Genomic DNA, 144,179 nt, shown 5'->3' with positions numbered 1-144,179 from the left:
TCCACGATAGTCTAATGATGATATTTATGGTTGGGAGGAACCGTGCACTTAGTTTATTATGTTTGATCTTTTATGATGGATGTCTATATCTTATATGATGATGTATCATGTATGATTTGTGATTACCTTTACTTTGTTGCATCGTGAATGTATATTCTTTTAAGCCTTTCATACCCTGTGACATGTACAATGGATGATTGAGCATTTTAAAAATGTAATGTATAAAAATTGGACTTATCATTATTATTTCACGTGGTTGTTGTATTAGATGGATTCAATAATGTTAGTTGATTTAGATGTAATTCAATGTTAAGGGATCCTTAAAGAATATAACTTGTTATGTTTACTTTTAATGGACATTGCTATTGCTTCCGTTACTATGTATAAGTTGTAAATGGATTTACTTTCATGTAAAAAAAAAATTTAAAAATGTTATCAAACTTAGTGAAATTTTAGGTTAATTCTTTGGATCCCTTGGCAGGGCGTTACAATTGGCTTTTATGTAACTTCTCAATAAGTTTTCTCCTTATGGAAATTGATTTCCTGATATTTTCTTGTAGCTCATTGATCATCTTATTTTCATTTTTGTGTTGCTTCTTGTACCTATAATTCTCCATGAATGTGGGTTTTTTCCTCGATTTGTTAGAATTATTACCAAGAGGACCAGAGCTCTAATACCAAATTTTATAATTCTTAGGTACTGAGAGGGGGGTGAATCTATACAAATAGGTAATGTAAAATTTAACTACCAATTTGTACAACTACAATATCAACTTCTAAGCCACAAAGAATGTAACTTATATAAGTAAATAAAAGAGAGCAATATCAAGCATTCAAAAATCCATCACACATGGAACATTTTTTTCAAGGTGAACCTTGGTTATAGGGTGAAAACCATGGTGGGGATGACATCCACAAGCTCACTACTATGTTAATTGAGTGTGCCTTGTTAGAAGCTACAATAACCCTTTCCAAGGGCTCACCCTACTAAGAGTAATTTATAACTTGTTTGAAGTGTTGATCTCATTTTGGTTTTGACAAGGCAATGAAAAAACACTTAATCATCATCTAGAAGAATTGCAGTGCAATCCAACTGCATAGAGTATGCTGAGCATAAGCCTCCAGACAATACATGCTAAGTAATATGATAGTTAGTGTTGAGCACTAGTAGGTGTCATGTAGTTAGTGTGTGTCGAGTCATTCAGGTGTTGATCCAACATCAGGAGTTGAGTAAATGGCATGTGCCAAGTGATTCAAGTGCCAAGAAAAAAGTGAGTCTCGAGCTATTTAGGATCCAAGTAATAAACATTAAGAGCATAATGAAGGATGAGCATCAAAGCCTATTGATGTCAAGTAACCAATCAAAGACATAGTTGTTTGTAATGGAACAAATTACTATGTAAACCATTTTTGGCCGACATAAACATGATTTTTTGATTATAGAAGATAATGATTGAGTCATATTATGAATCCCTATGAAATGCATATAACCAATTAGAAAAGCGAGTAAATTAGGCGGCAATAAGGATCAAACATGGCCATTGATCATGACCTATCCCATATATAATAATGCTTATTTAAGGAGGTAAAACCCTAAATATTTTTTAGGATTATGGATAATGAGTGATGATATACATGTGCAAGGAGATGAATGCTAAGAGTAGAGATGGCATTCATGGTGTCATAGATGGCTATGAAAAAGTTATATATTTCAAAATCAGTTTAAGTATAATAGAGTGAAGTAGTGAAAGGTTAGAGAAGAAATATTTGATTAGGGACATCAAGGTTCTAAAAGTAAAGAGAAGATTGTACATTAAGCAGCAAGGTGCTAACTGAAGGATCAAGTGTTGAATCATTTTAACAGGTGATACATAGTAAATCTCTTAACTAATTATTCCTAACAAGATGATGTAAATAGCTTAACCAAGTGCTTAATTAATTGTGAGTTTAAAATCATTTAAGCAAGGTGAGACCTAACAATCTTGTAAGCCTTTAATAGGGTAGACCTCTCATACGATAGACCATAGCTTATGATCAAAACTTTGTAGCCATAATTGGCCACACCTTACAATTGCAATAGTGAAGATTTGTGGGTGTCATCCCCACCCCAGTTTTACCTTCTCCTTTGAGGGTTTCTGGGTAACCAAATTATTTTTGTTATGTGTTGAATTTTGTTTATTCTATGGATGTGATGTACAATTACTTATTTTAGTTTACTTGCTAAGTAATGAGATGGATGTTAGGTGAATTATTTTAAGGTTAAAGTTTTAAGTATCTTGAAGATGGAAGTCTACAAACTAGAATATTCAGAATCAAAAGATTGAAATACAAATTGTCTTGCATCAGTTGAATGAAGCAAGAAATATACTATAGTAGTCATTGAAGAGAAAGAAAGAAATAGCTTTGCAAAAAAATGACTCTCAATATGAAGAGATAAACACTACTGGATTATTTGTAGGAGGAAACTTAGAAGAGTATGATGCAACAATTACAAATTTGATGGAAAAGAATGGTGCCCTAAATGGAGAAGTCAGGAATCTCAAAAGGAAACATAAAGTACAATAATTATTTCTATGTGAAATTACTAAAAATAAAAATAAATTTGGGAAAGACAAAGTCATGATTGAAGAAGACAAAAGACTACTAACTAGAAAACTTGAAGAGAAGACATCAGATGTAAAAAAGCTTAGAAAAATGTAATTGGATAAAATGAATCAGTTGATGCTTGCAAATCATGAATTGAATGGAAAATAAATTGAGATAACAACCCTACAGTCATAGAAATATCTACTACAAAATGAATTAAGGATAGAAAAATAAAAACTTAACAAACTAAGTGAAGCCATAAAGTACTTTGAGAAATTGATAGAATCACTAAGACCTAATGATACTATTGGATTGGGATATACTACTACTATGGAAGGAGAGTAATCTAGAAGTGGTGAACAAAGGAATAACAAAGGTAAGAACAACAAACCCACTCGTCATAATTGTGGAAAGCTAGGTCATACAACAATTTTTTGCAGGAGAAAAATTGTCAACCAAAACCCCAAGCAAGGACATTAGGTAGATGAATGCAGGACCAAAACCATGAGAACTAAGAAATTTGAAGGATATTGTTACAATTGTCATAAATATGGACACAAAGCATATGAATGAAGATCCAAGCCCGAGTGGACATCAAACAAGCAAACTAAGGTCTCCAAATTTTAGTTGTCTTTTCTTCATATATATATATATGCTTCACATTGCAATTTAAATTAGACTTATGATTTACATTCTAGTTTTTTTATGTCAAATTTTATGTTTCCCATACTATATGTCCTCTCCTAATACTGGTATCTTCTACCATTTTTTTATGAACAACTTCACTACATTGATCTCTATCTAATGCCATAAAAAACTTCATTACATTGGTTTCTACACAATTAGAAATAGAGTGAGCCAATAGGGGCTCTTAGAGTGATATTAGAGTGGTTTCCTACTAGCCTATAGGGAATTGGGTTCATTATGGCACAATAGTTTATACGTAGCATTGATTATACTTGTAAGGGAAGGACTCCATGACTAGGCTAAGGAGAACATGAGATACAATTTGGCACCATAGGTGATAGGGGTGGTGGTGGTTCTGGTGGTACTAATGTTCTGCAGTATTTTTCTAAGACCTTGCAACCCATTTCTCTCACTAAAGGGAAATAGAGATAGAGGTACTAGGAGCATTTTAGTTAGCTCTCACAGTTAACATCATGAAAACTCTTACAATTGGGATTACAATACAAGGTATAGTTGTCACTATTGTCAATGATATGGACATGTTCCTAAAAACTACATAAGAACACACTTCAGAGGTAATTACAATAGATGGTTGAGTGAGATTACATGCTTTAGTTGTCTCAAGATTGGTCATGTCAGCAAAAATTGTCTGACTCAGTCACCAGTATCGAGCAATGAATTAAACAAAGGAAAAGAGAAGGTTGATGTTGAAAAGGTGAAGATATAGATGAATAATACATGTAAGTAGAAGAAATATTGTAGCACATCAAGTATAGATGAGATCACTTCATCCAATGGATCAAGTGATCACATTACCCCCAACTAGGCAATCAAAGGTATGTGTAGAAATGATATTTGAAATGTAACATTATCCATCAATTACAAATATGAGGAAGAGAAAGGATGAGGAAGAGAAAGGAGAGAAAGGAAAAGAGAATCCAATTAAGGAAGGTACTATGGAGGGTACTGAAGAAATAGTAAAGGAAGAACAACGACATGTATAGGATGTTGAAGTGCTGAGTGCCAGTCCCCCACATAGAGAGAAAGAAAGTCAACAAGACTCAATGAGCATCGAGGATGTTCCTGATAAAATGTCACAAAATGTAAATCATTTAACTAGGTATGATTTGAAGAAGATTCAACAAGACTCTACCAATACATCTATACCATGCATAAATCTAATATTGGTGAGAGAAGATGAAATTAAAAAGGAATAACTTGCATCTACAGGGAAGAAGCAATCATATACATCAAATGTGCCCCCATTAAATAAAGAGGTAAAAGAGAAAGAATCATAGGATCTACAAAAGTATCAAAGTGTAAACATTGAACAAAAAGATGTCACTACAAAGACACCATCTACAATGTCAACAATCTCTATTCAAATGAAAGAAGCAAAAGCATAACAAATAGGTATATCAGTGCCAAGCTTAAACACTTCAAGTTTACTAGCTCTAGTGATCATTGATAATGATGGAACTAAAGTGAATAAGGGTAAGGAAGCAAGTCTTGTACCTATTCCACCATCATAGGCTGAAGTCCAGAAAGAGGGAGAAAAGATTGAAGAGCCCAAGTTGACTACTGCACTTAAGGAGCAAATTGCCATATAGACACTATTTACATTGATAGTTTCTACATCTCTCAGTAGTCAAACTCTTCATAGGCTGAGTACACAAGCTACACCATTACAAATATCAAGGCCAAGTCCTAGCACACCAAAGAGTGTTGATGCTACATCATTTGAGGATGTTATCTTAAATGAGGTGATTATACTACCAAAGTTTGATTTGAACACAATCATAATTGAAGAAATGAGCATTCTTAAAGATGCTCTACGAAGGAAGAAAAGGCAAGGAATCTTAAGGAGGGAGCATAAGCAAAAGGAATTCTTGAATAAAATCAAATATATATTCATTGATGCTTTCAATCTCCCAGCTACAAATGAAGATAAGCCTATTATAGAGCAACTTGTCAATATAGTGGACAAGATAAAGGATGAAGACCTAGACTCTAATGTCAAACTGTTAAAATGGTATGAATGAAAGTTTCACACAAAAGTTGTGGAAAAGATATCTAGTGTCACTGCGCTAAGATAGGTTAATCTAGCAACAAGATGGAAAATGTAAAGAAGGTGTTAGTGTATATTTTCACTCTATATAGTACGCTATGTAGTGTTGATAATTTCACCTAGGAAACTCAATGGGCTATTAACCAACTACAAGAAGATTTGAAATTCATAGGTACCACATTGAAACAATCTCCTGGTAATAATAATTTACATTTTTAGAGGTTACTAACAACTCAGAGTAGGCTTGTTGAGTTTCAAGCAACAAATGTATATATTAGATCTACTCTTATTAGTATACAATCCATGTTGACACCTCACATGGACTAGCCTATGCAAAGACATTGATGAAGAAAGATTCTCATCTTTCTACTCATGAAGGCTTAGTTAACCTAGCTACTAATCTAGAGATACAAATTCATTCATTAGAAACATCATGTGATAATTAGGGTGCATCATTAAAGATTATATTAAAGCTACAGAAGCCATTTTTGGATAAACACACTATTAGTGTACAACCCAATTGACCTAAGTTTCAAAAAAGGGGGATTATGAATTTTTGTGAAATTTTGGAGAAAGAATGTCAAGAAAGATATCTAATCAGTAGGATTAATGAAAGAAAAAGTAGAAACAAGAATGAAGTATAAACTCAAGGGGAGTAATAAGGTACAAAAAATAGATAACAATTTTGAATTTTGAGATTTTAAAATTTTCTATAGAAGCCAAGTAGCAAACATACATTGTTTGAGTTATGCATAGAATAAGGATGTATATGCCATGACAAGATTTTTTTTCCACTCATGTCAAAGGGGGAGATTGTTGATCTCATTTTTGTTTTGACAAGCCAGTGAAAAAACACTTAGTCATTATCTAGTAGAATTATAGTGCCAGCCTTCTGCATAGAGTATGCTGAGTATAAGCCTCTTGAAAATACATGTCAAGTAATATGACAATTGGTGGCAAGCACTAGTAGGAGTTGAGCAGTCAATGCGTGTTGAGTCATTCAAGTTCCAAGCCAAGAGAAGGACTAATTTAGGTGCTAAGGAAATAGTAAGTGCCGAGCTATTCAGGAGACAAGTAACAGTGTTAAAAGCATAGTGAAGCCCGAGCATCAGAGTCTATTGATGTTGAGTAACCAGTCAAATGAAAAATTATTTTTAATGGCATAAATACTATGTAAACCATTTTTTAGAGACATAACATGATTTTTCGATTATAGATGATAAGGATAGAGTCATATTGGGAACCCCTATGCAATGCATGAAACCAATCAAAAAGGGAATGAGTTGGGCGACAATAAGGATCAACCATAGCCATTGAACATGACCTATCCCATCTATACTAATGCCTATTTAGGGAGGTAAAACCCTAAAGAGTTTATGAGAATTATGGATTATAAGTGATGATGTACATACACAAGGAGACAAATTTTAAGAGTAGAGATGACATTCATGGTGGCATAGATGGCTATGAAAAAGTTATTTATTACATAATCAGTTTAAGTAGAACAGAGTAAAGTAGTGAAAGGTTAGAGAAGACGTATTTGATCAGGATGTAATAGTAAAGAGAAGATCTAACATTAAGCAACAAGGTGCTAACTGAAGGATTAGGTGTCAAATCATTTTAACAGGTGATACAGAGTAAATATCTTAACATAGTAGTCCTAATAGGCTGATATAAATCTCTTAACTAAGTGCTTACTTAATTGTGAGATTGAAATCCTGTAAGCAAGGTGAGACCTAACAATCTTGTAAGCCTTTAACAGGGCAGACCTCTCATAGGGTCGATCATAGCTTATGATCAAAACATTGTAGCTATAATTGGCCACACTTTACAATTGTAGTAGTGAAGATTTTTAGGTGTCCCCTCCCTAGTTTTACCTTCTCCTTGGAGGGTTTCTAGGTAACCAAGTTATTTGTTTAATATGTTCAATTTTCTTTATGCTATGGATTAATTCTAACAAAAAGTATGATGAAATCTACTAAGATCTACCTCGCAAGAGGATTTCAAAACTTTCTATGAGTTCACTCAGTTGAGGGATTTACAAATAAGAACATTTTAAAATTCACTTGAATAAGGGACTTTCTTGTTGTAACTGCTAGAAAACAATGAGATAAATAATCTAAATGTGGCACTGACTGCTTCTCAGATCCAATATGTTCTTTGTACTCTATAATCATGTTTTGCTTCTTTTTTTCAAATACATCAATTGCAAACATAGAAATTTAAATTCTTTTATTTCACATAATGTTACTTCTTAAGAATAATTGAATGATTTATGTCACTTAAACCTTTCCATTCATTCCAATTTTGATCTTGTCACATAAATACCATAAGTAATTCACATTTCTTAATGTTAGAATCCATTTAAATATGATCATGTCAGCTTACATAATATCTATATGTTATATTTATAAGATGTCAAATATGTTTTGAGTCCTTTAATGCACCAGTTCAAATATGTCTTATAGTTTAGAATTTAGGAAAGGATACTTGATTATAATTCTAATGAAGACACTAATCCAATAAGTAATAGAGACAATGTCGAGTAGGAATTATTTAATGAGATTGAAAGTGACTTGCACAATGAAATTCAGAGAGAAGAACCTAAATATGAACCTAGAGTAGAAGTCAGAGTTAAAGAAGTAACACTTAATAGAAATTTGATAAAGAATCACCTTGGTAAATAGATCATTGGAAGAAAGGATAGAGGATTTATGATAAGAATTAAGGTACAAGAAGAACTATATTTAATTTCTCAATTTGAACCTACGGATGCTAATGAAGCTTGTAAAGATGATTATTGGATAAAAGCTATGAAAGAATAAATAGAGCGCATTGAAAAGAATAAAACATGGGAATTATTTCCTAGACCTAAGGATAAGAATGTTATTGGAACTAAATGGTTATTTCAAAATAAGACGAATAAACAAGGTGAAGTTGTAAGAAACAAAGCAAGATTCGTATGCAAAGGATATTCACAACAAAAAGGAATTGAATTTGAAGAAATATTTGCACCTGTTGCTAGATTAGAAGCAACAAGAGTATTTTTGGCATATGCTACTAACAATAATTTCACAATTCATCAAATGGATGTCAAATCAACTTTCCTAAATGGTGAACTAGAAGAACAGGTATGCATTGAGCATCCCGATGATTTTCATTTGATAGACAAAGAGGATATGGTTTCTAGATTAAATAAGGAATTGTATGGACTAAAACAAGCATCTAGAGCCTAGTATGTAAGATTGGATAACTATTTGACAAGTTTGGGAATTGTTAAAGGTAATGTTAATAGTAATTTGTATTTGAGAAAGAATGATAGTGTTTTATTGATTGTTAAAGTATTTTTGGATGACATTATTTTTGGAGGAAATGATGAAGAAAGTAAGTTATTTTCAAAATAAATGGAGTTTGAGATGAGTATAATTGGCGAGATGAAATATTTCTTGAAATTGCAGATTGTGCAGAATAAAGATAGCATTTTCATATCACAAGCTAAGTGTAATGAAATAACTTGCACAATAGAAGAAATAATATGAAATATTATATAAATACTTGATAATAACTGAGAGTAATAGGCCACTTTGAAGGGGAAACCTCCAAATATCTCCAATTAGAACACACTTCACAATATCATGATGAAATAAGACTCACAACCTCCTATATATACCTAATTATGCTTAGGTTGAATAGACACAACCCTACATAACACCTAGGCCAGCCTACCTACCTAAATAATTATATAATAATGATAGCATGACTTAATTAAGGATTAAGATAGCCACAAGTTGACTATTCATAACCTTATATACACCAATATTAAGGGACTAGCATGGTCCCTCACTTGAAAGAAGCAATGCTAACCAAGTGTGGAGTCTTTTGAATGAACTCCTCATCCTCCCATGTGGCCTCTTCAACTAGTGAAATCTTCCATTTGATAAGATATTGAGTCAAGGCTTTGTTCCTTAGCTTCTTTGTGTGCATTTGAAGAATGCACTCTGGTTCCAAAATTGTTCTTCCTTATTCATCAAGTTCTGGCAATACTATTAGAGTAGGAATATTTTGTCCAATTAACTTCTTCAAACAAGAAACATGAAAAATTGGATGTATCTTTGTTTTTGGTGGCAACTCAAGCTTGTAGGCAACACTATCAATATTTGGTCCATAATATCTTGGAGACAACTTATTATTCTTTTTTTGTTGCTTCATTAAGATTTCTTTATAAGGCTGCAATCTCAAGAAAACCCAGTCCCTAACTTCAAAATTTATTTCACTATGATGTTGGTCTACTTGTTGTTTTGTTCGATTTGTGCCATAGCTAAATTCTCCTTGAGTCTTGAAAGTACCTGTTGTTAATGAAGAAAGTGATCCTCTATTGCTTGAACTCTTGGTGACACCTAATGATGATGTGATGGAAGGCGGATGATATCCATAAAGTACAAAAAATGGAGACATTTTTTATGAGTTATGAAAAGAAGTATTGTACCACCGTTCTACAAGAGGTAGCCAATCTACCCATTGAGATTATTTTTCTAAATTGAAATAAAGTAGATAGCCTTCCAAACATTTATTAATCACCTCAATTTGCCCATCTGATTGAGGATGGTATAAAGAACTATGAGCCAATTGAGTACCCAAACATGAGAATAAATATTTCCAAAAGTAACTAGTAAAGATAGGATTACATTCACCAACAATAACCTTAAGTGTACCATGTAGCTTTTGGATATTCTCCAAGAAAACTTTTTCCACTATACTTGTTGTAAAATGATGTGATAATGCAATGAAATGTGCATATTCAGTGAGGTGTCAACTACTACCATGATCACATTATGACATTTAGATTTGGGAAGCCCTATGATGAAGTCCATGGATACCTCTTCCCAACATTGGCTAGGAATAGATAAAGGTTGCAAGAGACCTGGTGTCTTTATTGTTTACCCATTATTTCTTTGACAAACCAAACATTCATCCACAAATTTTTTATCATCACCTTTTAAACCTGTCCAAAAAAAATCTTTCTTGACTTGATGATATGTCTTCAAAAATCTTGAATGACCACCAATTGGGGACTCATGTAGTTCTTTGAGAATCTTGTCTTTAAGAGTGGAATTCTTGCAGAGATACAAGTGCTCTTTATACCAAAGAGTATCCCCCTGTAAACAAAATTTATTTGAACTGCTAGGCTCACTTTTTCTTTGTTGGATGAGATTACTTGTTCCAACATCATTTTTCCACTCTTCTTTGGCTTCTACCACCCAATTTTCTTGTAATATTGAAAGGGTACACAATAAAGCTTCATCATTTTCATCCTTCCTAGAAAATGCATTGGCCACAATATTTTCCTTCCCTTTCTTGTATACAATTTCAAATTCATATCCCATCATCTTAGTGACCCATTTTTATTGCTCTTCTAATGATAGTATTTGTTCCAAAAAAATATTTTAGGCTATCATGATCTTTTAATTGATGATTATCAAAAGAAATTGGTAGACTTTTTTACATGAGAACTGTGCTTATTACATTTTTAGAAGCATCACATTCCATAATAAATTCCTTGGTGAAGTCTAGAGTGGTAAGCATTGGAGTTGTACACATAGCCTTCTTCAATTGCTCAAATGATACATTAGCGGATTCGTAATTGAAAAGAATCCTTCTTCAATAGAGTTGTAAGAGGTGCTGCTATATGACCATAATTCTTCACAAATCTTCTATGGTATCTTATCAATCCTAAGAAACCCCTCAACTTCTTAATAGTTTTTGGAATAGGTCATTCCATGATAACCTTAATTTTGTTAGGGTCCACCTTTACTCCTTCATGTGAAACTATGTGTCCCAAATACTCCACCTCCTTAAGACCAAAAGCACACTTGGATGGCTTAGCATAGAGTTGATGATCTTTGAGTAATTGTAATGCTTCATCTACATGTTTAAAATGTTCTTCCCAAGTCTTGCTATAAATTAATATATCATCAAAAAACACTAACACAAACTTTCTCAAGAACTTCTTAAAAATGGAATTCATCAAACTTTGGAATGTAGATGGTGCATTGGTAAGACCAAATGACATCACCAAAAATTCATAATGACCCTCATGAGTTTAAAATATTGTCTTACCAGTATCTTCCTCCTTAATCTAAATTTGGTGATAACCCGATCTAAGATCTAACTTGGTAAAATACATAGCTCCATTTAATTCATCTAGAAGATCATTGATGACTAGAATAAGAAACTTATCTTTAATGGTGTACTTTTTGAGCACTCTATAATCTAGACACATGTACCAAGTTTCATCCTTCTTACACACCAGCACAATAGGTGAGGAGTAAGCACTTTGGCTACACTTGATAATTCTTTCCTCTAGCATTTCCTCAACAATTTTTTCTATCTCACTTTTTTGTATGTGTGGGTACCTAAAAGGCCTAATGCTTGGTGGCTGGCTCCCTAGAACTATTTGCATAGCATGGTCATGATCCCTCTTAGGAGGAAGTCCTATAGGCATCCAAGAATCACTTTGTGATGATCAATTATTGCTTGTAAATCTTGCTGAGTAAGAGCATTAGATTGAGAGACTTCTAATGAACATAGTTGGGCCACAAATCCATCCACACCTTTCTTAAGAAAATTTTTCATTTTATTAGAGCTTACCATCTATGGATATTTTTCCTACAATCCCCTTAGCTCCACTACCTTTCCTTTTAATTAAAATTGCATGAATAGTTCTTGGAAGTTCATCTAAATTGCTCCCAATGTAGTAAGCTATTGTACTCCCAAAACAATATCCACTACACCCATGGATATCACATACATGAGGGTATCAAGTTGATAATCTCCCATAGATAATTTGATGCTATGACATGTCGTTGAACAACAAACTGTGCCCCCATCTACAATAGAAATCTAAAACTGTATGGCTAGATATATAAAAAAAAAATAGAAGAGTTGCCAACTTTTTGCTAATGAAAGTATGAATCCTCCCTAAGTTGATAAACATTGTTACTTCCTACTTCTTTAAGAAACCCACTACCTTGAGAGTTTTGGGTGCACTAAAATCTAAAAGTGCATGACAAGAAATGATCGGTTGAGAATTATGTAATTCCTCACCTGACTCCCTATCCTCCTTTAATATGGGTTCATCCTCTTCTTCCTCACTTGGACCTTCAATATAAAACAATTTCTTTTCACTACATTTATGTCCTTGATTATATTGGCTATCACAATTGAAAAACAAAATTTTTGCTCTTTTCTCCTAATTTGATGTGGAGGCAACCTAGTAGGTTGAGGAAGAGAAGGTATTGAATATCCTTTTTCTCTTGTCACATTAGCCCCTTGTTTTCTAGGAATCAAGAACTTCTCCTCTACCTTGCGTGCCAATATAAATGACTCATTTACTGAGCTGAGACAAAAACATGCATACCTCATGTTGCATGTGATCCTTGAGACCACCCACGAATAAATCATTCAAGTTCTCCTCTGTAATTGTATCTTCTCTTAAGGATAGATTTTGGAATTTTTGAATATAATCCTTAATTGATATTATTTGTTAAATCTTAGCAAGTTGGCTAAGAAATTTTTTGTCACACTATTGCTATATTATGCTTGGAGTTCTTCTATAAAAATTGACCATGATACAGTGAGACCCTTTTTCCTCCTATGAGTACAAAGCCAACGATACCAAATGAATTGATCTAGTTCTAGGTATAAGGAAGTTGTTGTAACCTTTTGTCCATATGGGATTTGATCTTCTTAAAAAAAATATCCATTTGATTTATCCATGTTAGAGGATCCTTGCCATCAAATTTGTGCATATCCACCTTTGGAAAAAAAATCCTTGATCCCATAGGATTAATAAAATTTGTGTCATTATTAGTCGACTTGAAGGTTTCACCTTGATTGCTTGACAACTCTTTTCTTGTTTCATTCATATAGGTGCTTAACACGTTTCATATATCTGATATATCTCCTTGTAGGTCACACATGTCTCTCTTAACCTCTTCCTTGAACTTACTAAGTTCCTCATTGGGATTACTATCCTTTGTTTCTTCCCAATCTTGATCAAAGGATTTTTCTGGTGTGGTAGCATTATTTTTTCTTGTTGTTAAAAGCCCCATCATGATGGAAACCAATGTTTTTGATGAACAATTCAATGTTCATTTCAGGATGGTTTTGCATGTAAGGACTATGTTGGAGTGTGGTTGATTAACAGGTTATAATTAATGCATACATTTTTGACACCCACTGTGGGGTTGGGAAATCAAGTTTTTGGCCTCAATTATTCTATTTTTCTGCATTTCAATTATTCTATCACTGCCATCCGTACAGATTTCTAGATTCTCACATAATAAATCTCATTTTCGTGCAAAGAAACTAAGATTTTGCCCGTTTTATTGCACTTCCTTTTGCGAAAAAGTGTATAATTGCATGGTTTCTCTCATGGTACACATCATTTTCTTGTGTGAGCTTGTGTAGGATTTTGTGCGGGCCTGTGCAGGATTTCATGCAAAATTTTACATCAACACATGCAAACGCTATTTTTAGAGCTCAATTTTATCATCATGTTTTGACTAACAAGTTATTTCTAAAGCACTTTGGTTTCTAATTTCTAATTTTCTACAACCTAACAGTAGTTTGCAAAACATTTGTCAAAGACACCTTTATCAAAACACATGAGAACTGTATTGAGCATCTGATTGTAAGACATTTGTTGAAGATACACATGTCAAAGAAATCTTTTCAAACCCACTTAAATGTCATGTTTTCTTTTATTTCTTTCCACATATTGTATAAATAGGGCTTGTGAACTTCATAAGGTGCAAGATAGGGAAATAGGGTAGGATGCTCTTTACTACTTGGAAGTGATGCCCAAGAGTAAATCTAAAACATAGAAGCCTCTAAAAGATGGTACCCAAGGGAGGTAAGAAAGTTAGTGGTTCTCCTACATGAGTCATTTCTATGAAGGGATGATGATTTCCTTTTAGGAGGTAAAAATCTCGAGAAAGGACAAGTTAGGATTGATTAAGCTAACTCGGTGATGAATATGTCTTATGTTTTTGGGCAAGGTGATGAGGTAGAGGAGTATGCTCTTTCCTCTTGAGGTAAATAAAAAACCTAGACCCTTAGATCTAAACCACTAGTCCAAGTCAACCCTTAGAGGGCCTACAAGAGTGATCCAACCTCTGAGAATGACCCAAGTGAGCACAATCATTTCACTAAAGATTCCAAATCATTTTAAAAAGAAGATTTGTTGAGCAAAACACTCCAAAGCCATATTAATTTCCTCTTCTTCATTCTGATATCGTATGTCAAGGAGAGGCTCTGTAAACTGCACTAGCTAGTGTTGACCCTAATCTTGCTAGTCAAGTGTGTGCACTTATAGATGGTGTGGGCTGCTAGCCTCAAATTTTCTTGCAAATCCGAGAGTAAATATGAACAGAAGCCAAGTAAAAGCCTCTTAGTTAGTTGCTACCCAATTCACCTCTAAAAGGGGGCATAATCTTTGTGCAAGGAGGGGGAAGAATATGTCCTATAGATACTCACCATAGACATGTACCTGGGCATTGGAAGGTGGTATATGCACTTGACCCTTACCACAAGGGTGTTCATTCAGTGTATATGTTATTAAGCCCTTGGAATACACCAAAAATGTAGGTGCCCTCTAGTGGGGTGACATGGCTATGTGAGGTGAACGCATGTACATAAGTTGTGGGACAAAGGTTTTTTCTTCTCTACCATTTTGGGTTTTAGGGATAGAGCGTGTCTTTTTTTTTAGTCTTAAACTTGTCCAAACCTATCAAACAAACTGAAAGTCAAGACTCCCCCATCCCTCCAAGTTCTTTTTTCCTTGGTTGGATTTTTTATGACTACTGCTTGCTTTTCGTGTTTATTTGAAAACAATTGTCTTTTTGAAAACCACATTGTTGTCCAAAACTTGAAAACTATCTTGCTATTTTTCTGAAATCTATAAACACAACCAACTTTATATCTAGAACTATCTCAAAGTTGTGCAATCTCTTCAAATACAGTCAAAGTTGTCAATCTATCTAAATTCTTGCACCCAATTCTATAAAATTTTACACTAGAAAATAACTTGTCAGTACTTCCTCGCACTGCTCTATCCAAGTCCTCATGCAACCCTTTGCGAATCTCCACATGATATTTTGCAAAATACTATTTTTATGCCAAAGTTTGGTCCTTTTTTAATCTGTCAACTCCTCACACGACTTTGTGCAAGTCCTTGTACAAGAAGACTATCCAAAATTTGTTGCTCTAAATCTTTGCGTAATCCTTTGTTCTTTCTCATGCAGTTCCCTAGGAATATTTGCATAGAATCTTGTCCTCAAAACTATAGCACTGTGTGTTAGAGCTATCTGTGCTCTAAGTCTAATCTGTATTTGCAACATTTTACCAATTCTCTATCTACAAATAGTGTCAAATAGTGACTTCTTTCTTAGCTGACAACTTGTGATCTACATGTAAACTAGTCTTATCACTTGTTTATCTTGTCCATTTCCTTGTCCTTTCATGTTTTTCATACTTGGTGTCATGATAGTCATAATATTTGATTTTTCTAGCCATTACTCAAATGACTCATACATAAGTATACAACACTTTATCTCTCTTTTTGAGACTACGTTCTAGTGTGGTCCTTGTCTAAGTTTTTTTATTTTTGTCCTTTTCTATGACTGTGGCAACAAGAAGTGGAAACATGTTTTATCCCCTCATACTTATATTAGGTAGAGCTAGGGGTCATAATCATGGTAAAGGTCACTTCTCAATTTATATAGAGTCTATCTCTAGTTCATCTAGTGAGGAGTCTTCATGATCTCCTTCACCTGCCAATTCACCTTGTGTTTAGAGAATGTTTTCCACAAACTTACAACAAACTAGGAACCCCTTGTATCAAGCGGATCCAAAAACTAGCAAAGGTCATACATGCCCAAACAACATAGCTAAATTCTTATTCAGGGGACCTTTCCAACCAACAACCAACATACACTAAAACTTATCACATTCCTAAAATGATTGATCAAGAACTAGAACATGGAGAACATAGTGGAGATGAAAATCAACATAGGAATGAAAGATATAAGGAACCTTTTACTAATGAGAATGAAGAAGAGGTAGAAATACTTCCTGAACATATCAAAAATTGTTGTAAGGATAAAAACTTCCAAAAAGTCATAGAAATCTTGCTTAATGAAGAGAAAGAGAAATACTTTCTCAAACTTGCTCAAGAGGGAGCCAAGCTACCTCATCACTTTAATGTTGAAACTATCATCACACATAAAGAGGAAATTGAAACATCTAAATTGCAAAAACAACTTAAGATCATGCAAGAGAAATTAGCCCAAATGATGAATGATAAGGACAAACCTATAAAAACATACAACTTAGACACTCTTTGTCCATTTCCTTTTGATAAGAGTATAGACATGCCTACTTTTCCAAGAGGAGTTGAGTTACCCAAGTACAATAAATACATTCAAACTTCCAATCCCCAAGATCAGTTGTAGGAATTTTGGGCCTTGTGTATGGAATTTATGCATAATTAGACATATCTCATGTGTCTATTCCAAAGAAGTCTAGTTGGTCAAGCTATGGAATGGTTTTCACATTTTCCTACTTGTATCAAAATGTTTGATGAGATTGCTAACCTATTTGTCCAACAATATTCCCACACATACAACACCCTGTTAACATATGAGACTTGTGTAACCTTAAACAAAAATTTGGGGAACCTTTCCTCACATTCCTGTAGAGATGGAGACAACTCTACACCAAATATTCACGGAAGATTCCTAAAATAGAAAAACTTGATATTTTTACAGATAATCTCCTAGCTGATTTTGGGTATAGAGTTCAACTTCAAGGTCCATGCACCTTTGAAGACATGGTCATGCAAGCAATCAGAATTGAGGAATTCATGGTCAAAAAGGGGGAGCTCACCCTTTAGAAGGAAACTAAAAAAGGGTCAACCTCCAATAAGGACAAATATAAGTATGTGAACAAAAAACTGAGAGGTTGTGCATGATGGATTGTTGACAAGATTACTCCTAAACGTACTAAGGAATCTTTCAATCTTATAGACAATCTCAAAGCATCCAAGAATGTTGAGAAACCTCCTTCTGACAATAAGATATTTGGAAACAAACTAAAAAACTCATCTTTGGTCACATGCCCAAATGAGAATATACTATAGGATACAACTGATTAATTATGTGTTGTCTTTGATGTTACACATGTTTTATCAGTTGGCAATCAATGCATGCCAAGCTTACTTGGTTAGTGAAGATAGTTTTCCTAGTCTATCGAGCATTCCTAAGTTTTCTTTATGTGGAAAGCAATTTCTATCGAGCTCACTTAGGCGTTCAAGGAAGTTAAGCAGAAAAGAGTGTTAACCGAGCTCACTCGATTAACAAAGGGAAAGTTGAATAGAGTTAGTATTAACTGAGTTCACTCGGTTACCAGAGGAATTTTGGTAAGTTTGTAGTGTTAACCAAGCTTCTGTTGGTTAACACGGTAAATCACTTCAGAATCAGTTTCCATCAAGCATCGTTGGCTACCAAAGGATTTTCTTATTTTGGCATGTAAAGCTTAATTATTTTACCTATTGATTCTAGCTGACTGAGATGATGAATATTGGCTATTCTAATTTATATTTGAGTTGACTTGATAATCTGAAAGGTGTAAGTAAAAGGTCAAGCAATGATTTCAAAATGTGTGAGATGCAAGTTGACTAAGTTGATTAAAAGAGATAAAAGGAGAGGAAGCAAACTTGAAGGATAAAGCATATATCCTTGTGGAGTAGAAAAGTATTATTTAATCAAGGAAGGATCAGGTATGAACTAGAGTAGAGATCCATAATTAGCAATTTAATTGCATGACAAATCAGGTCATTTCATTATTACTCTCAAACCATTGTAGCAGTGAACTAAAATCTCTTAATAGAGTTGGTTTAATAGCCATTTGTAAATACTCTAAGAAGGTAGAAATTCCATTGAATTGTTTCAAGACCTTTTGCAAGGCCACTCCTGATAGGGTGATTAAATCCTTTAACAAGGTCACACCTAACAGTGTGGTTTGTAACCTTTAACAGGGTTGGCTCCTAATAGGGCTCACTTCAAAAGAGTGAAAAATAGTAACTAGTTGCATTGGTGGTTTTTCCCAAATTGGGTTTCTATGTTAAATATTGGTGTCTTACATGTTCATATTATTTCTTTCATGCTTGAAAGTAATTATTGATAACATCTTAATATTTACTAAAGTAATTCACACTGTGCATTTATCGAGTTACATCAATTTCTGTGTGTTTACTGAGTTTTAGTAGTGATCAGTTTTATCTATCTAAATTTTATAGTTGACATCTAAGGGAGTTGGGATTTATTTTAGTGGTAACTGATTCACACCCCCCCCCCCTCTTAGTTACTCTTTTATTTCCAACAATTGGTATCATATCTTTTGGTGCTTGCGGAGAAGGTTTCAAGAACCTAAGCTAAAGATCAAGATGTCTCACAAGAGAGATATTCCAAAGCTGAACAGAGACAACTTTGCAACATGGCAAGGACTTATGAGGCTTCATCTGGCTACCATCAATGATTCAAGATGCAAATATCTTGATGAAGAATATAAAACTCCCACTAGAACATTATCAGTTGATGATGTTGCTAAAAAGAAGAACCATAACATCATGATGATTGACATTACATCTTTTCTCAGTTATGTTGAATTTGATGAGGTCAAAGATTGTAAAACTACTTTTGATATGTGGAACAAACTGAAAGAAATCTATGGAGAAGATGACAATGTAAGAAGAGGCAAAGCAGAAAGTCTTAGAGGACAATTTGATCAAATGAGGATGAGAGAAGATGAAAATATTGCAAAATATGTGGAAAGAATTAAGGCCAGTGTTAGTGAAATCAGAGCATCTAGAGGAGAAATTAAAGAAGAAACTATTGTAAGTAAAGTTCTCAAAACTTTTCTTCCTATCTATGCAATTAGAGTATCTATGATTCAAGAAAAGAGATGTGATCCAAATAGAAAACTAAGTTTGGATGCCCTAGTAGGAAGATTGACAACTTTTGAACTAGACAACTTTGACAACTATGTTCCTACTTCCAATAATATTGAGTTTTTATTTGAAGCTAAGCTCTCACTCAAAGAAAAAGGCAAGAAAATAAAAGATAATCAATTAGAAAGTGAGGAAGAAACTAAAGAAAGTTCCAATAGTGATCTTGAAATTGTTAAAGCTCTACTTGCAAAAAAATATTCCAGGAGTAGAGAAAAGTACAAAGGTAAGGTCCCTCTAAAATGTTTTTCTTATGAGGAAATTGGTCATATTGTCGCTAGGTGTCCAAAAAAAAAAAAAAAGGATGAAAAGAAAAGCCAAAAGTAAAAAGGAAAGAAAGAATTCAAAGGTCACAAATCCTACAAAGACAAAGGTAAGAAAACTTGTTTTATGGCTAAAGATTCTAATAACAATGAAGATGAAATAGTATATATTGTTGTAAAAGATGAATCTAATAATGAAGGAGATAAGATGGAACTTATCTCTCATGTTATAAAGAATGACACATGGATCATAGACAGTGGATGTTCTCACTATAGGAGACAAAACTAAGTTTGAACATTTTGAGCACAGTGATAGAGGTAGTGTAAGGTTTGGGAATAATGAACCTTGTTGCATAAAAGGAAAATGTTGAATCTCATTAACCAATGAACTTGTATGTGACAATGCCTATTGGGTTCAAGGACTAAAAAACAACTTGTTGAGTGTGGCACAGTTGAACAATGGATTCAAGTAGAATTCATGAATGGCATGGTGAGATTACTGGATAACCAAGGAAATTTGATTAGATCAGGCAGGCAAACAAAAGGTAACCTATTTTATCTTAATCTTGGTGATTTTTCATGTTTCATTGCTCAAGTAGAAGAAAGCTAGCTATGGCACAAAAGACTATGTCATCTAAACTTTGATAATATGGTCAAGATCAAAAAACTCAAAAGGGTAAGAGGTCTTCCTAGTTTGAAGAAACCTAATGTTGGATTGTGCAAGAATTGCCAAATTGGTAAAATGGGAAAGACTAGTTTTAAAAGAAAAAACTATCAGTCAGAAGATGTCTTGGAAATTGTGCATACTGATTTGTGTGGACCCATTGGAATAGAAACCTATAGTGGAGAAAATTTTTTCATTCTTTTTGTTGATGATTATTCTAGAATGATGACTGTTATGTATCTCAAAGAAAAATAAGAAGTTTTTGAGAAATTTAAATGGTATCTGGCTAGAGTAGAAAAAGAAACTGAAAAAAGATTGAAATGCTTAAGATCAGATAGAGGTGGTGAATTCATCTCAAATGAATTCAACAATTTCTACATTGAAAGAGGAATAAAAAGACAAGTATTATCCCTTGGTACTCTTGAGAAAAATGGAATAGTTGAAAGAAGAAACATATCCATCATAGATTGTGTAAGGACACTCATGATTGAAAAGAATGTTGCTATCAAATACTAGAAGGAAGCTATCAGCATTGCAGTTCATACTTTAAATCGATTTCAGTTGAAGAAGGACTCAAACAAAACTCCCTATGAGCTATGGTATGGCTACAAACACAATGTAAGTTACTTGAAAGTATTTGGCAGCAAATGTTATATCTTGAAAGAATCTAGATAAGAAAAATTTGATGTAAAAGGTGATGAAGGTATATTTCAAGATATTCTTGCAGAAGTAAAGTATACAAATGTCTGAATTTATCCACTCATGAAATCATTGAAAGTGCACATGTGAGAATTGATGAGTTTGCAAAAAAGACTGAAGAAGAAAGCAAAAAGGAGTGAGAAGACTACAAAAGATCTGTCTACTATGAACCTGATACATTAACAAACACATTTGACAAAAAAGCAATTTCATCTCCCGAGCTCTCCAAATCTCCATTAGCTACTAAGTTACAGGAAGTGCAAATTGATTCACAGGGACCCAAGTCACATTCAGAGGCTACTGAGTTAGTGCATACCAATTTTGAAGAACTTGAGCCATAGATAGAAGGACTCAAGCCAGAAGTTGAAATTCAAAATGAAGATAGTGCAACTCATTCAAAAGTCAAAGAACTTGTATTGGCTAAATACGTAAGAAGGCATCATGCATTTGATCAGATTATTGGAGACAAATTTGATGGAACAATGACAAAAAGAAAACTAAAAGGTACATGTTTAGTTGTTGAATTTGAACCTAGAATTGTTAAAGATGCACTAGAAAATGAAAGTTGGATTGAGACTATGAATGAAGAAATAGAACAGATAGAAAAGAATAAAAATTGGACTCTTGTACCTAAGCCCAAACATAAAAATGTGATTGGTAGTAAATGGGTATTCAGAAATAAGTTGAATGAAGATGAAAAAGTGTCAAGAAACAAAGTAATGTTGGTATGTAAAGGTTATTCTCAAGAAGGTATTAATTATGGTGAAATTTTTTCCCTTGTTGCAAGATTAGAAGGTGTTAGAACTTTATTGGTTTAAGTAGCTCACAAAGGATTCAAAGTATATCAGATGGATGTTAAATCTGCATTTTTTAATGGAATACTTGATGAGGAAGTCTACATTAAGCAACCAAAAGGTTTTGTTGATCCAAATGAAAGGGACATGGTCTCCAAATTACACAAATCCCTATATGGTCTAAAATAAGCTCCTAGAGCTTGGTATGAAAGACTGCATAACTATTTGATACAGATTGGTTTTCAAAGAACAAATGATAATAGCATCCTATACATCAAGGAAGGACCAGATAAGAAGATTGTGTTGGCAAAAATATTTGTGGGTGATACTCTATTCACAAGAAATGATGATTTATGCAAGTCATTTTTAGAACAAATGAATAAAGAATTTGAAATGTCCATGTTTGGTGAAATAAAAGTCTTTGTTGGATTGCAAATACAATAGAACAAAAATGCTATCTATATCACTCAATCTAAGTACATCAAAGAGATACTCGAGAAATTTGGAATGGAAGATTCAAAATCATTTGGAACCCCCATGTGTACTAGACTTAAGTTCACAAAAGATGATGACTCCAAAGAATTAGATCAAACCCTATACAAATCAATGATTGGGAAACTATAGTACATGGTACATACAAGGCTAGATATTGCCTTAGCAGTTGGGATAGTGGAAATATTTTTAGCTAAACCTAGAGATAACCACATGATGGAAATAAAAAGAATCTTGAGATATTCGAAAGGTACTGAAGACTGTGGCTTATGGTACAAACTTGGAGGCAACCTTGACCTAAAAGTATTTATTGATGTTGATTGGGTAGGAAATCTTGATGACAAAAAGAGAACTATTGGTGGAGCATTCTTTCTTGGTAAAAGGCTAGTATCTTGGACAAGCAAGAACCAAAACTGCACATCTCAATCCACAGCAGAAGCAGAATATGTAGCAATAGTAGTGAATTATTCTAACATTGTTTAGTTCAAATAGTTGTTGGAAGGAATGAAGAATGAAATTAAAGAGCCAATAGTGATGTATTGTGATCACACAAGTGCAATAAACATATCAAATAATCCAATGATGCATTCCAAAACAAAGTATCAAATATCACTTTGTAAGAGAATTAGTATAGGACAAAGAAATTAAATTGAAATATGTGCATACAAAATAAAAAATTGCATATATATTCACAAAGTCATAACCTAAGGATGCATTTTTGTATCTAAGAGGTAAGCTAGGGGTCATTCCCAAATCTAAAGCTCACTAAATAAATTTTAGTGATGCATCAACAGGAACCAAGTTGAAGATCAATCAGTTGATATAGTATTGACAAAGAAATATTGTAGATGAATCTGTACTCAAGGTACATTTACACTAATCAGAGTTGTCTTTGGCATGTGTTGCTAAGGAGGGAGAAGTTTACTATCATATCTTTCTAAAATTTTGTACAGGGAGAAGTTAAGCAGTTCCTTCGTAGAGGGAGAATACTAAAATCAAAGAGGGAGAAACTTTCTGACAGAGGAAATCTTGTTCTCAAAATTTCATTGTGCTATGACATGTTGTGTTTCCATCAATGCCAAAGAGGGAGATTGTTGGATACAATTGATTAATTGTGTGTTGTCCTTGATGGTACAAAAATGTCATATCAGTTGACAGTTAGTGCATGTTGAGCTTACTTGGTTAGTGAAGATAGTTTTCCTAGTCTACCGAGCATTCCTGATTTTACTCTATGCAGAAAGCAGTTTCTACCCAGCTCATTGGGGCATCGAAGGAAGTTAAGTAGAAAAGAGTGTTAACCAAGCTCACTTGGTTAACAAAGGGAAAGTTGAATAGAGTCAGTATTAACTGAGTTCACTCAGTTACCAAAGGAATTTTGGTAAGTTTGCAGTGTTAACCGAGCTTCTATTGGTGAACACAAGAAATCTCTTCAGAATCAATTTCTATAAAGTAGGGTTGGCTACCAAAGGATTTTCTTATTTTAGCATGTAAAGCTTAATTATTTTACCTATTGATTATAGCTGACTGAGATGATGAATATTGGCTATTCTGATTTGTATTTGAGCTGACTTGATAATTTGAAAGGTATAAGTAAAAGGTCAAGCTATGATTTAAAAATGTGTATGAGATGCAAGTTGAATAAGTTGATTGAAAGAGATAAAAGGAGAGGAAGTTAACTTGAAGGATAAAGCAGATATCCTTGTGGAGCAGAAAACTATTATTCAATCAAGGAAGGATAAAGTATGAACCAAAGCAGAGATCTATAATTAGCAATTTAGTTGCATCACAAATCAGGTCATTTCATTGTTAGTCTCTAACCATTGTCGTAGTGAACTAAAATCTCTTAACAAAGTTTGTTTAACAACCATTTGTAAATCCTCTAACAAGGTAGAAATTCCATTGAATTGTTTCAAAACCTTTTGCAAGGCCACTCCTAACAGGGTGATTAAATCCTTTAATAGGATCACACCTAACAGTGTGTTTTGTTACCTTTAACAGAGTTAGCTTCTAACATGGCTCACTTTAGAAGAGTGAAAAATAGTAACCAGTTACATTGGTGGTGTTTCCCAAATTGGGTTTCCATGTTAAATCCTAGTATCTTATGTGTTCATGTTATTTCTTTCATGCTTGCAAGTAATTACTGATAACATCTTAAGATTTACTAAAGTAATTCACACTATGCATTTATCGAGTTAGAACAATTTTTGTGTGTTTACTAAGTTTTAGCAGTGATAAGTTTTATCAGTCAAAATTTCATGGTTGACATCTAAGGGATCTAGGATTTATTTTAGTGGTAACTGATTCATTCCCCCCCCCCCCCCCCCCCCAGTTACTCCTCTTATATTTCCAACATATGTGCCTATGGGTGAACCTTTGGATGTGGTCTTCAAGACCTTCCTACAAAAAAAGCTCATTTCTCCATTGGATAAATCTCATTCTTATGATCCACAACAAATACCACCATGGTGGAACAAAACTAAATTTTTTGAATATCACTAGAACAAAGGTCACAAAATAAGAAATTGCATCAACTTGCATCACAAATTCCAAGACCTAATCAATGATGGTGACATTGTTGTGGATGGACATAACAAGAACATAGATCACAAGGCTTTCAAGGAGTCATTCCCATCTTATGAAAAAGGAGAAAACTCAAAACAAAAATCTAATAAAAAGATCAACTATACATACTCTAATGATGATGATGAGATATTCCACATGGTTGAACTAGTGGATGTTGAGTATTGTGAAGTTATGACCATCAAGGGAAAACAAGAAAAAACTAAACTTAAGACACCATTCATCTTAAGGGGCCCTACTTCTAATACATCTAACAATGAACCATCACAATCTTGTGCCAATGATGTTATGCATTCCCATGCCAAGTTATTACTCAAAGGCCTTGTGCTTTCTACTTCTAACCGAGAACAACACAAAGACAAACCTCTTGTTGATCCATTTGGCAAAGGAACAAAACTTGCAACAACTTCTGCGACTACTAGCTACAGTATCCTCAATCAGTTATAACAAACATCTGCTGAAATCATGATTTTTGAACTACTCAAAATCTCACCTACTCATAGGCAGATTCTCAACAAAGCCCTCACTAAGGCAAACATACCTCAAGATCTTGATCCTGAGAGGTTTCAATCTATGGTAGGTCATCTAACCTCACTTACTATATGTCCTCTGAGGAGGACGATGAAATGTCCCTTTCTCTAATTTTATATGATATTTCAAGCCTCTAATCAAATTTTAAAATAGAAAAACCAATATTTCAAAGATCCACCAATTTCTCAATAAACCCCAAATCGGGTATGCCCGAAATAGTGCAAAAAACTTCACAGCTTCACATATTATTAATAAATCTAAAAGTGGACATTTTTATAGAAATTTAATCAGCATAGAAGCCTACAAAATAAAATTTCTAGATCTATATAACACTTACACAACAGCTCCCAAACGGAGGACAAAAACAATGCTCATCGGGCTCCCAAAAATAACACAAAATAGTCGAAAAACACCACAAAACAGTAATAATCTATCACAGAAGTTTAACCACAAACCAAAAAATATATTCAACTCTATTTTAACTTCTAAATTTCTAAAATATATCAAAAACCCAAACTGATATGAAATACTCAATCGAAAACACCAAACTCTTACAAAAAACACACCTGAAAACTCACAAATTTACATTGTTTAGCACAAGGGAAAACTCTGTATGAGATTGCACATGGAATGGCTTTAAATTCCCATCCTTATCCTTCTTGGAAACCTACAAACTCTCATCCTTGGGTCTCCTTCTCCACAGGTTTGGCAGCCTCTGAAGAACAATAAAGCAATGAGCAAAAATCAAGTTCAGGAATGAGCCCAAAATGCCTCCAAATCCCTTAAAAGAGGGCATAACCCTAACTCACATCGAAGAGGGGTTAATAAAAAATATTTTAATAATAATTTTTCATTTATTAGTCCATTGGTTTCCAAATATTAGCCCCTTTTTTTGAAACTTTACCTTTTTGGGCCTGCCTGCCTTAGCAAAGATTATTATTTTAATTATTTGAAAAGGGGACATGACAAGTCCTCCCCTCCCAACTATTGCTTTTCCTCAAGAAATGAAGGTTGGAATGCTCAAGAATATATGATCCTTCCCAAGTTGCATGCTCCAGTGGTAATCCTTTCCATTTGACCAAATGCTCTATGATGCTCCTATTTCTCAATATTTTCTCTCTTGTATCCAAAATCTCTTCTGGTATCAAAACTAATTTTCCTTCATCATCAAGCGGTGGTAATTCTATAGATACTATGCTTTTTTGGCCGAGAACTTTCTTCAAGCAAGATACATGGAAAACATTATGTATTTTGCTGTTTGGTGGGAGCTCCAATTCATAAGCTACCTCTCCTACCCTCTTGGTGATCTTATAAGGCCCATAGAACCTTGGCTTGAGTTTCTCTGACCCACTCTTCTTCAAGGTTCTTTGCTTATATGGCTACAACCTGAAAAATACCAAATCTACCACCTTAAGAGATCTTTCGGTCCTTTTCCTATCAGCATACAACTTATGTTGGTTCTGTGCATGTTGTAGATTATCCTTGAGGAACCTTATTATGTCTTGGCTTTGCTTGACGAAATCACTTGCTACCGATACTCTACTATCTGAAAGTACTAGATCAACAAAGGAAAGGGCATCATAACCATAAAGAGCATGAAAAGGAGGCATACCAATAGACATGTGATGAGATGTATTGTAACAATACTCCCCTAGGTGCAACCATTTCCCCCAAGCATGTTGTTGATTTGAAACATAGTTCCTCAAATATCCCTCTCCTTCTATTAACTATCTCTGTTTGTCCATTTGTTTGAGGGTGATAACTAGTACTAGGAGTGAGTTCAATTCCTACCAAATGAAAGAGATCCTTCCAAAAAGAGCTGAGGAATCTACTGTCTCGGTCATTGATAATGTTTTTAGGAAAGCCATGTAATCTAAAAATTTCCTTGAAGAACAATTTGGCCACTTGTGATGCCTTGAAATCAGATGTGATAGGAAATAAATGTGCATACTTACTTATTCTATCTACCACCACATATATGCAATCCTTACCTTGAACCTTGAGCAACCCAGTGATGAAGTCCATGGAAATAATTTCTCATTTTTTTCAGGAATAGGAAGTGGCTGCAACAACCCTGCAGGAAAATTTTGCTCACTCTTGCTTTGTTGGCATACCATACATTCCTTAATGTGTTTAAGGAAATCCTCCTTCATACCCTTCCATGAAAATTTCTCTCAAATTTTCCTGTATGTTTTGAAGTATCCCTGATCACTAGCCAAAGGTGTGTCATGAAAGGCTCTAAATATCCTCTCCTTAGTTTTTGATCCTGGCACTAAGAAGATCCTATTCTTGTAATAAATCAATTCATCAAAAACCTTGTACTTGTTATCATCCACTAACTTATCCAAAATCTTGTTGGCAAAGGAATCTTTAGCATACTCTAAAATTATGAAGACTTTCCAATCAGTAGAGATAGATGTTAAGGAACATAGAGTGGGCTTTCTTGAGAGAGCATCAGCAACCACATTATTCTTTCCTTTCAAGTATTCAATATCAAAATCATAAGCTTGCAATTTTCTTACCCATTTTTGTTGATGATCATTCAAATCCCTTTGGTTCAAGAAGAACCTAAGGCTATTATGGTCTGTCTTTACAATAAATCTCCCACATACCAAATATTGTCTAAACCTATGAAGTGCATGCATGATTGCCAACATTTCCTTATCATAGATGGAGTAACCTTTCTCTGATTGATTTAGTTTTCTACTCTCAAATGCTATTGGATGTCCCCTTTGAGTTAGGACAACCCCTATACCTTCTCTATAAGCATCACATTCAACAACAAGAAGTAAAGAGAAATCTGAAATTGCAAGCATAGGGCATGAACTCATTACCTCCTTAAGCTTATCAAATATTTTTTGTGCCTCTTCTGTCCAAACAAAAGCTTCTTTATTTTTCAAATAATTCAAGGGGGCAGCAAGCTAAGAAAATCCCTTGGCAAATCTCCTATAGTAGCTACACAACTCAAAGAAACCTCTCAACTATGTAAGATTAGTGGGTGGAGCCCAATCCAAAATTGCCTGAATTTTTTGTTGATCAACCTATACTCTTTTAGAACTTATAATATGTTCCAAATATAAGATCTCTATCAAATCAAACTCACATATAGATAGCTTAGCATAGAAGGATTGCTTCTCCAAGATTCCCAAAATAGTGTCTATGTGCTTAAGATGCTCTTCCCATGTTTTACTGTAAATCAAGATATCATCAAAAAATACCAAAACAAATTTTTGAAGATGCTGGCTGAATACCTTATTCAAAGAAGATTGGAATGTTGCAGGTGCATTAGTGATGCCAAATGACATAACAAGAAATTCAAAGTGCCCATAGTGACATCTAAAAGTAGTTTTTTTTAACATCTTCACTCCTCATTCAAATTTGGTGGTACCCTAATCTTAAGTCAATTTTTAAGAAGTATATAGCACCATATGACTCATCAATGAGTTCATCTATGCGTGGTATGGGATACCTATTCTTTATGGTCTTCTTGTTTAGAACCCTGAAGTCTATACACATTCTCATTGGACCATCCTTTTTCTTGACAAGTACCACAGATGATGCAAATGGACTAGAGCTAGGCCTTATGAATCCCATGTCTAGGAGTTCCTTAATAGTTTTTTCAATTTCTTCCTTATAACCTCTTGGATGGCAGTATGGGGTTGTTATAACTGGTTTGGCACCCTATTCTAACTCTATAACATGCTCAAAACCTCTATCTGGTGGTAATCCTGGAGGCAAGTCATTGAAAACTATACTATGCTTAATAAGAATATTTTGAATTTCAAAATGGAAATTACCTTGATTCTTTGGAGAGCTTGTTGGATGGATTATGACTCCTGCTGCCCATGCTACTTGTTCGCTTTGAAAAGTCTTCTCCATCCTCTTTGCAGAGACCGCCTTAAGTGCTCTATTCAATAAACCTCTCAATAAGACTTCTTTCCCATTGGAATGAAATTTAAACTCCATAGTTTGATGGTTCATGTAATAGCCTCCAATAGAGTGCAACCATTGAACACCCAATACAAGATCTGTCTCCCCAATGCCAACAACATAGAAGTCATCACATAACTCATAATCTCCTAAGGTCATCTTGAGTTGTTTCACCACCCGTGTCCAAGGTATAGTGAATCCATCAGCTACAGTAACATTGAATCCCTCAAAATCTTCTGCTTTAAGCCCTCTTTTCATGACAAATCCCTCATCAATAAAATTGTGAGTGTCCCCAGTATCAAGAAGAACTGTCAACCTTTGCCCTACTAGTACCCCTTGAATTTGAAAGGGATAGTATCTTGAGACTCCTGATAATGCTACTAAAGTGCCATCCTTGCTGATTTCTTTTTCTTTCTCTTCTTCTTCCTCCTCCTTAGAGTCATGAAATTCTTCATGCTCATCTGAATTAGATTCTGAAGCAACTTCAATATAGTGCACTTGACCTTTCCCCAAACATCTGTGTCCTAGAACCCATGGTTCTCTAAAGGTGAAACAAAGATTTTTCCTTTGTAATTCACTCCTAGTCTCTTCATCTACCTTCTTTTTTGCCACATTTATCACATCTTTTGGTGGTAGTGTTGGAAATGTCTTTTTCTGAAAATTCCCCTTATGTTGTCAAAGATTTGGGGGTTTTTGATTAGTGACTGGTCTCATGGGCATGCAAGTTTCAAGTTGCAAGTTTCTTTTGATAGCTTCCTATAAGGTTGAGGGTGAGAAAGCCTTAACCAAACCCTTAACAGAATCTTCCAAACCATCAAGAAAAAGATAAACAATCCTCTTTTCACTCATATCAGGTACCATAATAGCCACTTTTTGAAACTCTTCTATATACTCATTAATTGATTTGGTTTGCTTCAACTTTGACAATTCTTTAAAATACTCTTCATCATCCTCGAGGTCAAATCTATCTATCACTCTTTGACTAAAATCATCAAATGTAGTTACCTGATCATGACCTTGAGTAGTCATTCCATAATACCACCAATCATAGGCTGCATCTTTCAAGTGTAGACTTGCAATTTGAATAGCATCACTCTCCTTCATGGGGTTAAGTGTGAAGAAGGTCTATAATTTTTGTAGCCATGCTCTAGCTAAAATTTTATTTGTTCCATCAAAAGTAGGTGTTGTAAACTTTCTTATTTTAATTTTGAGTTCTCTTCCACTTATGTTATGCTCCCTCCTATACTCTTTCTTGGGCATCAAAGTGTTCATCATATCCACATATTCTCTAAAAGGAACCGAACTATGAAAGTCATCATCTAAGCCATTGTAAGTAGCTTTTAATACAATCAAGTTACCTATAACCTCTTCCATAGGATTAAGGGCTAGATTTGGCACTGGTGGCTCATATGCAGGCAGGAAAGTAGTTTTTGTTAATTTAGAGGGTGTGGGTTTCAGATTTCTTGGCTCCTCTGAAGTTCTCTTTTTCTCATTAATAGATGCAACTCCTTGCATTTTTTCTGTCAATATTCGCAAAGCATCTCTAGTTTTTGCCAAACTATCCACTGTTTGCTTCTGAGTATTTTGGATGTCTTGGAAGAATTTCTTTGCCATCTCATCTAGATCAGTCTTTCCTTCCTTAGATTTTGTACTTTTACTTTCAACTGGAGGTTTGATCAAAATTTCTTTATTCTTTTCTCGCTGCAAATATCTCTTTTCTCTTTCATTTAGTTGCATGCAAACTTCTACAAACCCTCAGGCTGGCAAGATCATAGCTCTGGCACCACTAAAATGTCCCTTTCTCTAATTTTATATGATATTTCAAGCCTCTAATCAGATTTTTAAAATCAAACAACCAATATTTCAAAGATCCACCCATTTCTCAATAAACCCCAAATCGGGTATACCCAAAATAGTGCCAAAAACTTCACAGCTTCACATTTTATTAATAAATCTGAAAGTGGAAATTTTTATAGAAATTTCAGCAGAATAATAGCCTAAAAAATGACATTTCTAGATCTGTATAACATTTACACAAAAGCTCCCAAACGGAGACAAAAACAATGCTCATCGGGCTCCCGAAAATAACACAAAATAGCTCGGAAACACCACAAAACACTAATAATCTATCATTGAAGTTTAACCACAACCCAATACATATATTAAAATCTATTTTAACATCTAAATGTCTGAAATATAGTAGCAACCCAAACTAATATGAAATACTCAACCAGAAACACCAAATTCTTAACAAAAACACACTCGAAAACCCACAAATTTCCACTGTTCAACACAAGGAAAAACTCTGCATGAGCTTGCACATGGAATGGATTTAAAATCCCATCCTTAGCCTTTCTAGAAACTTTCAAAATCCCATCTTTGGGTCTCCTTCTCCACAGGTTTGGCAACCTCTGAAGAACAACAAAGCAATGAGCAAAAATCAAGTTTTGGAATGAGCCCAAAATGCCTCCAAATCCCTTAAAAGAGGGCATAACCCTAACTCACGTCCAAGAGGGGTTAATAAAACATATTTTAATAATAATTTTTCATTTATTAGTCCATTGGTTTCCAAATATTAGCCCCTTTTTCTGAAACTTCACCTTTTTGGGCCTGCCTGTCTTAGCAAAGATTATTATTTTAATTATTTGAAAAGGGGACATGACAGACGACAATTCACTAAGTCATCTGCACAACCAACCTCTACATATTGAGGTCATGATACACTAGAAACATATTTTTTTGTGTGCTCATTGACAATGGAGCTAGTTTAGACATTGTCTCTCCTTCTCTACTCAAATAATTTGACTATTTTGAAGAGTCCATTGATCCCAGTCACAAGATAACTATCAAAGCATATGACTAAGTTGAGAAAAAATCTTTAGATCTCATGGTGTTGCCTATCCATGTTGGTCCTGTAGAAAGGGATGTCACTTGTTAGGTGCTTGACATTCCCTTAGCCTACAACACATTGCAAGGAAGACCATGGATACATGAGATATGAGTTGTGCCTTCCACTTACCATCAATGCATAAAATTCCCATTTCATGGCTCTAAAGTCACCATACCTGCAAGTACTAGCTATACATGTAACATGTTGAAAATGCTGAAAAATTTGCACTTGCTAATAGGGAGTCTATAGACCATCACGATACCAAGCTGAAGCAAATCGAGTAGTCACTCAAGCTGAAAGAAATTGGAATGGTTGAATATCACATAGAACCAGTTTTGTCTTTGACATCTCTTCCTGAGTCTCCCCATCATTATGGGAGACCATTTGAAGTGAAGAGACCTTTTGTGTTGGCACCTCAAACTAAGTACAATGCTACCTTTGTCAAAGCTATTGTACCTCTCAAGGAGGAAGATGAAAATAGAGCCCTTGTTGCATGGATATATAAAGAGGAAACTCCAATTGACCTCACAGAATAGTCTCGTAAAATTACTCCTGAAAAGTATGGTCCAGGTCTTAAACTCATGAAATGTTTTGGCTACAAGGGGATTGGTCCTATTGGATGGACCAAAAATGACTTGGTTGATCCTATCAAAGTGATAGCTAGGAGGAATTGAGATACATCTGGTCTAAGCTTCAAGAAGATTCCCTTCCATCTAGGGATTAACAAATTTATACCAAAACCCAAAAATTCATTTGAAAATGAGTAACAAGTGGAGTCCAATGACCATGAAGACAATGTTGGTGATGAGGATCCTTATCCTTATCCCATTCTTGATGATCATGATAAATTCTTTGTAGAACCATATGACTTTTTACCACATGTCAGCACCATAGATAGCGATAGTATTTCTTCTGATGATGCTACTAATTCACATCCTAACTGATAAAAACAAGGAGAGTCTAGTCATGCTTTATGCATTGAGTACCTTTGTAAAAATCTATATGATGAAGGAAAATTTGTCCCTATCACTATTGGGGAATTCTATAGTCTATCACCATGTAGCACAGATTCTTGAGAGTAAGAATTAAAATCTCTCTCCAAAGCACCTACAAACAAAGACATAGATCAAGTTCATGTCTATGAAAATATCCTTGACGTAGGTGAATCATCTAGGGTTAGGTCAAATGAGTCTTATCCAACTAGTTTCATCATGTCTTCAATTAATGAAATTAGAACTTATAGGTATTCGAACACACTTGTCGACAAAGCTGCTCTAGGTCTTGAATTGCTTGTCCATGCATTTAATGACTACATTGCAAACACTATTGAACCTACCACATCTCCTTCACTCACCTATCCCAAGCTCATAGACTATAATTCCAATGCATCTAGTGAAGTCTCTACATTCTAAAATGACTATGCTCTTGCCTACTACATAAACATTGTCGAACCTATAATGTCTTCCTCCAGCAAAAAAAGCATCAACATGACTAAAGCTAACATCAAATATCTTAGTCATACAATCAAAAATAAAATAAATAGGTTTGATTTTGAAAACCACGTTGTGGCAGTGTCAGAACCTAAAATAGTAAAAATAAAAGACATGTCCAATGATGAGAACCTCTTTGAGGCACCTACAAATGAGATATTTGATGCACTTCCTAGTCATTTTTAGAAAGATCACTAGTATTGATAGAGCCAACATAGTCAATCAATTTGGGAATAGAGGAACAACCTCACATGATACATCTTGCACAGTTGCTATCTCTAGAAGAAAAAGAGGAATTTGTTACCTTCTTCCAAGAGATAAAGATAATTTTGCGTGGACATACTCAGACATGCCAGGCTTGGATCCTAACCTCACAATGCACCATTTATCTATTATGCTAGGAGTTAAACCAGTCAAACAAAAACTTAGAAAAATGCATCCTCATGTTGCATTACTAGTCAAAGCTGAACTGGAAAAGCTTCTAAAAGTTGGATTCATCTATGCTATTGATTATGCTAAATGGATATCAAACATTGTTCCAGTCTCCGAGCACAACAAATCCATCAAAGTCTGTATAGATTTATGAGATCTGAACTTAGCATGTTTGAAGGATGATTTTGCACTCCCTAACATTGATATGATAGTGGACATGATAGTAGGATATGAAATGTACTCACTCATGGATGCATTTTCTAGTTATAATCAGATCAAAATTGCAAGAGAAGATTAGGAAAAGACTACTATTACTTATGCATGGGGAACCTTCTATTGGAATGTGATGTTGTTTAGCCCAAAAAATGTTGGTGCTACATATCATAGGGTAGTTACTATGATCTTTCATGATATGATGCATAAGACCACGGAGAACTATGTCGATAATACCTTGGTTAAGAGCATAAAATGTAACACTCACCTTCAAGATTTGGGACCCATCCTAGATCGTATGGAGAAATTTAGTCTGAGACTTAATCCCAAGAAAAGTGCATTTGGTGTAACATCCAAGAAATTACTTACTTATATTGTGTCTGCAAAAGGAATCAAGGTTGATCTAGAGAAAGTCCAAGCAATCATGGACATGCCTCCCTCCCATAATATTAGTCAAATGAGGGGCTTACAAGGAAGACTTCAATCCATTCATAGATTCATCTCACAGCTGGTGGATAGGTCACAACCTTTTACTAAGACTCTACACAAAGGTGTGAAATATAAGAGCTTAACACAAATAAAGCAATACCTTGCTAATCCTCCAAGCTTGATGTCTCCTATCTACAGGAAGCCTCTGATTTTGTACATCTTAGCAACAAATTCATCTCTTGGTATTTTTCTAGCTTAGGAAGATAATGGTAACAAGGAAACAACTATCTACTATCTGAGTTGCACACTGATTTCTTATGAAATGAATTATAGCATCATTAAGAAGGCTTGCTTGGTAGTCATCTTTACTTCCCAAAAGTTGAGACACTATATGCTCGCTCATACTATGTGACTAGTTGCTAAAATTGATCGAAGTACTTACTTAGAAAGGCAGCTCTAACAAGAAGGTTGGCTAAGTGGGTCATGATACTAAGCAAGTTTGACATTCAGTTTGTTGAACAAAAGACTATCAAAGGACAAACAATCACTAATTAGTTAGCACAACCACCAATGCATAGTCTTCTTCCACTAAACATTGATTTCCCTAATGAATCAATTCTAATGACTACACACCAAACTTGGGTGATGTTCTTTGACAATTCCTTCACGCACTAGGGATATGGTGTTGGGCTCTTATTCATAACACCACAGAGGTATTCACTACCTAAGGTGTACAAGATTATATTTCCTTGTACAAAAAATATCACAAAATATGAGGCTCTGATTAATGGCATGAAGATTGCAGTTTAATGGTGAGTGGATGAATTAAACATCTTTGGTGATTTATAGCTCATAATCAACCAAGTCAGTGATGTGTATCAGAAAAAGGATGAGAAATTGATACCTTATAAACACAGGGTGGATGACTTGAAGAAATACTTTCCTCATATCACTTTTCATCAAATTCCTCGGGCAGATAACAAAGTGACTGATGCAATGGCTGCTCTTGCTTCCATGTTATAGATGCCAAAGAATGATCTCTGACAGGAGTTCCTAGTGGAAATGTTACTCTACCCTTCCTATAATTCCCCTGAATCTTGGATGATCTATTCTATTGTAGGACATGACTCATCCCACTACCACCATATACACTCTTACTTGCATGCATAAACCATCCTGTACAATCTAACTCAAAATGAAAAATGTCACCTTATCTGCAATGCTTCACGGTATGTTATTATTGCTAACAACTTGTTTAGGAGAGGTCTCAACGAAACACTCCCACCTTATCTGCAATGCTTCACGGTATGTTATTATTGCTAACAACTTGTTTAGGAGAGGTCTCAACGAAACACTCCTTAAGTGTTTAGAACTCAAAAAGTCCAAATGTGCATTAATTGATGTATGTGAGAGAATTTGCAAATCTCATTCTAATGGCTTGACACTAGCTTGTAATCTTATTAGATCTAGTTATTATTGGTTGAATATGGAGAAAGAGGCAATCAAATAAGCCAAGTCTTGTAAACAATTCCAACTCCATGGAAAATTGATTCACACTCCAGCAAAGGAGCTAATTTTATCTATCACATTGTGGCCATTCCAAAAATGGGCCTTTGATCTTGTGGGTCAGATTCAAGCATCTTCTTCAAATGGACATAAGTTCATCATTACAGCTACAAACTACTTCCCTAAGTGGGTAGAGGTAGTCCCTCTCTCTATAGAAAATGGAAAAATTGTAGCTCTGTTCATCATGAATCACATCATATGTAGGTATGGTGTACTTTCCACCATCATTACTGATAATGGAGTACAATTTAAAAACAAGGATCTTAAGGAGTTATGCAAAAAATTTAGAATCATGCAACATTGGTCTTCTATTTATTACCCCCAAGGTAATTCAAGAAAAAGCATCCAACAAGGTGATCCTTAAGATCTTGCATCACACAGTTAACAAATTTTGGAGGGATTGGCACCTTTAGATCAATCCAGATTTATGGGGTTACAGAACTAGTATCAGAACTCCAATGGGTACAACACCCTGTGCTTTGGTATACAAAGCAGATGTCGTGCTTCCAATTGAGGTCGAGACTCCCACTTTGAGAATCTCCATGAAGGGCCTCATTATTGATAATGACTACAGAATATCTCAGCTTCAAGAGCTAGAATTGTTAGATGAATTTTGACAAGTGGTGTGTAATCATCTTCGAGCTTATCAGCAATGTATATCTAGAAGATACAATAAGAAAGTTAAGCCACATGACTTGCACCTGGGTGATCTCATTCTGAGAGAAAACCTTGAGAATTAGCAACAATGGGTACAAAAAGGGAAGTTCAAACCCAACTGGCTTGGTCCATACATAGTCACTACAGTGTTTAGATCTAGTGCTTACCAACTTTCTATAGCCAAGGGAGAGGTCCTTAAGGAGCCCATCAACACTCTCCATCTAAAGAGGTTCTAGAGTTGATCCAATTTCAAAAGCTCTCTATATATACATACAAGTCCTAAAAAAAGTCTTAAAATTGCAAAAAGTCCTGAAAAAAATCATTATCTTGGTGAAAATCTAACAATAGGCACCTTGGTAATACCCAAAAAATTTGAAAAATTAAAAAATTAAAAAAAAATTAAAAAGGGAAAAATACAAAAAAATTGAAAAATGAAAAAAGTGTCATTGATGAAAACTTGGGAAACTCGCATCATGGTAGTTAAAAAATAATAATCTCTACCAAGAAACCTGGTAAACAAGTGCCTCTTTTTCCAAATGCTATATCTTGTAGTGCATCTTCTAGCTTCTTGTATATTTTCTTTCCTACTTTAGTTTCCTCCTTTTGCTCATATATCCATGGATTGAATCTTGTCATAACTCAAGGGAAACACCCTACAATGTCATAGAGATCTCTTGCGTCAGTAACCAGTTGTTCTAACTATGTCTACCTACTATCACTAGTGTCACTTTTGAGATTCCTCTCATGGAAGATCTTTTTCACGTCAGTCACCAATTGTTCTAACTGTATCATATCTGTTGTCGCATAGTTTCTTGCTAAGGTTCTTCTTACAGAAGATTTTTATTTGATTGTGTCTATCTACTATTGTCACCCTACTGAAGAGATTTCTTTCATATATGTTCTGAACATTGAAACTTGACATCAATCCTATAACACAAACTAAACTCAAACTGATGAACTTGTTTTGAATTTGTTGAGCTTTTCTTTCTTTGTTTTGTTTTTTCTTTATCATGTCTCTTTTAGCCGCTCAATGATGTTACTTTTGACAAGAGAAGTGAGGACTAGGGGCATGATCTTTTCTTTGCTTTATGTTTGATGGTTTGGTTCTAATGATCTAAAGCATCCACATAAAAGGGGTGTCCACTATAAGAGCCTCTACCTTGTATTGGATGGTGGTGTGTGCCTTGACTCCTTTTATATGAATAAATTAGTGAGGTTCATTCTTCTCCTTTCTTTTTGGAGTGAACTCTTTATGCTATAGTAAATATTGATACTCATCATGTTAAGTGAACATATGGGTCACTGTGAGTATACCTAGCACACTTCTCTCTTAGGTTAACAATGTGCCTAGTAGTGATATACATGTTGCATATTAGATTGTCAAAGAAGATGTGATATATGATCTATATGAAATGATTAGGAGTAAAATTTTGTTGAACATGGAGAGAATGAAGAGAGAAAAGAAGCGATCACTCAAGTATGGTGCACTCCTGGTATGTATATTTTTCTACTTTCAAAATTTATTCCTTAGTAGATGTAAAGTTACATAGTCAAAGAAAAAATAGTTAGTCACTCAAATAAGTGATTTAATAAATGAATTAGATGAAAAATTTAACAATATTATGTGGGTTATTGCAAATATTTACAAGATAATATACATAAGTGAGAAAAAGATTTTGACTAACATAGTGGAAAAGTACAAAGATGACATTTTTTGTAGTAGATAGAGATACATGCATCATGTAGGCAATTGAACCTAGAATACATTGGCTTACACCTATGGGAAATGAAGAAGATAGTTATTTAATAAGATGTGTAGATGAATTAATATCAAAATATTCAGACAAAAATAAAAAGAGGTTTGGTATTTATGAAGAAGCCTTCACTAATATCCCTAAAGAACTAAAGAAACTAATCATTGAAAGGAAAATAAAGAGCATTGGCATAATAGTCTCAAGGAAAGTAAGAATGTGCAGAAGGATGTCAAGCAAGACATGAAATTAAAATGACTATTAATCATATATCATGGATTGGCAATGTCAGAAAGGGGATCATGAAGAATGATGCTCATTACTGCCACACCATGAAGTAGGTAGAAGTGCACTAATAATTGCACTTAATGGTGATGTAGTTTTCATATTGAGGAACACTCAAAAGAATTTAAACTTGAATTCTTTTCAATAATGAAATTCATTGAAGAAATAAGAAATTCATAATTCTTGTACAAGAATTCTACATCTAACAAGAGTGATGCATGACAACAACAAGAAGTCAAGATAGGAGTAGAATTGTGAATTAAAATTTTGAATTCATAGATTAAGATTTTATAGACAAACGACAAGAGACTATAAAAGGAAATAGAGTCTAAAGAGAAAAGGTTAGATTTTTTATTAATTAGCTAGAGATCCAAGAGAGTCAAGCTAAGTGTAATCTTGAAGTGAGAAAGTGTGACAGAGAGAAGTCACAAGTCAAGAAGATGGTGAATTGAGGAGAAACTAGGTATCCAAAAAAATGAAAGAGTAAATGTTTGCAAGAGGGATTAGTTCCAAGTATAAAAGTTATCATGTTTGAAGTTGAAAATGTTACTTGAATCAAAAAAATCTCATATATATATCAAGTCAAAAGTGTACATTCGTGCAAAAATGGATGCTATTCGAGCGTTGTTGATCTAAAAAATTGTACAAAACAATGTTGGCACACCAATCGATACATAGCTAGACCAAAATTAGCACAAATAGATCTAACTTTGTCCTTCCCCCTCACCCCCAATTGGCAGTAGAGGAGGAGGCATGTTTGGTCTTTTTGGAGGTCGTGCACCTCTTGACTCTCTTGCATACTACTAAAATCTAGGCACCTGATCTACCTCATCTAGCACTGCTATCACATACATTGCAAAATATTAAGCTTTTGTAGCTAATTGTAGTTGGATCTCATCCTGTTACCGCTCTAATTTTTGAACCTCTCGCTCAAGCTTCTCCCTTAAGCTTCAAATCTTGCGATCTTACTCTACAATCCTAGTGTCCCTTACTACAACCTGTATGTGTAGATCTCTCAATTGTCACTACATGGTCTATACCCTATCTCTCGACCTCCTTAGGGCCTTATGGGTCTGTGGAAGGATAACTCTGCCATATGCACCTATAGTAGGTTGGTCTTGTATCTCCTCATCATCCTCACCTTGCTTGGTTAGCTGCTTGACTGGCTACTCTACCTCTATCTGTGGCCTCTGGGTGTCTCCTCTTATGGCTCCTAAGGAACCCATCTCACCTCAAGGACGTCTTTGTCCTGTACCATTGCTACTAGCACCTAGGTCTACTCTTAGCTACCAAGAAGGAATATGTACTTGGCATGTCCTCTACCTAACTCCCTCCTATTGGGGTGGCTATGGTGGTGCCTATACCGACTAAATGGGTACAACCATCCTCACTAGATCTATGAATCGAGGGAAATAATGACTCACAAAATATGTTTGGTAAGCTGGAGTCATCCCCCCACCTACTATTGCTGGAAAATAGTCCCATTGGACAATCACTACGATGCAAATGTCGATCATCAATCACCCTAGGTCTAATCTCGGTGACCACCCCTAGTCTACATCTATAGCCAGTCGCGCATACGAATAGTACTCCTAAGATATATCCTATGGTTGATTGTATTGTTGCCACACCCATGTCAGTGGGAACCTTTCAATGACCTATATGGAATGACCTATCAGTGGCTAAGAGGTGAACATATATCCGAGTTGCACCTGCGCATCATCCTAGATCTCTGTCTCTCTCCATGGTCTCCACACTATGGCTACTAGGTCATCCAATCAAGCCCTCCACTATTCAATCTTCCCTAGAGTTGTTTGGGTCAACTAGCCTCTATATCAACATATATACGGATCCATGGGTTGCCTCTCATCTACAAAAATAGGTGTGGTAATGGGAAAAAGCTCCCATGCCCATACCTGAAGAACATAGACCCCAACAACCATGATATTCCTCTCATGATAGACTATCTCATGGAACATCTAGGCAAGCATGCACTGACCCCATCCATATCTCTCGAGTGCCTCCAGCATCATCTATAACATTTGGCCCCATCCACACTCTAATCCATGCTACCCTCTATCTAGCATGAGGAAGTAGCTGATGAATATAGTCTATACTAATTACAACCTATGTGTGGGACCATAGGTACACACTAGCTCCTCCTAGCCGATGGCTCCGCCCATGATGAGGTCCTCCTAGAAGATGGCCCTTGGTGCCTCTATACCTATCTGTGGTACTGTGTCATAAATAACCTATAGCCCATGGAATGGGATGGGTAGTATCATGTAGATATCCTTGGGTGTGATGTGTTAGTTTCTGGTGACTGATTAGGGAAGAACTATATATACTTCATAAATTCTTTGGGGTTCAAGGCATCACCCCAAAATAAAATTTGGCACTATTTGCCGATTCACCACTAAAGTTTGGGCTAATATTTGCCAATTTATGGCCAATATGTTGTAACCCTAAAGTGGCAAAACTACTTGTAAAAAGGGCTTAGGGTTAGGGATTTTTTCATGGTGAGTGATGCAAAAATTGATTCTTGTGGCAGTATTGAGCTATAAGGGATTACAGATTGTAATTAGGTTATAATCACTAGATCATAATAATATTGGACTTGATGTTTGGTGGACGTAGGCCAAGGATTGGGTGAACCATGTTAAATCTTGGTGTCTTGTGTTCTTTTTTGTGTGGTCTATTATTTTTTGATATTGTTTATATTTGCAAGTAATTGTTATTTATGTCTGTGGTTTAATCCTAACAAGTGGTATTAGAGTGAGGTTGTTTTTCCAGTTATCCTCTGTAGGAAAGTCTCATAGTTGAGTGGAAGTGATGGAAGATGAGGGTAAGCTGAGAGTTTACAAGTTTAATGGGTAGAATTTTCAGTTATGGAAGATGCAAATGGAAGACTATATTTATCACAAGGTTTTATGGAAGCTGATGGAACGGATAACCAAGAACCAAGAATCTATGTCAAAATGATGACTGGGATCTTTTGGATAGAAAGGCAGTTGGAAGCATTTGATTATACCTGGAACCATTGGTGGCATTTAATATTAAAAAAGTAAAGACAACAAAAGAGTTGATGCAAACCCTAGTGAAACTATATGAAAAGCCCTTCGCTTCAAATAAGGTATTTCTCATGAAGCATTTATTTAATATGAAAATGGCAGAAGGTGTATCTGTTGCAGATCATTTAAATGAGTTTAATACTATTACTAGTCAGTTATCTTCTTTGGGTATCAATTTTAATGAAAAAATTAGGGCTCTCTTGATTTTTTATTCTTTGCCTGAAAGTTAAAATGGCTATGAGTAATTCTATTCCTAGATCTAGTACCCTAAAATATGATGATGTGATCAGTGTTATTTTGAGTGAGAAAACTCGTAGGAAATCTTCAGGTGGATCTACATTAGGAAGTTCTTTGAACACACAAAGCAGAGGCAAAATGACTAAGAGAGGGAGTAATTACAAAAATCATGAGAAATCAAGAGGAAAGTCAAAGGGGAGGAGGTCTCAATCGAGAGGATTGAACAACTTCTGGTACTGTGGGAAACCAGAGCATAAAAAGAAAGATTGTTGGACTTGAAAGAAAAATGAAGGAGATAAACTAGATGGAGACAAGGAGGAAAATGTGGTAAGTAAAAAATCCGAAGAGGATGCTTTGCTTCTGTCTTTAGAAAGTGTTGATGATTCATGGGTTTTAGATTCTAGTACTTCATTTCATGCTACACCTCATAGAGGTTATTTCATTGATTATGTCCAAAGGGACTTTGGGCTTGTTTATTTGGGGGATAATGAACCCTTTCAGATTTTTGGAAAGAGAAAAATGAAGACTAAATTGTAGAATGGGAATCATTGGCTACTACATGAGGTAAGGCATGTTCCAAGGCTGAGTAGGAATTTAATTTCCGCAGAGCAACTCGGTGATGAGGGTTGTGTAGTTACTTTTAATGATAAAAATTGGAAAGTTTCAAAAGGTTCCCTTGTAGTAGCAAGAGGTGTGAAAGTAGGCACCTTATATCCTTGTATAGGTCATATTGTTCCTTCTACTTTAATTGTTTCAGAGAAAAATTAATGTTCAAGAATAGTTGTTACAGTTGAGTAGGGAGAACAAATAGTTGTTGTAGATTCTGATACAGTGCTATGGTACAATAGAATTGGGCACATGAGTGAGAAAGGTATGAAAGTACTTCATTAAAAGAATGTTTTAGCAGGCTTGAAATGTGTTAATATGGATTTCTATGAAATTTGTGTGTATGCAAAACAAAAGAGAGTGAGTTTTGTGAAGGCTGGGAAGGAAAACAAAAAGGAGAAATCAGAGCTTGTGAATATAGATGTATGGGGACTAGCTTAGGTATCTTCCCTTGATGGCTCTTATTATTATGTTACATTTATTGATGATGCAACTAGAAAAGTATGGGTTTATTTCCTTAGACAAAAATCTGATGTATTTCAAACTTTAAGAAATGAAAATGCTTGGTTGAAAATGAGACTGGTAAGAAATTAAAATGTCTTAGATCTGATAATGGTGGTTAGTATTGTAGTCTTGAATTTGAAGATTATTACTCCACTAATGGTATTCATAGATAGAAAATTATTCCAATGACTCCACAAGAAAATAGAGTGGCTGAACACATGAACAAGACTATAATGGAGTGTGCAAGGAGCATGAGGTTGCATGTTGGGTTGCCCTTACACATGTGGAAAGAGGTTGTCAATACTAGTATATATTTGATTAATAGAGGTCCCTCTACTCCTTTGAGTTGTGGTATTTTAGAGAAAGCATGAACTAGTAAGAAGGTGATTTATTCTTTTCTCTCAATCTTTGGTTGTGAAGCTTTTGCTTATATAGATTCTGAAAAATAGAACCAAGCTGGAAGCTAAGTCAAAGAAATGTGTATTTGTTGGATATGGCATTAATGAATTTGGTTATAGGCTTTAGGATTTTTAAAATCATAAAATTGTAAGCAGGGATGTCATATTCAATGAGAAAGTGTTGTACAAAGATCTGTTGCAGCAACATGAGAGGAGAGAAGATAATCATGTAGTGTTAGATGATACTCCAAAAGATGGTTTTCCATCCATTCCTCATGATATACAAAAACTGCAACAATAAATACCACACACACCAGTCAATGTTAGATGGTCAACAAGGCAAATTAGACCTCCAAAAAGATTTTTTCCCTCTTTGTATTCTATTTTATTTACTGATGCTGGTGAACCTAAATGTTATGATGAAGTTGTACAAGTGGATACTAAGATTCAGTGGGAGTCTACAATGAAAGATGAAATGGATTCTTTGCTAAAGAATAAGACATGGGATTTATGCAAGTTGCCTGTAGGTAAAAGAGCTTTAAAAATAAGTGCATTTATAAGTTAAAAGAAGAGGATGGAGGTAAGAAAAGATTTAAAGCCAGGTTAGTTGTAAAAGGATTTGCATAGAAAAAGGGCATTGATTTTGATGAGATATTTTCTCTTGTTGTTAAAATGACTTCTATCGATATTGTTTTAAGTCTTGTGGCTACTAAAGATTTGTATTTAGAGAAGCTTGATGTTAAAACAACCTTCCTTCATCGTGATTTGGATGAAGAGATATATATGGCTCATCCACAGGGATTTGAGGTCAAAGGTAAGAAGAACTTAGTGTGCAGATTGAAGAAAAGTTTATATGGCTTGAAGCAAGCACCTTGGTAATGGTATCTAAAATTTGATAGTTTTATGCATGAACATGGATATAATAGGTGTCATTTAGATCATTGTGTTTATTTTAAGAGGTTGGATGATGATAGCGACATTATTTTATGTTGATATGTTGATGATATGCTTGTAGCTGGGTCTAACATGGATCACATTAAGGGGTTGAAATGCTAGTTAGCATATGCATTTGCTATGAAGGATTTGGGGGCAGCAAAAAAAATCCTTGTTATGAAGATTTGCAAAGATAGGAAGAATAGGAAATTGACCCTATCTCAGGTTAATTATGTTGAGAAGGTGTTGCAACATTTCTCTATGGAGAATGCTAAAGCTATCAGCACACCTTTACCTGATCATTTGAAGTTGACTAAGGAGATGTGTCCTAAGACACAAGAAGAGAAGGATAAAATGTCCAAGGAATCCTATGCTTTAGTTGTAGGAAGCTTGTTGTATGCTATGGTATGTACAAGGCCAGATATTGCACATCCAGTGGGAGTCATTAGTAGGTATATGAGTCATCTAGGAATTGAGCATTGGAATACAGTCAAATGGATTCTTAGATATTTGAGAGGAACATCCAGTAAGTGTTTACACTATAGGGGCTCTACTACTGATTTACAGGGCTATGTTGACTCATATTTGGCAAGGGATATCAATACTAGGTGGAGTACTATAGATTATGTCTTTACTATTGGTGGGGCAACCATGAGCTGGGTTTCTAGGTTACAGAAGGTTAATGCTTTATCCACTACAGAGGTAGAGTATGTCACTGCTATAGAGGCAGCCAAGGAGATGATATGGCTTTAGTTCTTCTTGGAAGAATTGGGACACCCTCAAAAGGATAGTTATTTATTTACAGATAGTCAGAGTGTCAGTCATCTTGTAAAGAATTCACCTCTGCATTCAAAGACCAAACACATTCAGTTGCAATACCATTTCATTTGGTCAATTTTAGATGATGGATAGTTAAAGCTAGATAGGATACATACATATGACAATCTAATGGATATGTTTGCAAAGGTAGTGATAAGGGAGAAGCTGAATTCCTCTTCAGCTTTAGTTGGTCTTCTAGACTGAACAAGAATACAAGAATAGCAGAGTCCAGGGGGATTTGCTCCAGTGGAAGCCTCATGGCATACCAACATAGCTACAGGATCAGTCTCCAAGTGAGAGATTGTTGTCTAGTGTGGAGTCAGATCAGTCCCCAAGTGGAAGATTGTTAGTTTGTGGTGACTGATCAAGGAAGTATTGTACATAGTTCATAAATTCTTTGGGGTTCAGGGCATCACCCTGAATTTTTTTTTTGGTACTATTCGCCAATTTGCCACTAAGGTTTGGGCTAATATTTTCCAATTTATGGCCGTTATGTTGTAACCCTAAAGGAACAAAAATATCTATATAAAAGGGCTTAGGGTTAGGGATTATTTCATAGTGAATGATGCAAAAATTGGTTCTTGTGGCGGTATTAAGTTGTAAGGGATTATGGATTGTAATCAGGTTGTAATCATTAGATCGTAATAATATCAGACTTGTTGTTTGTGGACGTAGCCCAAGGATTGGGTGAACCATGTTAAATCTTGGTGTCTTGTGTTCTTTTCCATGTGATCTATTATTTTCTAATATTATTTATATTTGCATGTAATTGTTATTTATGTTTGTGGTTTAATCCTAACATGATGGTCATCTCTCCCTAATACAAATGGAAAGAGTTCGCCTCCAAATGGAAATGCTTCACTAGTGTAGTCAAAAGGTCATGATTCACTAGCAATGTTGGGATCTGGCAAAGATATGATAACCCAAGCCTATCAATGTGTGCCATGTCGGCATCATCTAGCTACTACAACAAATCTTCATAAGGCAAGTAATGGGACCAAAATTCGACATCAAGAAAGGTAACTTGCACAAACAAAAATGACAGGAAAACAATCAATCTCATCTAAATGAACAAAACAAATGAAAGCAAAAAATTACAATGAGAAAACAAATTTTGAACATTTAAACTTACCCTATACCCTAGAATTTCGCACAAAATTTCATGTCCTCGCACGAGATTACACATCTTTGCGCAAGAAGATACTTCATTGCACAAAAAGTGATCAAACAATGGGCGAAAACATCACCACTTTTAGGGTTTCTCATTTGAAACATGGGCATCTTTCGCGCGAGGAAACCCATTACACTCGGCTAAGAAGTACTTGTCTGGTACTTCTTTGCATAAAGGGAGATTGGGCCCACATGAGGAGAGACATCCTCATGCGAGAATTGACACAACAAAAATTAAAAACTACCTAAAACATGCTAAAAACATCTCAAAATGCATGAAAATTGAAATGCAAAGCAAAATTATCGATTACTCACCAAATGTCCATACTCTGTTGGTCGGCTATGTCATTGGGAGTGCTCAAATTGGTGTGAATGCATGGGGACCACCATCTTTCTCCTCAAAGCTCTCTTCTCCACAAAAGACAAAAAGTATAAATGAATTGAAAATGACCCTTTGGGCCCTTATATTGGTTTTGACCTAATTTTTCAAAGTGCTCCGATTGGCATGAAAATCACCCCTAGCTAATTTGGCTACTCTAAACTCATTTTCAAGATTGAATTCAAGATCTAACACACTTAAACAACTCAAAATCACATTTTAAAATTTTGGGACTGACATGATTGAACGGTTGTGTAGTCTATCTTTCTGATATTTTGTGCATTTTGGAATCTGTTCAAATCACAATTTCTTCAAAATTTTCAAAAATTTTAGAAAAATTCAACTTTGGTCAAATTTGGTCAAATTTGGTCAACTTTGGTCAAACTTGGTCTTTTGAGACCTCGAAATCACTTTGAGTTGACTCCAAATTTTCTTTAGATTCTTCTGATCTATTCTACATTCTTTTGAATCTTTGATTTCTATAGTATCTCTCAATCTACTGCTCTACATCACTATTCTGGTGTGTCATCTTTTTATTTTGCTCCTGAGGGAGCAAGATGATTACATCATTAAATCTTTTAAAATAGGCTTCAACTCAATCTGAATCTTATGTCCTCATCGCTCAAGGCATCTCATCACTTGAGGCATCTTGTTCCCCTTTGTTTGGCATCTATGTCATCTATCTATCTTCTAATCAATTGATCAATCTTATAACAGTTCTTGTCAGAGTTCGATGAACAGGTATCAAAAAATCTAAACTTTGACTCTTGAGGATCAAGCCTCATTTTGGGGATCTTGTTATCTTTTATAGACTGGTATTCAGGTTTTCTATCTAGACTCTAGGGAATTAAACTTTTTTCTAGAGATAATTCCAAATTCTTGCTAAGGATTAAGCTTCATTCTAGAGATAATCCTAACTTTTGATGAGAATTAAGTCTTGTTCTGGGGAAAATTCTAGGCTCTTGCTTTCGATCATTATTCAATGGACAGGTGTCGGGACATTCTAAACCCTGACTCCTGAGAATTAAGCCTTGTTCTAAGGATAATTCTATGAATCTTGATTAATCTTGTCATCTTCTATTAAATTGGTATCAGGACAGTCTAAACCTTGACTCCTGAGGATTGAGTCTCGTTCTAGGAACAGTTATGTGAAGTTTGACATTCTTTGTGTTATCAACTTTGGTATCTAGGTATTCTATCTAGATCCCCTAAGGTTAAGCATCGTTTTGGAGATAACCTTAAAAAGCTTGTCAATCTCAGTATCTAGGTGTTCTATTTGGATCCCCTAAGGTTAAGCTTCATTCTGGAGATAACTTTAAAAAGCTTATCAATCTTGTTATCTAGGTGTTCTATTTAGATCCCCTAAGGTTAAGCTTCATTTTGGAGATAACCTTAAAATCCTTATCGATTGGTCTTTGTGTCATCAATTTTGGAACCAATCTCATTTCTTGATTTATTCTTCATACTTCTTATTTCTTTGAATTGAACGTTCTACTTGCACATTCATTCAAAGAGGGGCAAATGTAATACCCCAAAATTGGCACATTGCCATGTTAACCAATTATGGTCTATTCAATCAATCCTAAGTCCTATTTTACTAGACGATTTTGATTCTAATACTTGTTATTTGACCTAAGTGTCAGATGTAGAAAATCCTAATCTGCATTAATCACACTCTTTATTTAATTCCTAAGATCGACTCAAATTAGCTACATTAAACCTATTGATTAAGTATAATTTAATTATAAGTGTTCATACTTTAATTAAATTAAAATTACCTCTTTAGCTAATATGAAAAGGAAATAAACGTATTTAATTTAATAAGATAATGTCCTTATTTTAGTTATTGAGTTTAATTATTTAGTTAATTAAAAATATGTATTTATAAGGTCATATATTATTTTATTAAATTAAATATTCTCTCCAAATCTTCTCTTCAGTTTAGAAATGGAAATTATGAGTGAACTATCTCTCGAAATGGAATTAAATTAGTTAAATTTCTCTCACACTCAAAATAGAATCAGTTAATTCTCTATCACACTCAGATCTAAAATAGTTAAGCTCACCTACACAAGGAATTTTCCATTCTGACTGAATCTTATCTTCAATCTTGATCGTTCATTCCAGTTGATCTCGACCGTCGATCAATCTTGGGATTCTATTTAAGGAGCCTTTAATTCCTCATTACAGAGGTTGCGTTGATTTTGCATCAAATTAATGCTAGAATATTTACTCATTTTCATACGTTTGTAGTTTAATTTCTTACATTACAATCTCATATTAGCTGAAAATGCATTCATATAGTATAATTTTCTTTCTTTCATTCTTAGATTAATATGCATTTCATTTAGAGTAATTTGCATTCTTATATAGCTTAATAAAAATCCTTCGTACTAGAGGTTTGGTTGCCAACTTCTCATTCTGAGAGAAACGACAAAATCCTTCTAGTTAGAAGGCAACAAGTCGATATGCCAAACTATTTCAGATGAACAATTCAATGTTCATTTCAAGATGGTTTTACATGTAAGGACTATGTTGAAGTGTGGTTGATTAACAGGCCATAATTAATGCATACAATAAGTACATTTCGTATATCAAGGAATCCAATGTTGCATTCAAAGACAAAGCATATATCTACTAAATATCACTTTTTGAGAGAAAAAGTAGCAAATAAAGATATCGTATTGGAGTTTGTTAGCACAAGGGAACATATAGAAGATATATTTTCAAAACCTTTGGCAAAGGACACATTTGAGTACTTGAGATTTATGCTCGAAATTATGCCCCAAACTACTTTTGAGTAGATGAAACATAAATTGTATTAATCTAGTGGTAATAGAGCATTGTTTCTTTATTTGGACTGAATGCTTGATGCTTCTCCTTTGGGGGAGTATATGTGTTTGAGTTGAGTCATGGAGGATTCTTGGTACTAGTATTTAATGGCATCTTTGGACACTCGAGCTTCTTACAGATCATACTTAGAGAATTAGCATAATGATACCTTTTTCATTGATGTCAATGGGTGAGAGACAAGTATCATCAATAACACCTTTTGGGGAGAGAGTAACACATGAAAAACATTCTATGAGATATTATCCTTTAGGGGAGAGATGTTCCTAAAGGAAAGATTCATGTTGATCGATGAAGATGATTTGATTGATGAAGAGGATTTGAAATTTTTTTGATGTGTGGGGGAGATTAACACCTTCCTTGTGCATGTTGGTAGTTGAATGTTGATATTCATGGACAACATCAATGGGGGAGGAGATGCAGCAAAGATGCATTTGGTATTCATGGAACTTAATTGTTTTTCATTCATGTTGCCATCAATGCCAAATGGGGAGATTATTAGCATGAATATTTCTGGTATTCCTATGGGGGAGTATCATGGTAGTGTTCGAGACAAGTTTTAGTGGTTGTGTGTTGTATTCATGATAGAGTTTGTCAATGATGTCAATATATTGGTTATTCTATGAAGACTGGCAAAGCAACAAATGGAGTTTGGTTTCATGTAGTTTGAGGATTGAATATCATCTTATGCATACATGGGATTGTGTTCTAGAGTATGTATAAATTCTACAATTAATATTACATACAAAAATATGAAAACTAGAAAAAGTTATGAAAGATCTTGTGAAGGAAGCTTTTAAACAGCGTTTCTAGAAAGCGGGTATTGATGTTTACATTTTATCTCCTAGGAGAGATGGAATCTAGTCAAGTGAGTTGAGATAGAGGTTGGAGATGTAATTAATATGATTTGGTTAATCATGCATATTTAGATGATCAGTGTGTGGAAATTTATGAAGACTGTGCGCCAATATATAACTTGTAGTTATGAAAAGGTGTAATATTGTGAAGTAATGTGTAATTTAATATCTTAAGTTGGTCCTATATTATTATTGTAAATTGGTAAAGCCTTAAGGCTAACTCAATAAAAAAAAAATTAGGACTTGGTATGAAGGAAAGGTAGTTTCATTGTGGTAGAGTGTGGCAATGTGAGTGTGATATAGGATCATGTCTATTTGATGTATTGTGTGAGCTTACATGCAAATATCTTTTAGATCAGAGAAGATATTGATTTAGTTGAGGCATGGTGAGCTTACAAGGAACTCTATTTGGAAAGAGTTGTTGTTGTTGGGTATGATGTACACATCTATTATTCGGTGATGATAGTACTAAAGCTATTTAGATAGTGGTTCCTTCTGTCTTGTTTTCAACTACTAACAGAGTTGGAATCTCATGGGTTCAAAATTCTCATAATAGGGACTTATGTGTGCTAATTTTATTTCAAAGACTCCTAACAGGGTCCATCCTTTCACAAGGAACATTTGTATCAGTACATCATCTTGTGGGCATCATTCCCTTTGGGGTTTTCTCTCTGATCAAAGGTTTCCCTAGTTAACAAATATGGTGTTATTGTGTATGGTTATCTTTCTATGGTTGTTGCATATATTGTTTACATATTTCACAATTAAAGAAGATATTGAGAATTTTTTTAATTGCATAACTGATTCACCCCCCCTCCCCCATAGTTATCTTGCTGGAGTAAAACTGGAGTTTACTTTCTAACCCCTACAAGGTTACATATTTAATCTAAGTATATTCTAGTTTTGTCCTATTATTATCACCAATGCATGTTTGAATGATAGGGTAACTTAGCTACATGCTTGATCAATCATTTTAACACATGCAAGTTCTTTAAATGAAACTAGTACTGAAGTAAAAAAAATTATATAATTTTATCCATGCCAAGGAAGATAGTAGCAACAAAATAGAAAGATCTTACTATTTTTGAAGGTAAATGAATCCCATAGCAAGCACTCCTAGATTATTTTACTCAAAACACAATTTCTAAATACCAGCAAGTACTGGGTGAAACAAAGATATTTTAGAAAAAGATGATACTAGTTTCATTCATGAAGCAAGTTGTTAAAATAGTATGGACAAGAAAATCATCATTTTTACCAATCCTAGAATAGTCAGCATTCTTATTATTTACAGACAAGAACTTACAACTTAGACAGGAAAACAACACCCGGCCCTAACTAACTCACCTACCATCTTTGTTGACACAATCTATTGCTATCTATGTGTGGAGATGTGTGCAGAATAAAATACATTAAATTACAACCATAAAAGGGTCAGAAAGAAGTGGGGAAGTGAAAGAGGGTAATTCCTAATGGAAATCTAATTTAAACAGTGATATTTGCATGCTTTTCTCGTCAAAACTTTGTTAAGTATCTCCTCAAGGCATTCACTAGTTTATAAGAAAACTTCACTTCTGTGATGTTCTTGAACGCATTAGTTATGCATGGAAATGTGAAGGGAAAAATAAATTATCTGTCATCATTAACTGCATGTCATGTCACTAATAAGTTTTCCAGCCAACAATGGTGGTGGATAGTAAGCCTTGGAAGGAATCCCAACACATCCAACTACATTATGAAAGGACTTGGGTTCCAAGGCCCTCAGGTTCAGAACTCAGCATGTCAAGTACCACGTAATGCAAGATCATAATGAAGAATGAATCTTGGACCTAAAACTATACTTAGTAGAGTTATGGTGCTTATAAAAGCAAGTGAAGCTCCTTTTGAGAAAGTACTGAATCAAACCAAAATGACACCCCAATACTAAAATTCTTGTTTATAATAGGGTCATTTTTGTATATCCTTCTATGTCACAATACATGATGCATTAGACATAGAAGGGAACACCTCATCGACCCAAAAACATAAACATTTTTCACTCACTCTTGCGAGGCTTTGAACTAGTATACACCCTTTTGTTTGTTAAATTGTTGCTTCCTCGGACTCCCTTTCTTGGATGTCTCTCATCTTGTGTTGGCATGATGTAGTACAAGGTAGGAGAATCCCCAATGGAGAAATCCTAGCCCCCAAAAATTAACCTAGTAGTGTAATATACACAATAACATAGAGATTTAGATCCATAATAACACCAATTCTCATGATACAATCATGAGATTTACATCCAACATGCCCAACTGTAAGGCCTTCTAGGTTACAACCAAATATAAGCAATTATAATTATGCAAGACCTCACAAGATCCAAACCCTAGCTAGCCCAAATCCACCAAATGATAGAAAATCCTAAGAAGAATCTAAACTTTTTCTCGAAGCCACCAAGCACCCTTCTTGTTTCCTAAGCCACAACTACTAGCTCTTCTCAAACTTCACTCCTCTCAACTACTCTTCTTCTCCATGTTGGATGACCAAAAATTCAAGACTCCACAAGACCCTCTACTTATACCCAACTAAGACACAAGTCAGCCTAGAAAATTACAAATAAAATAAAACCTTATATTAAATACATATTTAAGCCACAAGTCGGCCTAAAATAGATAGTAAATACCAAATGCCTTAGAATGATTACAACACCCATTAAATGCACATGGGACAAATAATAAAGACCTAAATAGGTCCACACAATCTCCCACAATTTCTCCACATCAAGATCGCACTCCTCAAGTATTAAATGTACCAAGCTGATTGATCAGATCTACAAGAACTCCATTCAAAAAACCAAACTATCGAGCATTAGCAAATACCACCAAGCATGAATGAGCTCCTACAAGAATTGTTGAGTTCCTCACATGTCGAGCAACACAGTATATGCCAAGCAGTAGTATATGCTGAGCTCCTTTAGCAACTGAGCCCCTCGACCAACACTGCACTCAATAATGACGATGCCCCACTCCTTTGGTGACGAAGTCCACAACTCCAAAGCCAAAATTCCTCCAACATGCAGGATTTCTAACTACCCTAGGATTCTCTTGCATCAAACACCCCAGGTGCAAAAGGATGTTCTCAGTAGATGAAAGAACATCTTGTGGGATTCAACAAATAAACCCCAAACTAGCTCTTCACATGCATGTCCTCCAGATCTTCAACTTGCACACTCTTTCCCTTGTTCCATTTTTTATTCGTTACATCCTTTTTTGATATTCCACAAGTTTATTTTCCATTTTGATCTCTAAACCTCTCAGATTCCTTCAACTCAACTTGGCTACCAATTCTTTAGTTCCTCCTACTAAGTTCTTCATTCTACAAAAGAATTGTGGAATGCTTCCTGCCACCTTTCTCAATAGTAATCACATTCATAACACAATCATGCATAGCCCTACAATCATCCTACCAAGTTCTACCAAGAAATATGTGACAACTACTCATGTCCACAATATCACACAACACTTGAATCTTATACTATCCAATTTAGAAATCAACAAGACATTTCTCTCTCACTTCCAAAGCATGTTCATCTTGCAGCCAACCAATCCTATCAGGACAAGGATGTCTCGTTCTCTTAAAACCAATTTTCTGAATCATCTCCTCAACAACAAGGTTATCCATACCACCACCATCCACAATCACATTGTAGATTTTAGCACTAGACTTACAATGATTGTCGAACAAATTACTCCTTTGAAATTTTTTGAGTGCCCTCTTACCAAATGGTACTTGTCAAGCCAACAAGTTCTCCCCTTCTTGCTCAGGTTCATTGACATGATCCTCAACTTCATTCACTATAAAATCTCTCCTATCACCAACCTTCCATGAACACTCAAAATAGTTATGACCTTATTCACCACATATGTAGAAAGTACCCTTAAATGCACTTCTACATGTCCTTCTCTTCTACTCAATAGGTTTTGGTTCATCTTCTCCACTCGGTTTATCCTTCGTTGAGTGATCTTGCTTCTCTTTTCCATGGGAATTACCTTGATTTCTTCTCTTCAACTTCTCTTTTGCCCTCAAAGCATACTGATACGCATCCTCAATCAAGTCAATATTTAGCATACCAACCTCATCCTAAATAGTGAATCTCAAACCATTGATGTATCGATCCATCTTCACCTTAGACAACTCTCTATGTCCAGAACAAATTGTCAACTTGTAGAATTCCTTAGTATAATCCTTTACAGACAAATCATTTTGTTTCACATTCTGAAACCTCTTAAACAACTCAAGTTCATAATCAACAGATATGAACTTAGCCTTCAATTTTGTCACTATCAACCTCCAACAAGTAATCTTCATTTCACCTTCCTCTTCTCTATCTATTTGTGATTCTTTCCACCAAAGAGAAGCATGTCCTTTCAACTTAGTATGTGCCAACCTCACTCTGAGGGGATCTCTGATATACTCTAACTCAAAGTAGTCTTCCAATTCATCAATCCAATCAATTAGGTCTTCAGGATTTAAAGTACTTAAGAAATAAAAAAAACTTCCATCTTATACTTTAACTTCAACTGAGATCCAAATCTATCCAATCAACTACCCCTATCTTCCATAGGTCTCTCCATGCGATCAATTTTATCTTCACCACATGATCCAACAACCTTGAAGTCTTCAACAACTTCCTCATAACCATCTTCAATACCAACATGTCACAGTGCATTAGCTATACCCCTCATGATCTCATTCTTCATCAACTCCATCTCAGATCTGAAATCTATTTTAACCTTCTTTGATATCCTTGTTTCCATAGCATCATAGAGATCTTCAATTTCCCTAGGATACATTCTTCTCAAAGGCATCTTCCAAGATCTTTGCAAACCCTCTACAACAAATCCTTAAGATCAACTTGCTCTTATACCACTTGATGCAATACAAGGTAGGAGAATCCCTAATGGAGATGTCTTAGACCCCATCAATTAACCACAAAGAAAAATATACACAATAACACAAAGATTTAGATCTAGAATAACACCAATTCTCATAATAGAATCATAAGATTTACAACCAACATGCCTGGCTATAAAGTCTTTCGGGTTACGGCCAAATACATAAGCAAGTAATTATTCAAGACCTCACTAGATCCAAAACCTAGCTATCCTAGATAGAAAACCCCAAGTAGAATCTAAACTTGTACTCACAAACCACCAAGCAACCTTCGTGTTTCCCAAGTCGCAACACTAGCTCTTCTCAAACTTCGTTCCTCTCAAGTACTCTTCTTCTCCATGTTGAATGACCAAAAATCCAAGACTCCACAAGACCCGCTACTTATATCCAACTAAGCCATAAGTCAGCCTAGAAAGTTACAAATTAAATAGGCCCATATATTAAATACATATTTAAGCCACAAGTCAGCCTACAATAGATAGTAAATACCAAATGATTTAGAAGGCTTACAACACCCATTAAATGCACATAAGACAAATAAAAAAGACCCAAATATGTCCACACAAGCTCCCATGATCGCTCCACATCACGATCACACTCCTTGTGCATTAAATGCACCAAGTCGTTTGATCAAATTTGCAAGAACTCCATTCATAAAAACAAATTGTTGAGCATTAGCAAATACCACCTAGCATGACCGAGCTCCTACAAGCATTATCAAGTTCCTCATATGTCAAGCAACATAGTATATGCCAAGAAATAGGATTTGTTGAGCTCTTTCAGTAACCGAGCTCCTCGGCCAACACTACACTCAGTAATGACCAAGAACCACTCGATTGGTGATCGAGTCCACAAATCTAAGGCCAAAATTCCTCCAACATGAAGGATTTCTAACTACCCTAGGATGCTCCTATGTCATGGAAACCGATCCTTCCATGGTTAGGATCTCAGGATTCAGCTAGCCTAGAACCCTTGGGGAATCATTTTCCTGTACGTGCTTGGAGGTTCCTATCTTACAAGGCAATAACCATCTTCTAGAATTGGCACTAGTTCTCACCCTGCCTCGATATACCAAAAAAAAATGATCCTCTAAAGCCAAAATCCATTAACACCTAGGAGGACCGAATATATGTTAATATTATGCTCCTTAAAACCCTAATTTTACTAAACTTAAGGTTTTAGGGTTCCCAAGACCTTGTGCTCCCTATCCTTTCCTTGAAGATTAATATACCATTTGGGAAGGAACACAAAACCTGGAAGCCAAAACAAGTAAAGTAATTCTTTGTAAAAAGACAAAAGATCGTATTTGGAAATCATGCCTTGGAAGCATGAAACTATCTCTCACTGGTCATGGGAGCCAAAATCCTCAAACCTTGAAAACCTACAATTTTAAAACTTGTGAGCACAAAATAGATAGTTTCAAACTAGCAAAATATCAATTATTTATTCTTCGTTAGAATCCCAAATCATGTTGCCCAAAAAAATAAACTTACTATGTGGCTTACATCGTTGAGTTGTCCTTATGTGACTAACAAGACTACTATTCAATATTTTCTTGTGTGACACATCATATCAATTAATGCTACATACTTTGGATGTAATATCTATTTGAATTTGAAATACCAACCAACTTGTTGTTAATGATGCAAGGCATTCAACCTGGGGATGGAGAATGTATCTTGGTAGACAATTTGAGGCAAAACTCCCCTTATAGTCACCCAAGAACATGAACAGGATTGCTAGCGCAATGCTAGCATGCCACCACTAACCAACTAGGACTGAGGCCATACGTGTACGTTTAAGAATGACAACATATCTCAAATTCTAAATTTCATATCCAAAGTCGAACTAAGCAAACCAACTTGACTAGTGGGATTCAACCCCACACAAAAACAAGGATGAAAAATGAGCACCAAAGGGCACCTCGAGTGCAAACCACTCTTTCAACAGGGCCAACACCTAATAAAAGACCAAAAGAAGCAAAGTTGCACCATGAAACCACACAAAGGAAAAACAACATAGCCAAGTCCACCTTCCTATGGAAAAAGAAAACCTCTATCATGAACTTAAACCACCAACTAGCAGTTAAAACTCAAACTACCAAGCACATTTTTTGGGAGGAACGTTAACTTGTTCTACACACAAAGGGGGTGGAGTTGACAAGCTTGGCCCTTCAACAATCGACCAGATGAAACAAAACAACAACAGTGCAAAAGAAAGATGAACAACAACCACCGAAGCAATGTCCCAAGAGGCAAAGCAAGTAGAACAAAACCTAAAGAAATACCAATGGGGCGAAAAAAGAAAAGGATGAGCAACGAAAAACCATAGAAAATATGAACTAAAAAAGAAAGAAAGTGAAGGGCAAAACCACCAACCTCAAACACTAACTTGCAAGGGTGTCGCACCGCTAGGACCCACCCTTGTTTGAACATGAACTAGAACTAGCCTGACCCACTGGAGCACTTGTAGACACAAAAAAGATCACTTACAAGTGGGTGGCAACCCAAAATGAAAACTTCTTGTAGGGCCCAATTTTGATTATCGAACAATCAACAGTTAATCCCTTTAGATGTCTTAAATAGCCTATCCATCGCGGTAATTAAAGGGTGTATTAATTATACTTGTCTATTAATAAACATTGCCATGTGTCTAACCTAAGACTACATAATCCTTTTTCCTTCATAGAAAATATGAGCAAAAGGGTCCTTCATGTGTCCAAAAATTCTTTTATCACCAGTTGGAGACCCTTGGCATGAGATTGGGGATACTTCTGCCACACACAAGGGATTGGTCATGTGGATTGAGAAGTGGGGACCTAAACAAGGAAAATTGAAACAAACACAAAGGACTTGTCTCAAACAAGACAAGGAAAAAGAAAAAAACGGGACCCAACTTTTTGCTCACAAAAAGTAGGTACGAGTATGCAAGGCATAATAGGTCACTTAAAGACTTAATGCTTCTTCTTCTACTAACCTTGGCATAGTATACCATATTCTTTCCATAATGGACAAGACCGAGGCATCTACATTCTTCTACCTTGGGAATCTTATCTAGAACAAATTCCTCCTCATTGTTTATTTCCTCCTCATCACAAAGAGTAGTAACCTATCAAAGCACTTCTTGATTCGTGTTTTGGTTACTTTATACTATTAGATCAAATCCCATATAGTCCTAAAATTGAGGCAATTTTAATAAGACCTCATCTCAAAACATGTGGATTTAAAGATAGTGCTTAGACCTTATCGAGACATAAATTAAGCGCCCAGACCTATATTCTAGCATGTAACTTGCAAACTCGGCATGTGCCTAGACCCTATATCTAAATGTGGGAGATGAATATCCAAGGCATATTCCATATGGGAGTAATGTGTGGCCTATGCATTACAAATCGAATCTAAATAATTGAAAGGGACACTATAAAGCATGAGACATGTGGCCTAAAGTAGGTTTTAAACCAATTTCAACTTAATCCAATTTAGGTGTCTAGTCCTAATTAAAATTGATGATTTGAAGGCCCAAACATATGAGGTTCTAGGCTCTAAGTGTGGGTCTTAAATGAGATAATACTACTTAAAAAGTCTTAAGAATCATGCGAATTCAAATCTAAGTTTAAAGACAAATTTAAATCCAAGGGCCCTGACTAAATACCCATGAAGCAAAATTTGATGCAAAGCAACAATTAAAACACAAGAATTCTTGAATATTTAATGGATGAAATTTAAAATCAATGAAGATCTGCAAGAGAAGAATGAAAGAGGTTTGATTTTAATTACGAGGTTTCAAATTTGAATTTGAAATGATCAAGAGGTTGTAATATAATAAGCATTGTCATTAAATATAAGGTAGCAATGCATTAGAAGGGTAAAACATGGAAGATTTCTATATAAACAAACCCTCTCTCGATTCAAAATAAGTTTTTTTTATGTTTATTTATAGGTAGATCTAAGAATTTCGACCATCTATTTTGGATTTTTTTAATCATTTTGTTGTCGGATTTGAACGATGGAGATGATAGCTGTTCAACTCGTGACATTTTTAAGTTATCAGGTTGAAAACCAACCAGTTACCAGTATTTATAATCGATTGGGGGATTGGAAGCTCTGGTGTTCATCATTCCTCAACAAGTCAGGGGACATACTTGCATTTATTCATTACAAGATCCGAACTTAAGATTTTTCCAAGTATTTAACAGCAGATAGGGACTGAGTTTTGATCATTTTCAGCAGGTCTGGGGGTTTGAATTGAGCACTACCACTCAAGCACTTCAATTTTTATCACTTACAATGTTTCTCTTTATTTTTACGAGGGTCTGTCATCATTTTCAGAATTATTTGATTCCGCGGTGGAGTTCAATTTTAGAATTTTCAGTCCCTTTTGTTTTTGGTTAAATATCATATTGAAAATGAAGTGATGAAGGGACTAAGGCAACTAGGATAGAGATTTAATCAATTCCTCGATGTTCTAATGTCATTTTATTGCCCAGATTGACCAAATTCAAGGTCTGATATAGAATTATAGGGGTTCAATTTCATACATCAGCAAGTAAAATCGTTAGGTTTAATCCAAGTCCCTATGTAACTAAATCAGAAAATTGAGTAAGGGTTGTTTATTGGAGGTTTCAATTATAGAGAAAGGTGGTGAGAGCTGAAGATCTAAAGCCAAGAAGAGGGGAAGGAGAGGTCCTCAGCGAAAGTGAGGAGGAAAAATCAAGAGTTCAGGAAGCAAGAAACTCATCCAAGGAAGACAATTCACCAAGAGTGAAGAATGCGAGCTTAACAATAATTTATCATCATCAAGGGAGTGGGGGGTCTATAGGGCGAGCATTCTAAGGCTCAACTTATGAAACTATATGAAGTGTCCTAGTTAAGAATGTCATATTGTGTCTAGATTCATTGAATCTATCAAGAGGGAAAGGGATAAAAGGAAAAACATTTTAAGTGATTTAGCATAAATGCAAGTGTCATCATCTTATTAAATGGTGGCTTCTTCTACAAGAATTTTTCTTCTACAAGCTTCTACCTAACCTCTCTTCTCATTGGCACAACATTTAAAAAAAATCATTGACCCATTCATTGGTGTACCTTATCTTGGGTGTTATGTTTTATTTATTTTTAACTAGCTCATGAAGGCAATGTAATTTTTCTATTGGCTCACATGGTGGTGTGTGATTGTAATTGGGTGGGCATTTAATATTTGTAGCTATGGTTATGGAAACCCATATTAGAGCTTATGAAGATTAATTTGGGCCACTGGTTTTGATTCAATCTTGATCGTTCACTATAATTGAACCCCTATATAAAGGCTTGATCACATCATATGTAATAGAGCTATGTTGAAAAATTATTTTTAAAGTACTACCAAAATTGTTCTCTATTCATTGTTGTACTTGCATGGTGGATATATATGATCATTTTGGAGTATTACATGGTTTTTGCATCTTTGACTTATATTAAAAATTTATTTCATGTTAAAGAGAACTAGATGGATGGAAGATGGTGTTGAATAGTGATTAGTGGTGAAGCTAGAGTAATACCTGGTACTTGTTGATTGTAACTAACAATACAAGCTTAGTTTGGGCCTAAATTGCAAGTGTTTAGCTTCTATTGGAGATTTTCAGTTAGATTGTGCTTTCATATGTTATTTGGATGAATGTTGACAATGTGAAAATCATTCATGCATCCATACAAGATAGCATCTTCATATGGCTAGTTGACATAGCGAAACAAGGATTGATTAAAGGTTGGCCCCATCATCAACATCATCTTCAATTCTTAGAGTTTGATAGAATTCCTAAGCCCTTATATGTTGCAAGTTATTTATTTGGAAGTGATTGAAGAAGTCAAGTTGGTGTCCACTAAATGAATAGCATAAGTCCATTTATAATAATCAGCAAATTACATCATAAATCTAAGTGAAAGGCCACATTAAAAAAGAAACCTTGAGGTTGTCTCATTTGATCACATAATTCATCTACATTGTTTAGCACATGAGCATCCTTGTTCAGAGAGTTACAAATTTGGTATTAAATCTTGAGATATTAAATTATATATGTTGTAGTGGAACTAAAAAAACTCACATTAACACTTAGTGGTAAGATAATTTTGAGCTTCTACAAACATATATACCGGCAAATATATGACGCAATTTCAATTTTAGGTTGCAATCTCCCAAGGGGAGAGTTGTTAGAGTTAGTGGGAGTTGTTGTACATTTTCATATTATATAAGTTGTCAAACTAAATGCGTGTGTGTGTGTGTGTGTGTGTGTGTGTGTGTATTGTCTCAAGGGGAGTAATGTTTGACAGTTTAGACTTTATATAATCTTTTTTAGGGTGGTACCCATTGTCCTTTATGTCGAAGGGTAGAACTATTTGGTTTTCGCAAAAGTCCACAAAATATGTAATCAATGACAAAAGGAGAGATTATTGAACATGAATATTTTATTGTCATTGATGTCAAACTTATTGGAGTAGTCTCCAAAGATTGATAATAAGTGGGAGTTAGTTTTAAATGATCTCTCTATGTTCCAAAGTAGTATAATTTAACATGTGTGCATATATGATATCATAGATATGCAAAGATTTTTGCAAAAACATGTATATGCCATTAACTGGTGGTCTGCAATTGTTTCCAAGCTTTTGGAGATGTCTTTGATTATTTGCACATAAGTGGAACTATTCCAGTGAATAGTTTATCAATCTAGATTTGTTCTTTTTGGTCTACAATTGGATATAGTGTTGACAAGTGTTTGAAGGTGCTACATATCAATTTCATGTTTTGATTTTCTCCCAGCAAAAGTTATAATGTTCAGAGCATTGGTTTATAACAAATGGTGTACGTACTTGTAGGAATGCTTTGCATTCCTCCACTATCAATTATTATGATGCAGCAGTTGGTTGATTAGTTTACATGATGATCAAGTGATATTGTGTTGGGTTACAACAAATTTGGGGCTTTGCACTTTGTTATTGTTTACCCTACGTTCACTTACAATTTCTTACTTTGGCTGACTAAAGATATTTTCAACCTTACAATAATGTGTTGTATGGTGATAATTTTAGATCTTGTGGAGGGTGTACCAACACAGTGTGAAACTTCGCACGTTTCTTTTTTCTTTTGCATGCATGGGAGTTGGTGTTTGGAGCCTAACAATTCATGGTTTACATGCTACACCTTTTTTTACAGACCTAATGAAGATTATTTTGTATTGCAATGAGTAAATCTAAGCAAAGATCCTTCCAAGATGTATAGGAATTAGAGATAAAAACACAAGATGTTGTGAAGAGTGTAAGAGAAAATGTGCATATTTGTAGAGATTGTTAGTTTTGGTAGCTTACTTGGTTGTTCCTTCTATTTGCTAAAAATTAGTAAATAATTGCTTTCTATAGAAGTTTGTTAGAGTAGAGGGAATTATTTATTAATTAATTAACCTCTTTTGAAAATAACTAGAAACAAATTGGTTAGGGTTTGTTATGTTGTTTTTTTATCTCAGTCATGGATTAAGAATCGATGGTTTTCCAATTAGAGTACTATAAAAGGGGGCTAGGGGCCATTTGGAGAACACATCATGTAGAAGCATTTGCAGTGCTAGCAAATAAATTTGTATGATAGAAAATAGTCTTGCAATGTTAGCAAGGACACAATGGTAGCATTAGGGATAGCATTGGGTGAATATCACTAAGAGGAATTGAGAGATTGTTGAAGTTGAGCCAGTAAGAGGTAAGGAATATTGTAACTCTTAATTTGTTGAAATTCAATATATTTCTCAGTTGTCGAACTGGTTTTCCCTTAGGGGTTTTTTGAGGGACAATTTGTCTAAAAATATTGTGTTACATGTTTCTTTTCAAAAAAATTATTGGCGAAGTTGCAGTTATGTTATTTTTCAATATTAGCTATGAATTAATTTTCAACAATTAAATAATATTTATAAAATAGAGATTAATAATCAATGATTTATATTTATCAAATAAGAAAATATCTCCCAACACCTTTTACAATCATAAAGTCATTTTTTGCATTGTGGGGCACTGCTCCTCGACCCTGCCATGTATTGTGACAAGGAGCACACTTGGGGCTCTACCCCAAGACCCCGCAAGGGGCACTGCTCCCAAACCCTCGTAGAAAAAATCTAGGGGAGGGGGAATCACATCAAGCAAAAAACTAAAAATTTAATCTCTAAGTCTAATTAGGCTCCACATAACAACAATCTCCGACTTGAAGATTGATCAAACTCCACAACAACAACATCTCGGAGCTAGATACAATGAAGAAAATGTGAATTCCTTAATAGTGAATTAAAGGAAGAGTATACAAGGTCAAGGTTCATGGCAAAGGGGCAATAAACTATGAGGAGACATTTGCTCCAGTGGCCAAGGAAGAGGTATACATAGAACAACTAGAAGGCTTTGTAGTACACAGCGAAGAGACACATGCGTATAGATTGAAGAAAGCTTTATACAAACTCATGCAAGCTTCCAAGGCATGGTATGAGTGCATTGATAAATATTTGCAGGAAGTGGGCTTTCTGAAGAGTGAGGCAAATGCTAACCTCTACTAGTTGGTGGTTGGTAGTGAGATTCTCATTCTTGTTCTATATGTGGACAACATGTTTCTTACAAGTTCACTAGGGCTCATAGAGGATTGCAAGAGGGACCTTGCAAAAGAGTTCAAGATGAAGGATTTGGGACTTATGCACTACTTTCTAGGCATAGAGGTCTGGCAGACGGATGGAGATATTTTTCTTGGTTAAGGGAAATATTGCGTCAAAATCTTGAAGAGGTTCAAGATGGAAGATTGCAAAGCCATGTATACACCTATGATCTCAAATTGGAGGAAGGTAGATACATTTAGAGTGAAGGATGTAGATCTCACCTTATGCAGGAAATTGATTGGTTCACTCATGTATTTGGTCAACACCAGGTGAGATATAGCATTTATAATAAACTCTCTTAGTCAATTCATACTTGAGCCAAAGAAAGTGCATTGAACTAAGAATTTGTTGTGTTATTTGTGTGGTACAGTTGAGTATGGGATCAGATATGTTTGAGGTGAAGGAATCAAATTGATAGGCTATATTGACACGAAATGGGTAGAAAGTACAATGAATAAGGAGCACTTTGAGGTGTTGTTTCAGTTTGGGATCAGGAGTTGTCTCTTAGTTCAATAGGAAGCAAAAGTTTGTGGCTCTAAGTTCAGCAAAAGCATAATACATAGCAGTTAGCATGGTGACATGTGAAGTTATATGGCTTCAAAAGTTGTTGGTGGCCTTGTTTGGTCAAAGGATTGAGACTACTGTGATACACTACAACAATCAGAGTTGCGTCAAGTTGTCTGAGAATCTAGTGTTTTGTGATAGGTGTAAATATATAAACATCAAATATCACTTCATCAGGGATTGTGTACAATTGAGTATTATTCAATTACAATACATACCTACAGAGGAGCAAGTAGCCACCATTCTGTGTAAGGCATTAGGGAAGGAAAAAATTATCTTTTTCAGAGAAAAATTGGGTGTCATGCAAAACAGCTTCCTCATTAAGAGGAAGTGTTAGTTTTGGTAGCTTGGATAGATGTTCATCTATTTGCTAAAAATTAGTAAATAAATATTTCTAAACAAATTTGTTAAGAGTAAAGACAATTATTTATTACTTAATTAACCTCTTTTAGAATCAACTAGAAACAAATTCTTTAGGGTTTGTTAAGTTGTTTATTTCAGTCGTTGATGAAGAATTGATCTTTGTTGTTGGTTTCCAATGAAAGTAGTATAAAATGGGGTTAGGAGGCATTTGGAGAACACATCTTGTAAAAGCATTTGCACTCCTAGCAAATAAATTTAAAGAGATAGCAAATAGTCTTGCAAGTTCAACAAGGTTGTAGTGATAGTGTTGGAGATAGCATTGGGTAAATATTAGCAGGAGAAATTGACAAATGTTGAAGTTTTCGCCAATAAGAGGTAAGGAATTTTGTAACTCCTAATTTGTTAAGTGTGCTATATTTCTAATTTGGAAAACAGGTTTTCCCTAAAGATTTTTTCTAGAGAAAATTTGTCCAAATACATTGTCAATGTTGCATATTTCTTAGTGTTTATTTTTTACATGGGGGAGTCCCTGCAACCTAGCCCAGAGATGACCAGCGTCCGATGTGAGCTAGGGCGAGACTAGTCCCCCATGGTTGAGATCAGCCACCTGCAAGATTTCTCACCTCTTAAACCCGAGAGAGATTTGAACCCAAGACCAAGGAGAACTACCCAAAACCTCAAGCCAAATTATCTACCTGTGCAGGCTTGCTGTAAATTAATTTTTGGCAGTTCAATGATCTTTATAAAATAGAAGATTAATAATTGGCGATTGCAAATGTACAGATTTGTAGAGATGAAATCATTGACTGATATATAAACAAAGAACTATTATCAGTTTCGTAATGGAATGCATTTGTACTCGGTTTTAATATAAATCACTGTAATCCATATCTTGTATCTAGCCTATGTTAGTGATCTTTTAAAGTTTGCAAGTGACCGTATCTAGGTATAGGCCAGTGTGGCTTAATAGTCCGCAAGTCCTTGTCAGGACCAGTTAGTTACTTGACCTCTGACGTGAAATTTTGCAATCAGTGTTTCGTATAGCGGGTGTTACCCACACCATAATTTTTCCCATCTTGAGTTTTCTGCATGAAATTAGGACGTTAGTTGTGCTTCTCTTAGTGTTTCATGCGTGTACTCCCTATTAGACTTCTAGGTATTAAGAAGTCATTTAAACATTATAATTATATAGTTAGTGGGACCAATTGTCCCTGGCTGGAATATACTGAAATTCTGAAAATGGTAATACAGGTAGACCGTAGGTCATTACAACTGAAAATCCTCTCAACTCAACAACCGCCATAGAAATCATACATAAGCCTCAAGTTGTTCAGCTATTAATCATTCAGAAACTAAAAATCTCATTGAGCTTACAAATCTTAAATTTATTGGGCAACTTATTCACCTGGAAAATTAAGAATTTTGAAAGTCTACATTATTGGGAACAAAAATTGTCAAATCTTATCCGTAGCGAAAATTTGTACTGTTGTGAGTTTCAAAACCCACAGCTCATGTTGTCAATTTTTTTTATGCATATTGAGATGGTTCAAAATCATATTAAAAAAGTAGGTGCTAAGCATTCACAAAATTCATATTCTATATGACTAAGACTCGGCAGGCATGACCGATCTGATAGTGTATTGCCAATGAACATGATGGAAACAATTTTATTACACTGCACCAAGAATACAACTTGGCTATCAAATGAATATCCAAAATTGCAATGATTACAAAGATTGCCAAGGCTCCCTGTCAAATACATGCTCTTGATTTATTAGGAAAACCAGATGCCCATACTGAACCTGTCTACACAGATGCCAAGCGCATTCTGGATTCTTTCCTACCCCATATTTGTTGTAAACTTCTATGCACGAAGAATACCCTTATGATAAATAATCAACGTGATCCCACTAACCATCACAGCTCATTTTGTCTCTGCTTTGCAGTTCCAAGATTTTACTACTCAATGAGCAACTCAAAATCCGTGTTCTGCATCTGGTAATCCTCCAACATGGAAATTACTTGTCTGAATTTCCATGCACCAGACAAACTGCACATCATAGATTGAACAAAAATTAACATGACTTGCCCGACACATTGCTTACCCACCTTCCTGACATATGCACAACATGGATGTTCTCATGCACTCTGGTGAATACTGTACAACTCGGACGTTATGCCTATCATGAGACCAGCTTTCCGCCCCAGTTTCACAGCAGTAGGAAAAATATTTGACTGCGTTCACTCATTGTGTTTTATTTGTGTCCATACAGGAGCACTTTTCAAAACACAAGATAAAAAGAGTATCTTTTCCAACATGCTAACTTGACCGTTAAGCATCTTTTATATATGATGTTTCACCATTTGCATGAGAAAAATCTTCTCTCTCATGTTCACCATTCACTTGGGAAAGAAATTCTTTCTCGCTATTTACAAGTTGTTCATATGTTTTCAGGGCAGACGAGGAAAATTCTACCAAAGCCTCAAATACATGTTTTAGATCTGTCTGTAAAGTGCTCAAGGTGAGATTGCGAGCTTTTTGCATTGCTAGGTTGTGTCTTGCATTCTCCTCCTCCACGTGTTTCCTAAAAGACTCTATAGAAATTTTCTGTTCAGCCAAACCAGCACTAGCTTGTCCTATATCTGATTCATGTTTTTTATCCGACGAAGGTTGAGGTTCATGCAATCTGCTTTCCATCTTTTCCACTAAATGAGCCCTTCCAACTAGATCCTTTTCAAGAAACTCGGCCTTCCTCTTCTGACGCTGTTCCTCATCCTGATGTATGTACACTTGTTTTATGGCTGCTGCCAATTTTTCTATGGCATCAACAACTTGAATTTCTTGCCTATCACGAAATGATTGAGACCAGTCATTGCAAATGACAAATACAGGGGGTGCACCAACTCTGCGAGGGGAAAATGGTGCAGGCCCATCAGAAGTTTGCTCGGGCTCTTGATGAATGCACTTCAAAAGCCACCCATTCAAAGCTTGAACATAAGCCTTCTGGGCTCCAACCCAATTGCTGAAACATGCATGCCAATTTTGAAGTTCAGACTCCAGATGTATAGTTGCCTTTAGATGATGTTCATCGGATACATCCCCAGCAGTAACACGTCCTAAAGATTTAGCTACTGCAACAATCTTATTTTGTCTTTGATGACACTCAAGCATGACCTTCCACATTCTCATGAACCTGCAAATACAATATGACAATTAACACATGTTAACTTGAAGCAGAAAGATGAAATAAACAGATTGAAAAGTCGTCAAAATCTAGATTGATTGACAAAGAAGTAAAGCCCGAATTAATATCCTCAATAAAAAGTCTCTACATTCAGAATGAACAAAAAGTAACTACTTGACAAGTAAAAAAATTATACATTGACAAAGAAGTAAAGCCCATATTAATCTCCTCAGCAGAAAGTCTCTACGTTCAGAATGGACAAAATAATCTATCCTTCACTAGTTACAGTACTTGAAGCTAAATGAAAGCATCCATACATATTTCTGTATTGGGGGTTAAACTTAGGGAGAGGACTCGGATTCCAATAGTTGTGACTATTTTGGGCTTTAGAAGAAATTTTCTGAACTTTCACACTACTAGTGACTTCAAAGTTGTAGTGGTGGCCTTGCATTTCTAATTATTGAATGAAATTCAGAAAATCAACAAATCATATAATGCCACATGTGCCCCAATACAAACAACTTAAAGGACAATAATGGACTTATTTTTTTCCTTTGTATTTTATGATGCCTCAACAACATGCTGATGTGGCTCTAAATCTGATGAGGTGGACCTCAAGCCTTAGTTTGTGCAGTGAACTTGCCAAGTAAACCAGTTCAAAATATTGAGTCATTCATAAGGAAATTACTGGAATACAGGTATTCTTCTCCTACAGGTACTTGGCTCCTCAATCACATTGGTCACAATCTTCAGAGCTGCTTGCTAAATGCGTGTAAGCATTATTGCCGAACACTGATTGTACAAACATGTCCAAAAGTTACACATTTGAGGTCAGATCTAACATTGGCAAAATGCCTCACAACAAAATCTAGCATAACTTTGAAACACTTACCATAGAATAAAGCCTTACCATACATAAAAGCCAATAACAACAGCATCTGTAATTCTGTAGGTTGAAACTTAAAATTTGGATGGAGGTTATCTTGGATGCCAGAAAAAGTGACATTGCATCTCTAAGAACCATTCTTTCACAGAATCAAAGGCTATAATATAGATTCCAGGCTACTTGTCCTCCTGTTCTCTAATTTCATTAAAATTCTGGAAAATGCATGTAAAATCAAGCCTCAAGTTTGGCCTCAATTTTTTCATTTCGCATATCCATTCATCTTGATGAGGCCCTGAACATGCTCACATCAAGAACAACCAAGAATTTCAACTGAAAAAAATCACAAGAAAATATTCATTTGGCCATTAACCAAAACCCTTTTCATCAAGAAGCTAGAGCAAACACAATTTCTAGGTCTACATATTTAAAAAACTTGGTGTTTTCTGTTCATAGGGCTGGACTTGAAGAATTCTTCCCATGATTAGTTGTATTACCCTCTAGGATCATCAGGCCTCTGGTGAAGGCCACCGCCACATACATCTGCCAAATAACTTCTCCATGCTCAAGCTTTGAACCCAGATTTAGCATTTTAGCTTTAAACTATACCCCAACTCAATAGAAGAGAACCAAAAGGAAGTTCGCAGAAAAACGGTGGGTGGCATCCTTGCACACTACAATTATGCCCACACAATGCCTGTCAATATTTCCATCTTGTTGAAAGATGCTTGTCTATGGGACTTCAAAGTTTCAGAACATCTAAAGATCCAAATTGGTTAAAGAAATGAGTAACCAGATAAAGCAAATGGAGAATCAGCAACTTGAATTTTACTGGAGAGAGCAGGTAATTGCCAATATTTCTAGAGATTCAATGTCTGTGGCATTGGTAAACAATTACTTCTATTCTGATTAGAAAATGAATAGATATAATAAGCTTTTTGAAAATGCACTTACCAGTCCTTGCATTTACATGATAAGCAAGAGGGTTTGCCTTCCCAACTAGAAATCAGCTTGCACATTTTAAACAGGATCATGTGACAGTGATGTTGCATTATTAGGCGGGAATTTGAAATAATTTTTAAAATATCTAAGGGCTTAAAGATCATGTTTCAAGAAAGAACAGAGCTAAGAAGCCTATATATTCATCCTAGCTGCCTGGGAGGATAAAAGTTCACTTAAGAATAAACTATAAGACATGGTCATCCAGCCTCCCATGGGCAAGGATGATTTGTTCTAAACCAAAAAAAAATTGTAGTTTATTAGATTATTAATATTACTGTAGCAACTCACTGTCTAGCCCTTCCAAGGCAGTGCAAAAACATGCAAACCAGAAAAGCTCTCGGAAATATTCCTAAAATCATAGGAACAAAATTTCAATAGTAACAAGCATGGGGATGGAAACAGAAATGAGGGGGGGAAATGGCACCAAGTCATATAGCTACATAAATTTCATCAAACAATATATAAAGTTAAACGTATCAAGCTTGTTGAAAGCATACAAGATTTTTTTTAGGGAGGATAAAATATCAGAAAGACTTTTTGAACTCAAAAAAAAACATGAAGGTTAGAAATACACAGGAAAGACTGTGTACCCTTAACATTTTCCACTAAAACGCAAACACCTAATTGGCATATTTTAGGGAACTCTTAAAGAGAATCAGAACATTCTCTCCTTCGCCAACTAATGGCATTCTTGTGGTCCTCCAATCCTGTGTATATTAGTTCAATCTCTTTTGCTCCTAGAAAACCTAATCCTACATCTTTGTGTTCAATTAGATTTAAACTTCGTCAAAACAATTGACAGAATTTACTGACATCAAGTTGAACAGGCAAGTACATAAGGCAATATAAAAGGCCATGCACACTGGACTTATGAAAGATTTCACATTGCCATCAAACACTAGGTCAAATCACCCGTCTCCCAATAATGAAGGTTATCAAAACAGACTATTTGGATATCATTTGCCATCTTGGTACAAAATATGACCAACCATAAGTGACCCAAACAGCTTTCCACCAAAATAGGTATTAACATGACCTAAGTCTTGTAGCCAATGTTCTTTATGGATATTTTGAACAGAAACACCAAGGTATTCAACACCAGTATATCTCTCTTTCTCCATGTGTGATAAGGTAGATCATCTAACCAGCTTTCCAACATTTTTTGAATGTTGAAAAATATGATATGTTATGCAGAATATATGCCCCAATTCGTAAAACAACTCATTATTTCATCTTTCTATGTATGTCTTTGTAAATGTTATCAACCCTATATCACCAAATCTTTTGTAGTATCCACAAAAAATCAAGGTATTTTGTCAAGTTTTGAAATCTTAACTTATGTCCATGTCTTTCCATCCATTCTAACAATCACATTCAATGTCTTGCTCTGTTAGTCTATGTTGGTCAGTTGTACTAACAACTTTTGCAGGGATAAATGATGACAGAAGGCTCAATAAAGACTAAACAACAAAGATGTTCAAAGTAAGGATGCGGGGAAAAAGAACAGATAACCATGTAACAGCTAGCAGGCAGATATCAGAAAAAAAGGTGATTTTACCCTCAAAGAAAAATTGCTGACAGCTCGACAAAGCCCATCAGATGAATCAAAGATCAAATTGTTGGGCAAGTTTTAGTGGCCAACCAATAGAGCTCCACAAACGTCTTAAGTGTAGCAGTCTTAAGATGAATCATGTAAATTTGTACCAAAGGAAGTGTAAGATGGAAAATTTCATATTATGCTTTGATATCCATGCTCAGCAAGGAAATACAACAGCAGATTAAGTGGCAACATTATAAGTGCACACCAACAAAAAGAGATAAAATAAGAGATAACAAGCACAGTTTCACGTGACAAAACCCTAAGTGAAGTATGTCAATACATGAAAAATAGAAAAATAATAGTGATTAACACCAAGGGACAGATTGTCATTAACATCATGTTTGAACAATCTTTTAAAATGGCATTGCTGTGTCAAACTCCAACCCAGCCTTGAGCAAGCTTTCAAACAACAAATTAGGTGAACATTTAGTTTTAAATAATTTTGTCATTTCCAAATTGAAAGGTTAGGTGCACATTTAGTTTTAAATAATTGAAAGGCAAATGGACCTTTTGGGTAGCTTTACAGGCAAAAAGTCCTGCCAAATCTTCCCAAGAAGTGTCAAGCAGCTCGAAAAACTCCATTCAACATGACAAAGTTCAACTGTTGGTATTAAAGTACGCATTTTAGTGATATATTTCATGAGAAGTTCATCCAATGTGCACTTTTCAGTGACGGATGTTAAACAAATATCCTCTGGCACACATTTGTTGTAGCTTTGCCACCAATTTTTCTTTACTTCATCTTTCAAGAATGAAGTTACCACCACAAAAACTAGTGTTTTGAAGTATCCACCATGATTAGGATCATTGAAAAGCTTCGTTGATCATCTAAAGCCACCAATCTAAAAAAACTACTTTTCACGGCAACATTTTTCAAAGAAACGCATATGCTCAGGTTTCTTGTTTTTAGACAAAGCTAGTTGGTTGCCTAGGCTATTTTTAGGAATCTCAACTTTTAACATAGGAGAGATTTTGAGCCACCAATTTTTAGATCATTTATTTTCAGAAATCTGTTTGTAGATCAAAAGATACCACTTCTAAGTAGTGTTTTTTTACATCAATCTAATTAATGATTGTGTGATTCTAGATAGCAGATAGAATGATTTGTATAAACATGCATTCACGCAATCAAGCTGTTTCTAGTAATAAATTTGGTTAATTTACTCCATTTATTTTCATGCAATGACTTTTAAACAATATAAACAAGTGTCATTTGCACTTCAGAATTTATTTTAGATTGAGATAGGGATTTCCAAACAAGCACTTTGTTCCAATTGCTGTTCACTTGGCTTTAGAGTTGTGGAATTCAATGACTATTGTGCTTAGTGCAATTTAATAATTACTGTAACTCATGTATTATGAGTATTATTGAAAGAGAACTTACAACTTTGTGCATAATTCATTTGTGCTCAATATTAGTGTGCTTCCAATCCAGTCTCATTCAATCATAAGCATCATTTAATTTTGCCATATTAATTTCTGCAGTAGAAGAATGTCTCAACCTTTCGCTCTAGGTGAATCTAAAACAACACCTTTAATTAAAAAAACATTATCAAGAAATGTACTAGAAACTATTATAAAGATTGTGATTAGCAAATATACATTGGGCAAATTAGCTTGGTTTTTATTAACAGGGAGATTCCCTTCTAATTCAAAGAGCAGTTCTACGCATCTATTCCATTTTTGTCATATTAAAAGATGCTAATTAAACACTAACACATTCCCCAAAGAGACTAGTCAATGTCAAAGGCTTGAATAGTTTTTCAAGCTCCAAAAGTATAGCTTACATAATCCGACCTATGAAACATGAGCTAAACCTATACGAAGATATAGGATTCTTTAGAGTACCAATAGATTGAAGGATAAAACAAAACTCATTTGTACGGACAACTAAAATTTGCCATATCCCCTTGCTTCAAAACAATATGATTAAGGGCAACTTAATAATATTATTAGAATTAAAATAAAAAGTATTTTCAAACACTAGTATTAAAATAAACTATTTTGAAATAAAATTAATACCAAAAGTATTTTTGAATACTTGGAAGGAAATTTAGGGCCTGGAGTCATTCACGTGATCCTTTGTGTCCTATTTCAGCTTTGGTCAGTCTGTTCAATTTAGGCCACCCAGGAGCATTAACTATTAGTTTGCTTGGGAGTTGAGAGGACAAAAAAACTATTGAATTCCACATTTGGAATCAACGATGAAAACCTATGCTCCACGGGGACACGTTTTCGGCCCTTTTATGCTTGTCCCTATACCGGGTACGAAACGGGGATGCGGGTACTGATTTTGGCTGTCCCCTTCGACGTCTCGAATAGGGGGAAAAAGGTACCGTCCGTGAAACTCCAAAAAGAAATTGCAAGGAAATGGGGGTATGGAATCCCATACCGGGGACTCCATTCCAGTCCCTCGACTGTCCCTTTTTGCAACTGCCGTCCCCTTTTTCCCAGCCAGTGACGGCTAACTAAAAAGCAAAAAAAAAAAAATTGTTTTTTTTCAATTCCACCTGGGGCCCACATGGACGTTGGAGGTTTCTAAAATAAGGAAACCCTAATGTGGCTTCAAATAACAAGAGGTAAATAGTTAAATTGGAGTTCATTGTTCATTTGGAGTTGTTTGCAAGTTGGAAAGAGGAAGAGGAAAAGCAACAACAAAAGAGGAGTGTGTTTTGGAGGTGCAAGAGGAGATCTTGACTTCATTTCTACTTCATTCCAAGTATGTTTTTTATTTTCTTTTTGTTTGATTAAAACTTTATTGTTGTTTGTTGTCATTTTTCAATTTTTCCAATGACATTGCGAGGGCATGTTGAATGGAACATTGAAATGTTTTTTTTTTCCATAACTTGCAGCAGTATAAAACATTGTAAAATCCAAAGGCAAAAACATGAGCAGCAATGAGAGTGAGGGAAGTAGTGATAGAATGGATGTTGCCATGCAAGAAACTCAAGTGTCACATGTGCAAAGACCAAGAAAAAGACCTAGGGCAGCCATGGATGATGAGGCCAATATAGATGTCCCTATGGATGATGCAATGCCTAATCCATTTGAGTGCCCTTCCAAAGTCCTAAAAAAAATGCCAAAGGCCCATTCAACCCTAAGAAACCTCTCCTACAATTTGCCACAAAAGTAGACAACAATAAGAAGAAAAATTCGAGGGGTAGTAGGGAATGGGAGTGTCATATATGTAAGAAGCATTATTTTGGGAGCTACATAAGAGTGTATTGTCATCTTTTATGGATAGGTAGGCAAGGGGTGAAAGGTTGCAAAAAAATTAAGGATGATGAAAAACTTGAGGCCAATAGGTTGTATGTGGAGGGGTAGTTATTGAAATCCGGGGGTCTTACAAGTAGCACACCCACACCCTCATTGACTCCCACACTCACTCCCACTAGCACTGCTAGTAAAGGGAAGGGAAAGGCCAAGACTAGGAGAGATACCAATGTGGCTGATTTATTTAATATACAAGCAAAACAGAGCGCTAAAGAGTCCATCGGCAGATTTCTTGTTGCTCATGGCATATCATACCATGTTTCTTGTTTCTCATTCTATGAACAAATGTGCAAAGATATTTATGTTGCTGGTCCCTCATTTGTACCACCAGGAGACACTAAATTACACACCACTATCCTTGACAAAGAGTACTCAAAAGTAAACATTTTGATGGAGGATATGAGACAAACATGGATGAGCGATGGATTTTCTATCATCATGGATGGTTGGACCGATATCAAACATCAGCCACTCATCAATCTTATTGTCACTAGTACAACAGGGCCTATTTTCTTTTCAGGGGAAAAGAAAGATGCATCCTTCCAATTTCAAATTTTGAAGGATGCTATAGAAGAGGTAGGGGCTTCAAATGTTGTGCAAGTAGTCATTGATTTAGCTCGGGTGTGTAAATCAGTTGGATGGATAGTAGCGAGTACCTGTAGACACATTTTTTGAACCCCATGTTGTGTACATGCATTGAATAACACCTTGAAGGACTTTGGGAAAATTGATTGGATAAAAACTATGGTGTCTGAGGCTAGAGAAGTGCAAATGTTTATTTGCAATCATCACACATCTCTTGCATTATTTAGGACATTTTCAAAAAAGAATTCCTCAAGCCTATGGAGACTCGATATGCTAGCTACTTCATTTTGTTGGAGAAGATGCTTGAGGTCCAAGAGGCCTTACAATCCATGGTGGTCAATGTAGAGTTGAATAGATGGCATGAATCAAGCACCCCAGATGGAGGACTTGTCAGATGAAGAATCTTGGATAAGAACTGGTGGACCACAATGAGGTAAGAAACTTAAATAATTGACATCATAATTGTTATTGGCAATTTATTGTTGATTTAATAAAAACATTTCTGATTTAAGCACTTGCTGATTTTTTTAACATATGATGTTTCTCACTTGCAATTTTCTTTCATTTGCAAATACATTTGCTCCTTCATTGACCCTATTGTGTAAATCATTAGATATGCTAATACTGACTCTCCTAGCCTTGGAGAGATTTATGAGACCTTTGATAGCATGCTTGGGTAGATCAAGCAAGCTATTAAAGAGAAGGAACCTACTTTGGAGTTCTATAAGGAGCATCTTAAGCCCATTGTAACGAAAAGGTGGAACACTATGAACACCCCGCTTCATATGGCACTATGGCGGTCTATGCAGTCAATCTGAAATGGTATGCACCAAGGCCTGGGAGAGTGCCTATCTAGTGATGAGGAGGTGAGTTTAATTTATGTTAAAGATTTTTGATTTTATAATACGTTTTTAAAATTTTTATTTTATTTATGAAGTTTATAAACTCTAACCTCTTAATTTTTGTTTGTTCAATATAGGTGAAGGAGGGCTTCTTCAAGGCCCTTTCAAAAATGTATAATGTAGAGGATGCTGCAAAAAATTTGAGGGCAATGGCTTGACTTTGCCACTCTTCGTGGTCCAACATTTGGTAGACCAGAGACGAGGATTGATAGAGCTACATTAGCTCAAAGGGACCCGATTGGATGGTGGACATGGCATGGTAGAGACGCACCTAAGCTGAAAGGCCTTGCCATCCGTCTTCTCTCATAGGTTGTGAGTTCCTCTATTGTAGAGAGTAATTGGTCTACATATAGCTTCATTCAATTAGTCAAGAGGAACAACCTTACCTGTAAACGATTGAAGAAGCTTGTGGTTGTTCATAGTGTATTGCGACTACAGGAGCGACAGAGTCTTGAGTATCGACAGACTCCAGAACTACGTTGGGATGTTAATCCTAAGGATGCATTGCAGATTGATGAAGATAAGACACCTCCGAGGCTGCTTGGTGTTCCATTGGATGAGGACCCTCTACCTACCCCTGCCAGTGATTCAGAGGAAGAGATTGATAATGATCTTGATTTAGATAGAGATTTAGATTCCTAGAGGACAACCATATATTTGGCTTTCCGCTTTGCAGGTACTCAGATACATTATTGCTTTTGATTATTATAGAGTTGGACATCTCATTTAAACTTCTAGTATTTACTTTCATTATGTTATTTTGATTTCATGCATAATGATGATACATTGATACTTGGAGCCTTTGGGTATTTTTGCTAATTGTATGCAATATTCGAATATATCATATTCTCATTTTGATTTTAATCTTGATAGTTTTCAATTTCCATGTATTCTATGGTGAATGGTTTATCAATGTTATCATTGTTATGATATGCATATTTGAAATATATCTCTAAAGAAGTCTAATTCTTCATATATATAAAAATTTTAAATCCCCTATATTTTATAGCCGTCCCTTGAAGTCCTGTCCCCTAAATTTTGGCTTCGACCCGTACCCGTACCAGAAACACGTTCATGTCCTCTAAAACGTCCCCATCCCAGAAACTCCGTGGAGCATAGATGAAAACCCTTGTGTTTGGTGAATCCGTCAAGAAATCACAATTGTTCCAATTTGTTGAGGATTTGATGAAATTTTCCAGTTCTCTAAAGTATTCGTTGTAGAAATTGACCAATCATACCAGCTGCTGGTTACAATATTTCAGTTATCCAACATAAGCAACAAGTCTATTACAGTTAAGTACCCTCATTTTTCGGAGGATAACAATCACATTGGAACATTTTGTGTGTACTTCCAGATCTATTCCGGGCTACAATCTGCATCTACAGTCATATAAGTAAAGGCAACATCATTTAGGGGGTGTGTCTAGCATCATTAGTTATTGTTCCATACTCGTCACCAAAAAATCTGCATGTTTACATGCCTAGTGCAATTAATTGGAACGGTCAACAATATATTTGTAGCATTGACATTTGGAAGATGCATTTGAGAACATATCGTTAGTTCTGTTGGTTCCCAAAACCACAAATTGGAAATCCAAGAGCCTGCCACTTCTCCAATAGGACTTCTCAATCAGTTCTGGCCAACGAACGGGAATATTTCTCGATTCCCCTACACTTCAGGCTCCGCTACACCTAGGCGGGTAGACCTTCTCCTCGAACCTGATTACTTGGTTCAGAGCTTTTCTAAAGTGAATTTAAACTTTGGGAGTTCTCTGACTAGCAAATTCCTTGAACTCAACCAAAATGAAATTGGATGTTGGATAATAATTGAATAATAATAAATTTGATGCTTGTAGGAAGGAAGATATAGATTTTTTGACTTCAATAATAAAATGACCAGTGCCTCTGTTCATCCGAGCAATAGAGTCAACTTCAGTGAATTATCACATACAACTTTATAATGTTAAGACGCGACAAATCAAATATATACACAATCTTAAATTAGCCCACATTGAACTTTAACTCCTCTAGTAGAGAGACAAACTGGACACAAATACAGAAATAATTTAATATTTCACACTATCTGTGATGATCAAATTTAGATGCTAAATGACCTTGTCCACTTATCCGACATTTAAATTGTATACAGATTCCAAAAAATAATTACAAAGGACGATTCATCTGCAATTTAAATCTCCATGCCTTTAATAATAAACGAAAGACTTCTTATTTTATTATTAAAATAAAATAATTGAATTCATATTACAAAGTCATATTATTGCTCCTTATTCCTCCGTACAAATAAATATAAAATGCTTCTTCTTAATTTGAATGTTTTCAAATATTACTTCTTCCCAGTAGATGAGTCTTTATTTATATCTTTTTATTCTACTCAAGAGTCATGTCTCTTTATAAAAGTTACATCCTTTCTTAAATAATTATTATTACTTCTTCCCGGTAGATGAGTCTTTATTTATATCTTTTTATTCTACCCAAGAGTCATGTCTATTTATAAAAGTTACATCCTTTCTTAAATAATTATTAATCTGTATTTTAATAATTTTCTTTCTATTCACATCGAACCCATAGATTAGATAAACTTTTAAACTTTTATAGGCCTTCATCTTCATTTCACAAGATTAAAAAATCACAAAATGGCTTGTGTCTGGAATTATGAAACTTGAAGCATAGACTATGAAATTATATCAAACTAAAATACTTGCAATTTCATTGTCGAAGATATCCTTTTGAGAACGCGTTTATCACTGACTGATTGGTTCACATTTGAACTAAAATGTATTCAGAAATTCATATTTTTATTCTTCCTTCAGTTTCTTTCTCACACCGTTACCATAGCAAAGTCTTTAGGAACTCTGCAATTACGGGTTGCTCCAACCAACTACAAACCAAAGCATCATGAACTGCATCACTTGGACGTCGTTGCTATGTAGGTTGTCACTGAAGATTGCTCGGAAGTTAGTTTTGAGAGGGGGCCGGCTAAGATAACTCCAACACACATTTGCTTTGTCGTCATGAGACTACAATTCCCAGAGATGCAACAGTGCAGATTTCTCACCACAAAGCCAAGAGTACTTTCCTAGTGTGAGGACGTTGATACAGGTCACTGCAAGCATGATATACCACATCCGACTCATGTACTCTACATAACTTCTATGCTTATGATCGCTGAGTTTATATTTACATCATTTTCCATTTCCGTTAATTCCTCCATTGGCTGGACATTGTTGTTCCTTATCTATGCCAGATATATGCTTTGCCACTGTTTTACAACATTATTTTAAATCCTTTACAGCATCTTCAGGACAGTCAATACTAAAATCAATTCGCAAATCCTGCAAATTCTTATATGCAAAATAGGATAACAAAAATAATCATAGGGTGAAAAGATTAAGGGTAGTAGCATGAATGGAGACCCTAAAATTTTTAGGGCACCATCAAGTTCAACCATATTTCCAGAAGATCTGAGCCGTTTCCAGTCGATTACAGCCATTTCTAGCATTTTATCACTTCCCGTACATCTCCAAACAGTGGTCATACCAGTCACAAACTTCCATTTGATGTTTACAAACTTTTCAAGGTCTGATCTGCATCTTTCCAGCAGGATATGACATTCCATGACTGCAAAAATATCTTATCAATTTTGATTTGTATTTCTTCGTATTCTTATTCTTTGTTTTAGGTGATCATGGTGTTCATATACATCATATTGGGAAATTATTTGGCTACCGTAATTAAACTTTAAAAAATGGACTTGTCTATATGATTGCATTAACAATGAACTCTTAGATAGAATTCTTAATTTACAGATGTCAATTATAGCGTAGTCTAAAAATAGACTTAAGAAAAACTAAAAAGAAAGCCTAAATGATCCTACCATTATCTAAGGTTCTAAAGAACGAGCTAAATGTAGTGAGATGGGCTAAATATAGCAAGATGAGCTAAATATAGCGAGAACCTAGGATACTAATAATATTCCAATACCCTCCCTTAATGGTCATTCTATCAAATACCCTTGATGAATTCATCACAACATTCTTCTGTTGCTGAAATCCTCCCTGGATCTGCAGAATGTTAATGACCAAGTGTAGCCAAAAGAAAAGGGAGCAGGTGGTCCCCTTCTTCAGAATGATTCGCTGGCGTGAGAGTGGAGCCTGCCACGGACTCTTCCATTGACCCTCCCAGAATCAGCAAAGCTGCTGACCAGAAACCGTCAGAAAACACCCAACCCAATGTTAACAAAACTTTTCTTCCCTGGAAACAGACACTGAGAACAGTTGGGGAGCCCTTCAAACTAATAAAAATGAGCAAAATGCCCCAAAATGGACTACAAAATACCACTAGTTAAAAAGTACAAAGCATTGTTTCTTTTGAAGGAAAATGGTGAAAACCCTGAAATAACAGCCCACGCGAGTTTCACATATTACAAAAACTATAAAACCAAAAATGATTTTTAAGTAGAAAATTGACCAAAACCAAAAGAAATGGAGATACAGATCAAAGATTACAAAACTCTGCTTTTGAGGAAAAACGGTAAAACCCGACTGAATTATTTTCAATGGAGAATTATAAAAACTGACAAAATAATTTTGAAGAAAAAATTATTAAAACACTCCAAAAAAAAATTTGTTCCAAGGATAAAGTTCTATTAAAAAAAACTTAACAAAAATTTACAGAGCACCCAATGCTGAAATCCAAAAAGCGAGTTAGAGTTTTGTGCCCAAAAAAAGGAAAAAATTAAATCATGGCCTCAAACAAATACTGCAATATGCAGAAAAAACATGGGTGGACCGTAAATTATGCAACAAAAAACAGAAGAAAAGGGCGGAAATGGTGCGCGGGCCAAAACAGATCATCACAGGCATATTGCATTAAAATAAAAAAATTGTGGAAAAGGCAAAAAAAGCTGCAAACAGGAAAAACAGAATTGACAGCCGAAAATCACAGCTACTGGCAGGGAGATAGGATGTGGCCAAGAATGATCATAGCTTTTAGCAAGAGACAATCACAAAAAATAAAAGGCAGCCAAAATAGCAGTCGAAGCCGCAGGTAGAAAACGGTAAAAACACCAGCAAAAAAATTGCTCATTGACTCCACATAATTGCGGCAATTTCTAGCTACCAGTACAGTTCGGACTCAGAAAAGAATGTGCAGTTCAGAACAGAAGAAGCCAAAAAAGTAAACCCTCGAGAAAATGGCAGAGAGCACTCACGAAAATGGCAATTTTTAAACCCCTGATTTTACAGTAGACCTTAATTAGGTCTGAAACAGACAGCAAAAAAGAATTTCGAATTTCTTCCACAAAAAGTTTGCCCAAAATAATTTAAACTAAATATGCCCAAAAATGAAACAGCTACTAAAATACCCTTCAAATTTTTATTTCCTATTTTGAATGGAAAAAAAACTTTCAATGGTTTTTTTCTGGTTCACAATCCTAGCCCTCCTATGAGGGAGTCATACCCATATTGGCTCCCGCTCTGATATCATGAAACTTTCAAAAAAGGATTTGACTATATGATTGCATTAACAGTGAACTCTTGAATAGAGTTCACAGAGGCTAATAATAGCAGTCTAAAAATAGACCTAACTAAGAAAAACTTAATGAAAGCCTAAATGACCATTAACTAAGATTCTAAAGAACGAGCTAAATAATAGTGAGAATCTAGTATACTAAAAATATTCTAATACATAATTCAGAACTGGCTTCATATTACATTATGGTTTTTGATTTTATGATAAACTTTGATGTTCATTGCAACTGTGGATTGATATTAGTAATCTAAGATTCTTGAAAAATGTGATCGGAACCTGTACTTTCTGTTTGGATTAATTTCCTTTCAAAAAATCAAAATACTAATAAAATACAAAGAGGGAGTTAATACAATTAAATAGAGCTATAAAACTGAAGACATGTAAACAAAAGATTAGGAAATCATCCTGGCCTAAGACTCAGCAACTCTTTAATTTATTTTTATATTGCAGTAGTCCTTGTAATTGTTTGGCTATGCTAGAGATCTGAGGTTGCTATTTTGACAAATTCAACTCATTCAATAGATGTATGATAATTGTTTATATAGTCTCAAGGAGGAAAGATAGTTAGACCAGCTAACCAACAATACACAGCACACAAATACTAATAATGGTTTTTGTCTGAACAAAACTGTAACAAAGGCATGAAATATGAATAAAGTGGGTAATAAATCATTCAATGACCCATAGAAAACCAGATTCAAAGAGCAATGATCCTTACTGATATATTGCTATTTATATTCCTGAATCCTTAGAATAAGTATGTAGCATAGTTTTTAGGAAATTCCATTATAGGAACATAGATTGCATCCCCGACTACATAACCTGGTAACCACAATTTGTGGTAACTATTTATTTGTTTATTTATAATAGTCATCCCCTTATTCATTTTTACACAACCTAATTTGGCCGGTGTCTCCATCCCAATACCCATACTCGTACCCCCATGTCTCCTAGTTGACAAAGACCTCCCTAAACTGGAGAAAAGTTGATAGTGAGAATCAAGAGACGGAGTGAGCTTGTCACATACAATGACTGGTCATCAAGCAGGTTCTCTTTTGTTGGGGTAACTGATGTCAGCGCCAATTTTTCCAAAGTAATGTAAAAATATAGGTTATTCTGTTTCTACAAATTGTTTTCTCCATCTGCAGCTCTAATTTTCTGTGGAAAAAGCAGTGATTATGTCAGTTCCCCCTTGAGAGGGCATCATTATAGCTCAAGTAAAGCCCTATCAAATCCATGAGAGAAAATATGCTAAAGCCATACTGCAGAGATGGACACTAGAGTTCAATAAATCAATGCACAAGCATTCTCATCAGTAGAAAGAACATTAAGAGATAGAGTGAGAAAATGATTTGCATGAAACGGGGAATGGGGAAGACTTGCTAATAAGAAGATGAAGAAGCTTTAAAATACATGGTGGAATATTAGAGCTGTCAGAAATCAACTTAAAATTTCCACTTTCTCAACTGTCATGGAAGAGCAGAATTAACTTGGTTCTGGTAAATGTCTTTGCAACTCCTGAAGCAGATGAGGCCTCTGTACTGGAAGAAAGTAAAAATCCCAGAGGGAAGGAGTGAGATCTAATTTGTTATAGAGAATGCCAGAGACTCAAGGCTTGCACTCGCACGAGCAAGATCGTGCACAGGGACACATTAAAATAATAATGAATGAAGCTGTCTTTCACCTGTTAAATGATGCTTTGCTTCAGAAAAGCAATTGGTCCAATATTGGTATCTGTCAAGAATATTGAAGCTATATCGAGGACGAGCTGGCTTTGCACAACTTCAAACTGTTGGATCTGTAGCTTGATGATTAGTGACAAAAGCATTCCACCGCTCAGTGAATTTATGGTGTACGAATGTAAGGTCATCTTTTCAGTTCAGATTTTAACAAAGTTGGAGCCCCTCAGTTTATGTATGGTTGACTTCGTATACACCATAATGCTATGTGTGAGACATTTGCCAGTAAGACAAAGAACTGCTAATGTTAATACTAGTAAAAATGGGATTAATTGAAAGGAATTTAGTTGAGAAGTACAATTACTGACCAAAGCAGATCAGGTGAACTGTGAGGAACTTAGTAGGTAATACAGCATACTATCGACTAGTGGCTACTCAGCTGGTAGGATTTAAATATAAGTAAAAAATTCTTCAAATAGTGATGGATGCCTTTAAGATCAAACTCAAACTAGATCAGGCACCAAGAATTTGAAAGGCTATGCTCTGAATTACATTGAATTGTCACTCACAAAATCAAGAGAATAATTTCCCTAAGCACATATATTCGAGAACATACTATCAGTGTTGTGTTCTACCTTGTGAAGTTTAAAAAATGTTTTGCAGAAAGCCCAGCAAGATAAGAAAACCCCTCAATTATTTACTTGGCCTGTAGAAGCAAAATAGGATATTTTCTCTCAACGACAATTATAATTTATAGCCTATGAAACCCAACAACTTAAAGTATGAACCTCGAAAAGTTAATGAATTCTGAGACACTACATAATTTACAGATAAAAGATTAAACTTGCCCGTATTACAATAGATTGTAGCAAGCGTGAAGCATACTGTTTTGCTGCAAGATTCAGTCAAAGGGGATGATTTTATTTTGTTGGCAGATAAAACTTTAATTCAATACACTACAACAGCATTACAACATTATCAGTCCCTTTCTTTTGCCAAGGAGACCTCCTAGTGGTATGGACTTTTACAAATCAATCAATTATGAATTTCAAATATTCTATTGTTCAATGATTTAATCCAAAGGATGGCACATGGACTAGATTATACTAAAATGCAAAGAGATAATAAAAACATACCCTTGAATTAACTCTAAAACTTGTGGCTGCAACTCTTCATCCCTTAACATATGTATTCTCTTGGATATTGAATCAACTACTTGCATTGCAACCTTTATTCTTGTTTGTAAACTTTTTATCGCAGTCCTTGTAGCATCAACCAGATGAGGATCCTCCCCTTTGTCATCATGAAGTCTGAGTTGCGTAATTTTCTTTTCATACTCTATTCTTATCTTTTCTCCGGCCTGCAATGGCATGCTTCAAAATTATCAGATGAGAAACTTCACATACAAAATAATAAGATAAAACTTCTGCCAACATTCTGATATTTGAAAAGTATACGAAGTTTTGTGTCACTCAAGAAAATCACTGATACTAAAAGCATATCATATTCAGGGGAACATAGAAAGATGTAACAGAACCACTCAACAAATGACATGAGAGAAAAGTAAAACAAGTACAAATGTCACAAACCCATCAAGTTCAGGAAAAAAAACACAATGATAACCATCCCAGGTCATCAGCACTTCTTCCCTTACGTGTCAATGCTCATTTGGATGAAATCAAAAACATCATGGTATCACAAAGAAGAGAGCACACTGCCTTGACAACCATAACACACTTCTTTATGGTAAAGCATCCAAAGTAAGATAGCACAAAGTTCAAACATTTTATCAAGCACACATCCAACTAGGACTAGCAAACAAATAACTGCAGAGTTTAAAAGAAAACATTCAACACCATTCAAACACCATTGTGGAATTAGCGAGAACTTGAATCATTACCAAAAGGACCAGATTTGAATGACAACTGACCTCTAAGCTGGGTCACATTAAGTATGCAATTCGAAAGTGTACATTGTGAAATATAACTAAGATTCAAACTTTTTAATATAAAGTTGATGAAAAGACCTCCGTTCATTATGGTGTGCTGTCTTTGCTAGAGCACATATGTACAAACTATATATACTCGACAGTGGTTTGCGGCCTCTACAAGGATTGAGCTTCTTCAATAATTCTTGACTACAAGTGCACTCATCTCTATTTTTAGCATTTACTGTCTAAAATACACCTTTGAGTGTCTGAGTTTGAATTCAGTGTGTAAACAATGACACTTAGGCCTGAAGACTGTATGGGACCCATTTGTTGGGTGCACAGTAAGACACTTCAAGCTATCATGCTGCAGCATAGTGCTCATTGTAAATTAATTGTTCTACAAAGTTCAATCAAGGCAGAATTTGATGCACAACCGCTCCAAAAGGAGGCGTGTTCCAATTTATTTTTCCTCACAGAATTCAGTTCTTAAATGTGTTGGCTACTACATGCTTGTGACATCTTCTCCATGTGCATTTTTGTCCTATGCAAGAGTATGCAAGAAAACACTAGATGCAGACTCTTAGTATTCTTCACACCTAGATGAAGGTGCAAAATATCAGCACAGGTCATAATACAAGCTCCATGAGGTGGTGTTTGAATAAACTTTTCAGATTTTAAAATATATTATAAGACCGGATGTACATATTTATCAATATTCAAGCTTTAGAGAATATCAATCTACATCTTCAATAGAGGAGCTTGGCTCTTTTTCTCCATGATGCAATGAACTGCCGACATCAGTCTTTCCGAGGATTTTATACACCTGTTAGATGATATGGTATTTCTTTCACCTCATTGCACATAGTGAAGGTAGGAAGCAACCTGCAGCTTCATCCAATATTAATTTGGATTGTAGGAAACTGGTAATAATTGTACAGTCAAGAACTGGCATGGAACCATCAATGCATATAGTGTAATTGAAGCACAGGATGACTTGGTCTCGTTGCATAAAAGTCTGGCACATTGTCAGTTCCTTTACCATGTCTGATAGATATTTCAACCTTTGATGATTGGAGAAGACAAAATAGCCAACCACTTCTAAGCATGGTCTTTAAACCATACTTAGGCAGCATTGTCCTTTTGTGACATTATCCAACCCTGCAATGGGGAATTAAGATTTTTCAGTTTAAGCTTCTCTACATATTCTATTCTCAGTCTCCCCAAGCTGCAATGTTAAGGCAAAGAAAACAGAAACAAGAGGTTTGTACATTATACCAGTTTTCCATGATTGTCAATCCCCATGTCCAGGTGCCAACTCCAATGCCCTGGGGAATCAAGGACTTGAAGGAGACATCCCTCTTTTTTCAGAACTGAACCACCTGCACTATTTGGTGCATAAATTTTGAAAAGGTACCATTGAAGGGAAGAGAAAATAAGCTAAAACTCCTAAAAAAGGCCAACAGGAAATGCGTGTTGTTGCAAATTCAGCATATTGCATTTACTGTTTAAAATTTAAGCTCTTTTTAGCTTTGTTTAACTTATTTTAATAGCTGTTCCTCTATCATCCCCCTGCCATTCCAAAAATTTGCCAAAATTCTTATCATATTAGAAATTCAAAGAGACACTACAGTAGAAAGACACATTTGCTGATGACTCATTGTTTGATAACCATATATGCTCTGTTTATGCTTCTGGGTAAGATTGTCTGTGATTTTTGTAGATTGATGCTAAAAAAATCACACAATCGTACCCAGAAGCATAAACAGAATATCATGGATTGTGGAAATCTGTTATTGATAACCATATATGCTGTTTGTTACCTATACAATATTTTGAATCAACTGAAATTATCACCACAATAGAGTGATTCTTTCATTCAACATGTGAAAGAACCTTTAAAAAATTAAATATAAAATAACTGAACAAGAGAAGTGACAGCTAAATTTGTGGACAAATCCCCTGCACATTGAAGTAATTCATGGGACTAGTATTTGTGGAATTAATCAAATTTTTGAAGGATGCTTATATGAAATGATTTTCCCCATGAAATCATTATTTTATCAACTAAATAATATATGGGGAAATTAATTAAGTGAGAAGCTTCTAGAAGGGTATTAAACTTTTATCCCACATTAAAAGGCTACCAGCTGTAGTAAGAAACCAAGTCTTCCTTTGCCCATTACTAATCATCTGCAACCATTCTCAAGCATTAAAGTGTTGTGGTAAGGACACCATGAATAAAAGTCTGAAGATTATGTCAAAATCAATTTTCGTCACCTAGACCCAAGTTTGCTTTATGATAAGATGATTTGGAAATTTTGCAGACTGTGAGGAACTGTCTTAAGGATCGCTCCAAGCCATTTTTAATTCTGAAGACAACAGTTGCAGACCTAAAGTCTGAAGACTACCAAGACGATTTTTGTTAAAATTATTATAAATTGCTACCTGTCAAGAAGGTTCTCTTGCCTCAAGGACATCAAATTTGAAGGTTAAAATCATCTTGATAATTTTGACAATTGGTTTATCCAAGCCAAATTTGTTCATACTCGGATTGAAGTCAAAGTGCTAAATGAATCTTGTTTGGAGTGGTGTTAAGACTGATATATGGATGTTTTCAGACTTATCTATCGATTGTCTTCAGAAAATCAAAGCTTTGTTAGGGTCTGATGCTTTTATTTCAGTGATGGATCATTGTTCTTCATCAACTAGTTCTTATTCAACTAGGGAGATAGAGACACAAATTTTGGATGATGATTCAGTGCAGGGTAGAGATACAGAGATTTAACCTCGGGACAGTCAGGAGGCAACTTTAGTCACACATTCAACTCAGTAGAATACAAAGATACTGTCCTATCTGCTATGTACAGTTGGTAGTAGATTTGGGTGATGATGTGGGGCAGCCTAATCCTAACACTCAAGAGGTGAAAGATGAGGTCACCTGAGCATTGAAAGGATTTGATAAAACTGAGAAAATGGATGGTGATATGGATTTATCTGAGGTTACCGAATGGATAAGGGAGAGCATGACGAAAAGGAGAAGGGCTCTCCCTATAGAGGATATTGATACATTTTTTAGCAGAGTTGGGAAAGCAAGGGAACCTGAACCAACAAAGAAGATTCATAGGATTACCAGGGATAGAATAGGATCTTGCACTGTGCATCTGGTTGTTCCTATAGGAGATAGGAATGAGGATGAAATCATCCCTAACAATTTCCATACGTCCTCATTCAATATTGGGCTAACAACTACGGAGTAAGAGTTTTATGGAGTAAGATGCAATGTGGAAGTTATGGAAGAAAGTTGGAGACATAAAACTTGATGATGAATGAGATCATAAATGAATCCATCAGGGCATGAGGATGCAAAACTTGTCCCATTTGCTCCCACTTCTCAGGGTTCACATTGTGTTCGCAACATAGTAAAGAAATGGGCAAGGGATATTAGAAAGCAAGCAAAGATCATTTTTGTAAAAAATGGTTTGAACATATGAAAAGACCATTGTAATTGTAGATAAAATGCAGGGATTAGAGGAAATGTGGAAGGAATTTTAGCCCATCAAACAAAAGGCCATTCCTCTTCCTCAAGGCATAGAGTCATCCCCACAACAATCTTGATACAGGAAGGGGTTATTGATAGAGAGAGTGCTTATGACTTTGGTCATTGGTATCTCTCATTGATTGCCAGGAAGAGTACATATGAGCATGTACGCAAACAATGTAATGATATTGAAGATCCTACCTCGAGCATATGTTCAAAGGTCCTTGTTGCAATCAAGGAGTTGCTTGAGCTTGATCTTCATGCTTCTTGAAAATTGGATTCAGGAGAGTTGATGGGGAGATTGGAATCAATTTATCTCATAGGCACGGATTCTCTTGAGGAGAGTCACTTGAATGGTTTCCTCTCGCTTATGTTCCCTATTAATGATCTACAGAAGCACTCTTTTGACTGAGTTAACGCATTGGACAAATGAATGGAACAATTGGAAATTATGGAGATGCGACATGGTAACATTCATAGTATTGACATGGTGAAACTTAATGCACTTTTGTTTAAGTTCATTGATTTTGCTAGAAGGGTGAAGGAAAAGGAAGTCTATATATTGGATGATGATCTCTATGATTACCAAGCATCTTCCTTCCTTCTTAATTGGCCTCAAGCCTAAAAATTTTCTCATTGGCTTATTTTGTGGTGATTCATTTCTATTGGCTTCTTTTGGTTGCCCTAATTAGGGCTTGTAATGGATTAATTTGGGTCTTTGGTTTTAAATCAATCTTGGTCATTCATTGTGATTAGGGATTCTATATAAAACCCCACCCCTCTCATTTGTAAGAGAGGTGGTTTGAGAATTGTAATAGAATTTGCTTCAAGTAGTTTAGTTGAATGAAAGTAGTTGTTAAGTAGTAGTACTTGGCTTATGTGTCGTTAAGGATGTGTTCTACAAAGTATCCTAATGCTATGGTTCAGTGCGCATGTAGAAATATGAAGACAGTATAGAGTTATGGAATCAGCTAAAATGTGGATGAGACAAACTGGAGAATTGCCTAGAATTGAGACTGCTTTCATTGCATTAAGTGTTCAACCTATGTTGACAAAAAGTGCAAGTACAAGTAGAGATTACGCTAGTAACAGCCAAGGAAACACAAAAGAATACAACAAGATTGAGGAAGGAATTGCCCTGCTTATCAAGAGAGAACCTAAAGATACAAAAATATTTAAATGTTGGACATGTGATGAATAAGGTCATCATTCTTCTAAGTACCTTAAAAGATTAAGAAAGTTTAAGAAGAAGCCTTATAAGCCAAGGAATTGTCTATTTGATAATGACGATGAGGAACTTGACGCATGTGTGGAATGAATTTTGAGTTAAAGTGATAATGAAAATGATGAAATAGAATTTGTTGCTATTAAGGAAGAAAGCCCTGAAAAAAGGAAGTTGGAGAAGAAAAAGCATTAGTATCACAAGTTGAAAAGAAGAAATCTGCCTAGATTATAGATAGTGGTTGTTCTCATCACATGACTAAAGATATATATAAGTTAATTGAATTCAATAGCTATGATGGTGAAATAGTTGGTGTTGGAAACAATACAACCTATCGTATTAAGGGAAAAGGATCTATTACACTTGATGGAAAGACTGACACTGATGATGTTTACTTTGTTGATGGTTTGAAACATAATCTTTTGAGTGTTGGACAACTAGTTGACAAGGGATATCAGTTACAATTCACAGAAAAAACATGTATTATCAAAGATAAAGATGGTAAGCTGATTGGTACTGGTACAAGGATAAGAGGTAATGTTTTTCAGTTGAATCCTACTAAGATGACATGCTTAATTACTAAGGTGTATGACAATTGGTTATGGCATAAGAGGTTTTGTCATATAAACTTTGATAACATTGTAAAGGTCAGTACTACATTTGTTGTTAAAGATTTGCCTAAGATTGTGAAGCTTACTAACATGGTATGCAAGGAATGTGTTCTGGCAAAGCAGAAGAAAAGATCTTTTCCAAGCAAGAAATTTACTACATCTGCAAAGTTGGAGATTGTACATAGATTTGAGTGGTCCTACAAAGACGAGCTTTCTATGGTGGAAGGTATTTTATGATTCTTGTTGAATGATGTTTCAAGAATGATGTGGGTAGCATTTCTTAGAGAACATTCTGAATCATTTAGGGAGTTTAAGTTGTTTAAGAACATAGTTGAAAATGAATCTGGTCCATCCTCTTACAAGGAACTTATATATTAGTACGTCATTTTGTAGGTTTCATCCCCACAAGGGTTTCCCATCTGATCAAGGGTTTCCCTAGTTAACAAATCTAGTGGTATTGTGTATGGTGATCTTTCTATGGTTGTTTCGTCTATTGTTACATGTTTCAGAATTAATAAGGATAATGAGAGTTGTTTTAATCTAATAACTGATTCAACCTCCCCCCACACCCCCTCAACTATCTTGGTGAACTCTACTTTCTAACAAATAGTCATACACCTTAAACTGATCCTTGTCATTCCTAATCACACCCTTGCATATGAGACCATGATACTTTATGTTTCTTGTCAATAGGTAGACTATGTAGGGAACTCATATAGAATTGTTGTCTTCTTTAAGTCTTTCAATTGTGTATCTATGTTGCCACTTATTAACCTTGCCCAATTTATCATCACATCTCCAACGGCTATCTCCTCTACAAAGTAGAACATCCAGGTATCAAAAAAGCCCCTTGGGGTGATCCCATGATGTTTCATTGGTTTACTGTCCCATTTCTTATCAATGATATCCATGCAAGCATCGGGCTTCTCCTCAAGTAACTTCTTAGTTTGTTCCTTGGCCCTGGTCTACATCCCAGAGTGGAGTGGGATCCCAAACGTCACTCTTATTGCCTCCTTACTCAAGAATACAAACACCCTCCCTTGAGCTCTAATTGTCCTAGTGATCATAGTTCTTTGTTTATTCCATAGTAACGAGACTCGCCGCGAGTTGTGCGAGTTGGCGAGTCGAGTTGCCTCAGCCGAGTCAAAATAACCCGTGACCCTAGCTCAACGGGTCAACTGAGTTGACTCGCCTGACTCATCTGACTCGGCTGATTTTTATTTTTTTTGCCTTTGTAGTTACGTAATTGATATATGTTATGTATGTGATCAAATTACCTTCTACTTTATGATGTTATTGTGTCTCTAATCTTTATTCAATAATGGGTGCATGGAATTAATTTAAATCCAAAAAAATTCTCTAAATTTCAAGGGTTTTATCACTTTGCCAAGTCACTGCCGAGTCACTATCGAGTCACGAGTCGAGTTACCCTTGCCGAGTCCAAGTCTTGTTACTTTGGTTTATTCAACCAAGAGCTTGTTGCATTGGATGTCTGAAGGAAAACCAATCACCTTGTAAATTCCATTTTTTACCATGTTTACTGCGATTTGTGAATGCAAATGATCTCTATGTTTGATCACATTCCTTGTTAGTTTCTTCAAATCAATGTGTTCCATGTTGGCATCTGCACCTTTTCCCCACTTGGATGTCAATGAAGACTCTAGATAGAAGCCATATGTTTGATCATCTTTCTTGTTAGTTTCCTCAAATCAATGTATTCCATGTTGGCGTCTGCAACTTTTCCCCACTTGGATGTCATTGAAGACTCTAGATAGAAGCCCTTGGGTAGCTTCTTGATCAATACCGTCATCGTTGCAAATCCCTTAGGCTCTACTATCACCTGTTTGAAGCTCAAAGTTAATAAAGAACATAGACAAAGTAATAAATTTCAGACCCATTAGATCCTCGATGCAATCCACGAATTCGATGCAAGAACTAAGTAATCCTATCTGTAGATGATTGTGAACAATATAGATACCTGGAATAGAATCTAGAACCACAAAATGATCAAACTTAGCCATTAAAATAACAAAATCAGACTTCTACCAGTACGGAAGAATTCTGATTTTATGAAGACATGCAATGAAAATTTGAAAACAAATTAAAATTAGTCCTGCCAATTAGCACAAATCATGATCCATGGATTCATGTGCACACTGAGTTAAATTGTGAAGCAACCCATGCACAAAATCCAACCTTGACTTAAAATGTTTGAGGACAAGGAAGTCCAAAAATGAGTTATAATTAATCCAAACAATGCTTAAACTCTATGCACAATGATTGAAATGAGAGTTTGGCACCTAAGTTTGCACTTATCCATGGGTTAGAGCATTCATCACTAAAAGAATAAAATCAGACCCTAACAAAGTTCTGATTTTCTAAAGACAAACCATGCATAAGTCTGGAAAATATCCAAACATCAGTCCCAACAACAATCCAATACGATCCAATCAGCACATATGAATTTAATGGAAGCATGGACAAATTAGCTTGGATAAACCATGTAGCAAGTTTCTGATTTAGCTGGATCAATCTCCCACTTGGCCTCTTACTTCAGATTTTGGCCACTTTTCCTTTTTCTCTCATAAATCCTCATGGCCTCTTACTACAGCTGATATCGCTTTTAAAAGAGTTTAAAATGTTGATTTACCACCCACAAGCAATATGGGATAAAAGCTCAATGCAGATTTTGGCCACTTTTCCTTTTTCTCTCATAAATTCTCATGGCCTCTTACTACAGCTGATAGCGCTTTTAAAAGAGTTTAAAATGTTGATTTACCACCCACAAGCAATATGGGATAAAAGCTCAATGCCCTTCTAGAAGCTTCCAAATTCACTTTATTAATTTTTCTCATGTATTAACTAATTAATAAAATAATACTTTTATGGGGAAAATCAATCCATCTAAGGTTCCTCCAAAAGTCACCTAAGTCCACAAATACTAATATGCCAACGTGCCACTTGTATCCATTCACTAACTCCATCGTTCCAATGTGCTGGGGGAAATCGACAAGGGTGAGGACAAGCAATTTCCATAGTAAAAAAATAAGTGGCATTCATCTCTTGTCCGAGAAATCCGACCTTAGTCTGGGCAATATTGACAATTGAAAAATTTCCCCCATTTGTAATTACTCAAAGGGGAAAACGACCTATGCTTGGACACTTCCAACTCTTCAAAAATTATTTCATCCTCCATTATTGCCTTCATGGGAAAAACAACCGTAGTGTGGATTGATTCCATATTAAAAGAAGAAAAAAAAAAACCCTTAGGGGAAAATCAAATCTTCTCTGAACAATTTCTCAAATTGAAAAAAAATTGTACTCTTGATTCCTTCCAAGGGAAAAACTACCCAGGATTGGACAATTCAACTCCACCCTCTGAAATTTGGCTAAGTATAAAGTCAAGGAGAAATTTACCTCGTGTTTGGAACACTTCTAGAATAAGAACTTCTTTCAAATTCCAAACTCACCCTTGGGGGAAAAATGACCCCTATCTGGATTTTTCCAAACACTTCAAAACTTTTCAAACAAATATCATACGAAGTAGTGGAAATTCATAGTATGCTTGGAAATTGTCCCCAACACTTAGAATTTTTTTTAGGGAAAGGCCAATTAAAGTGGGGAAATTCATGTTGAGTCTGGATTTTGATCAAAATATGAAGGAAACTCGTAGTGAGTCTGGATTATGATCAAAATATGAAGGGAAATTCATAGTGGGTCCGGATTTTGATCATAATATGAAGAGAAATTCATAGTGAGTTCGTATTTTGTGTATTTTTATATTGAAATTTTGAATTTTCTTTGAATTTTGGAAATTTTTAAGCATGGAAATCAATTTTTATAAAGATTTTAAGGCCCTTATGCATAAAATATGCCTTTATATGGAATTTCGAACTAATTGACTAGCCAAAACTTAAATACATTTACAATGTTACGTTCAACCCACTATAAAATGACCCCAACAGACTTCAATTTTAACATTTCTACGTCGAAATCGCAACTTGGCCACTTGATTCTTTTGTCCCCTCTCTATCATTTAAAGCTCCAAATTACCAAATGCACTGCCAAAATCTACCTAACCTAACAACTACAAGAAAAGAGAAGGGGGTCCCCATTTGCAATGGGGTGATGACATGAAAAGATCAAAAACACCACCCTGGATGCCCAATTATATTGATGATTTTGTACCTTGAAGTTATAGGAAAGAGGAACACACTATAATAACTCTTGTAGCTACATTTCACAGGAAATGAAAACAAATTGCAACATCTCCATTAGTTACTACCTTTTTTGGCATTCCTAAATCCTAACAGCCTGATCATAATCTTTTTGCATTTATAGCTCTATTAACAGCACAACATGGAGTGGGCTACTAACTCCATAATAACTCAATATGCAGCAAGAACAGATTCTTAATGAAATAATTGCACATTCCAGCTGCACAACTGTAATTTCAGGTCTAGTCTCTTCACGATGGGACAGAAAGATAATTATAGCATTTGGAGATGACTTGATCATACTTTCTACATTTTGGACCATACGACCCTTAAGGTCCGTTTGTTTGCAGGAATTGCCCAATGCGGCAATCAACTATGCTCGAATAAGTTCATTCCTTGAATTCGTACATTCTTAAGATAATTTATGGGATAAATTCTCAACTTGTTTGGTTGACCTAGAAGAGGATTCGGAAAACATATTTTCTCTATTTGGTTGCAAGACTTGGAAGTTGTGGTCGAACTACAATTGCAAGCCAAAACTAACACCAGCATTCAAGGAAGAGAAGAGAGCCTTAGGTGATGGCTTTTTGTCAACTGCAAAGATCTTTGGACTCTTTCAAATGCAAAACCGATTTTAACAAGCACAAACCAGCAGCACCACAATCCTCAAATCTCCTACAACAAGCGCATTGATAATGGTAATCTGCATTTCACATCATTTAGCAGAGCATAAAATTTTTTGATTTGGGTCAACGAGCATTTCAAATCACCACTTCGAGCAGCCAGATTCAAGTTTCAAAACCTAAGCATCCATCGATTCGAGTTGGACTCCCCTCGATTAGATGCAAGCTGCATATACGATGGAATAAGGGCACAAAGGTCTCTAGTCAACACTGAGATCGTAGAAGAAAAACATAGAAAATGGTATGCACAACAATGTTTTAGGTCAAAATCACTTCAACAATGCTATTAACCCATTCGCGGACCCGACAGAAATTACAATATCGTTAAGAAAAAAGTGGAATAAGAATAGCTACCCTTTTGGATGGAAGAGTTGGATGTTCATTTTCGATCAAAATGAGGATACTGTCATTCTAATTCCGATTTAAATTTGACAACCAAACGTCGAATGTGCTAATGTAAGAATTCGCGCACTCTAATTCTTGGTGAATTCTTGTTACCAAATGGGGCCTTATGCTAGATACAAAATCCTAAAGGATAAATAGTATGTTCAATAAACATTTACAACAATGTCTAGATGATGTAAAATGATTAACAAAATTAAAGGGAATGATACTTTTGTTGCGCTTCTTGAAGATGGAGCAATTCCTATGTGTTTCACATTGTTCATGGCTTGTGACATGGGTGCAATTTGATCCCACAACCTAGATAAGAGTCCATATCCACCCATCTGAGAGGATCTTGTAAGAGAGAGATTAGTAATGCCACAATTAGTGAACAAGGCATTTGTCTACTAACAACTGACCCCTACAAAGACATTCCTTACTAGGTTGGAAATTTTGTATGACCAATCACACAAGTAAAGGAGAAACTCAAGCTTGCATATTGAAGATAGCCTAGTTTCTTGCTAATATTTTAGTCATCATTAGTTGTGATTTTTTTAACCATCAATAGACTACTAAGTGGTAGATAATGTTGTCCATTGTTTTTCGGTGCCATTAGCTCCGTGACCTACATGCTACTAGTGAAAGCCATCTAAGCTTCACAAATAGCCATTGGCATCCATCACTTAAATCCTTGGGTGACAGAAAGCTAACTCTAGGATGTGACAAAATCACTCTGCTTGATGATACACTCCTTGATTGTTCTCAAGCTGAAGTAGCAATAAACTTTAGGCAGGTAAAAAGTTTACTGTTTTTGTGGTTGCCTAGGATGGAGAAGAACAAGCTACACCTTAGGTGGTATACAATCCTCTACTTATGCCCTCATACTCCTGTCGTGTATTTGGCTTGGTTCTACAGATTTGAACAATTTCTCCTATAATAAGATAATCAAAACCAAATTCTTAGGGCTGGTTCATCCAAAACTATCATTTCATTGTTTCACTTACTAGGACTGATTTAACAATACAGACATGATAATCATTTTAAGCATAGGGTCCACCATTTGGGATAATACATAGGCTTGTGGAGAGGATCTCTCATAGACCATGGTAGAGGAGAGTAGAATTCTATAGCTTGCAATTATGCCTTGAGTGGAAGATCTTTGAAACTTAAACCAGCATAACTTTAATTAAGTAGAGCATAAAGTTAACAAGTGGTGTGTAGGAAAAGTGATCCTTGGCTAAGTCATACATTAATTTACAACCAATCTTCTTCTCACCATAAATCATTAGAAAAGTTGTGAATGGGTTTTGACTACAGTCTATAAGGAGAGCTAGAGAGTCCCACCTTGACATCTAAACTATTATGAGTGTGTGTTGTGATGTGACTAAATGTATCATATATGCAAAGAAACTAGGTAAAAGAAGGCAATTTTGAACAAAATTGACACAATGCATGAAATTGAAAACAAAAATGCAAAACTAATGTACATATGTGGAAATGAAACACAGAGAGGCGCCTGTGACAAAGTTAGGGAGCAAATTGAGCTGGAAAAAGGTTCGGGGTGTTGGAGTCTTGATGCGGTTTGGTGTAAGAGACAGTGGTAGAATAGGAGTAGGAGGTCCTCAAGAAGCTGCTCTCAAAATCTGGGACAAAAGTGGGGGGATGCTAACTCCTAGCTTTAGTGTATGAGGATTTTTTGTTGTTTGAAGTTAATAATTTTTCATTGATGTTTGTTTTATCTACATGTACGTCTCGACTATAGTCAACCTTCAGATGAAAAGCTACATTCCATGGAATTTTGGGTATGGGATGGCAAGGGGCAGTGAAACAACTTTCCGATATGGGTACTCTATAGGGAAAATTTTAAAGGACAGAAGAAATTTAAAAAATGAATATCATAAGATTGATAAAGCAGTCATCGTGTTGGATGGATAGTTTGCAACTGACAGTTTTGGATAAAATCTAGTCACAAAATAGGATGACCAGCTACAGCGTGTGAGACAAAGTCTCTCCTACATTAAATAGAAGGCTCCCCCTTCTCATCGTTCCTTGGATCAACTCAAGGTAAGCAAGAAGTTGAGAGATTTTGTAAGGGATGTTACCAATATTCTTTCCTCTTAGCTTTCAGGAAAGAATCCACTTACCCGTGGAGCAGGTAATGGGCAAGATAAAACCTAAAGCTACACTTCTATCTAAAGTTGTAAACAGTGATATACCGAAAAACCAACACTAACTCAAATGCTAGCTGAAAGCGTACCAGGTTTGGCTCTAAGTCTTGCTTTAACCTATTCTATAAGAATAAACTCTACCATTGGGGCACAAAGACTTTCCAAAAGTAGGGAATTCTAACCATTTTTCGTGAACTTGAGATGGTAACACAAGCTACAGTCAAAGCTTCTAGTCTATGTATTACCACAACCACTCCCGGTCAAAGCTTCAGCTCCGATTGCTTCTTAACTCACTACGCTCTATTATTAAACACACAATAACAATATAAATCAAAGACAAAAGGCACAAATTATAGTCAAAGCTTCTAATTTGCTCTATCACATTGCTTCCAATCGAATCCAATTGCTTCTTTTATTCACTTTTCTCCCAAATTCGTACTACACAATCAAAGTTATGCTTACACAAGACTTACAGAGCTTTCTTGCATACAACAAAAGATGACTTTTACAATGAGGGGGCACTCCTTATATTGGCAAAGGAGTTGAGAAAAAGATGGAGGAAAAAGTGGGAGCAACTTAACCAACTTTGACTCGGTCTAACTAACAAGAGAAATTATTGGATTACATGTAATTACAGAAGCAAATCGTATTACATGTAATTACACAATTTCCCGCAATACATCCTCTCCAACTACAAACATGAAAGAAGAAGAAAGAAGACGGAAGAAAAGGAAACAATCCTAAGGATTGTTCTAAAGGGCTTTATACTTGACGATGATGCCAGATGATCATAGGATCAGAAGTTCTTGTATTTTGCGCCACTGCATTCACCTTGATAACCATGGTGTTGTGTCTTTTGATAGCCTCTGACTCACTTTGATGAATTGTCCGTTGTCATTTGAAAACTTGATGTTATCAAGCTTTTTCTCAATCAAGTTATCGTGAATTATCCTTTGAAGACTAGCACATTCTGGAGTCTCTTAACACTTTGAAAACCTTCTCGATGGTGTCCGGATGTAAACTCAAAACAACTTTCCACCAACACTTTTAACTTCTTTTTTGAGCAAAGTGCTTTGTGCATTCCAACACGAACTCATGTTCTCAAACGACTATTGGGAAAATGAATATCAAATGAATTACTGCTTCTTGCGAATCAAAGCATGTCTTCTTCACTTGATGTCTTCATTCTTTATAGAATTCTGGCATATCTTGACTTGCTGCAACATGAAAGATTAAATGGGATTGAATCCATCATTGGACAATATGGATCTCTAAGGAACAGTGTATTCAAAGTATTGATTTAATACTCATGGAACATATGCAATGAATAGGATGTGATACGGAAAGTACGTGTAAAGGGGTAAAATAGGACTTAGGAAGATGGATGGCATATAAATGTATATAGGAAAAGGATTAGAATACATGTAAGTGCGGATGGAGGGTGAGATTACATGTAATCGCATGTAGAAGTGTAATTGCATGTGAAAGGAATGGATGACAATGAGAACATGAGGAAAAGTGAGCTCTTATAGATATCTCTGAGGAAAGGGGAAGTCCAAGTACATGGGAATGTGTGCACATGACATTTTTTTACTCTAAGTAACTTTCAGTCAAAAACGGGTTCTTAAGATACAATTACATGTAAAGGAATTTTCATGTAATCATGACATGCGATTGGGTGCAAAGAGTGAGAAGTGTAAAAGTGGGAATGGAGAATAAGATTACATGTACGTCTGGATGATGGATGGAAATACATGTAATCGCATGTGAAGCGTGAGATGTGAAGCGTTATGATATGTAATGAAGGAGGTGGAATGAAATGATGCACTTGCATGAAGTGGTGAAAGGTGGAGTGAAATGAAACGTGCTCAAGTTCTTGGGAAAGAACTTTTAACTTCTTCCAAATGAAGAAAAACAAGAAAGCAAGCAAGCAAACAATGAAAACAAGCATAAAAGAAACACTTGCCTTTGGCTTTAGACTCAAACATGTCAAGAAGCGAATCATTTTCATGTGCAAATTCGAAACTGGAATTTGAGGAAATTCCAAACACTTAAAAATGAATGTTTTCGTCCTATTTAAAGAAAAATTATAGTTTACATGGCATAGATTTGGACAAATATGCAATAACAAGCCATAATATGCATAGAAATAGCAAAATAAGTATGAATTGATGAGCAAGTTTGAAAATGTCCACTTGCTTGGAGATCAACGAGCCAAAATAGCAAATTTTATAGACTTGAAGACCAATTCTCCTTCAAATCCAAATTCTCAAACAATAATTTGACTTCTACCGTACTTGCATGTAATGGACATTCAATGGTTGAATTTGATATGAGAATGCCAAAAATGTAGTCTCCAAAAGCAATAGCATGCATTAAAACTCAAAAACGACCCCTCTTGATCCAAATGTATGGGCTGAAATGTCATATTATATGGGCAGATCTAAGCATTTTTGATGAAAAACGTGTTCTTGGAAGAGGAAAACATGAAATTTTTTGCCCTTCTTTCTTCAAATTTGGGTTCATCATTTGCAAATACATGAAACATATGCAAAACGCATTCTCCAAGTGTCATTACATGTTTTCAAAACATGCAAAACTCACTCTAGGCGGGTCATTGCACATTTTAAAAACTCAAATATGCATTGCAAACTTTAGGAGGGTAATTGCATATTTTAAGTCAAAGGCATTTACATGTTTTTAGTTCAAAAGCTCATTCTCTAGATGCATTTGCATATTTTGAATCAAAGGCATTTACATATGTTAATGTATAGATTAGTCAAAACATAAATTATAATTATCTTAATGAATCTGTAATTATTTATGTTATTGTTATTGTTACATATGTTTAGATATTAAATGGAATTATATATATATATATATATATATATATATATATATATATATATATATGCAGATTTATATTATAAACATATTTCAATATATATTGGAATCGGTATACTTTCCAACTTAACTAACGGCAGGTTAATGTTGTCATCCGTCTTAATAATAAGTATCAGGGGTGACTTTGAGTCATGCCCAATAGACGTGGCTCCAGTGTGAGTCACGCCTATCAATCGTGACTCACTGTCCGCCCACCATCGTATTAATATAACATTAAACCCCGCTGAATAAAACAATGAGCACAGAATTAAAATAAGTCTTCAATACTATCAGCAACTTCATTATTATATCATTCTCTCTGCATTCAATAATAACATCTCAATATTATTTATTATATTGAAACAATTTCATAATAGTATTTACTTACAGTCTGATGCTTTAACATGGTATCAGAGCAGGTTTAAAGAAGTAATCCTGATATCAAACTACAAATATCTAGGTTATAGAAGCAACAAATATTATTTAAAATGAAATGGTGCACGGTATAAGGCTTGAAGACAGACTAGAAGGCGATTTAGATTTTGCAGGCTGGAAGCTACGTCTGAAACTTTTACTTAAAGAACATGGTCTAAATAAGTTTATTGAAAAATCTAACCCATCACCTAAAGGAAATGATGAACTGGAAAAATGGGTGAGTGACAACAATAAAGCTATGAAAATTATTGTGGATGGTGTTAAAACTCATGTACTTCCTGTAATCTCAGAACTAGACACTGCACATGAGATGTACAATGCTCTTGAAAATATGTTTGAGATAAACAATACTGTTCGAATCGTTACATTAATGGACAGAATGTCAAATATTAAAATGAATAAAGGAGAGAAAATTTCCTCTTACTTCATGAGAATAACTGATCTTCGAAATCAACTCTCATCCATAGGACACATCTGTGATGGAAAGGAGTTAACAATAATGGCTCTTAAAGGACTTCCATCATCATGGGATACCTTCAGACAAGGGGTATGCTCTCGATCAAAACTACCTAAATTTGAAAGACTTAAAGCTGATTGTATACAAGAAGAGTGTATGCAAATTGCTCGAGGTCAAAATGTTTCCTACTCAAAAGAAGATTTTCAAGTTCTCTCAACTCAAGTAAATAAGAAGAAAAGAAAATTCAAAAGAAAAAGGAAGCCACCTAACTTCTCCAAAATGCAATGTTATAGGTGTGATAAAATTGGACACCCAGCATCTAGATGCCCTGATAGAACTAAGTCTCAAGCTTCATTTGCAACCACTCAAAACTCTAATGGAAATTCTGAACACAATGCTTTCTATTCAGCACTCTCCAGTGAAGCATCAACCAAATCAAGTACTTGGGTAATTAGCAGAGCCTCTCGACATATTGCAAATTGTAAAGGACAGTTAGACTCTCTAAAAGAAGACTATGTTGATGAAGTAACCATTGGAGATGATACAAGCTATCCCGTAATGGGAATAGGAACATGTATCATTCATCTAAAATCAGGGAAAACAATTGAACTTACTAAGGTACTATATGTACTTGGTATAAAAAGAAGCTTGCTTTCCATCTCTGCTCTTGAAGGTGAAGGACTCAGAATTACGTTTATGGAAGGAAAGGTCTTAGCTCGGCCTAAGAATTCTAACATAAAAAATGCATACAAAATTGGCTCTAGATGTCTTTATCAGATTAACTCACTCTCTCATTCAGCTCTAATTCATGATTCCTTCAAAGAAAATGAAATCTGGCATAGGAGACTAGGCCATTTCCATTTCAAGGATTACCCTCTATAGGAAAAATGGTAACAGGTATACCTAAACTTAATCCATACCATGAAGGAACTTGTAAAGGTTGTGCTCTAGGGAAGAATATTAAAACTACATTCCAAAATAGTCAAACCAAATCCAAAGAAGTTCTAGAACTTATTCACTCAGACTTATGTGGTCATCTGTTAGTTCCTTCTCTAGGAGGTTCTCTATACTATATCATATTTGTGGATGATTTCTCTAGGAAGAATTGGATCTATTTTCTTAAAAGTAAAGACTCTGAAGAAATCCTGACAAAATTTAAAGAATTTAAAGCCCTTGTAGAAAACCTTTCTAGAAAGAAAATAAAAGTCTTAAGAACAGACGATGCTAAAGAGTACATTTCTGACATCTTTATAAATTATTGTAAAACTGTTGGGATCAAGAGGGTGTGTTATGTTACACTTATAATCCTCAACAGAATGGAATAGCTGAGAGAAAGAATAGATCTATAGTTCATTCTGCTAGAGCAATGCTTCATGATCAGAATCTTGAAACTTTTCTTTGGGGTGAAGCTTCAAATACTGTTGTTTTCCTTCAAAATAGGTGTCCTCACTCTTATCTTGAATTCAAGACCCCTGAAAAAGTATTTAACAAGAAGAAACCTGGTCTTAAATACCTAAGAATTTTTGGTTGCCCTGTCTATTTACATGTTCCTAAAGAGAAAAGAACCAAACTAGAGCCCTTAGGAAAGAAAGGAATCTTTGTAGGTTATAGTGAAACTTCCAAAGCTTATCACATCTATATCCCTGGACAAAGAAATATTGAACTAAGTTGAGATGTAATATTTGATGAAGAGTTGGCTTACAAAAGATCTAAAGATGAAAATGAATCAAATTCAAAAGAAACTCTAGAAGACAAAACTCTGATAATGACAAGGAGTCTCTAATGGAGGAAGATAAATCGATTGAACCCATGGACATTACTCTCACCTCTGAGGAAAAGAAAAGACCAAGACAACCATGGGCCAGAAAGCTAATTGGAGAAAACAATTTCATTCCCTCAGATTTCATTAGGGAAAGAAAACATCCTAACATATACTCAAGCTCAATTGCATTAATGAGTGAAATCTCCAAATCTGGAACCATCTGATGTAAAAGAAGCAATAAAACATCAACATTGGAAAGATGCCATGACAGAAGAATATAACTCCATACTTAAAAATGACGTTTAGGATATTGTTCCTAGACCTAAAAATAAATCAGTTGTCTCCTCTAAATGGCTATTTAAAATTAAACATGCTACAGATGGAAGTATTGACAAGTACAAAGCAAGGTTTGTAGCAAGAGGATTTTCCCAAAAGGAAGGAATAGACTATGAGGAAACTTTTGCTCCAGTAGCCAGATATACTTCAGTCAGAACTGTTTTAGCCATTGTTGCATCCAAGGGATGGAAAATTCATCAAATGGATGTAAAGACTGCAATCTTGAATGGTGTTATAGAAGAGGAAGTTTATCTTGAACAACCAAAAGGGTTTGAAGTACATTATAAACAAACTCATGTATGCAAATTAAAAAGGGCCTTATATGGATTGAAACAACCTCCCCAAGCTTGGTATGAATGGATAGATCAGCATCTAACTAGATTTCTCTAAAAACATTGCAGATCCAAATTTATATTACAAGGTAATACAGGTGGATATGTTAATCATGGTTCTATATGTTGATGATCTTTTGATTACAAGAGAAGATCATCTAATTGAAAAATATAAACAAGATCTCGTATCTGAATTTGAAATGAAAGATCTAGGAATATTGCACTACTTCTTGGGACTAGAAGTATGGCAGCATTCAAAAGGAATCTTCTTAAATCAAGGGAAGTATACTCTGGATCTTCTCAACAGATTTGGCATGTTGGACAGCAAGGCAATGATAACTCTGTGGAAACAAATCTCCAGTAACTAAAAGAAGCAACTGAAGATTCTGAAAATGTTGATCCTACTCTATATCGACAGATAATTGGTTCATTAATGTATTTGGTAAACACAAGACCTAACATCTGTTATGCTGTAAATGTTCTCAGTCAATTCACGTGCAAACCTAAACAAACTCATTTAGTAGCAACAAAACACATTCTCAAGTATCTCAATGGTACATTTGGATATGGTCTCAAATGCACTAAAACTGAACTAAATCTAAAAGGATATACAGGATTCTGATTGGGCAGGAAATTCAGAGAATTATAAGAGCACTTCAAGATGTTGTTTTACTTTGGGTTCAGCAATGATATCCTAGTTTAGTTGGAAGCAATCTTCAGTAGCACAGAGTTCTACAAAAGCCGAGTATATAGCTACATCTATGGGAGCAAGAGAAGTTGTATGGTTGAGGAAACTTCTATTTTGATTATTTGGGAAGCCACTTCCACCTACTACTATTCATTGTAATAACCAGAGTTGTATCAAGATATCTCTTAATTCAGTGTTTCATAACAAATCAAAGCATATTGAGATACCATACCACTATGTTCAAGACATGGTTGAGAAGGATGTAATCAAGTTGGAATATATTAGTACAAAGGATCAAATTGCAGACACTCTTACCAAACCACTTGCCAAAACAAAAGTAGAGCATTTTCGTAAAGAACTTGGTATGATTGTAAAATATGAGGAATTGTCTCAAAGAAATTGATTATTGTACATTTCATATATTATAAATTTATAACCTGTGTTAATCATTAAGAAGAGATGACTTCAAAATGATTTCACTTGTATCAGGAGAAGTTGTTGTAAAGTGACGTCCTTACAAATACTGGTAGCATGATTATTTTTTGCAAAATTGTTTCATGCAAAGGCTTTATCTTATAAATCAACAACTAGGCGGTTGATATCATTAATTTGATTATCTACAAGTTGCTTGTATAGATATATTTTCGGTACTTCATGTATACCTTGCCCTGATATTCTAATAGGCCAATACCATTCTGAGTACTTAGTGATCATCATTAAATTGATGTTTCGGATGGGCCACTACTCTCGAGAGCTTGGTGAATATCATATTATAGATATTCTGATAGACCAACTCTCATATTATATGATATCAAATATAAGTTGATGAATATCAATTCATTGATGAATCAACCATATCTGATATTGAGAAGTCTTCTGAACAAAGACTTCTTCTGTGTATATTTTTCTTACTAATCTAAGAGGGAGTGTTAATGTATAGATTAGTCGAAACATAAATTATAATTATCTTAATGAATCTGTAATTATTTATGTTATTGTTATTGTTACATATGTTTAGATATTAAAATGGAATCGTTCGTGTGTGTGTATGTGTGTGTGTGTGTGTGTATATATATATATATATGCAGATTTATATTATAAACATATTTTAATATATATTGGAATCAGTATACTTGCCGACTTAACTAATCAAATATACTATGGAATTGTCGACTTAACAAATGGCAGGTTAATGTTGTCATTCGTCTTAATAATAAGTATTGGGGGTGACTTCGAGTCACGCCCGATAGACGTGGCTCCAGCGTGAGTCACGCCTCTCCAGCGTGAGTCACGCCTATCGGTCGTGACTCACTCTCTGCCCAGCATCGTATTAATATAACATTGAACCTCGCTGAATAAAACAATGAACACAGAATTAAAATAAGTCTTCAATATTATCAGTGACTTCATTATTATATCATTCTCTCTGCATTCAATAATAACATCTCAATATTATTTATTATATTGAAACAATTTCATAATAGTATTTACTTACAGTCTGATACTTTAACAACATGCAATAACAAGCCATAATATGCATGGAAATAGCAAGATAAGCATGAATTGATGAGCAAGTTTGAAAATGTCCACCTGCTTGGAGATCAAAGAGCCAAAATAGCAAGTTTTATAGACTTGAAGACTAATTCTCCTTCAAATCTGAATTCTCGAACAATAATTTGACTTCTTTCATACATGCACGTAATGGACATTCAATAGTCGAATTTGATATGAGAATGCCAAAAATGTAGTCTCCAAAAGCAATAGCATGCATTAAAACTCAAAAACGACCCCTCTTGATCCAAATGTATGGCTTGAAATGCCATTATGTGGACGGATCTAAGCATTTTTTAATGAAAAACGTGTTCTTGGAGAAGGAAAACATGAAGTTTTTTGCCCTTCTTTCTTCAAATTTGGGTTCATCATTTGCAAATGCATGAAACATATGCAAAACGCATTCTCCAAGTGTCATTACATGTTTTAAAGACATGCAAAACTCACTCTAGGAGAGTCATTGCACATTTTAAAAACTCAAATATGCATTGCAAACTCTAAGAGGGTGATTGCATATTTTAAGTCAAAGGCATTTACATGTTTTTAGTTCAAAAGCCCATTCTCTAGATGCATTTGCATATTTTGAATCAAAGGCATTTACATGCTTCTAATTCAAAAGCTCATTCTCTAGATGCATTTGCATATTTTGAATCAAATGCATTTACATGCTTTTAGCTCAAAAGCCCATTCTCTAGATGCATTTGCATATTTTGAATCAAAGGCATTTACATGCTTTTAGTTCAAAAGCTCAATCTCTAGATGCATTTGATATTATGCAAATGGGTGTAAAGGATGAGTTGCACAACTTAAGTGATTTAAATAAGCACATGGCAATTTAATTTTTATATTTACTTAAATGGGCCATAAATAACATTTACACTATCATATTAATAATATAATGTGCAAATATCATTTCAAAAAGTAATATTTGCTAGAGCATTTGATTTAAAAATAAAAAATTAAATCAAACTATATAGTTAATATAGTCACTTAAGTGAAAATAAAAAAACAACTCAACTTAAAAATATAACATAAAGTGCACTATAGTTACTTTAAGTGAAAAATTAAAAGGATAAAGTACATTAAAAACATAACATAAACTGAATTTATGTTATATTTTTCAAAAAGTGAATGTCAACTTAAAAATATAACATGATATTTTTAATTTGTGCAGTTGCACCTGGAGAGTCCACTTTTTGGACACCAAAATGGTCATATCTTTTGACTTCAAACTCTGATTAAGCCCTAAGATATACCGAATCGAAGGAAAAACCAAAGGCAATGACTTGAGCAAAACCAAAGGACCAAAAACCAACAAACACACTCAAAAATGAAAAATAGGACATTGAAGGCTTCAAAAATCAAGCATAGGCTCAAAAAATAAAGAAACTAAGATGACTTGACGAAAGCCTTCAGTAAAAGACTCTATTATATCAATTGGTATTGATTGGTTGATCAATACTAACCAATTCAATAATGAATTAGACTTACAGAAATGCGAAAATAATTTGAAAAAGTTTCATACTATTACCTAAATTTTGTGGTGACAAAATGCAAGACAACACATCCGAGGCATTTTAAAAGCTTAAAACAAAGCATTAGACATGGATTGAGGTTTCACATATGAATAGATAAGCAAATTAAAAAAATTCAAATGCTTTCATTGTCAATATATGGCATACATATAGCAAAAATGCCAAAGGCTCCAATTTGAGCATGAAATGACATGATACATTAAAACTTAAAATATAAATACCATAACTAAACTGCTCAACAGTAAATATAGAAGTCCATAATAATATGCAACTGTCAATAACCAATAGATCATAGGTTTAAGAATCTAAACCAAGTAGATTTGATGCCCTAACCTCACCTTTCAACACTTTTTCACTCCTTGACCAGCTACTCCTCTTACTGTTGTTCTTCTTCACGAATGTGAAGATTAGTTTCTTTCTCTTCTTTTTGGTTATTTTATTCTTAGATTAAGTTTTGGTATTGTTAAATGTGGTTTGGGTGTTCTTGTAGGCCACCCAGCCTTTTTTTCAAATTTAAAAATGTATCAGTTTTTTAACTGGCCACCCAAAAATGGTTTGGGCCAAAGGGGACAGCCAGAAGTCCCCAGGAAGTCAAGGACTTCTAGCTCTCCCCTATGTCTCCAACCACTCTCAGAGCCATTTTGGATACTGATTCTGAATTTTGCTGAAAAGGGTACAAGAGGGGATGGGAAAATGACGCCCCCCAACAATATCAAGGGTAGGAGCAGCAGCAGACCAACAAACCCAAGGGATGTGTCTATATGGAGCATAGAGTGTAATGGTTCATATTCTCAAATCGATTCATTTTCATAAATTTTCTTCGTTCTTCTTGTTTTGGAAATCTTCTAATTGGATTATTCTTGAAATTGATATCTTGACCTTGGTCCTCTTGAAGTAATTAGGCTTCCTTCCTATTGATCTTGAATTTGTAGACATTCGTCATGTTGGATTCTTCTTGTTGATCTTGTATTTTCGAAGGAAATTCAAGATTCTGATCATCTTCTCCATTTGCAAAATTGTTCATCTTCCTTGCTCTTTGAATTCTTCACGATGGGAACATTGTTCTTGAACTCCATCTTGTTCTTGAACTCGAACTTGTCTTGAATCTTCTAAGTCTCCTTCTTGAACGTAATGACCTCTGTCTTGTCAAGGAATTCTCCATGATGTGATTGTGTTGTTGAATCCTTCTGTATTCCTCATCCACATCCTTGTATCATATTGCAAAAGGAAGGAAAACATTTCAAATCAAAAACATAAATACAAATTCAAAAGACTCAAGATATTTCCCATAACAAATGCTTTTCATTGATTTGATCTTGAAGAGAATTTAGATTATGGATTTAAGTTTGGTCCCTGATTTTAATCTTTGGAGATCTTGAACATTCTAGCTTGGAAGTCATTTGTGCAATTCTTAATACAAAATCTGGGAATGACCATTTTTACACTTGAATTTTGATTCTTTCACGAAAAAAATCAGGTCAATCTGCCTTGCTCGGGTATAATTCACTCTTGATCTGATTGCAGATCGCATAGTTTCACACCTTAAATCTGGGAATTCACCTCCGTTTGAGTAGATCCAATATCTTTTGTTGGGTTTCACCTTTCAAGTTTGACCTAATTTATTCTTGCAATTCTGAAACTAGGATCTGTGATTATTCAATTTCAGACTTTGATTGTACAATTTTGATCTTGAAGTCACATTCAAGATTACTATTTTTTTTTCCTCTTCACAAATTTGCCCATGTCTGCTCTAGTTCACACCTCTAAGCAGATTTCCGTGTTTGCCTTGTTCAGATTTGGACTTCAAATGGTAAACTTCTGGATCGCTCTCCATTAATCAGACCCAAGCCAGTACCTTCAATGACTCGATATATAAAATTTGTAAGTCCCCTTGTGCTCTGCTTTGAAGAGAATTGAATTTCTGAGATGGATGGTTATTACTTTTCATATTATCGACTTGTGAATCCTTTACTGATCTGTGATGATTCTGACTTTGATTGTACAATTCTGATCTTGAAGTCACATTCAAGATTAGTATTTTATTTTCTCTTCACAAATTTTCCCAGGTCTTCTCTAGTTCACACCTCTAAGCAGATTTCTGTGGTTGCCTTGTTCAGATCTGCACTTCAAATGGAAAACTTCTGGATCACCCTCCATTAATCAGACCTGAGCCGGTACCTTCAATCACTCGATATATCAAATTTGCAAGTCCCCTAGTGCTCTGCTTTGAAGAATCAAATTTCTGAGATGGATGATTATTGCTTTCATATTATAGACTGGTCAATCCTTTACTAAGGGAGTCAGCTCATGTTTTTCCCGTTTTTGTGTTTTTTATTTTATTTTTTCTAAAAGACAATAAAACTCATATTTCTTCCCTTTCACAAGTGATTTGTCAAAAAAGAAAAATTTAATCACCATCTTTACATGATATGCAAAAAAACAATAAAGCTTCTGTTTTTCATCTTTAGGCAATTTGCAAGGTATAGGAACACTCAACTCTAATTGGTGAAGATTTGGTCTGCATAGGGACAAATTTATCCCAACATCTGTCCATACTTTCGATGCAACCCAACATAGCTAATTTGATTTGAGAGCCTTGAGTGGAAAATCAGACTTCGGGATTTAATTTTTGTTCCCAACATTTGATGCAACCCCATAAGTAATTTGATTAGTGAGCCTTGAGTGGAAAACCAAACCTCATAGGGACAAAATTGATTTTCAACTAACTTGCAACCACTTAGCATTCTTAATGATTTCCTTGATATCATGACTTACTTTTTTGCATTTTGACATGATCAACCTCAAAGCCCTAAGACCTATTTACATTTGAAATTTGAAGACTTGGCATACCTCAAGGATGGAATTCAAGCCTTGATTTGGGGCCTGTTGTAAGGTCTTTGTTGTCTGCAATTTTGAATTTGCTAAATTAGGGCAATATTACAAAATTTTCCATAGTTTAAACTCTCTAAGGCGTTTTCTTGATTGTTTGGTTTGTTTTTGGTTTTATTTTTTACTTAGGTTTGTTGCATTTCAGATTCTACTAAACCAAAAGCTATATTTCAAGAATAATAAGAAATTAAAGTCTGAATGCGAATATTCATTTCTTGTTTAAAATCTTGCGATGTGGAAACATAAGTCCACTTTGGCCTCTTAAGTCATGTCAAGTGTGCTTCTTGTTAGTCATTACATAGCATCTTGGAAACAGTTTTCACACAATCGCACCATTGCAAATATGGGCCCCCTCTTTTTACTTTGGCAGTAGGAATAGTGGTCTTAGGTGGTCTTGGTAGAAATTTTCAAGTCTCCAATTCTTAGAGATGAATTTAAGCAACTTTGGCTCATTGGATAGTCAAGTCAACCAAGGATGTGAGTGACAGTGAAATCAATGAATTCCCTTTAAAAATCCTTGTCCCAATAACAAATTTATCTTAGAAAGTCAAGAATGATTGAGGCGTGTTGATTCCTAGAATTTGGCCAAGTCTGAAATTGTTTAGAATCCTCCCAAATTCTAAACCTTTATTATAGCTCCTATCAACCGAAAACCACTCTCAAACATCTAGCTAGTATTTACACAAAAAATCACTTAAAGTATAAGAAAGGAAATTCTTATAATGTCATATTTTATATAAATTATTTTGCGCTCCAAGCTAAGGATTGAATATCACATAATACAGAGCAAGCAAAAAATGCCAATCTCAATAAAGGGCAGAAAGTGCCCCTTGCCAAGATTCATAATCTTGACGTGCCAAATTTCCACCCTCTTCCTAGGCTCAAATATCATAAGTTCCAGATCCCCCTGCCCTTCCCCTAATCCTAACATTCAAAAATCTCCACCCAAAAAAAGAGCAATCCAAGACAAAATCTCAACTCAAAATCAATGTGCATGTTCAAAATTGTGGATGAAAGATAGAAATCAACCAAAATCTTGGAGATAGATGACCAAAATTTGAAGCTAAAAGAGGTTAAAACATCAGATGTTAATAAATGTTGATCAAATAAGGCTACAAATCAGATTGAAACCCATGAATGAGCCTTGAAATGTGAAGTTGAAAATTGACAAGACTTTATCCATTAAAAAAAGAAATCTTGACATCTACATAATTCCACCCCTTGCAAAATCTAGTCATTTCAAAATGTCCACCCAGCATAGAGCCAGCCCAACATGAAACCTTGACTCCAAGTTGATGAGGAATGACAAAAATTGTGGATGAAAGGGAGGTAAGTAATCAAAAATTGAAAAGAAAATCAGATTGCATAACATGAATAAGGCAAAGAAAAGGAGAAATCTTGAGATTTCAATATTTGCGCCCCTTGCAAAATCCTGAGATCTCAAAATTTCCGTCCAAGTTTAGAAACAGCCAAAGATGAGATCTGAATGCCAAGTTGATAAGGAATGATTGAATTGTAGGTGAAAAGATCAAATCGACTTAAATCTTGGAGTAAAATGATGATAAGTGAAAATGAAAATGGATTGAAATCGCGTGTTAGTAAACTTTCACTCAATTGGAAATGCAAAGCAGATCAAAAATCATGAAGAGTGAGTCTTGAAAACAATCTTGAAACATGAATGAAACTTGAATTAACAAAAATGAAAATGCAAAAGAGGGAAAATCTCGACATCTCCATATTTCCACCCCTTGATAATCTCGATAATTCGAAATCTCCACCCAAGTCTAGGAGGGATTCAAGGCAAAGTTGCAACTTCAAATCAATGGGAATGATAAAAAATTATCAGAACAAAGGACAAGAGATTGGATATTTTTATGATGAATTGATAAAGTTTTGGTGGAATTTTCACAATCTCAAGAATCTCAATATTCCACCACCTCTCATATTGCCAAATCTCAACAATCCTAAAAACCTACCCTAGCATAAAGGTTACTCAATGAAGGATGCCAGTTTGAGTTGATCAAAATGATGAAAAATGGAAGTTGAGGCAAAAACGATGAATATTAGAGGGAGAAATCTCAATGTCTCTGTATTACAGCCCAAGTTGATAGAGGCTTGAAAACAAATGAAATGATGGTGAACGAATATCAGATGAATGAGTGATTGAGATCAGATCATATTAATAGGTGCTTGAAATAAGAATTGAAACCTTGACTCTATTGTCCCCATATCATTTCATTTTCACCACAAGCAGATCCAAATTGCAATAAAGAGGCAGCAATTTCAATACTGGGAGATCAATATTGAGAAGGTTTTGGAGGGTGAAAACCTCTGATTTTACAAGCAATCAGAATTGGAAGGTGTTAAAAAGAAAAAATCTAGGTAATACAAGGAAAATAATCAGAATTTGAAGAAAATTCACATTGAAGTTAGGAACTAGGCACCCAAATTTTAGACATCAGCCAGCAAGGTATCTCTTTATGTGATTTGGTGATGGAAAATTTGGCCTTGAACCAAAGAAAAATCATAATAAAAGTGCATTTTTCCTCCTTATTTTGATGAGAATTCTTGATCAGATTGGTTCAGTCAAGGAAAATGTTAAGGAATAAGATCAGAGGTAGAATTTGATTCTTTAACTTATGTTCAGATCTGTCTACTCTTATGTTGATACTTATCACAGCGACGATATAACTAGATCAATCAAGAACTGAATGTTGATATCTTACATGTATTTAAATTCTCTAATGAATAATCCTGATGCTTTCTTCTTTGATTGCAGGTAGATATATCTGAATGCAGATCGTTGGTAATAGCATGTGTTGTTGAATGTGTTGCCAAGCGACCATGGCATTTCAATTATCTAAGAATTGGAATGGTTGTGTTTTGTGTAGGGATGTGACCCTACTTGCCCTTTGAGCCTCTAGGGTCATGTCTCTACATGAGACAACCCATAACCACCATTAGTTATGATTCACTATTATTAATCACACCCCGTGATAATGCATTTGAGGAGCCGAATCATAATTGGCGCCTGATATTTCATTACACTTAACCTCAGTCTGTGATGTGGTACAATAATAACATAATGACTCACGATAATTCAGAATTGGTGAGTAACAGAATCACCTCCATGATTCACATAGACTGTGATGTTATCACAGTAGGATCGCTGCATTATAATAGAGATTGAACCAGATCGAATTATTTGTACAGTCAACTATGAGACTTTCTGTGTGTGTGTGTGTGTGTGCACGTGCGTGTGTCTATATACATGTATGTATGTATGTGAATTTCCCTCTGAGCAACAATCAGATATTAGATATCTGACATATGCTACAAATTCAACAGAAAAGATTGATCTAGATGCAATTTCACATCATATAAGCTTTCAGGTCTCCTTAAATATCATTTATACTTATCATTTTGTGAGCTTATTCAAATTTCCTTATTTTGCCAGGTAATTGTTGAAGAGGGAGAAGCTTGCAGGATAAAAAATGGTGGCATGGACAAGCTTAGGGCCTTCAAGCAAGAATTCACAAATGGACAGCCTTACATCATAGAAGATAGGGCTCAAAACTTCCAACAAGGTGGTTCAAGGTCAGAACGTCAATGTGGAATTCTACAAACAAATTTGGGTACAAGAACAACCAGAAAAGTTTACAAGTAGATTAAATTATCAAAACATGAATTTCCTTCCACAATCCGTATTCACTTTTAAAGATCCACCTACATGAAAGACTTCATCACTCCAAGAAAATCAAAATTTTCAAAACAAATAAGTGCAATGAGAAGATTCCCAAGAGGTGGCAAAATTTAAGAAGATGAAGCAATTTGAGAATGCAAATCACAATTGAAAGCTTGATAATGTTGAGTATCAAGAGATGCTTTCTCAGCGCCAAAGAATTGATCCAATCTATGAGATAAGCATGTTGAGGTGGTGCCCACTCACCTTCAACCAATCAGAAGGTTCACGAGTTCAAGCACATTTGATCAGATTATACAAATCGTACATGTGGAAGGCCTCTAGTGCCTTTACCTTGCCTATTTTTCAATTGGCTCTTTATAGCTTTGTAATTTTCTCATTAGCCCCACAAGGTGGTGCCTTCATATAATTAGATGAGCATTTGATGATTGCGGCAGTTAGATAAATTAGGGCAGTGTTGGCATAATCTTGGCCCTCAAAAATGGATCTTGGCTTTTTATTGTATCGAACAACTATAAAAGGTCAAGGCCTTGTCATTAGTAACTCATTGGAGAGCAGATTAAGATTAGACTAGATTAGCTAAGGGAAAGGCTTGTTGAAATTGTTGTCATAATGCTATCAAAGTAATTGTTGATTCATTGTTGGTTTTCATGGTGGATTACTTGTGTTGCTTTGGAGTATTGCATGGTTTCTTCACTTTCTCATTTAGATTAGAATTTTATTCCATGTTGATTAAAAATAGTGTTTACTTGAATGGGAGATATCTTTTGTGAACTCGTTTAGACCACACCATTGGATGCATGTTTGATTGTAAGTTTGCCTTGCGTGGCTAAATGGCATATTTATGAATTTAGCTTTGATTATTGCTTGCACATTGATAAGCATCGATGGATGGTGTTAAAGGAATGGTGGTATTTTGACCATCTTGCATTTACCTTAGAAGATCACACAACCTTGTTTGATGTCAATGGCTAAACTAAGTCTGGTAGACTCGCAAAGGCATCCACAGTTTCTTGCGTTCAGGAGTAGAATAGCTTTCTAAACCTCTCTCTTGTAGTTTAGATGGTTGGAAGAAGTTGAAGTCAACTTAAGATCCATTCATCAGACAGCGTAAGTCCCTTTGTGATGACCAGAATATAACATCATAAAACTAAGTGAAAGTCCACAATAAGAAGGAACCTTAAGGTTTTCTAATTTGGTCACACAATCTAGACATATTGTATAGCATATGAGCATCCTTGTTCAATAGAGAGTTCGAGTTTTGGTGTTTTGTCGGGAATACTAAATATTTGATTTTGTTTATTGCAGTGGAACAAAACTCACATCAATAAGATCTTTCCTACATCCTTGAGGAACTTGACCTCTGCTATTGGCATTTCCTAAAAATAGAAATTTCTAAAACTATATATTTCTCAAGTTGACCCATTGGTACTAATAATGACACTTCTTAAAAAATAGAAAAAAGCAAGAAAAGAGCAACTTCTAAAAAATATAAAGTTTTTCAAAATCAACCCAGAAAGTTACATTCTTCTCCACTAACCTATCTGAGCACATTTGTAGCAACAAAATATCCTTCCAGCCATTCTAGTACCCACCTGAAGACCAACACTAGATGTTGAACTGTGAGGGTGACATATTCACCCTTCCCTGATGACACCTCTAAATCTGATGAAAATCCCCAAAACTCAATACTTTGCACAAGTAAGAGACCGGGCACTTAACTGAAACACCTAAGCAAACCACTAAACCACTAAGCAAAAAGGTTGGATCCCCATCTGCAACGGAGCATGTGTGTTCTCAACACAACAAGCACACTGTCCACTATTTAACAATTTATTTAATATATAATAGATTATAATATTTTATATTGTAACGTTTTTAAAGTATTTTTTTATTACTGATTTTGAATGATATTTTATTCAATTCTACATTATTACTAATTTTCTAAAACTATATACTCAATATTATTATTTATAAAATGAAATGTAGATTTTATATTTATTATCAGTCTAAGGTTGCACAGAGACAGTGGTACTTGGAGACTTCGAAGAGTGGTACAAGTACTAGTACAGCTGTTTTTTCAAGAGTCGGGGGTACTTGGAGACACCACTATTTGTTTCAATATAATGTAATAACTTATAGGATGGTAACTATAATTCAATGATACTTGGGGACTGTACACCAAAATCCCCTACCAACACTAAAACCCCCACTCATTCCTGCTGTAACAATTGCTCTTAAATTCACAAACCTCAAAATGGTGCCCAAAGTTATTAGATCTTTCACCACTAAACCAGCAAAGTCTCTGGTACAGGAGATGCATCCTAGGGGGCTGGGGACGTATCTCCATGCACCATGATTATCTCATTATTATATATAAAATTTTAAATGTATGTATTATTGTATAATTAATGAGTATGTCTGTAGAATTTTGCATGTGTGTGCACTAGTAACCAAGGGGGGAAAAGTGATACCCCTACAACTGAACCACCCACCTGAATCAGCAACCAAGGGGGGAAAAAGCGATACCCCTATACCTGAACCACCCACCTGAATCAGCAACTTACATTATAGACAGAGAACGAATTTGAATTGCCATCTCCAACCACTAAAATGACCTCTTTTGTGAAGGAGTTCTGTAAACACTTGAAATATAGGGACTCTTAAAACTCATAGAAGCAACAAAGAGGACATATCTCTCTTACCATAAAAGTCCATATACACATAGTTTAAAATTTCAGTTCGGTAATATCTCAGCCTGCCCAAAAATTTTGAAAATATCGGAATCAGCAAAAAACTGGCAAGAAAACGGCACTTTAATTGAACATTTTAAAATATACAATTTCTTAAAATATTCTTAAAAACACTTACATACACCAAATTTGTAGAAGCGTCTAAATTCACAATATTTTAATATAATATACAACCACCACTTATAATTAGAAAGCGTTTAAATTTACAAAAAATCAAATTTAATATTTTATAAATTTATAAGATACTGTTATAAATCTATTAATACATATTATAAATCTACTAAAATCTATTAAAATGTATTATAAATATTAAATCTATTAATTATAAGTCTGTTAAATAAATAAAATAAAACAGCATTTGTAATTTAATATTATAGTACTTTACAAACACTATTTTGAATTACAACAAATTGCTAAATTAGTAAATAGTATTACAATAAAATTACAATAGTAATTGTTAAATTACATATAAATGGGAGTTGAATGCTTTATAAGTCTAATACAATCAAAGCGCCTAAGTCTAATATAGTCAGAGTGCCTATGTCGAATGCTATGTCCTGTACCTGCAGACCAATGGGAGTCAAATGCACTTGAAGGTTTTCGATGGAGTCAAATGGGAGTCAGTCATGATAAAATGTCCTCCGCCTGCAAAGACTTCTCAACGTTTTTTCACATCGGTTTTTGGCATTTAGTGCGATATATTCATGAATATCTGCCACGATTTTTTTCCATATATTGCTGCCGGTTTTTGGCATGATAAAATCAGCTGACACTTTGACTTGCAAAAAATATTGCGATATTGGTGATATATCGCCGAAATTTTGAACTATGCATATACATATTAGAAGATCCTTTGCAATTAAGTGGATACAAGGATATTATTTCATATTAGGGTAAGAGACCAAATAAATACAGAGACCAAAACCCATATGTACAAGAAGTTCACAGACTTGAAGTCAACAAAAACCAGGGAAAAACTCAGCAACTTTAAAAAATACTTAAATAATATATTCAAAACTCAAAAAAAGACTTCCAGATTCACAAGTTTCTCCTAAAACTTGCTAAGTACATGCCACAATTTGGCACTACAACTTGCCAAACTCATCCCCAACAGCTCAGGAGTTAAACCTGTAAAAATAAGCACGTCAGAAAAAAACTACAAGTACTTGGCAACTTGCTAGTACTTGGAGAGTTTGCAGTATAATATACAAGGACCAAAACAAAGTCCTAGTCCCCTATACTGGAGTTTCCTGGAGACTATCATATACTATGATGATGTTGAAGATAAAGATGCTTTAAGCCTTTAAGGTACAACTAGATATAAAGTTCCTTACACCAAGTTGTAATACTATGTATTTTACTAGTGCAAATTGACATTTATTATAATGATCATCCAATTTTTTTAAATCCCCTATTTTTGGTCTTTATAGTTGTGCATAATGTGTCAGTTCTTTTAATTCTCATTGAAATCTGTAAATTAACTCAATAGAAATTGAACATTGTATTTAATTGTGGGGCAAGCTGTTATATGCAAGAGCCACATGCAGAGAAACAGAGAACTATGATATTGAGAGGGTACCAATCTAGGAAGGGTGCAAGAGGCAAATGCAGAGAAAGAAAGAAATATGATATTGAGAGGGTACCAATCTAGCATAAGTTATCCTTCATCATACAAATCATGATTCTCCAGTTTCACAATATGATTTTGAATTGGAACAAGCCCATCTAAATACATATCTCAATATTAAACTCTAATCCTAATATTAAAATGGGTTAGGTAAAAACCTGCAATTTACACAGTTCCCATGGTTACTATAAGCCAGCAACTCAGGAGGCTAGAACTCAAACTTTACACATGCTAACAAATTTTACAATTATCTCTAATAGTTTGATTGCCCTTCAATACTATGCCCCAGTTTATTGTAGTATATGAATTCTGAAAATGATCTGCAGTTCCTCAAGTTGCATCAAATATCTGGATCAGAAAACTCCTTTAACATGGTCAAAATTTCTAATCCTCCTCCCTAAATAAGGTTCACATGCAGACATCTCTAACTTTCATGTTGTCAAAGACCTTATATATCTCAGAAAAAAATACAAAAACTTTTAACCTCAGAAGACACTAGATAATTAGGCATTAGATATTCTTCTGTTTCAAACTCCTGCTAATAAAATTTCAAACTCATTAATCAGAAGGAAGTTAACACTGTGATTAAACTGGAAGTTGGCTAGAACAGACTAGAAATTAGGTTTTTGGGGATTTCCAAATCACTATAACAATTGTTATTACTAAGACATTTTTTAAGATCCAAATTGGATAAATTGTTAAAAACGATATATAATTAAAAAACCAGATTCCTGCCACTGACTAAGCGAGGAGGGCTGCAAATCATGCAAAGGATTACAATACGAGTACATCCATTTCTACCCATATGCTTTGTCAAAATCAAGGTGGCAAAAGATGGATTATCATGCACAGCAGCAATAACATTTTTTGAGTTTTTTTAATTTTAGTCTAAGTGATACTAATTGGAGTTGAGGAGTGCAAACAGACATTAACATAACAAATACCTTGACTTCCTCGTAAAGTTTTTTCTCCCATGCATATATTTTGTCTAAAGTTGATAAATGGCTTCCAGAATTCATTCCATAGTCCTCGTCAAAAGCATCACCAGAGTCATCAACAAGTTCCTTTGGTTTTGAAGAATAGGACCTCTTTGATGATGAGGGTCCAGATGGCTTATTAGCTTGATGCCAATTGATTGCATTCAAAATCCTGGCAGAAAGCACTGCATTTATACATATGAGACATCAAAAAGCTGAAATAGAAATCATTATTTTATACAAATCATAAATTTCTCTCCATTTATACATATCACTAACTGGATATGCACCTTCATTCTGATGAGATAAGCATCTTATCAAACTAAAATTAAAGTAATTTCTTGGTGTAACAGAAAAATAAAAGGGACATCCAGAGAAAATTCCTACAATCAGTTTACATGTTTCTTAGTGGTAAACTAATGCATCCAGAATATTTTTGAGTTAGGAGTCAGCACACAGTTTAGAAGACCTGTCCATAGCAATATCAGTAAAATAAATAATCGTGTCCCTCATTTCAACTGCCAACAATCGCATTTCTTTATTCTTGTTAAGCATGACCCTGGAAAACTTAATCCCTAATACATGAATTGAACCATGAACATTACTACTTATATTAAAGCTACAACTGCTACCCAAATAGTATACTCGGCAGTAGCAAGATTTATTTACAGATAAGTGTTGGCAATGAAAAGCTACAAAGGAAGCATTACATACTTGTAGATACTTAACGAAACCTGGAAGAAAACATTTGGAGGTGTTGCTACAACACAATAAAACCATTACATTGAATGCTAATAAAAGGAAGTGGAAATAGCATACCCTTGAAGACAGAAAACCTTGGACGATAAGGGACTTTGTTTGTCTCAAGCATCTTTTCAAGTTCCTTGCCTGAGTCACGTGCCCTCTTAAACTCATTTTCAATTTCCACTAAAACTTCCATCATGTTCTTTTTTCCTTGTGTAACAAGAAGAGCAAAATCATTGTCTTCGTTATCAACTGTGTTCTCCAACACAGCCTTATCAACTGGCACATCTGCAGCTTCTCCCTCAGTTTTTTCTCCAATTTCCCCTTCTGTGCCTTTGGTAAGTTTTTTTTCTTCTATAGACTCATCTGGATTAGGATGGGACACAGAACGAGTACTATAATCCACCACATTGTCTGGTGACCTAACATCATAAGCTTTACCTTTTTCATGTACCTTTTCCTCCCATTGCACTTTTTTCTTTCCATCCTCTCCCTGATCCTCTTCTTCCAAATCAGGAATACCCTCTTCCTCCCTCACATGTTTTGAATCACGGCTGCTTCCTTCAGATGCTGGACTCAACCTGCTTCGGCCATAATAGGGATAATAAACACCTTCTGCTTCAAACGGAACAAATGGATTGAAAAATTCCCATGCATTGTTATTGGGAGGAGGGGGAGGTGGGGGAGGCTTATTTGAACTGTATGAAGGCCCTGGAGGAGTGTCTGCTGGAGAGTATGATCGATTTTGACCCATTGGGATGCCAAAAAATGTATCTATTCCGTACTGATTATCACTGGAATAAGAATTCCATGTAACTCTCTCAGGAGAACCTGGCCTTTCCTCGACTGTCCTGGCCGGTGTATTAACAGATCTCATATAGTGGAAATGAGTTGGACTTCCATACAATGGAGGGGATTCTGAATGCTCATGAAAAGGTGATGATGTTGGACTTTCTGCAGGCGATGACTCGGAAGGTGAATGCGAATGCGAATGAGAGTGAGAATGAGAATGATGTGAATGAGAATGTGAATCTGAGTGTAAATGCAAAGAAGAAGTAGTGGAAGACTTTTCAGGCACATGTTCTGGGGACTTTTTATCATGAGAGCTCACTGTCGGTGACGCCGGTGCTGGCAGAGATGTCAAAAGTGGCATCTCCCTCTCTGCAAAACTCCGAAGAGAAGTGCCAATATTATACAGAGCTTGAATATAGTCTACATGAGCTGCTGCTAACACATACCTCTGATCTACAGCCTGCTTAATGAACCGTTTCCTCTCCCTACACATCAACACAACTTCCTCGTTGTCTACCTTGGATGCAGAACAACCCATTTGCATCCCTTCTACTCAACCCCCAAACCCCAAAACCTCAATCAACAAAAGCCCTGGCTCTTTACACCCAAATCCTGTGCCCTTTCCGTTCAACAGATCAAAACATAAAATCACTGTACATTCCTCACATGTACATACGCCTAATAACTCAATCTCCAATGTATCCTGTCGCTTCGCAGTCAAAATTCAAAATGCACGTTCTATTTCGCTCTTCCCCACATGCAAACATCACACAGAGGCCATGCATATTCTGCGCAAATAAATTGATTCAACAAGCCTCTTCACGGCCAATTTCAAATAAATCTCTCTATTTCACTTCTCCCCAAATGTGTTCATCACAGAGAAATTATGTAATCCCTGCCTACACAACTACCCCCAAATAACCTAATCTTCAAACAAAACTTGTTTCTCCACATCTAAATTTAGAACAGCCCATCTGCTTCCCCTCGGCCCGGACGGATATATCACACAAGTTATATGCACGGTCCTGAAATGTGTATGCTCCCAAAATAAACTAACCTGCAACAAATCCTGTTTCTGCGCATTCAAATTCAGAACATGCTCACCGCTTCAATCCTCCCCAAGTAGGTAAGTCATACAAATGTTCTGTGTATACCACCCAGAGGCATACCCCAAACAAATTTAAACTACAACAAACCTTGTTCTTCCGTGCCTAAATTCAAACTATTCCCTCCCCACAAAGGGTATAAATCACACAAATGTTCTCCAAATGCTACCAATGTATGTCAAAAACCTATCCTTACACGCATCTTGTTTACCCCCACATCCAATTTCAAATACCCTCTCTTTCAACATGAACCCACTATATAACACCTCTCCTGCACACTGAACACTAGAGCCTCATGTCACAAAAATGTTCTGTAGATCCTCATATTGACAACAGTCATCCTCATGCACGCCACTTCATTACTTTTCAAACGGAGCCACCCTTCCCACTGAGAAAATCCTTCACCAGTTCAGTCCCAAAGTTTTCTGCAACAAAGCCCATCTGAAGTTTCATGATTTGAACAAGAAAAACCAAAATACAAATAAAAGAGACCAATATAATTGAGAGAATCATTACCTTACCATAACATGAATGAAAAACATGTTCTCCTACTTATCATGTTCTTCAGCTGTCACAGGGAATCCATGCAGCATGCAGAGGGTCCATTCATTTTCATGGCTGCTTCTTCCTGTACAGAAAAGGTTCCATTTTTTTAATAGTTTTCCAGAGCTTCATCCACAAACAAAAGAGAGAGAGGATACAGTCCGACCATGCTCAAAAAATAATATTTTTCAATAACAATAATAATAAATCAAATGTAGAATTAAAATAGAAATTGACATATATGTGCATACAGCATCTATATAGATCTGTAGTACCATGATCCAAACAAAAATACAACTCCGAATACTTGATAAAGCACTTGCTTTTCACCGATACGTAGGACCCATAAGAATGTCTACAGCCTTACCGTTTCACATTTTTTTCAACCTGAAAATTCATTCCCCCAGTCAATAATACTCTATGTGGTTGATAATTCTGAGTCACACTTGGTGGGCTACACCATTGGATTCAAAATGATTTTGGGCCATTGGAGGTGGTTTATATGTGAGCTGTGAAATCCAATTTGGTGAAGGGGCCAATTTATAAACAAATTTATTTCGAAGGCTTCATTATATTTATGTCTCATTAATACTCGAGAACAATCATGTTCGGATGGAAGATGTTCTACCTCAAGGTGCTCACTCTGAAGCAAACCGGAGAGTAATAGTAGCCGGATTTTACTTTCGCCTTAATTACTACGCTGGTTTTTAGCATCCGCGTTATGGGCCTTCACTATTTTTAGAAGTAATTTTGTATGAGGATTATGTATGAATGAATTAATATTTTTTTCACTTAATCTTGAAAAAAATATTGTTTATTATAACTATATAATAATAACTGGTAAAAGAAAAATTAATTTTTTATATTTTATATTTTTGGAAAAAATTGTTTAAATATTAATATATGGTATAACTTTTAAATTTTTAACATTATTTTTTTTACTTTAGTATATTTAATTTTAGATTTATATATGTGTAAAAATTTAAAGAATTTTAAGTTTAATTGGTTAAAGTGTTAAATTTTTATTGGGAAAATTTAAGTTCCAATTTCGAAGGGACATTTAAATTAGCATTGTAAGTTGTGCCTTTTGGTCTTCCATGATTGGCTTCTAATGTGGAAGTGGTTTCTAAATGAGTTGTTTGTAAGTGGCTCTTGGTCTTCTATAGGTGGATATACATATTTTAATGATTTGTGTTAACTAAATTACATATATGCATGCATTTATTTTTAAGGATTTAGTATATATTCCTATTATTCTTGTCTCAAATCACTTATGCAATCACATATGTCCCATAGGCTATGTTTTAATCTATCTATCCTACAAACTTGACCATCATTGATTCAAATTTCAAATTTAAACTTGGTCAACTTGTAAACTATTAAGCATGTATTTTGTATAACTTGTTTATTTGTACTTAATTTAAATGGATAGATGTGTACTCATCTCACATATACAAGCTTCTTCTCTTGTTATAATAAGTTGAGGATTTGCATGGAGCACTAAAACAAATTTAGGTTTTGTCGCTCACTATAGGAACACTTACATGTTAAAATTGTTGTCTTTGACCTTTCCCCCACAATTGCTTTTGATAAGAAAAATAGGTTTTACAAGGATCTTGAAACCCAATAGTTAAAACAAAACCAAGGCTGATAATAAGCATATAAAGCCCAGCCAAACATAGACAGGTCACACGGCTGATAATAAGCATGAAAGCCCAGCCAAAAACAAAGGCCAACAAAAAGGCCAGTTCAACTTACATCCAAATAGCTAGAACAAGAAAAAGCCAGCTTGACAAAAAATAGCAGTAAACTAACAACAAAAGACTAGAATAAATAAAACATGATTACTCTTATGTCTTTCACTCGAGCTCTTGCATAGTTTGAGCTGCTTCATAGACTTTGTGGGTCTCCTCAACAATCTGCTTCTAACTCTAATTGTTGTCTTTGACCTTTCCCCCACAATTGTTAAGGGTTGACTTAGTGACCTAATGTAAACCTTACAAAGCATCTATAGATACTGCTAGTCATAATATATCAAAATAGAGAGCAACATAAATGTAATTCAAGCTAAATATCAATCAAAGCTATACATTTTACCAAATCATTTCTTATGTGTGTAGAGCATTTTTTAGAACAAATTTTATTATAATCCCCAAACTTGACCCTTCACACTATATAAAAGAAAAATGATTTTAAAGAAAATCAAATAATGTCATCGTTTATGTCTAATCACAATGCATCTTAACTTTACAGTGATATTAGATTTAATTTATTATTTAATCATAAAGCAAGTACCACTTTCATATCACATATATTTTTGTACTTAAGCCTTTAATTTAAATTGCATTATCATTCAATGTATTCATCTTAACTATATATTAAATATAATTGTATATACATGCCTTTTCACATGTTTAAACTATTTATTGCTATATGGTTCTTTCTCGTCTCAAATCATTTATGTAGTCATAAGATTGCTCACTTGAAGACATGTAGTAGTTTTTTTTTTATCCCTTGGCTCATATGAGAACATTTCAAATCTTGTGTAGTGACCTCTCAAATGATCATGGACTTATGGCTAAATTATTTTCTAGGACATTTAGAGATAAGGTCTTACAATGGTTTTTTTCCTTTATGCCCTATTCTATTAACACTTTTCAAAAATTAGCTAATGCTTTTGCTCAATAATTTTAAAATAATCTTGCTCCTTGATTTTCTTTCACTATTTTGATTCATTCTAGCAAGATATGGAGGAGAAAGTGACTAATTTTATTGGTAGATTTAAACATTCCTACTCGGATTTCTTATCTTTTATCTATATGGATGTTCAAAGATTTTGTATTTCTTAATTGTAAAATGGCATTAGAGATGAGTTATTATTTTCTAAAATTGCTTCTTTTTTCCTAATTTTGTGCAATGTTTCATAGTTGTCGGCTTGAAGTGAACTAGTTTGATTCATCAACTTCAGTAGCTCTAATTAATAAGAATGATGTCACTTAAAAAGCTTTTTGAAAGTTTTAAAATTCTAACAAAGTGATGCAAGAGCATCTTGGGTACTTTGGCAATCTTGCATCAACCAAAAATATGTCCAATTATGTTGTTCTTATCTGTTGTTCAAGAATGATCATAGTTGTTCGTGTTATTTTATTTTTGCATAGTTGGAATATTAATGAAGAAATATTGTGGACCTTTATTCTATATTCATCAAAATCATTTCCATTTGTTGCGAGAGTTATCCTTCTCTTTAGTCAAGGTGTGCTTATTTCCTAGCATATCAAGTAACCTGTGGTTATTTGTTTCTGCAAGGTTTTTGTGATAACAAGGCTTTCCTTGGCCTTGGGGATCTCTTTTTGGATCATGTGTGGACCTATCCTCATTCTCACATATGTTTCTTGCTTAATTATTTGGTCACTAATTTCTCCTTTGGGGCAAGACCTACATTTTGTAATAAATTGCCTAAAAGGCCAGCTAGTGGTCTTGCTAGTTATATAATTTGAGATCTAGTATTAGAATAAGTAATATGGAATATAGTAGAAGAAAGATATCATAAGTTTGGCTTTGTAAGCTTGACCTTCTAAGCTCGTATATCATAATTCAATTGTTTATGGTTGCAACCAAGTAGGCCTTATGCCTAACATGTTGTGAGAAGATTGTCTCATGATATCTACATTTGGAATCAATCTATTCCTTGTATTTCTTTAATATTTGTGTTGACTTTTGTGTGTAAACTCTAGTAGGATGGTTAGTGAATGTCCCTTGGATTCATTTCTCCTTACTACCTTGTGTCAAGTGGTATTAGAGAAAAGGTTTATTTCTTGTGAAGTTTTGAAATCATGGAGAACCTTGATTGGATTGGTTGTAGGGTAACAGATCTAATTTCTGACCTATCACTTGTAGAGGGTTAAGATTATTATAGGAATTATTGTCAAAATGGTTTGAGGTAGAGGAAATGATATTATGGACATGTTGAGACAAGTTGTATCTAGACTTCAAGAAGTTGAAACAACTCAAAGAAGACGAGTACATCTTGATGATGTTAGTGATGAAGAAGTGTAAGGAAACTTGCAACAAAGAATATTACTGTTTCCACATAACATATAATAGATCTGAAATAAATATGTAATTAAAATTCACATGCAAGAGAATAGACAACATACCCACAAAAATTGTGACACAATATATACCCTGAGAAACCCTCATTGAGAGAAAAACCCAGTCTCCAAAAGCATCCATCACCATGTATTATTTAGCAAATACACCATTGCAATACAAACATGGAAGCCTTCAAAGTCATAGCCACAACCAAGCAATCCATGTGAACAAGCATGAATCCACACATCGCATGCCATGCTTCCAACCTTCACAAATGCTCCCTTGGCTAACCTATCAAACCTTGTCCTGCTTGACTCTTGCCTTTTTTCTTCTCACTCTCTTTCTCTTTTTCCCGTCTATCTTGTCACTCCAACAACTACCCTTGCGGCTACTTATATAGTAGCAAGTCCCACAAAACCACCAAGTGGTATTACATAAACCATGCACTACCTAACCCATTGACCCCACATTTAATATTGGAAATTTAATTCTTTTCCCAATATTAAATAATTACATAAAATATTCTCACAATGTTACAATATAACTCATCAAGTATATCTCATGGGAATCTTTACATATTGCATGTCCATCTAGGTGCAACATTACATAATAAAATAAAATGATACAATATAACAATATTGTGCAATGTGTGCAACACCCATTATCTCAACAATATCCCACTTGTTGTATACATTGCATAGGATCAATTTGTAGCCACATAAATGAACAAGGGAACAATCCCTCCTAGCACATTCACTGTCATGGATCAAAGCACACCATGTGTTCCATCCTAGTACCTACAACAAAATCAAAGTATCCAACATCTCAAACATGAATGATGTCACCTTCTATTATACCACTGTCATCGGACATACATAGAAGCCATCCAAAGAGAAAGCCACCCAACCTGTCGCATTAGAAGATCATAAAATCTTGTACCAACTAAAATGCAAAGTACAAAAACCTAATCCAAAGGTAATCACATGTATCTGTAGTTGTCAAAATATTTATTGTTGAAATAACACCCACAACAAGTGCCAACCCATCCAACTATCCATACCTCCAAAGGTATACCAAGTGAATCTCACATCATCAACATATCTGATATGTAACCTGCAATCACAAGCCTTAAGAGAAATACCTACCCCATTTATACCAAGAAGCTCCCACTACAAAAGATAATGTCAAATCTATAACCAATCCACTCACAACATCTCAAAGAAGTGAATCCATGTAGTCTCAAGGACATTCACAATACATAAACTAATAACCTGCAAGAATAACTCTTGTAACAACAAGTCTCCAACACTCTCCCAAGTTCTCCACAACCAACAAAGGAAAGAGATAAAGGACTAACCATGTCATCTCTCACATGAAATACATGAGCACAAACCAATGATCACAATCTCTAATCAATCTCAAATCCAATGTAAGCAAAACCAAACATCCAGGAAGATAACCAAGACCAAAGAGAAACCATGCAAATCATAACCTGTATCATGTCCTTCTACATACACCGCTAGATGTAAACTATGCAAGTATAACCTCCTCCATTAAAAACCCCAACCAAGAAGCTACAATAACACCCAAACAATACCATATAACTAATCATGGATGTAAGCCTCTCATAAGAAGATCAAACTCATAAACCATTCCTAATCCAAGGAATATTCCCAATATAAAACCATCTCCCAAAATCAACCAACATAACAACATATGCACATAGAGATAACCAATGCTAAACCATCTCTCAAAACAACCCTCTAGAACTAACTCATGTATTGTAGCTCAAGATCCATATCCACGAAAGACAAGCATAAACATAATGCACTTGAGAGAAACAATAGGTTATACCTCTCAAGTAGCAAAATCGCTGAGTAGACCAAGAGTGGGGAATGAGAATGTTCATCAAGATATCCAAGTCTCCAACCAATACTCATATAAGAACAATCTCCTCTAAAGTCCGTATCAGGTGAATGCCCCTCGAACTTTTTGCTGAAACCAAATAATTATCCTAACAAATAATTCTCTAATCCAAGAGAAATCAACATCACAACCATCTCTAAGTATCCATGAGCACCTATAACCAATCAATCCATGCCAACTCCAAATGCAACATAGCAATATTATGAAGTATCCAGCTTATGATTAATGTACTCAATACCTAGAAACTAAACCAAGATCAATGTCAAAGTTTCAATTATGGCCTCAGGAACATAAACATGACAACATGATCTAAACCATCTCAACCAAAGAGATAACATGCTTCATATGAACATACTGTAACATATCAAAAACTCTAAACGTGTATCAAGAGTATACCATGACATAATAATAAAACCATCCTCACACCAAGGATAATATGTTAAATGAAAGCATAAACCACACCTTTACCAAGAACCCCATTAGTCCTCAAGATACAACCATCTCCATACACCATGAAGAAAACCAAGAACTCCATGAGTCCTCAAGATCTAACCATCTTCAAAAACTATGAAGATAACAAGTGCACCATGCAAATGTCAAAAACACTTCTGCAACAACAGGATCTAAGACAAACCTCCAACATCTGCAAACACTCAATAAATATATCAATGCCAAGAACTCCCACTCAACTATGGTACCAAGTCACCCATGGCATCATAAAATCCATCTCCTACATGAAGATCCTCTAGGTCTACACTCACACAACCAAAGTGTCAATACCAAGTGAAGCCAAGATCTCCAAACCTAAGAAGATACAAATGAAACCAAGAACTAATCCTGCACTATCACCTCATCACTGTCACAAGCTCCCACTAAATCATGTATCCAAGCTATCCATGACATCATGATGAAAAACCATCCTCTAACCATCATAATCAACCAAGGCATCAAACTATCAAAGAACACAAAGTGCACATCATGAGCTCCTCAAAAAAAACTAAATAACCATGATCCTCAACCAAGATGATATACCTCCATAACAAATTAGGAATCCAAACCAATGAACATCAAGGATGTACTGAAATGTCCCTTTTCTGATTTTGTATGAGATTTCCAACCTCTAATCAAATCTTTAAGATCAAACAACTAATATCACAAAGATCCACCAAATTTCTCAAGAAACCCCAAATCGGGTATGCCAGAAATAGTGCCAAAAGCTTCACAACTTCACCTATTCTTAATAAATCTGAAAGTGGACATTTTTACAGAAATTTCAGCAGCATAACAGCCTACAAAATGACATTTCCAGATTTGTATAGTCTTTACACAACAGTTCTCAAATGTAGAACAAAAACTATGCTCAATCGAGCTCCTGAAATTAACACACAATGCCCGGAAACACCACAAAAACACTCATAAACTATCTCAGAAGTTTAATCACGACCCAATACATATATTTAGCTCTATTTTAACATCTTAAAGTTTGAAATACAGCAGCAACTCAAACTAATATGAAACACTCAACTGTAAACACCAAACTCATACCAAAAACACACCCGAAAACCCACAAATCTGCACTATTCAGCACAAAGGCAAACTCTGTATGAGCATGCACATGGAATGGCTTCAAACTCCCATCCTTAGCCTTCTTGGAAACCTACAAACTCCCGTTCTTGGGTCTCCCTGGAAACCTGCAAACTCCCGTTCTTGGGTCTCCTTCTCCACAGGTTTGGCAGCCTCTGAAGAATAACAAAGAATGAGCAAAAATCAAGTTCTGGAATGACCCCAAAATGCCTCCAAAACCCCTTAAAAGAGGGCATAACCATAACTCACGTCCAAGAGAGGTTAATGAAACATATTTTAATAATAATTTTCATTTATTAGTCCAACGGTTTCCAAAGATTAACCCCCCTTTTTTCGAAACTTCACTTTCTTTGGCCTGCCTTCCTTAGCAAAGATTTTTTTTTTAAATTATTTGAAAAGGGGACATGACATGTACCTATATATCAAATCATTTCATGCCAAAATCCATGGCACCATGATCACATCCATGAACCAAGCAACTAACTCTCAGTGTGTCCAACCTATCAGCATAAAATAGTTAGTCACAATTCTCCACCATGACTATAACTGATAACAATATCTCATCCCTTCTACATAAGAAAAAATTAGCAAATCATGTGACTTAGGACATAGACAACCCAAATCCAAGCCACCAATCTAAATATGTATCAATAATGAAATATCAATGGGCAAAAACGACCCATATCCAAGCTATAAATGCAACCTATAAGTATAGAACACTTACAACACTACACAACTTGTAGACACAACAAGTAATCATACATATCAAAATTAAACATTAATAATCATATTATCATGAGACCAATCTAAATACATCTTGATTATACAATGACATAAAAATCTTAAATCTCCAAAATATACAATGTCATAAACTCACAAGTCAATATATACCATAAACTGTTCAAATTAATATATCACCAAATAAACCATGCCAAACTTGCACCAAATTTGAACCAATGTATAGAGCTCTCCAAGAGCTTTCTGTTGACTACTCAAAGTCCAAAATTTGACTCTGTATGCCCAAGTTATGCCCTAATTTGTATTGAAAATAAATAACATCCAACTTTTGGGCTCTTAAAATTTGACAAATTGTCAAAATCATGGAACCAAACCTACACCAAGTTTTAGTGCTCTAAATAAGCTTTCCAATGCCTATAAGAAGTCTGAAATCTGATATCGGGAGAGAAAGTTATGGCCATATTACTAAGACGGTCTTTTTTCCATTTTCACTGTGATTTTTTTTTTGTGACAAAAATTTTGACGGGATTAAATTTGACGGCCATCACAAGCTAAAACTGAAAAACTCTTTCATTTCCTTTGAACATGGCCAAACTGGGGCATATTATATATCAAAATTTATGAAAATGTCCACTCGGATCCAATGGTGAGGTTTGTTTTTGCTCAGGAGGTCATTTCTGTAAGCTCCCCCTAAAAACCCTCATTTAAATGAAACATTCAAAAAACTCTTTTGTCCAACAATTTCAAATGCCCAAAACTACCAATATCCCATCATAAAAAGAAAACCCAAAATTTTCAGATCTACAACAAACAACTCATATATCTTGCCATTTATTTTATCCTCTCATGCATTCTCATGGATTCAATCTAGGGTTACAATAATAAAACCATAGCTCTAATACCACTTGTAAGGAAACTTGTAACAAAGAATATAACCGTTTCCACATTACCCATAATAGATCTAAAATAAATATGAAATTAAAATCTACATGCAAGAGAATAAACAACATACCCACAAAAATTGTGACACAAGATATGTTGGAAATATTCTTAACTAGGCTAAGTTACTAAGAGGGGAGGAGTGAATCAGTAACTTCTAAAACTTCAACAATTTTAGCTCTTAATCCAACAATCCAATTAGCATTTAATTCTTCACATATAATTTGATCTAATTGCATGCATAAGAAACTGAAAACATGAAAACATTCATAACACTTTGACACAGAGATTTGGTGACTCAGAAACCTTCCAAATAGTAAGTAAAACTAGGTGGGGATGATACCCACAAGCTTTAGTACTGCAGTATAAAGTTGGCCTATTAAAGCTTACATTGATCACTTCTGACGATCTACCCTATTAGGAGCAATAAAGACTGCTAGGTCCACCTCGTGAAAGGATTTATAAACATACAATAAAGTATGCACTTGGTAAAGAGATTTAGAAAAGATTGTTAGGTCTACCTTGTTAAAGGATTTGATTGATCCACCTGTTAGGATGAAATAGTAGCTGATCTTTGATCTATAACTTGGTTTGCTGAATGAGATTCCTTTAAGTGTACAAATCACCTTGCTATGATAGATATGTCTTTGCTACTCCTTGTACTGCTATAGCCTTTGTAATTCACACTTTTTGCTCTTTTCTAATTATTGCCTTAATATACAGACTTAGATATGATACAATACACTACATATATACCAATCCAATTATACAAATTATAAAGTCGTCCATAATACAAGTTTAGACAAATATTACAAAATTGGCTCAAATGTAGACACTCAGGTTCTGAAGACTGACTCAGTGAAGTTTTGATACTCGATATCCACTTTCAATGCTCGACATTGTCATGCACTTGGTAGATGTAGAAGCTTGATCTATACTAATCACTTCCAAGTAGTCTTCGTCTGCACTGGTGATTTGGTAGATACTGTGAAACTCGTCATATAAACTGAGTCTCTTAGTTTACATTATATGACTCGGTAAACACTATCTCCTCGAGCTTAGTATAAATTGAGTCACTTGGTTAACACTGAGTAGCTCAGTTAATATTGGACTTGAATCACATAAACTATGAACTTGGTAAGCATTGAATAGCTCAATTTGCACTGGTAAACTTGACATACACTGAGATGCACAGTTTACACTACTGATCTTCATAGTAATTATAATTGCTCGGTAAACACTAGAATTTGTCTAAAGGACTCGGTAGTAACTGTAGAACTCAGTGGTGACTGAAATGCTTGGCAAATAATGTTAATTGTAAATAAGCTCGGTAGCTATTTACAATCTAAATAAGTGCATGTCACTGATAAAAAACTTGACTGATATGTCAACAATCTCCCCCTTTGGCATTAGTGACAAAAACACTTATCAGCCAAAATTGAATTGAAAAAGTTTCCTACATACCTTTATCCATCACCTAGTGATTCTTAGCTCGGTAGAATATACTATTTTTGAGATTTTTCAAAATTAATTTTATAAGATATATATCTGTACATGGTAAGGTTTTTCATATGGTATACTTACATCTTCTTGCTATATACAACATATACTTACTGTACATATCTTTCTCCCCCATTGCTTTTACAACTTATTACATTTTCTCCCCCATAAATTTTTACATCTTTGTCCATCTGTCTCCTCCTATACATCTTTCTCATATCTTCTTATTCACAGTATGTACTCCCTATACATATATCTTTCTCCCCCTTTTTGTTATTAGTGCCAAAGATTTATTCCATTTATGTACATGTTAATGCCAATATGAGATTTAAAAAAATTGAATGTACCTTGAGTATGATTGCCAAGGTCTTGTCCTAGTCCTCTTGCAAGACTTTACTTTTGTGTAGTGCAATTTGCACTTTTATAGACAACTCTATCATATGATCTGCAATGGAGAAATTGTTGTCATGGATGAGAATTTTAGAATGTAAAATGTGTTTCTATAGTGCATCCATGTTGGGAAGAATCATATGTTGTATATCTACCAATGTAGATCTGATATTTGGTTCTTCTCTAAGCAATTATGCTTGCATATCTGTCAAAAATATTATCCCCTTGAAGTGTACAGAACTTGAACTAGGGTCAAGTTTTATGCAGGAGCATCTTTGGTTTTCTTGGTGATTACTTTGGAGTTCATGGGAGGTGGCTCTATATTTTCTTTAGAGGGTGCTTGGATTGGTATCCTGTCGTAGAAGGATTGGTACTTGACATGCTCTGGGAGCTTGACATGTTTTATGGAGCTCGGCATGGTCTATGGAGCTCGGCATGGTCTGGGAGCTCGGCATAGTCCTGGGATCTTGGCATGGTCTATGAAACTCAGCATGGTCTAGGAGCTCGGCATGGTCTATGGAGCTCGACATGGTCTTGGAGCTCAGCATGGTCTTTGGTTGCTCGACATGGTCTAGGAATTTGGTTCTTGTTGCAAGCTATATAACTAATTTTCTACAATGAGTTAGAGGATGAAAATTTTAGGGATTGAAGAGGACCTAGATTAATAACTACGGTTCAAAGAAAAAGTTCTAATTCATCCAGAGCTAGGAGATATCACAATTTTACTAAGACATCAATTTTGGGCATTTAATTATTGTTGTTGGCCGACTTGTGGCATTTAATTTATGTATTTGTATTTAATTTGTGTTCTAGGCTGACTTGTGGCTTAGATTGGTATAAGTAGGGTTTGTGGGGAAGTCTTTAGTCATTATTCATTTAGCTAGAAGAGGAGTGATTGTGGGAAGTAGCTAGAGAGCAAGTTTTCCTAAGTTTGTGGACAAAGCACTGAATGTGAGGCAGTTTATAGTAGGATTGTGATGATTCATCCATCGTGGAGAAGAGGAGGAGCTTGGAAGAGAAAATTTTGAGAAGGACTAGTAGCTATGGCTTGGAAAACAAGTAAATTGCTTGGTGGGCTTGCAAGCACAAGTTGAGATCTTCCTTGGAGGTTTCTATCAGAGGGTGGATCTGGACTAGCTAGGGTTTGGATTGGATCTTGAGGGATCTTGCAAAACTATTATTGTAATTTCTATTGTATTTGGCCGTAATCGGGAAGGCCTTACAGCCTAGCACATTGCATGTAAGAGTTATTTTATAAATAAAGAGTTGTGATTTGGTATCAGATCTTGTGTTACTGCTTCTTGTTGTTGTGTTTCTGCTGCATGGTTGTATAGTTGGGGGCTAGGACATCTCCTTTGGGGATTCTCCTACCTTGCACTGTGTCAGGTGGTATCAAAGTGAAGGTTGTTCCTGAGTGTGTAGACAGATCATCGAAGTTGAGGTAGTTTGCACCAGGACTTGGGTTGGAGAAGTAGATCTGAGTTGATCTTGATCTAGTGGTGGATTTTATTTCTAGAGTCTTAGATCTCTTGGTTGTGAGGTGGAAAATCATGGTTCTAGCTTGCAATTGCAGAGGGCTTATAGATGGATGAATGGATGTGAAGATGGAAGATCGATCTTTTTGAGGCATGATTATAGAGAGTTTGTGGATTGTAGATCTGTGGTCCTAGACTTATGATGTGGTTCCTAATTATTCATGCAAGATGGCAGGTTGCGATCTGACTTGCAAACAATTTGAGGTTGTCACAAGGAGCATAGGAAGGATTTGTTGCAGAGGGTTTACGAAGATCTTGGGAGATGGCCCTGAGAGGATTGGACCCTGAGATGATTGTGAATATCCATGATATAGTGGAGAGGAAGTTTTTTGAGATATCTACTCGGTTTGATGCTAGTTTGGTTGATCGACATAAGGAGGTTGAACAATTTGAAACTAGTTTGGCTAAGGATAGGATGAGGAAAGCATTTTGTAGATGTTTGTGGAGTTGAAGTCTACCAATTTGGAAGATAGTTGTTTGGCCAGTTAAGAGACTTGTTCATGAAAGAAGATGGTATGACAAGGTCAAGGGGGAAGAGGTTGGTTTTGTTGATTAGATTGTGGAGTCTGATATAGAGCTTGTAGAGTAGCTAGAGGTGGTTGGTGAAGATATCCATGACCTTGTTGATGTTGGGATAGAGGTTGGTTTTCATGATCAGTTGGTTGGATCTGACATGGAAATTACAGAGCACTTGGTTGTAGATGATCCGGTTGCTATTGGTGATAAGTTGTGTGTTGTAGGGCATCTTGTTGTGAGCAATGAGATTGTTGGGGTTATGATTTTGGCATGTGTTGATGGAGATCTTCATATTGCTGCTAATATGGAGTTTGTTGTTGTTGGTGTGGATTCACTAGTTGCTGATGTAGATGAGGATTTTTGATGAAGCATTATGTTTAGTTTGTTCCTAGGAGTGAGCATGCTGATTGGGTGGTTGAGATTCTAGTGTGGATGATGTGCAGATTGGTTTTCTTGTCCCTTTTGGAGTGGAAGCCTTTGGTGAAGATGAAGTTGGTTGTTGATCTTACTTTGGGCATCAAAGTGTGGGACACACTTTTCTATTTACCTAGGGAGTCTGATGCAGAAGCATCTTGGGTTTTCTTGGTGATTACTTTGGAGTTCATAGGATGTGGCTCTGTAGTTTCTTTGGAGGGTGCTTGGATTGGTATTCAATGGTAGAAGGACTGGTACTCGACATGCTCTGGGAGCTCGACATGCTTTGGGAGTTTGACATATTCTATGGAGCTCAACATAGTCCTAGGAGCTTGGCATGGTCTATGGAGCTTGGCATGGTTTGGGAGCTTGGCATGGTCTATGGAGCTCGGCATGGTCTTGGAGCTCGGCATGGTCTTTGGTTGCTTGGCATGGTCTAGGAATTTGGTGTGTGTTGCAGGCTGTATAACTAATTTTATACAATGAGTTAGAGGATGCAAAATTAAGGGATTGAAGAGGGCCTAAAGTAATAACTACAGTTCAAAGCATGAGTTATAATTCATCCATAGCTAGGAGATATCACAATTTTACTAAGACATCGATTTTGGGCATTTAATTATTGTTGTTGGCCGACTTGTGGCATTTAATTTATGTATTTGTATTTAATTTGTGTTCTAGGCCAACTTGTGGCTTAGATTGGTATAAGTAGGGGTTGTGGGGAAGTCTTTAGTCATTATTTATTTAGCCAAAAGAGGAGTGAGTGTGGGAAGTAGCTGGAGAGTGAGTTTTCTTGAGTCTATGGATAGAGCGCCGAATGTGAGGTAGTTTATAGTAGGATTGTGATGATTCATCCATCATGGAGAAGAGGAGTAGCTTTGAAGAGAAAGTTTTGAGAAGGGCTAGTAGCTACGGCTTGGAAAACAAGGAGATTTCTTAGTGGGCTTGCGAGCACAAGTTGAGATCTTCCTTGGAGGTTTCTACCATAGTGTGGATCTAAACTAGCTAAGGTTTGGATTAGATCTTGAGGGATCTTGCAGAACTGTTATTATAATTGCTATTGTATTTGGCCATAACCGGGAAGGCATTACAACCTAGCACATTGCATGTAACAGTTATTTTATAAATAAAGAGTTGTGATTTGGTATCAAATCTTGTGTTATTGCTTCTTGTTGTTGTGTTTTTACAACATGGTTGTATAGTTGGGGGCTAGGACATCTCCTTTGGGGATTCTCCTGCCTTGCAATGCATCAAAGTTGCAACTATTGAGCGCTTGCCTTAAAATCTTCATCTATTTTGGACAATTTGTCCTTTATTTCCTTGGAAAAATTAGAAACATCACATAACTTACCAAAAAGTGATGACACATTTGTACAAGATGTTTCCAAAGAACTCAAAATTGTATAAACTTCTACTTGATAAATTGCAATTTGTTCAGCAATGTGCTCCAACACTTTATTCTCAAAATTCTCGTATGCCTTCTATATTAACTTATCCTACCCATCAGTATCTTCATTGAACCTTTGAACTACCTCTACTAGTTGATACAAAATTGGCTGTGAAGAATCAATGTCTATACCTATGGCATCTACCAAAATGTTCTTTGCATCCTCAATAATGTTGAATTCCTTATCCATTTCCTCTCTTAATCTTTGCTATTTGGCTTTCTTTTGGAGGAGTTCACCAAATGTCCTCATTTGGTCTGGACCGAGCTTGGAAATATCTCAATTTGGAATTACAATTTCCTCATCTAGGTCTACTTCTTCCTCCATCTCTTTTCCTTTACCCAAAAAATTTGTGCTCAGTTGAGCCTTAGTCTCAACTATCCTTGCACTTATTGCCTGTGTGGCCAGAATAGAAATAATTGTAGACATACTAGGACTAGCTCAAAAAATGGATACTATACTTATTAAAGGAATATTAACATAAATACATGAAGAATCCAAAATTTATGTATTCACAACTGATGTGCTCAAAACTGATGTAGCCAACTCGGTAGAAGAGGGAAGAGACTACAACTCAGTAGATGAAGTGGAGGTCACTTCAGTCAATGGTCTCTTGAGCTAAATAGGAGCAAAGAGTGATTGAACATTTGGATTGTCACTGGTGGTCACAATCAATCTTGCTTGGGCTGTCTCCATGCTTGATGTTGTCACTGGTTTGCTTGGAGAGTGAGGAAGTGAGGCAATAACTGCTACTGCAATATTGACTGGATCAATTTCCTCATCATCTTGCTTTGCTTCCTCGGTAGCCTCTTGCTCTTGTTCCTCTTCATCATCAATGTTATCAAAATGAGTTGCTTCTTCAACATTTTCTTCATCATCATCATCATCATCATCATCATCTTTTACATCAATAGGAAAATCACTCAGTTTATGTAAAAGATAGATATTTTTCCAAGTGTTAGTTGCATTCCATACAACATGTTCAATATCTTTCATCAAAATCAGACAAGTGTTGAATTTCAGAGTCATTTTTTCTTCATTTTTCTTTAGTGATTCTTTTACCTATGTATCTAATATGCTCAGTATAAGCTGCCTCAGAGTTTTCCCATAGATGTTTTTGACAGTTTGCATGGAAAATTTCCATCTTGGCTTAACTTTCTCCAACAAACTATTAGGAATTTGAGAAGCAAGTTGGTCTAGTGATTATTTCCATTTACCCATTTTGTCCATCACCAGATCTTCTATCTGCTTCTGCTCTTCAGCTATTCTAATTTCATACTTTAATGCCTTAAAGTTTGTTATACTGGCTCCAGCTTATAGATCTTTCAATTTGTCTTGGAAGGAGGGTGGAAGTTTTTTGAATATAATGTCTCCTCCTTCCTTATCAACTTTCTTCCTCGATCTCTTGGTAAACATAGTAGTGGATGGCTCGACTAGCTTGGTAATAATTACCTTGCCCTTTTTCCTTAATGGTTCATCTTCCTCAGATTCTTCTTCATCCTCTAATTTCTCATCCTCACCTTTTCCTTTGATCAACAAAAGGGTAGAACTTGATTTTAATTTAGCAATTCTTTCCTTTCCTTTGCTAACCACCTAAGGGAGCTTTATTTCTAGTTCTATCTTGCCTTTTGCTTCATCATATGTACCGAAATATGTAGCCTTAGTATCAACTGGTTCATTAACAAGTGCCTTCATGATATCTTTTATTTCATCAATATTAACCTAATATCCAAGAGATTTTACCCATGCAATTCTAGGCTTAACTACCTGAATGTATGCTTTGTCACTATCCACCATGAAACACACATAATCCTTATAATCTTCAACAAGTTTCTTGGGGATTTGATATCTATTGTTCATTTTCTCCTTGAATGCATCAAAATAGTTGTCCAGAATACTATTGTAGTTTTCACCCATCTCAACAATAAATTCATTGATCTAATATAACACAGGCACATCTTTTCTCCAAACAACAGTGCCTTTTGAAGGGAATAATTTTGAACGTAAAAGAATAGACATGTTAATAGGGAGCCAAACTTAAATAGATTATTCTTTGATGTCCTGATGCTCTCCATATTCTTATTGAACTATTTCAATAGTAGCTCAGTAAGGTCAAAAGATAGATTGTTCTTTACTACCTTGTATCCAAGGTCAACTACTTCACACTATAAACTATTTAACTTGCTCGAGCTATACATCTTGTGTGCAATAATATGGATTCCAAGCTTCAATTCTGCATCAGTGACACTACTAATCTTCATTCCTCTATCATCCCATTCTATTAGGATTTTCTTTTCAAGTTCAGCCTGACCTAGGGTTTTGGTCATCTTAGCTTTGGCTAACATTGGGATACTAGTAATTCAATGAAACATCTTCTTTGTGATCAGTACTAGTAGTTCCAACCACAACTACCCATTATGCTCTTGACTAAGGATAAACCTAATCCATTTTACTTGAAATTCATAGGGCATGTGAGGGATGTGAGTTAACCTTTTAGTTTCCAGGTGTTGTGCTCAAGTTTCAAAACTCCATTTATGCATAGTTTACCTAGGGCATCATCCATTTCCAAAGTGCCAATCTCTTGAATAACACATTTAAAGTGAGTATGAATATCATTGATCAATATTACCTTTGGAGGGATTTGAGACTACGCTCCACTCAGATCTAGGGTTTCAGTAATTGTAGGAGTGAGCTTGAAGTCTTGTGCCTTTTATTCCACTCCACGAACCAACATATTTGAACCTCACTTAGCCTTGTTGTTCTTGGATGCCATCTTCACTCGGTAGGGTTTGAGAGAATTCAAAATCTTTCACTGACAATTCACTCAAATCACTTGGATGCTCTGAAGATCACACTTCGCAATAGCTCTCAAGAATTTCATGGTAAGAATGACTTCAATTCCATTCCTTTTATCAAAATTTGCATAAATTCTTAGTACAAAAGGTAGATCAATTGACATCATGTTGGTAGACTGTCATCCACTTCTTTGCATTAAATGCTCGACGAGGTCTTCTTGAATTGGTAACCATATGCATCTTCATTACTCCTAACCTTGCTAGGTAAAGTCTATGACCTGACCTCACTCAGTAGAGAAGGTAACTCGATAGACACTGGTACTCTTTTTACTCAGTGATCCCTTTGTATACTAAATATAGATTTGGATCATTTTGACTTTTCAATTGGAACTAGTTTTGATGTCTTCTTTGATAGCATAGTCCCAGTTCTCCTTTTAAGAACTTAAGTAGAAATGGTAGAGTCACCCAATTCTTGAGTGACTTGTTCATCATTGTTTGGTCTTTCATTCTTGGTAGACTTTGGAACCCATTGTTGTCTCATCTATTTTCAAATGCTATCAGCTTTTTCCTTCTTCTCATCTTCAATTCCACCAGTATTCATGCAGTTCTTGGCAAGATGACCAAGTTCTGTACAAATGAAACATATTTTATTAGTGTCTCTTTTCCTCAAATGATGCTTTACACAATTCATTCCAATGTGTGCAAATTCTCCATAGTAATGACATCTACACCAAGTGTTGTAGTCCCAACCAAATATTACTTTCACAATTTACTTAGTTGGATTCAATGTCTTGGTTTTGCATTCTGATGACTTGTGTCCATGTTTCTTACATTTGTGACATTTGCCTTTAAATCTTGGTTTCTCTTTACATTCATTAGCCTTATGACCATGCTAATTGCAATTGTAGCACTTTCCATTGAATTTTGCTTTTCCATTGCTCCAACATTTGTTTGATGTATGACCTATCTTACCACAATGATTGCAAGTAGGTCTTTGATTCTTTTGAGCTCCTTGCTTGAATGATTCTCCTTCTTCTGTATATCCAATTCTTGATTTTCCTTTCTATCTATAGAGATTTTGCTTATTCAATTGATTCATGTCTTCCTGGGATTTCATCATTCTTTCATTGACTTGCCTTTCAAAGTTCAAATCATTTTGTAATCTTTCATTTTCAGATCTTAGGCTCATGATTTCTTCATTTGCATTGGAGAGCTAATCAATAAGGTCTTCTTGCTAAAGGGATTGGTGTTGGATTTCATTTTTCTTTCCTTCTACCTCTTCTTTTATCTTATTTTTCTGCTCCATGACTTCACATAGCCTTACTGACTGAATTTCTTGTTATCTTCTTAGTTTTCTTACTTCTTCTTATAGGGAACCATTCTTTTCTAGGAGTTATTTGATTACTTCATTAGCTTCATCTTAATTACTTGAATGAAGATTTTCAACCTTTTCGTCAATGTAGAGATGATCATTTATTTGAATTGCAAGTTCTTTTCTTCTTTTCAAGGATTGAGAGAGTTGCCCCTTTGCTTTCTTGAGTTGGGCAGTAGCCATTTCCAAATCTAGCTTCTCATTGTCAATAGCTTTTTCAAGTTTGAATATCTCCATGGCTTTGATCTTTGCTCAAGTTGTTAAACTTTCTCCTGAGAACCACAATGCTTTGATACCAATTGTTGGAAATATCCTTAACTAGGCTAAGTTACTAAGAGGGGAGGGGTGAATCAGTAATTTCTAAAACTTCAACAATTTTAGCTCTTAATAAAATAGTCCAATTAGCATTTAATTCTTTACATATAATCTGATCTAATTGCATGCATAAGAAACAAAAAACATGAAAGCATTCATAACACTTTAACACAAAGATTTGATGACCCAAAAACCTTTCAAATAGAAAGTAAAACTGGGGTGGGGATGATACCCACAAGCTTTAGTATTGTAGTATAAAGTTTGCCTATTAAGGCTTACATTGATCACTTTTGATGTTCTACCAGGTATTAGGCGCAATAAGGACTGCTAGGTCCACCTTGTGAAAGGATTTACAAACATACAATAAAGTATGCACTCGGTAAAGAGATATAGAAAAGATTGTTAGGTCTACCTTGTTAAAGGATTGATTGATCCACCTGTTAGGATGAAACAGTAGCTGGTCTCTAATCTGCAACTTGGTTTGCTGAATGATATTCCTTTAAGTGTACAAATCACCTTGTTGTGATAGATATGTCTTTGTTTCTCCTTATATTGTTGTAGCCTCTGTAATTCACACTTTCTGCTCTTTTCTAATTATTGCCTTAATACACACACTTGGATATGATACAATAAACTACATATATACCAATCCAATTATATAAATTACAAAGTTAGCCATAATACAAGTTTA

At 35.2% G+C, this 144,179-nt stretch overlaps 1 protein-coding gene across 3 annotated transcripts; it reads right to left on the bottom strand.

The window, feature by feature from the left end:
* Positions 1 to 66,984: 66,984 nt before the first annotated feature.
* Positions 66,985 to 124,166, bottom strand: LOC149575470 (protein ALTERED PHOSPHATE STARVATION RESPONSE 1-like). 3 transcript variants are annotated; one of them, XM_089815216.1, is made up of 5 exons: positions 123,909 to 124,166; positions 121,565 to 123,812; positions 120,713 to 120,930; positions 85,201 to 85,424; positions 66,985 to 68,599 (listed from the first exon to the last, which is right to left on the bottom strand). In XM_089815216.1, the coding sequence occupies exons 2-5, from the start codon at positions 122,823 to 122,825 to the stop codon at positions 67,738 to 67,740; spliced, it is 2,565 nt and encodes an 854-aa protein (XP_089671342.1). In that variant the 5' UTR covers positions 122,826 to 123,812; positions 123,909 to 124,166; the 3' UTR covers positions 66,985 to 67,737. The 3 variants fall into 3 exon arrangements, with proteins under 3 accessions (XP_089671342.1, XP_089671344.1, XP_089671343.1); XM_089815218.1 differs by having other exon boundaries at positions 123,904 to 124,141; XM_089815217.1 differs by having other exon boundaries at positions 121,565 to 123,828; positions 123,909 to 124,140.
* Positions 124,167 to 144,179: the final 20,013 nt, after the last annotated feature.

This window comes from Cupressus sempervirens, chromosome 2 (assembly GCF_028749045.1).
Source record: "Cupressus sempervirens isolate cs-2001-9-10 chromosome 2, ASM2874904v1, whole genome shotgun sequence".
NCBI lineage: Eukaryota > Viridiplantae > Streptophyta > Pinopsida > Cupressales > Cupressaceae > Cupressus > Cupressus sempervirens.
The sequence above is the reverse complement of the archived record's forward strand: the minus strand, read 5'-3'. Positions and strand labels throughout refer to the sequence as shown.

Excerpts from the sequence above, each read along its gene's own strand:
- LOC149575470 (XM_089815216.1), bottom strand. The coding sequence starts at position 122,825 with ATGCAAATGGGTTGTTCTGCATCCAAGGTAGACAACGAGGAAGTTGTG. Across the intron at positions 85,425-120,712 it reads AACTTTACGAGGAAGTCAAG|GCCGGAGAAAAGATAAGAAT; the intron begins GTATTTGTTATG and ends ATGCCATTGCAG. Across the intron at positions 68,600-85,200 it reads GTTTTAGAGTTAATTCAAGG|GTTCATGAGAATGTGGAAGG; the intron begins GTATGTTTTTAT and ends TTGTATTTGCAG.